This window comes from Dermacentor andersoni, chromosome 8, assembly GCF_023375885.2.
Source record: "Dermacentor andersoni chromosome 8, qqDerAnde1_hic_scaffold, whole genome shotgun sequence".
Lineage (NCBI taxonomy): Eukaryota > Metazoa > Arthropoda > Arachnida > Ixodida > Ixodidae > Dermacentor > Dermacentor andersoni.
Window position 1 is genome coordinate 127,623,655 of NC_092821.1, and position 128,304 is coordinate 127,751,958.

Genomic DNA, 128,304 nt, shown 5'->3' on the forward strand with positions numbered 1-128,304 from the left:
TGCTCTGTGCATACCTATATGCTAACTTGATGTGTTGTCTTTGTTCCAAGCTTCATTTTGATGCTCCTTTCGTTATCTTATATGCATTGGAAAACTTTTGACGAGACAAAAGTGGCCAGATACCCAGGTCCTACAAACCCCAAATTGGTCTGACATGTCTAACATCTCGCCTTCAAAACTGGAAATAGTATTCACGAAAGAATACCTTGTCGAGCATTTCCCTCTGGCACCAGCGCCGAGGGTCTACGAGGGAACGAGCAACAGGGCAAGAAGGCAGGGAACATTGTGGAAAAGTAGCATAGTAGTTTCCTACCAATACCACTAAAGGGCACATTGGTGCTGTGATCGCTCAGCTGCAATGGGAAAGATTGGTAGTATATTTCGATTTGTCTGACATTAATGCTTGTGGCTTTATTTTATCTACCTTTATTGGGCTAGGTTTCGAAGTAGTCTTATTTTTCTGAATGCAGAAAGCAATATGACTGCACAGGCATATTTACGGAGGGGAAGGGGGTACTTCTTTAATCCCTTTCATTTTTCAATTAATTCAATCAATAAGTACAAGTAATTTCCCTGTGCTGCCCTTGGTGTCTTTGTCGATTTCTTTGATATGACTATATATATATATATATAGAGAGAGAGGGGGGGGGGTCCGATTGTGGCTATTGCCTCCAAAATTTTGTTTGCACTTTTGAGTCTTTCCACATGATTAGACATGACGCACGAAAGGCTTCAGACAAAATGACACGCACAAGTGCAGACACTACAACTTGCTGTCACAAGTAAAAGTGCCTTATTATGGAGCATATGCTTTCATTGGCTTCATTGCCTGCTGGCTTTACATGGCCACGATTAACAATATTCACCAATGATTACGACACTCCCTAATTTGAAATTTTAGCACAGCTGTATATGTGTTTTGATTTCACTATATGTTGGCTGGCACGGACAGTGTCTCGTACGGCAAGTGTGATGCGACTGCCTCGATAATCGGGAGATTGCGAGAGGCAGCACATGGGTGATGCGTGGGCTCCCTTCTCTCGATGGCTGTGACCATCTTGTAGCCGTCGTTGCCACAAAGCCCGTCTTGCGCGGCTCTATGTGTTTTTTCTCACTTTTGGCATACCCTCTATTTTTCTCCTCACGCTCTCTTCACTATCACCGTCTTTACTCTCCCGTTGTGCTTTGCGTTCACTTTCATCCTTCGCTCTGTTTGCTTACAAGGCACGACGCCAAGGCATGCCGCAGAAACGGGCGCCCAAAAGCTGCGCTCTAAAAATCAAGCCCCTCCATTTCCCTTCTAATTTATTATGGAGGGCGATCCCATAAAGTTTGGCTCCAGGATTCTGCGACACAGTCGACTTATTTAATTCCGCAAGGAGATTCATACAACATCCACACATGTCAAAACATTTATCTACATTAAATCATCACATGATTTGGACTAGTTTTGCACATCTGATGGAGGTTGGATTCGCGCAAGTTGACTGTGGGCTAAGAAGCAGCAGCACAGTCTCTGCTTAACAGGATGTTCGAACAATAAACAAAGAAGCAGGCATCACGTTTTGAGTGCAGCATTTTTATGTACCGAACAGAATGGCTGAGGCACAACATTTAGCATTGCACATAACACAGCGAGATTCATGAAGTAAACTAAACATTGTCTTGTCTGGAGATTCCATGTTACTTTATTACTGGAGCTAACAACACAACCTTTCCAAGCTTGTCATTCTTTAGCTCAAGTCAGTGGCTTGTGAACTGCTGTAGACATCTCCCACAATATCTATCTCTAATGGCAGCCATGGCTTCTATAACTGTGTACAGCTTTAGCTGTTCAAAAGCTTGTATGGAGGCAGGCCATATATATCCTGTGTGAGTCTGATGGCCTTACGTAATTATGAAGTTATTTTGTGCATTCAACTTTGCCCTCCACATTCCAACTTAGTAGAATTTGATGAATTAACAGATAAATTATGAAATTATTTTGCCACCTTTTGTGTGGAAAACACTTGGAATTTAATGGCTACGCACAGAATTCTTTTGTGAATGCGAAATGATAAAACATCGACAGTGTTCAGTATACCGAGTTCACTGGGGAATTCACTTACGTAATGCACAATATGTGCTCTTCAACCATTTGAGGCTCCAAACAGCAAGAAGTGTGCAAATCGTTAGCAAAAAGACAAGAACCTTGGTGACATAAAAGAAAGGATCAGGACATGTATTCACAAAACATCTCTTTTGCGAATGCCTTCCAGAATTGGTCATTGCCTGCCAAGGTCTCATCGTGCCAATCACTATCGTGCTGTGGATGCCAACAAATCTGAAAATCCTCTCGAGAATTTTTGTGAATACGAGTTCAGTATCTTTTAGTGGCCAAGGTTTTCTTTGTGTAATAGTTAAATGTGTGTGTTGCATGTTTGTTTATTTCTCCATACGCACCTTGTTTTAGCATAGTCACCTCCAAGCAGTGGAACAATTGCGCCATCACACTTGCTTTGTAAATAGTGCACAAAATGAAAAAAAAAAAAAAAAATATATATATATATATATATATATACCTCTGCATTGGCAGAAAAGATGACATGGTCGTATCTAGAAATATACAGAGCGGCAAATACAAGTGGCAAGTATTAATGCCTAGAGCACTGGCTTCACTAACACTTGTTTTATTCGTAGCATATCACAGGGAAGAACCACAGCCTCAGATTGTAAAGTTCCAAGTTGCCACTGGAACTTACAGCTGGACTGTGCTTGCTTCTTGAATTCAACTGAACTGCTCAAGGGACATCAAAAATAGCGCAGAGAACTAGAAATGTCATGTCGAAAACAGTGGGCCACACCAAATTGTCAATCAATTAGAGTCGACATGCGAACGATTGTGGAATGTCGTCAATGTCTTCACGGTTCATGCAATCTTCCATCTTATATTTTTGCAGCGAATAACACTGTGAATACCTCACATAGGTGACAAGATGTGTGCCATACAGATTAATGTAATTTTTCTAAAGTAGCTTTCACTTCTTGGTTTGACACTGGCATTTTTCATGCTTTGGCACAAGTTTACTAATCTTCAGGTAGTCAACATAGCAAAATAGGCATGCTTGCAATATAAAAAGAAAAAGAAAGAGTTGTGTACTTGTTGAATGATGGCTGTTGCCTTCACGCCTACAGTGCACATCTCGCGGTCCTCTTTCTTTTTTTTTTTTCGTGATTAGGTAGCTAGGCATATGACAGACAAGAGACTTCATCCAAGGTGCTCCTAGGGTTCACATAGTCTTTTGTGCATCTATATAGTGTTTGAAAGTATAAATATTATTCAACATTATTTTCTTTCAGGCAATGTGTGAACACTTCTCACTGTCAACATGGCTTTCTTGTTCTCTGCGCTGTTTTGGTTCCTTGTCTGAGCATTAGGGGCCCAAGCGGTCCATGAGCGGCCTCCTCCCCAAGATGACTTCATCACAAAACAAAGACAGGGACAACAGGAAAAATTATTCATGACACGCATCATGCAACACAATTAAAACATGCACCGTGTATGAGAACAAGAATAGGAAATTGACACAGCATACACTGTACTCTCAACTAAAGTACTCAAGATATTCCCAATTAACATCTGCTGAAAGAACACAGCCATGCAAAAACATGAGTTTCATCTTGCAAATAAGTACTCTAGTTTGAGTAACCGCTGATATCCCTGTGATTATACTATTTATTATACATTTGTTACTGATGTTCCCATCTCATCACATCATAAAAATCATGCTGTAAGGTATTGAAGCATTCAGTTTTAAAAGAAAGGTTAATGGAAAATGTGTTCATCTGCTTACAAAAAGTTTCACTATCTAAAGAGCACATGTACTGTAGTTGGTTCTATTTCACCAGGTGTTTGGTTCTTGCTAGTTTGCGTGAAGTTATTACCTTTCTTGTTCCATCTATGTATGTAAACTACTGCCCTCAATGAAGCAAGTTTAGTTGAGAGTACAGCACATTCTTTCCATCTGCCATTGTTTCAGGTGTTCTCAACTTGTCTAACTGCATGTTCGAATCATTGATCTGCAGCAAACTTCCTACCTTTGAGTGGAAGGTTAAAATCCTATCAACAATAACAAAATAAAAGGGGTGGGGAAGAGTTTCCAGCACAAAGTTAATTGGTCAACTGAAAAAGTGATACTGATCATTTGACAAGCAGTAAGAGAATTTACGCTGTTGTATGCTATGGCCCATTCCTACCACAAACACAGTTTGTTTTCCACTGTCACAGCTGAAACATGACGACAAGGCCTGCAGAAATATATTTTTAGGCTGCCATGTCTGCAAAACATGTTTTATCATTAAAGTATGAATTCGAGCTAGTTGGTAGGGCAACATTTTTAAGGGAACAACACAAGAAATGGCACAAGCAATTGGCAAACACACACCTACAGAGAAGTTGTGTGTTTGTCACTACCTTCAAAAATGTTTTATCAGTCACTTCTTTTCAACGAAACTGATAAACTGTAGCACTTTAATTACTTTGACTATGAGTTTGCTGTTCCCTTTAAAAGTTAAACATACTGTCCACTCTGCTGCAATGCATGTTAACATGCTCAATAAATGTTTAACTAAATTATTCAACAGAGAGTGTCATGTGCTTTCTATCTTGTTGTCCCCATCCTAACTAAGTTGCACGTAACGCATCCTTGAGGAAGCATTGTTTAAATAAAGCTGTGCCACTATATGAGTTACATTGCGAAGGACGCTATGGATCAGAAAACCCTATTAATGGAACATCGTTGTCATCTGCTTCCGCTGTCTCAATTAGCACAGTGCCTCCATTCTTGCGAGAAGCTTCAACGAGGGCGCGGAAGTGTCCATTACCGATACGGAGAAGTTCCCGCGGAATGCCGGACTCGATGACCTTGCCGTGAGACATGACTAGGACTTGATCACAGTCTAGAACAGTTTCCACCCTGCATTTTGTTTTAACCGGAGACATTATTATGTGGGTGACAAAAAAAAGAGTTCAGCATTTACAGTTAAGCCAGAAACTAATCATGCTTGATGACACCACGAATTTTTTTGGTTACATATGCAGCTTTTCAATATTAATACAGCATTTTGTTATTTTCTGCAAGAAACTTAGTTCTGTGTGAAATCGAGCGATCTGTAAAATTTGAAGAAATGATAATTTAATGGAAAACCTTGCAACAAAGTAGGTTGCTAAAACGAAATAATGAAAACAGATAATGTGAATTAACGACAGGGTATACTTCAAAGGAAATGATGTTTAAGATCATTTTTAAGGATTTAAAATCCTGTTGAACATGATGAACCATTATTTTTTTCCCAGATACAAAAGCCGTTTCACGTATGCAGTAGAAGTGCTTTCATACGTTGTGAGGAAGAACTTACTAACTGGGAGGACGTGCAGTCCGAAGTCACTAAAAAATTTGGCAGAGTCACACGCGTTGACATCTACGTAATGGGAAGCATTGCGCAAATTGTTGCAGCCCGAGCAGCCCGCCACACACATTGTCGTTTATGTGGCTTCGGCAAGCTTACACTTGCGCTCCTCGAATGCTGGGTCAGCAGCTTTTTTAAGCAGGGCGTTTTGGCGAGATATTTCGACGTGCCCACTCGGCGCAAATCATTTCAGCACGAAGCACCAATGCGCATTGAGCTAATGGGGTTGGAGTGACCCGAGACGACCTTGCCATTTTCCTATTGCATAGTGTTTTAAGCGGGCGACGGGAAACTGAGACAAAACTGAACTGGCGGGTGACACCGGAATACAATGCCACCAGAGCGAAACATGACAGTCACTTCGTGCCATCTGCAGCAAGGAATGGCTGTGTATTTGGGTTATCCCCTATTAAAAATGTGCTGTGCAACAGATAGGTGAAGAAGCTTATCGCAACAGAGTTGGCAGTAATAGCTGTGAATGGGACATGCAACGACCCGATGGAGATTTGCTCGTACTGGAATAGGAAAATGGGTGCGAGCCAGCGTTTTCATACAAGACGGGCGAGGGGTGTTGTGGGGAAGCTGCTGCCGCGGGTGGCCGCTGTTTTCGATTGCGCACACCTTGCATCTTTTCAACATTGCCTGACAAAAGATTAAATGCAGCAACTCCCTGTAATGGAATAACAACTTCATAAAGCAAGAAATTGGCTTCTGTAAACCATGCTTTCAACTGCAAAAAAAAAGAACAAGGAAGAAAAGAAAAAGAAAAATCTTGAAAGCAGGGCTCACCTGTGGGCTATCACAAGTATGGTGGTGTCTTGGAATGTGCTTCGAATTGTCTCCTGAATTGCACAATCAGTTTCGGCGTCTATGCCCGCAGTTGCCTCGTCGAGGCAAAGGACCTGAAAAAATTATTTATAAGCATTATGTTAGTGACATAAATGCTTTTATATCCTCCAGGTACTGTATGTGCAATTGTACATGGCGAGATTGTGTTTCAAAATCAATAGCATTGGTGAAAATAATCATATTTAAAATGTGCTGCATACATTATAAAACACTTATAATTGGACCTGTACTTGCAAGTTTGACTAATAAGTGTAAAGTGTTTTCGCAAAACAAGTTGGAATATAGACAGCTGGGTGTTTGCTTTCGGTGTGAGTATTTCGTCAGGTAGCAGCTTCACTGTGTTCATTGTTTTTAATGATGTTCCGTGTTGTCCATATACTTAAGTGGCTTGATAGGTGCTTTGCAAGTATGCTACACAGGAAATAGTTGATGTTCTCATATCTGACATTCCTACGAAGAGTACTTGCGTGGAGTCCACATTCTGTGAATGTGACAAAACTCGCTGAAGAATTGCTGTACCCTTTTCAAGATCCTGAAGGTTCAATAACTGTGGAGAAACTAAACTTTCAAGGGACAGAATTGACTGGTGCCTGAAGGGGTTATGCAACAACAGGAGGAGCAAGCACACGATTATGCCAGTGGCTTACTTCAATGAGAGAATAATGGCGGCTAACTTCGTCATTATCAATGCTTACCCACAGCATGCTTGCTACGACTTTGCACAGGCGGTACTGATTGAAGTGCGTTTGGCAAGAGTACTTCGCCCAGCAAGTCCCTTTATCTGCCTTCATTGTAAAACCACTGTGGCAGCTTGGCGGATACGATATTCTGTTGCCAAGCAGGAGGTCATGATATCGATTCTTGGCCATGTTGGTTGCATTTTAACAGGGCTGGAATGCAGTATATGCTCCTGTACCAAGCTTTGAATGCACGTTAACAAATCAAGGGTGGTTGAAATTAACCTAGAATTCTCCACTATGGCAACTCTATCATTTCTCTCGTGTTGCTCTCGGATGTGAAAGCCGATGAATGAACCAATCAAACAATATCCTGTGTAAGTACTTGCCATAAGTAGGGCAGCAAAAGCAAGCATTGTCAGTGGTCTAGTAGACCGCACATTATTTGGGGATGGTTTGCAAAGTTAAAAGCACTGTTAAATTTTCTGAAAGCGCATACAGATTCTTTCTTTCTTTTTGTTCTTCTATTTATGGGGTTAAACGCCCTGAAACTGTACACTTGGCTGCGAGGGACATCATAGTGAGGGTTCCCGACTCAGTTTGACCACCTAGGGTTTTGGGCTAGCGTCGTTTTACCATGGATCCGTACCAATTTGCCCAAACGTCAACATTGCTTCACTGCACTTCATGCACGGCCAGCCAAAGCCCTACACCCCACTTTTTTTTTACCTCCCTCCTATGAACCCACTTGCTAGTTTTAATCCTTTGAGTGCCGAGTGTCTGTTGTGCAGTGCAACAAATTCAATTTCTATCTAAGTAATATATAAGCAGGCTTTAAATTAAAATGCTATTTATTGGCACTATATATTGCTAAATATTCAAAAATCTTAAAATTTGAAGAGTAACAAAAAAATTGTTATGCAGTAATGTTAATTTGGATAGTTGATGCTTCTCAGGCAACATGGCATCTTTGTAGCTGCTATTGTCCCTTGAAGACTCCACATAATTAACACTGAAGCCTACAGAATCAGGGTTCAGAAGAAGTTCTTGATTTTCTGCACTGTTAAAAAAAAAACATGCAGGCTTTCCGCACCGATCCGTCATGTCTGAAAATGAGAGACACGAGCAGCAGTGACAGTCGATAAGCTTTATCCCCTGCCATCCGCCGTATAAAAACAAACCCTACCATAAAATGTATGTTCCAACTAACTTCCGAGCAGATGGCGCAACCAGCCTATGGGTGTTTCAGGTTCACAAATTATCTTGAGCATGGCCAAGGGTGCACATTGCTGACCAGACGAGCATAGGCGGTTTGGGCACTGTGGTATGAACTACAGAGGGCCGCCGTTTGAGAAATTGCTGTTCCTAATGCTTACGCTTCTTAAGTGTTCTCATGGTGCACTTTACTAGAGCATACAGTTTTAGAGAACACAGTCCCAGGTTTAATCTGGTGCCGGTGGGTCTTCTTCCTCAAGTTTTTATCTCTTATTTATTCTTCAGTACGCTCGCGCACTGATGATGGTTCCTTGTTATAGACAGGATGCGGCCAGATAGCTTTGGCTAGGTAGAAGGGACAAATAAGAGAAATAGTAAATTAAGCTATACACAAACATAACAAATTGTCGGATATAACTAATATTGGAGGTAGTGAAGGTATCATCACACCAGATTCGACTTCGTTATAATGAGATTCGACTGCATCTAAACTGTCTGAAACTAGGCTTTTTATGCGGTCCTATTATTTAGTTCCAGTTGGCCTTTAACCAGCTGTTTGCTGTAAAACACTCATTCCTTCTCACTCACCCGTGCCTTGTACAGAAGGGCCCTAGCCAGGGCTAGAAGCTGACGCTGTCCAGTGCTCAGTAAAGAACCGCGCGGCCCCAGGCTTGCTTCCAGGCCTGTGCCTGCTCCAGCACTGCTGTTGCGGAGCGACCGGATGGTACGTCCCAACTGGCACCTGTCCAGGGCCTGCCAAATCTGGGCATCTGAATGCAGCCCCCGTGGGTCCACATTGTCTCGCACCGAGCCAGAGAACACGAACGGGTCCTGCGGGATGGCCGCTAGCCGAGACCTGCAACAATTGCGATTTGTGATGGAGGGAAGTGTCTTTAATATGAAGCTTGGCTACAAGACTGTAATGGCAAGCTAACAGAAGCAGTTATTTCAATGGTGTTCACAGCGCACACATACTAAAGAAAAAAGGACCAGGCAGAAGAAAAGAGCACTTATACTAAAACCCTCCTGCCCTTTTTTTGCACTTAGAACACAACTGAAATGAACCGTTACCAACTTACTCAAGCTTCGATACTTGCAGAAGCAGTTACTAAGGCTTGTAGAGGAGCTAGTCTGTCTTCTGTATCCGAGCAAGTTGCACTACACAGGTTACTGGAAAACTACTCAAATGGTACATGAAAAAGAAAAGGAGAAAGAAAGATACGAAATGAAGTCACAGCTCGTGCACTTAGTTTTGCGTCCTTTATTTGTTTACCATTCGTCTTGTTTTTCAGTAACCTGTGTGGTACGAGTTATTCGGATAGCAGGAGCAAGGAGAGTGGCAAGCTGAGCATATTCCTTTTGGTTTAATGCAAGCAAACATTTCAGTGAGAGTCCCAGTGAAATGAGACTCAGAATCCAAACAGCATGCCATCTCATGCCTGTTACGTATCCACATGAGCACGAGAAAATGCGACTTTGTGCAAGCTCAAGTCGATCTTAGCTTGCATGACACTACACTGATAGCACTCATCTCAATTTGAGTCAATCTCGGGTTGATCAGTTCCTTTCCCTATGGAACATACCTGACTTCCTTGGGATGCATGCGAAGAACATCGACGCCGTCTATGTAGATTTGCCCACTCTCGACAGGGGTAAGCCGAAACAAAGCCTGGAGCAGGCTGGACTTGCCGGCGCCTGTGCGGCCCACTATGCCCACCTTGGAGCCCTTCGCTGCCTCAAAGCTGATGCCGCTTAGCGCAGCAGGTAGTCCAGGACGGTAGCGAAGTGTTACCTTGCTGAACTTGACTGCACCGCAGAATGGCCATCCAAAGGGAGGCTGTAGGACATGTGGTACATGGGGCAGAAATGCTGTGATGTATGGCCTTCTTGTGCATAAAGCCCACACCCAGAATTAAGGCACTTAATAAAGGAAGAAAAGGTCTGCATGAATTAACATGCAAATATTCACATAAAGCAATGCTCAACTCCTTATCATAAACAGCGCCATAAGATGTCTGTTCAGTTGTCTGCTCTATTGAAGCCCACTGCAGCTTCACGGCAATGCACAAAACACTGCAATGAAGTCACGCTACAAAGGTGAAATTCGAGAAGTCAAACACTGATATAATGAACACGGATATAATAAATTGTCAAGGATAACGAAGTAACTAAAGAATGTTTCTTGCCAATATCAGCATGTAATGAATATATGCTTATAACGAATATCACGCATAAAGGTATTTTTGTGCTGGATCGTTGTGTATTTTTGTGCCGGATTTTTGTGTTGCTATCACTATAATGAGGTTCGACTGTGCTGTTGTACATGCCCCCACCCTATTTCTTGGAGCTGCTGACAGCAAACATTAATCCCTCTTTGAGTTACACATACCATAATATCTAGAGAGATGCCCCATACATGAAAGAAAACACACATTTGTTTATGACACAGTTTGCTTTTTTTTTTTTTCGAAACACGCGGAGATTGCCCACTGGGTCACCAGAGATAAGAAAGAATGCTCGTTGGGATGGACAGTCATCTTTGGTTCATCCCCCTTAGCTTCAACGGTGACCTTGGCTGGTGCTAAGCACCATGGGAGATAGGCGAACAATGCAGAACAATCCCCGGAGTTGACATTTTGTTGACAGTGATAGCAGCTGTCCTCTTAAAGCTTCTGAGGAAGACTGAACGAGGGCATAGAAACAAACCTTCACAGCCTTTGGCTATGTTTTCCTTTCTTTACTTTTTTTGATTGCGCATTGAAATATAGCCCACTCCCTCATTTCACCCAATTCGCTTTGGATTTTGGGTGAGCCATCTCTGGGGGTACTACGGTAGACAACAATTCTGTGATGCAAATACATTTAGCTACTATGTTGACCTCAGTGAAATCTCAAAATGGAAGCTTCGCTTTTGTTTGACTCAAAGCAGGCATAATCTCATGTGACAAAATAAAAATACCGTATAGACTCGTGTAAGGGCCATACTTTCTATTTTTTTTCACAATTTTAATGAGGTGTGACCCTTACACGAGACCAAACTTTTTGGTCAACATGATGCCAGTGCAGTCAGTGACTTCTGCACACCCTGGATCTTGTACACATCCCGGCTCTCGGCATTTAGTAGAGGCACACAGAAGTACGCAGTGCGCAACAATTCGCCAATGCTCGTGCGTGGCACCAAGGCACCGAATGCGACTGCTTCTCCGTTGGAAATTCCGCTTTTCCAAATTTTGGATGCCGAGTTGGGGGTGCGGCCTTTACACGAGTATATATGGTACAGAGGTCTTTAGCTGCACTGCAATACCTTGTACAATGCGTAGCAAACTGCGGAAGGCGTGAAAACGTACCAGGATGCCACCGTCCAGCCTCTCTTCCTCGAGTCCCTTGATGTACTGGTCAGCTCGCTCCATGCTAACCATTTCTTTCTCAGTGTCCGTGAACGACGTGACCAGGCTGCTCAACAGGGAGGTGATCGAGAGTGCGTAGGACAGCGCAAGGCCCACAAAACCTGCAGCCCATGTGACCAACACCACCAGAATTTAACACATCTTTTTATATAGAGTATACCGTGCATTTCCATTAATTTGACCACGACGGAAGGTCCCGGCCAGCGCCCATAAATTTATATGGGAGCAAACTTTCGCTATTTCGATCTTTAAATTAGCCTTTGTCGAGTAGTTCAAACTTGGCTGGTCATCACGCGTGTGCCCAAGCCCAATGGTGAGCGCAGTAATGATTCCAATAGTGGCAGCATCAGTCTTGGCGGTGCTTAGGGTACAGTGAATCATGCCGAACACAGTCATCTCCCGTTAAAAACTCCTATTTTTGGTTTGAACCAGGAAACATTAAAACGAAAACAGCAGCTCACAATAAATCATTACAGTATTTACCCAACTGTAGCCCGCACCATTTTTGCTAAGAAAATTTGTCTGAAAACTGCTTGGGCAGTGTAATCCAATATGAAACCAAAACCGCATTTACAACAGTCTACCTACAGAGCCAGCCTAGCCACCGTCATCGCCATTACCATCACAAGATGGCGACCATGAATGGCATCATAAAGGTTATAGATGGCATAGTGACAGAACAAGCATAGAACGAGTTCGTGCGTAGTACGATGACAATGACAACGATTCGCTGCTTTCTGTCTGATCACGAAAGCAGTTATCACTCGTTAACGCCTCACGCCATCTTGTGTCGTACTGCGTAACTGTGATGCCAACTTCCTCCCCCAAGTGGGTGCTATGCAGGGAAGGCTGATGCCAGGGTTTTCCGATCACTCAAATGCACTTCTGTTTGCAGAACCGCCCCTGTGAATGACTTAGGCATTGGAGTATGACATGTGCGAACATTATTTGGTCGGTAACGTTGTGTGGCAATTACGACCTCCTCGATTCTTCAGCATGTTGCATTCCTTGTAGTATTTCCGTTAGCTGGCATTCTGGTATAAAAGGAGCAAGAAATCTACTTTTTTGTGTTTTCACTGCACTGTGTGCACTGCGTGCTTTGTTCCTAGAGATTTCAAACCCCAATGGAGGAGATAGGCAAAGAGGCAAGACAGCGAAATGGCTCTGACCTGCACTGACCCCTCGGACCTGGTGTTGCACCACGGCCAGGAAGGCGACGCCTGAAGTGAGCAGGACACCCATGAGCTGCAGTCGCAGGTTAAGCCACTGAGATGCCGCCTGTGACGCAAACACTGCCTGCTGATTGACTGCTAGCTTGTGCAGGTTCTCCTGGCAGAACCTGAGAGTAAAGTAGATCAGAAGCCTTCATCATTGAAGTGGCATGAAGCAGGCTTTGTCAGAGGGATGACGTTATGATTAATATTACTGTTTTATGGCACAAGGGAACCCAAGGCTACAGAGCAGCCGTACAATGTGTAAAACCATTGTGAAAACATTTTGTGAAAAACATTGTAAAAACATTGTATGAACCCACTTCACGATGAACGTCAAGCAATAAGCATCAAAGCATCGTAGCTACACACCATATTCCCTATGCTGAAATGTGTATGCAGCTGGGCTCCATTTTTGTACTTATGAATGGATGGATGGATGGATGGATGGATGGATGGATGGATGTTATGAGTGTCCCCTTTGGAACGGGGCGGTGGGTCGTGCCACCAAGCGCCTCTTGCTATTATACCGCCTAATGTCCTACCTAGGTTAAAAAAGAAAAGGAGAAAAAAAAATCCCAGCGATGAATTCCCATAACTAAATTTTCTGACCCCCTATTGTGAACTTTGTTTTTGTACATCTACGTTTTTTGTCGTTTTACTATGTTTACTATGTTTATTTGTGGAACAGTAAGATCAATTTTGTCATACTGCCTTTTGTTTGAATGTATTCACTGCTACATGGGCTCCGTCTGTCTCTTTCTGTCTGTGTGTGTGTGTGTGTGTGCACGTGCGTGCATGTGTGTACGTGCGCGTGTGGGAGGGGGATATCTTGTGACTAGTATTTTGTGCAAGATAAAAGTCATTAGCAACTTTGCCCTTCGTGTGACTTAATGTTTGTGATGTTTGTCTAAAATGTCACACTTCACAACTAAAATCAAGAAGCCTTATTCGTACAAACGTAAACTTGATTCACTATCCGACAAGATTTGCCTTTAAGGGTACAGGGGTCCCATTAAGCTGTCGCATGACAAGCTTTTCGTTTCTGCTCTCTGCACTTCTTGTATTAAATGTACAGTTGAAATCAAAAGTTTGGGACCACGGCAGCAGCAAAAGAGAGAGAGATAGCAATAAACACTTGTTCGTGAACTAGCGATAGAAAGAGATCTCTCCCCGCCCTCAGATGGGTGGATTCCTCATTTCAGGAATCCGTGGGCTCTCACTACCACCCTGGCCCGTTCCCCCAACTTTCGCTGGTCATCCAGCCCTAGGCAAGACAGCATGGCCTCCTACAGTTCTTCCTTGTCATCTTCCGTCTTGTCTGAATCGGCTGTTTTTTTTATCTGCCATCTTCGGCTTTTGAGGGGTTCTGCGAGCCCTGAGCACTCCATTACCATGTGGCACAGGGTGCCCGGAACTCCACAAAACTTTCAGAGGCACAGGAATTGCGTTGGAGATATCCTATGCAATAGGATACCATTAACATAGGGGTTTGTTTGCAGTCTTCTTAAGATAACTGTGTCTTCTCTGCTGAGTTTCAAGTGAGGTAGGGGTTACATTCTGCATTCGAGTCTACGGTGCTGTAGCATGTTGGTGTATTTCTTCAAGATGTCTTCCTGTCTAGTCGTCTTTCTGGTCCCCATTGGCAGGAAAGCCCGCCTTGCATGCCCTCGGGCTGTGGTGTCAGCCGCTTCGTTCCTCACCAGGGACTCGTGTACCGAGGTCCAGATGATGTAGGTGTCTGGAAGATGTCCTCCTCTTCAGTTACTGGTTTCAGTAAGGATGCTCATGGCTTGTTTTGAGATTTTTTCCTTTTTGGTTATAGCAACAGGCGCTTGGGAGTCGCTGACTATCATGGCTCAGTCAGTGCATGTGGAAATGGCAAGCGTGATTGCCACTTCTTTCGCTGTGTCTGGGTCCCTTGCAGTTACCGTGGCAGCAGCTTGTTCCTTGCCCTGCGCATCTCCAGCACTCAGGGCGAAGGCTGAGCATTTCGGACATTTTGCTGCACCCGTATATCGGGTGTCAGGGTTCTTCGAGTACATTTTGTGTAGAGCTTGGGCTCTCTCTTGTCTTCGCTCTTTGTGATGGATGGGTACATATTGCGGGGGAGGGGCGCCATCGTAATCACGTCCCGTAAGTGATTTGAGATTCGTTGTTTTGCTTCAATTTCTTCTGCCGGCGGTGTGTAATCAAGACAGCGCAGTAGGGGTGTTGGTATACACTTCTCAAACTGCAGGCTTAACTCATGCAAGTGATGCACCTTATCGAATGGGTCACGAACAGGCTGCACGGCCTCAAAGAGCAAGACACTCTCCAAATCACGCGAGCACTTATAATCAGTCAAATAACGTATGGTACTCCCTATCTCAACCTCAAAAAAGCCAAAATTGAGAAACTTAACACTCTCATCAGAAAAGCAACCAAGATCGCCGTTGGGGTTTCTGAGAAAGCTTCGACGGCCCACCTACATAAACTGAGACTCCATAATACGTGGGAAGAACTACAAGAAGCCCACAAGGCAAATCAAATCGAATGCCTGAAACTGACCCAAATCGTCCCAACCTTACTGCACAAGCAAAAAAATTACAATATATTAAAGCGCAGATCCCAGGCCTGGAATTGGTTTAATACATTGTATTGGTCAAACGTGCACACATATGCATGCACTCTCGATTTCAGCGGGAGTGCCCAGGCTACTAAAAAAAATTAAAAATTGCAGCACCTTTGGCCTCCAAACTTTTGATCACGCCTGTACACATAAATTGAATGGAGTTGAATTCCAGGTTTCATGGACTGAGGGCATAGAAGGTGCAAGAAAGTTCTAAAAGTGTGGGAATATTGACGAAGACAATGAGGTGGGTCCAACAAAGAAATTTCGTTAGGTATGTATGTTTAAAGAATCTGATTGCCTGTTCTACAAGAGACATACTTTAAAAAATCTACATGGGCAAGAATACTCCCAAAGATGTCACGATACACGTCTGCAAACCTCGAGCTAAAGCTAATTTGATTACAAATTTGATTACAACTTGTAATAGAACTTAACCTTAAAGTGAGCAATACTACAAGAGAGCATCCCACATGATGTTGCATGTACTAGCAACCATCGGGGAACTTCATTACATACTTTACATTACTACTATCATTGCAATGTGTCATGAAAGGGATAATGGCAATGCAAGACATTTTCCAACAAATGCAAATTATCATTACTGCGTTTCTCACGACCACATCTGATAGTACAACAAAAGAGTGATGCGAGCTGACGACCATAAACAGGTGTGCCTTAAACAATCAAAATGAATCCTCAATAGAGGTTACTGTACCAGGATCAATAAAGCACAGCGCAAAGGGTCCCGTTGAGTAATTTCAGTTTAATTTCTTTCATAGAGAGAGAAAACAAAGGAAGAAAAATGAAACCATTCCTAATGTGAAGCAAGGCCTTGCAACTGCTTTGGCGAATGTGGGCAGGGTACATTCCCCACCTTCACCTCAAGGCACACAAAAACAGTCAGCGTATAATTTACAGCAACGATTAATCTAACATATGCATTGGATAACACTTCTTATTATTTATCGCAGGACTGTTCTATCTGCAAAACTCATTTGGTTCACTGTCAAATTACCATATCATTGACTGATAACACCCAAGATTCCACGTTATCCAAAATGTGACAGCACCACTTAGGACAAGAACAAAAATAGAAAAGCAGACAAGAGCAAGCATCTTTGTTTGCCCTTCGATTTTGCCCTTGTCCCAAGTCATGGAGTTAAATTTCGGATCATTGATTAAACCAGAAAACTGCACTATCAAAGCGGCACCTGTCTCACCTGGACACTGCCTTGAAACTGCGGATGACCGAGAGACCAGCAAACGTCTCGGTGAAGTGTGAGTACACAGGCGACAGCGTGATGCTGCCCAGACGTCTCAGCTCTCGTGATGTCCAACGGTAGTATTGCTGCAGGAGATGCAGTTCCAGCACTTGTTCAGTGACAGATTAAATATGGTACAGACAAACTGATAGCCATAACATTAGAAGACACAAAGACACCACTGTGGGTTAGAGAGCAAGCAATGATTGCCGATATTCTCGTTGAGATTAAGAAGAAATGGAGTTGAGAAGGCCACGTAATGGTGCAGGGCAGATGACCAGTGGCCTGTTAGAGCTACAGAATGGTTGCCAAAAGAAGTAGAGGACAGCAGAGAACTGTGTGGTATGATGAAATGATGAAATTTGCAAGCACAGTATGGGGCCCGATGAGCAAGACAGGGGCAACAGGAAATTGCTGGGAAAGACCTTTGTGCTGCAGTGCACATGAATAAGGCTAAAAATATATATATATATATATATATATATATATATATATATATATATATATATATCATTATCATAACACAGCAGAAAGTTGATTATTGCATGATGCTGGGTGGAATAAAAAAAAACACGAAGCAAGAAAAGTGCAAAGTCTACATGAAGCACAAGTGGCATGTTAAGAATATAGTACAGTTCGTAACAATTATTAAACAGTGAAGGAAAAAACGCGAATGAAAGACAAATCCAAAGGTTAAAATTAGAGAACTTGCATGATGAAGCATGTTCTATCCCAAATATAAACATTAATAACAAGCAGAAAAACAGGAGACAGACAACCTTGCAGAATTGCAACCCTATTAGCACCAGCGAAGTGTGAGTGATGCCTCAGAAAACCCCTTGGGACACTGACAGGTTGCTTGGGCAAGAAAGCAGTGAAACCTTGACAGCTGACAATTTCCCAAAATGTGACTAATTCCTATACTTGTAAAACTGTCTGCACATCAACCCTCCAGATCTCTTCCAATTTTCAGCATGCTATGCTTTTGGATTCTTGGATAGGTTTGAATAGCTTCAAACGTTGCATTTTCAACGTCGACACTTTCAGTATTTATGGGCAGCTGTGGTCGCAAGAACAGCTTCACTACAAGAGTGCATCCCACCACGTCGTACCTGCAGAGAGTTGTATGCAAACGCCAGGGGTATGAGCAAGAGAAGCACCCAGGGCAGGCCGTAGGAGGTGACCACCAACGTGCCTGCCAGAGCCACGCTCTGTGCGAGCACTATGTTCAACATGAATGGCAGCGTGTCGTCGATCGACCAGACGTCGGTCGAGAAGCGGTTTAGCACCCGGCCCACAGGCGTGGCTTCCAGGAACGACAGGGGTGCCTGCGTTAACGAATAACGAACTCGGTAACTTGTTTATTTTACTCTCAGGGCCTATGTAGAAGCATTACAGAGGGGAGGGGTTCATGAATGGAAACATACAAAAGTGTGAGAGGTATCCACAAATCCTATAGTCGACTTAGGCTGGCATTTGCTACGCATCCTCATAGTGATCACAAAGATTAAACAGATGTCACGCCATGTCCAAGTACAGTCCAACATCGATAAAACAAATTTTTTGGTATAACCGAAACACAAAATGTTTCTAGCTGGTATCAGCACGTAATGAATCCCTTACAACGAGTACTGGATATACTGTATTTACTCGTGTAGGGCCTGTTCTTCTGTAAAGTCCACCCTACTTTAAAGCCCACTCTCCTGCAAGGCCTGTGGTAAGGCCCAAACCTACACATTATAGCGAGAAGCATACTCAATTTCTCAATTCCTGCTACATCCAGTAATTTTGCCCTCCACTGTCATAATTGCCCTGTAGAGCGGCCCAGTTTGCTCTATGGGGCAACACCTTATGGTGCTTGCTCGGTCCACGAAAGGGTGCCCAGGAGCATACACGGCCAAATAGACACGCACATCTGCATGCATTGATTTCAACCAGCGGTGATATTGGTCAGAGCCTTTGTATTGCCAGGTGTGCGCATGGTCCGAGGGCGCTGTTTCACTGTGCTGCAGGGAAATGAAATTATGCGTGTGGGCTCGTGGTGCCTATTCTCGTTGAAAGTGGAATTGTCGCGCGTGCTATTCGTCACATTAGAAAAAAGTTGGGCACGCTGACACGGACACAAGAAAATGGAAACAGACAACACAAATACCGTTTCCCTCATCTCGTGTCCATGTCTGCATGCCTAGCTTACATGAATCCCTATCAACTAGCTCATGTGCAAAATGCCATAGTGGGCCTTTAAAACAGCGCAGGACATACTTACTTTGAGCACCTTGTCCAGGAGCAAGTCGTGGACTTTGACGGCAGCCACGACGCCACCATAGGCAAATGAAAAAGCCCGAGCCAACGTCAGGAAACCATTGGCCACGGCCAGGCCACCGTAGATCGGCAGGAACACATTCATGACATCACTGTTTGTATCTCTGGAACAGTAAAAACTGAAAAAAGTTAGTTGCTGCAATGTTAATTTACCTAAAAAAAAGTTATGTGCATAGTCTTTCAAGGCAAACTGCAACAAAATTTCCCACTGTGTAAAAAGTCTAGCTTCAGATAGTATGGGCACAGTGCATCTTCCCGGCAAGGTGCATCACGAAAATATTTTGAGAATACACATTTATAATATAAAACTTTAAAAAGAAAACTGCCACCACTACATGCCGGAAAGGAAGCAGAACCTTAAACGACAAGAAAAGTGCAGTGACTAGGCATGACCTCTGAGAATGAGCAGTACCCACAGCAAGCCAAAGATCTCGAACGCCATGTTCTGGAATCTGCATCATAACTGCTTAACCATCAGGTGTCTGCATCAACTGCTTAGGCACTATTTAAAGGCTGCTAAAATAAGATTTAAAGAAAGATTAAATAAGATTTAAAAAGCCCTGCCAGGATTGTTTTGATTGTACATACTACTCTGTTATAACCAATTTAGTCAAATCCAAATTTCGTTGCAGCTGGCCTTTAAGATAAGAAGTTTGGGCTCTTTGCCTGGACCAGTAATGCTCCACCTGCGATATCTGATGATGTAAATATTTAAGGAACAGATAAGCTTTAGGCATGATAAGACTACATGTACAAGTAAATTTAATAGCAAAATTTTGGGTGAACTTATTCAATGGCACTGACCAAAAGCTGCCTCCTGAAGTTGCAGTTTTATTTCGGCTCCAAGAACCTTTTAGAAAGCTTACAATCTTTTAGTAGCAAAATAAATACTACAAGCCTATGCTGTATTCTGCAAGTAATTTTTACATGATAGGCTTAGGGCTCGTCCTTAATAACAACTGCACTAAAAAAAAGCTTCTCAGTTTTCTGTCAACAATTGACGATCATAACTGACAATCATAACAAACATTAATATAACAGTAGTTTTGAGATGTGCACCGCGCAATCTGCAAAGTAGCTTGAAAAGAAGGCTCACCTGATGAGGCGATGATTTTGCACATTTTTAGTGGTGTTGGCCCACGAGACCCAAACAGCAAGCCACCAGTCGGTGGAGGTTCGGGACACTGCAACAATGTGAGTGTGTTGGCAGGTGACCATGGCAAGATGACTGTAGTGTTACAGCAAAACTGCTAATGCAACTAGAAGTGCACAAAAATGTTATATGTCAGTTTGCGGGTTTTTGAAGTATGTGTGTCAATGGGGGATAAAATGGAAATTGCTGAACCCCTGTCTTTGGCCTCTTTAGAGGCGTTATAAAGAACAGTTAAAAAGCTTTCTCATATTCCTGGGAGGACCACAGATATTTCATATTTGCAGGAAATGGGGGACGCTTTACATGTGACATGTACCAAATGTTTGATGTGTGTACCTTAATTGTGTGCTTTCAAAATAATTACTGAATACTGGTCCAAATGCAATTCTTATGCCTTATATGAGCCATGAAGTTGCTTTTCCTCAGGATCCTCAGTGAAATATGTGAGACGCAGTGCTTCCATATTGTTAAAAAAGTAAGCACATTGTTAGTGGCAGATGTAAAATATTTAAATCAAGTAGGTTAATTAGTCTTTGCAGAAAGTTACTTATTTAAGTGTTCCAGTGTCATATCACTGGTATCCGCTGTACTTTCCAGAGTCCTGAAGCAACTGATGCAAGACATCATTCTCAAATTAATTGAAGATAAGGGAAATATTAAGTTTAATTTGCAGAGATACTTTCCCATTAGTGGCTTACTTAGAAGCACTGCAAACAATTATCAAGCCCTTGTTTTTTTCCTTATTTTTATGCGTCATAAAGGGTTTGTAGTTGGTTTCTCCGATGTCCTCGGCGAAATAAACTAGGCACCTTGTTTATATTTTGCGAAACTAAGGGGTACGTTATGGGGTGCTTTGGCCTCTGGTAAATTTTAAAAAATGGGCAATATAAAAATATCATGTCGGCACTTTATTAAGAGGTGTCACGAGCCTTTCTGACATCTCAGGGAGGCCTGCCCCCCCCCCCCCCCCCCCTAGAATTATGTCCACATTGAAGATCTATTCCCTTCACACTTTCACAACTGCCCTGACTGAGAGTATGCTGTCTAAAACACAAAGGGGATCGTACAGTGGCGCTGAACGCAGTGTTAAAAGAAAGACCACGCACTGACCTTGCATGAGGATGAGAGACAGCAGGACTGTAGCAGCAAGCCAGGCGCCAACCGCGTCCCAGTAAGAGCGCACCGTGCTCAGACGTACTGCCCCGAACTCTCGTTCCTCCTCTTCGACAAGCATTCTGCTGGATTCTTGGAACATGGCTGAGCTTGCCTCATGGCTGGACTTCGCTGCTGAAGATGACGATGATGTCTTGGGCAGAGACGGTTCTTCGGATGCTGCCAGCTCTGGCAGTGCCTCGATGACGGATGACTTAAGTACTGTGGACGGTGGACCTGTCAAGAGGAGGCGAGAAAAAAAAAAAAAAACAAAGATTCATGGAGTTGGAACTGAGATTTACCTGTACTGATGCTGAACCAACTGCAGCATAATGATTTGATGTATGCCTGACCTATTGTGTACTACTGCAAGCAATCAACCAAACAATCAATCATCAAATTAAAAAAAAAGTTAAATTACGGGGTCTTACGTGCCAAAGCCACTTTTCGATTATGAGGCACGCCGTAGTGAAGGACTCCAGAAATTTTGACCACCTGGGGTTCTTTAATGTGCACCTAAATCTAAGTAAACGGGCATTTTCACATTTCGTCTCCAGCGGCCGTCGTGGCCGGGATTCAATCCTGCGACCTTGTGCTCAGCAGCCCAACACCATAGCCACTGAGCAACTATGGCGGGTAATTATCAAGTGAACTGGGGTAGTTCGTGTAGAGATCTTCCTGTAAACAGACAGAAATAACTGTAGCATAACAATTTGGTACATGCCTGGAGTCTATTTCACATAACTTCATCGGACCTAATTTGCCTATAAATTCCAATAACAGCACCTTTGCATCTCGTAGCAATATTCCTCTACCATTATGTTCCTATGAAAAAAATAACATCATCTTTTATTGCGATAGCAATTATATGGACACTCCAGGTGCATTTTTGCCGTTGCCATTGGCGATGCCGTGATGTTCCGTATAAAGTCCAAGGGCGATAACACCATCGCCACGCGTCATATGCTGTATGTGCAAGTGAAATTACACAATGAAAGCCGATGATCGCAGCTCAATCTGGCACGACGAAGGAGGAAAGCGAAAAGCAAACGCGCCATCTTCCGTCGCACGAAAGGCCATGGAGGGATGGGAGGTAGGAAGTGGGGGGGGAGGGGGGATGGCATTGTGCTCCGGCAACAACTGCGTATTTTATGACCGGGTGCAAGGGGAACAGACGATCATGGCTTAATCTCGCGCACCATATATGGAGGAAAGTGAGGAGGCAACGCGTGAGGAAGGGGGGGAGGGCGGCTTCAACTATGCCAAGTGCATACTTTGGATGGTTGCGAGCGCCGAATCTTGAAAGGGACCTGCAGCGGTTCACACCTTTGTCCATGCTGTGTTCTCCCTGCTCTTGCATTGAAGCAATAGACAGCATGAAGGTCACTTTGCTTGCTGCTGCTGTCGCACTTGCTCACACCAGCATTTCGACAGCGAGTGTCCGTGCTCATCGAGTGTGATGCGTTCATGTTTGCTTGTGCGCGCTGACACCATGCTTGTTAATTCCATCAGTAAGTGAATGTTTCTACGTTTATATGGCCGATAACTACTATCCTTACTTCGTATGGCTGCCTACTGATTTGCTATCGCAATTAATGCTCTGCCTTCTGGGTGAAACTGCAACTTTTTTGTGCACTGAGACTTTGAAACTGTCTCTAATACACACATGAGTCCTCCTCACCCTTACAGTCATTTAAACATCTGTTCAAACATTATCTTAAGTCAGATTAACTTTACATATTTCTAAATGTCATGTTCCATTACTTCTTGGTATGTAATCTTGATTACTGCATGTTATTCACGGTGTTGAGTTTTGTTTTCAATAATTTATGTATTCACATAGCCAGTTACATGTTTGTGTGTTAATTTCATTTGTTTGAATTTTTTTTTTTGCTTAGTTACCTGATTTCATATATGCATTTTGTTGTAAAAAATACCTAAGTGTCCTGCTGATCTCTCTAACTTCGGCAGCCTTGTCTCTAAGGGGAGACGTGGGCTGTTGAGATATGATCTGTATTTTATGGCCAAACCTGATGAACATACAAGACTTGTAGGTCAATTAGTTCAGGAGACACACAAGGTTACCCCTCTATTGTTTCTGAACACAATACGAAAGACATGGCTCAGCAGAGAGCTGATATTATTGGATAGGTAGGTACTGAAAAAGCAAAATAAATGCAGTGCTGGAAGCAGTTCTCAAACAAAATTGTAATTAGCCATTCTCTAGATCAAACTTCAGTGTTTGTGCCATGACTACTGAGAGCCAAAAACAAAATCAAATTTTAAAAATACATGGGCAGAAAATTAAAAATCTGCTCCCAGCACTATCTGAATGGTGATTGGACATTACGTTAAAAAAGGAATGATAGCTCTAGCTGTTCTAGATAATGAGATAACAATCCGACAAACTGGTAAAGCGACCAAAAAACACATTTAGAAAAAAAGTGCCGTTTCAGCGTCAACTTCGGCTCAGTTTCAACTTGTAAATGTAGAATATTGGAGTAGCCAGAGGGGGTGGGGAGATTGGGGTTGACCCCTCCCCCCTCTGAAATTTCCTGACGAACCCCTTCCCCCTTTCCCATGGAACAGAAAGTTTCTGCAAGTGGGGTCTGAAAGAGTGACATGTGTGAAAGGGAAAGCTTGAAGGTGAAAGCAAGGCAAGGGCTAGTGGCAGTCTGGGGTGGGGGTGGGGGGAGTGTGTTCGTAAGAAAATTCAACGGCCCGGTGAATGTTGAATACTACAACAGTGACCAACAGAAAATAATTTTATGAAGCGGAGTGGGGCGACAGATACGAGGAGGGGGGGGGGGGGGGGGGGCATAAAAGGCGTCGACCAGTCGAGTTGACAGATAACTGAAGACATAGGGAGAGCATCTTACCACTGGCCAATGGCTCAACACCAGACGGCTGTGATGACTACAACACTATGATCGCATGTTACTTCCAAACATCTCTTCAACCAAGTTGGACACCAGGTCATCGAAAGTGTGAAACTTGCATCATATGATACTATCGAAGTTCTAATGCAAAGCTTTGTTCTTGTATTTTTAAATCAAAAATAATATAGCATGTCCACAACACCAAAAGCACGATTGAGTGACAGGCGACATGCAAAATAATGCCCGCACTCTTCCGTACGTAGCCGTGGCCGTACCACTCACTAGAAGATCTGGCTGAAAAACAATGGTTATCTGCACTGTTACCTGTTAAGTCTGGCCTGCAAACAAGAAGACACACGATAGTGCACTGTCTTGGTTTTGTTTGGCCCTGCCTTTAGCACTGTTAGTTTCTCCAAGTTATGTAAAGGCTAGGTTATCAACATACATTATATAAATGTATGAATTCGTAAACGAAATTTTAGTGTTTTTTTTTATATCATCATTTTTAAAGATAGCATAAGGTGATAGCATAATTTGATGTGAAGTGGCTGCATGCCTTAGAGAGAAAGAGAGAGAGGTGAAGAAGAGGGAGGAGTGCTAGTTGTTGGTAGAAAACTCCCCCCCCCCCGCCCGAAGTAAATTTCTGGCTACGCCACTCACGTAGCATAAAATGATAGTGCAGCTAAAATAGTGATCTTATAAGTAAAACATTAGGTACGGTCAACTTCTGTTAATTCGAACTTGATGGGACCGACGAAATGGATTGCATTATCTGGCGAGTCGAATACAACAAGATGCAGAAAATATTACGAGAACACGCCGCTGGTTCATTTGGAAGTATTTGCCATATTCTAACACGCCCCTGAATCCAACGCGCACCCAAATTCTATGGGTACAAAGTAAAAAAAAATAATGTAGGAACGACATTAAAGCTCCTAAATGAAAAAGAAAGCTAATGTGCACACAATTTTTTTTAGCTAGAAATGTTGTTGCACAATGGCGGCCGTTGTTTTTTTTTAATATCAGCTTCACCACAAGATTATTAAAGTCAGCTCCGCTTCAATACATCCAGGCTATGCAATAAAGCACACTACCGTTGCGAAGGCGGCTTTTTTTTGCACCCGATTGCACCACGCTGGCTATTTCCGGCCCAATCTTAAAAAAAAAAAAAGGAAAAGCACTCATTAGATTCAGGTAAATACCCTTGTAAGACATTGTAAACTACAGTTACTGCTTGAAAATCTTCCTAGTGCAGTCTGAACGTGTTGAACGAATTCACTGTCCCCTAAGCTCCACCGAGACAGACACTGCCACTAAAGGGGTCGATATCGGGGTGCCCATATGGGTCAAACATGTGCGTGCCGACTGGTCAAGTTTGAAGTATCCAGCAAAGGCCAATTTTAGGATAGAAATAACGAAAGTTTGAGTCCACAGAAATTCATAGGCACCAAACGGGACCTTTGGTTAGGATCAAATTAAACGAACAACCAAATTAACTGGAGTCAAATTAGCGGTTACACTGTATATATGCACAAGAGTAGCTGTAGCTTTTAAAAACTTTATTTTCAGAAATTGCTTTTTGTAATTTTTTGCTATGTAGAACCTTAGATCATCTGTATTTGACAGATTGTATCTTGAACTAACGAACATCAATCAATCAATCAACCCTTTGATGTTATATTTGCCGTTCCTCACCCTCTGCGACAACCTTGCCATCCCTCAGCACAATCACGTGGTCAGCCTGCGCAAGGAAGCCCACTTGGTGGGTGCAGAGCAGCCGGGCCTTTCCTCGCATGGCACCGACAATGCAGCGTTCAAAGACTTGCTGCGCCACGTGAGCATCCAGTGCTGAGAGCGGGTCGTCCAGCAGGTACACGTCACAGTCCTGGCACATAAGTCCGGGGAAAAATCAAACATTTGGTCACTATTTTCTCCGCACATCCTTGCATGTGGCTAGAAATGTAATTTATGCTACCAGTCAACTTCTGTCAATTTAACGTTGGCCAATCTGGATTCTTACAACTGAGGTCTGCAGAAAATCTACTAGGTGAAAGAAGTTTTGTAAAATTGAAAAATTAGATTACCCTTCATCTGAGGATGAAACGAAGCTACTCTGGTTGCTGCACTTTAAGTTGTTGATTAATCTGTCCTTGACCCGCAATCTGCTGGCTTCTTGGTTAGTTCAGATAGTAAAGTGACTGCCCAGGAAGGGCACTGGCCGCAGGTTCAATCACCAGAGAAGAACAAATTTTTCTTAGACTGTGAAGCTTTTTGCGAGGAAACCATATGGACTTCGATCCTTTATAATAAAAAATCATTTTGGCAGAAGCTTTGCAAGAAGAAGGAAAGTTCATGAAAGGAAAAATTGTCATCCACCCGTACGTAGCATGAAGCCACAAAGGAAACTCGTATGGTTTTCTCAGAAAGCTTCGCAGTTGAGGAAAAATCTGTCCTGGTCAGGGTTCAAACTCCAAACAAGGATGAATTTTTCTTAAACTGTAATGCTTTCCTTCTGAGGAACCTGTACGTTTTTTTTTTGTAGCTTTGTGTTACAGTCAAATGGACGAAAAATTTTCCTTTTTTTTTTACTTCCCTTGTAGTAAACCAGAGCCTGAAATTCTGTAAAGGCACTAGTTCCTCTCAAGCATGTTGATTAATTTGAACTTTTGGATGATTTTGATGCAGTAATATCAAATTGGGAGAAAAAGAATTAGCTTATGCAGTTAACATTCCCGAAATTTCACGGTGGATAATGAAAGACGCTGTAGTGTGGAAGCTCCAGATTAATTTTGACCACCTGAGCATGGCACACAAGCGCTTTTGTGTTCCACCTCCATCAGAACGCAGCCGGCTATCAAACGTATGACATGACAGAAGCCATATGTGCATCGAGTGCTCTACAGACAAGGTTGCGTGTAACCCATAAGTGCAACCGCTCTGCTGTGCTGTGCAATGTAAAATGTTGCAATGAAATTCTATGGTTCTCACACACATGCTCTCTCAGCTCTCACGCGAGGAGCTTTCAGATTCATCGTTAATACCACACACACTGCTTATTGGTCATTCTAGTGTGATGCTACCTACAAAAATTACCAGAGGAAATTCTGGCACTGCAACCAATATGGGAATTATGAGTAGTACATCCTTAGCTTTGTGCTTGTGGATTCAGATGTTATGATGCCTGTGTCGATTACATTTCATCGTTCTAAATTTCAAGCGACCATATTTTTCTAAACGCAAAAAGGCAATAAGTTTCTGCACACATTCATAATAACTGAGAACTGTTGAGTTTATATAACGTGATATGAAGTTGAAAATGACCAATTTGCAAACTGACAAAGACATTTGATGCCAGAAGCATGAAGTTTATGCACACCTTTGAACCACAATGCTTAACAGCTCCTGTAGATACTAGCACCAGAATTCCCTCTACTGATTTTTGCAGTAAAATCTTCAGCAGCCACCCCTTTCCACATGTTACAAGTGCCATTCTAGCCTCAACCTTCACCATATGTCAATTGTTGGTATTTTCACTGTAATAATTTCTCTTAGTATATACTTTATGTTGCTGCTTAGTAGTTTTGTTATTCTTTGTAGCATATCACAAGAGGTCCCCTTACAGTATCTCACTATGAGACCTCTTGCTGCATCCTAAGTGTACCCGCATAGTATATGCACTAAAACTAATTAAATATTTAAGTAACTTGGTAATGCCTTCGTTTTATTTTTTTTTCAGATGGGAACAGAGCTATGGATGAAGACATAGCAAAGGTGCATAAAAAGACAGCACACTGCACTGCATTTCAGTGCCTTTTATGTGCCTTTACTTCACCCTCAGCCTTACCGCTGTTCCCATCCAAAAATCAATAAACGACTAGTGGATGTCTTCACGCTAACAGCCTTTTTAGCTCACCGTCATGTCATCCCCTCACCATTCCTATGTACCCTCTTCTCTTTTCCATAAGCCCTTTCCTCTTGTTCGAGGTAACGATGAACAGCTAGCACATGGTACTGTAAATTGCTGGTGGGACACTGACCAGCACAGGTATCTCTAAATGCAGGAGTACACTGTCTGAGTCAACAAGCAAGCTCGCACCTGATACAAGGCTCGAGCCAGAGCAACTCGCCGCTTCTGGCCGCCGCTGAGTGTCTGACCTTCCTCGCCAACTTCCGTCAAGTCGCCAGCGGGCAGTGACTGCAAAAGAATAAAGACCTATGTTACATATTAATGAGCACCCAGACTTTCACAGGACCAGATGAACCTCAACACAATGAACATTGGTATAAGAACTTATTTTATACAAGAAAGTAAATCTGAAATTTGGCTGGCCATGCTTTATTTCAATGAGTATTTGACTGCAATACAACAAAACTAAAAATGCAATGTCACAGAGGTTATTGGATACAGCAAAGGGAAATAATTGTTTTCTTAGAACTCAAAATATGTAGTGTTCTCATAGCAAACATGTCAGATACACAGCAAGAGCAACTTGAAACGGCACGTTCCACATGTGCATGAGCATGTTGGCCAGCAACTTGGCTTGCAATGACAAGCAATCCACACTTGTAATTTAATGTTGCTCAAGTGCCACATATTGGCATGGAAGGCCGGTGACGGGCCATCAAAATCTGCAGATCTTTCAATGATCTAATAAATAGGCATAATCACACTTACCTTTCTCTCATATACGCAATTTCAAGTTTTCTTGCTGGGCATGCTCATTTATAGTAAATACAGGATATAATGAAATAATTTTTTGTCTAATCCGACTTCATTATGATCAGGTTTAATCATAGTCTCTAAGGCTGAAGATTGTTCACTCTTCAGTCCAAGTTATGCAGGTGACTAGTGTAAGGTTGCTTTTTTAAAAATCTTTCTGGGGTATCTCAACCACTGACTATGCAGATTTACACAGTAAGGTAGATCAATTCATTTACCTTTCTACTATAACACAAACCAAACTAATCCATGTCGCCTTTCTGATATACCTTGATGTTTAAATAGTAAAAGATATGCATTAAGCTAAGTAAGTCAGGGGCAAGATGAGAGCGGCACCTTTAGGTCGTCGAGAAGGGCGCAGCATTCGAGAGTTGCCTGATAGCGGGTTGCATCAAACGGCCGGCCGAAGAGCACGTTGGCACGAACCGTGCCGCGCTGGAGCCACGGCTGCTGCGGCACTAGACCCAAGGCCATGTCCAGCCTCTGGAGCGTCACCGTCCCCTGGACCCGGCAGATGTCGCCCGTGATAGCCGCAAGTAGTGTGCTCTTGCCGCTGCCTACCCGACCCACCACGCCCACCAGTTGACCCTGCACAGAGAGTGGAAGAGATTACAGAGATCATTAACAATTGCCCTAAAGAGAAGAGAAGGAAAGAAGAAAAAGAAATATGAGAGAGAGATGCAGGGACACAGATTCATTTTTGCTTCCTTCCTTGTTTCACAATAGGTACTGACTGGCTAGTTGGTGATCCACAATTTGGTGAAACAGTGCACTTGGAAGGAAAAAAAAAGGAAATAAGACGTTCACACAGCACCTGTGCATGTACTCACCATTCATGTTTGTGTGAATGTTTTTTCCCAAGCTTCACCAAAATTATTTCACATTTTTTTTTATTCACTTCACCAGGCAACCAACTTATAATCCCAGATTACCGCATCACTTGCCTTAGCCCTCCCAATGTAGTTTATCGTGCCTCAGAATTATCTTTTTACCAAATGAGCTTCTTTAACATAAACCTGAATCAAAGTACAAGAAAGCTTTTGTATTCTGCCTCCACTAGAACGTTGCTGCAGAGAATAGGACCCACGACCTCTTGCTTAGCGCCAGGTCACCATGGCCACTGAGCCAAAGTAGTGAGTAGCGTGCATATAGAAAAGCACTGACACATACTTCCAAAGCAGTAGAAATTGAACAACACTCTCCTCGTGCATAAAAAGATCATGCCTAGCAAGAATAGAAGTCAGGGAAACACCTGCTAGACATTAGAATGCGATACTAATGTTGTCTCAGAATGCCAGACCTGGCACTATTGATATTGTGGACGGTAATGTCATGACAGAGAACAATGTCTCGATGTTGTACAGCAATAATGCTCAGTGCGATAGTGTTGCTTCAAAAAAAAAAAAAAAAAAAAAAAAGGGAGGGGAGGGCTGCTACAGTGAACGTAGAAATCGAACCAGCCACTGTATAGTGATGCCGTGATGCATTTGCCGCACAAGTGCCAATAACGCAAATGGTGTGCAGGAATGATTATATTACAGTAAAGTATTTAGGGTACTCTGACATTTGTCAGTATTTTTTTCTAAGGTTTAGAAAGTTTGGATGCAGAAAAAACTATGAAGGAACAGATACAAAACATTTTACCAGTCTGGCATGCCCCGTTTGTGCTACACCTCAAGTAAAACACTGAAAGGTAAAGAATGTCATGTCAGCAATCCTTTATGAAGCATCTCATCATCATCAGTCAGCCTATATTTATGCCCACTGCAAGACAAAGGCCTCTCCCAGTGATCTCCAATTACCCTCGTCTGAGGCTAGCCAATTCCAAGCTGTGCCTGCACATTTTCAAGATTCCTCACACCACCTAGTTCCCTACCGCCCTCAACTGCACTTCCCTTCTGTTGGCACCCATTATTTAACTCGAGAGACCATTGGTCATCCAACAAACAAATCACGTGTCCAGCCCAGGTCCACTTTTTTCCTGTTAATGTCAACTAGAATATTGGCTACCCCTATTTGCTCTCTAATCTACACCTGTATTCTTGTCTTCCTGTCTCTTAACTTCTCTTAGATGGAGATGAGCATCAACAAATGTAAGAAGAGACCTTCCGCAGCGTCACATTGACAGGTCCTAGGATGAAGTTGCGACCCTGGGCTCCACTAATGGCCACTGGCAGAGTGGCATCGCCCGTCAAGCCACCCCAGTGGAAGACACCATTGGTGACCCGCACGAGCTGGTCATCTGCGCAAGAGATGCAGACAGGTTGTCATTAGGAGGTGCACAAATATTCATAACTTTTAAATACTGAGCCACATGTCCCATTCAAATTGGTCTTTGAATTGAACACGTGGTATTCATCAATATGAACATTTCCAAAGTAGTTTTGGAACATTTCTTAAATTGTCAACTATGCACGATCAAACATAAAATTGGAGCAAAAGTGGAAAAACATCTCGGCAGACATAGCACACATATAGCTCTGGAAGCTACAAAGGGGAGCAGGCTATACGTCGCTCAAGAGCCCAGATGTTCTGGTTAAATTGATATCATTTGCACTCACCAAAGAGACCGGAGTATGTGAACTAACTGCTTATTTGGTCCTAATGCTCCATTTGTGCTTTCAATAAACAAGGTTTCATAATGTGCAATATAATGGCACGAGCACGCCAAAGTGAAAATACTAAGATGTGAACATTATTTTATATTAATGGTAAAAACAGCTGCTCATTATTTGATAGTCAATTCGATTCGATTCACTTCTGACACTATTCAACTTGTATTAGATACGGTCTCAGAAACAACTGTTCGCATACCCCTACTCGTTCTCAAACAGCCACCTTCGTTGGCACCTCCCCTTTTGTATGACACAGCAATGCTAAATTTAACAGCAGCAGCAAGGGTAGCACCAAGCCCTTGTGGTTCCAAATCCAAAGAACAGTTCACGCGCAAGAACTGCTTGCAAAAGCAGACGCCATGCAGATATTGTTAAGCAACGAAATTTGTATGAACACCCAACTTTCGTGACTTTGTCAAATGGCGTGCAAGGCTGGTATAAGGTGTGCAAATTCCTTTCCCTTAATTTTATTATTTCCTTATCATCCAGCACTCACAGCTGGCTGATTGTGGTTATAAAGTTTGTTGAGTGCCGTTTAGACCACTAAAAGAGCAAAAAAAGAAAGCACTGGGATAGAATCACTACTTTATCCCAGCCTAGGTCTTAAAATGTATTTTTTTTTCTGAAGAACAAGAATTCTATATTTTTTAATGAGCAGTTGACAATTGTTAGGGTGAAAACAGGAGTCAAATAATTAACAAAGAGCACATGGCACAATATCAATTTTAAGCTACAGAAGGTTAGAGACAAATTGTACAATACTTAAATACACTCAAACCTTGTTATAACAGAATGGAATATACCAAAGTAAGCGAAATTCCCCTTGAAATCCCCATAGAGATTCATAGTGCAGTACATGCAATAATGACTACAACAAAGTAATAGATATAAGAAATTATTCTGGCTCCCCCTTCAACTTCGTTATAACGAGGCTTTACTGTATCTGAAAGATATAATTAGTCACATACAAATATGAATAGGCAAAGCTGTTTAAAAATTTGCTGTAATTACATAGGTTGTCTCACCAACAATTCACAGTTCTGTTGCTGTACACATTCCGATCCTTCCTTTCTGCACAGTTCACTGCCAGCGGTTTCTTCCGAAACTTATGTTGAACCAAAAAATTACAAACCCTTCCCCTACCGAAAGATGGGCATAAGCGAAGCTTGTCCTGCATGCACCTGACCTTCGTCACGGTTAATTAACCCAGAGGTAACAGTGCCAGATTGCATCAACCTCCCACTCCCTCAGCTCGGGATCTTCTTCTCGTTACCGTCAGAACGCCTGGGCTCAGGCAGCTCTAAAGGTGAGTTTATAGTCCAACGTTATCGGCGCGTGGGTGAGTTTTGTTAGACGCCGGGAGCGTCAGAGCGCATTGGCCGCGTCTGGTTACGTTGGCGTTGCCAGTACGTCGAATCATCGGTCTAACTATAGATGCTGTTGTTCTTGTCAACGCGACGTAATGTGTGTGTGCGTTCACGCTACATGGGACTGTATTTAGGCCTTAACGGCTGGATCGGTGCGCCGACGGTGAGCCCTTTCACGGGCGAGTTCCTGCCGCTGCTCGTCAAATGCTGCCTATTCCTTGGAAGAACGCACAACGCGTAGCCATCCCATCCATTTTCTGAGAAGGAATTGAACGGAAACGAAGTCAGTGGCAGCGCATGCAAAACCCTTTCCTGCCCTTTCCCTCTCCGGTGGAAGCGAAACGGCTCTGACTGGATGCACATGTGGTGTGAGTGCACGGCTATGCACCTGAAATCCTTGATAATGACTCGCACTCTGGTGCCGGCGCAGCTGTCAACTCATCAAGACGCACTTTCCCGCAGCTGCTCTGCCCTGGGAGCAACAAGGTTATTGCGTTAGCAGACCGCCACCGAAACTTGTGAGCCAATACAAGCTTTGCTTGAAAAACCTAGAAAGCTTGGGCCTCGGAAATTTAAAGTTGTTTACAGTAATGAAAAATAGTGAACAAGATGAACATGAGTGACAAAAAATCCCTACTAATGGAAGGTTTCACAAATACTGTTCCCAGCCAGGTGTATTTGTTAGCATTGAGCTTGACGCATTTGACTGTGTTGTAAGAAAGACAGCTAGTACCACTTTTGATGGACCTTTACGCCGTGATTTGATTCAGACCTGCAATGTTGTCAGAATGCAAGTTTGCCAAATGACTGCGGTGTCGACGAGCATGTCAATCTTGTCAGCAAGCCCAAGCTGAAAACACTCTTGGTTCTTCGCATCACAAAAACCATTTATCTGCTCCAAAAGAAACTTGCGACAAACTATTCCATTTCTCAGCAACTATCAGCAATCCCAGCAAACCTGTGACATAAAACTGACAATAACCGAATGAGCGCACACTACTGCTGTGGTGCTCCAGCCAGACAGCATACAGCTGAAGTGGAAGCCACTTTTGGGTTTTGAGTTTTTAGATGAAACCAGTTATCTACATCGACGTTAAGGTAACGCAGCTATTGCTGCCTTAACATTGGATCTTATACTGTCCTGTGACTGGCGCAGCATGGCCTTAGTCGCTTTTGTGCCATTAAACCTGAATTAACTAACTTTTGGGGGGTGCTTTCACTTTGCTACGACACAACAATCAGTGCGCTGACTTCAGTGACAGTTGACAATCAGTGCAGAAGCATCATGACTCGTGTCATGATGCTTCTGCTATCCACTCTTGCAAAGCACTCGACAGGTTCACAATGATGAATTCCACCCAAACATGTGCACAACCCACACGTTTGCTTCATCACACCTCCTTCAGCTTACCTCACTCACTGGATTGTGAAATTGATGCCGCTGAGGGCAACTCGGCAAGGATATAGGGCTGTATTCTTGGAAGATCACTTTTGTGAGATTTCACATGACACGGCACCAGGCACGACGAAATTGACAACTGTCAGTGTTCCTCGCACAGTGCCAGGAAGGCGGTCATGCGTAGAGCCAACGTGCTCGATGCCAAATCGCATGAAATCTCGTAGAAAGGAATAGTTTTTCCAAAAGTGATCATTCAAGAACACCACTTATGGTTTAAGCTTAAACTTGTTTGTAAATGCAAAAAGTGCTTTTTTATTCCGAGCTACTTATTATCTTATGCAATTCACCCCATTTTACATGGTGCAACACAGAATGAAAACAAGCAGCCGGAGCAGAGTCATAGGCTTTGTTACCGTCTTTTGAGGTGGTATAGTAGCCTGCGGGAGCAAAATCTTGCAGGTTGAGGAAGCACTGGGTGCGCTTCAACGACACCCATGCCTCCATGCAACCGTTGATGACCCAGGGGAAGGCGTTGAGGGGTACTTTGAGCAGGTTGAAGAGGGCAAGGCACGTGAACACCTGGAAGATGAAAGCAGAAGTGGGCACGACCAAGCAGTTATCCTCCAGGAACTGACTCATCGATTGATGAGGTTTAACATCTGAAAGCAGCAGCTGCATTATGGAAGATGCCACAGTGGAGGGCCTCGGATGGATTATTTTGATGCTTGGGCTACCTTACATTTGGCTGGTCCTTACTGTGTGCCAACTCGGATTGCAATGGTGTGGAGCCCGCTTTTGACCAGAGCCAGAGAAAGCGTAACTGAGCTAAACGTGGAGCCACTCGCCAGCGCAATCAAAGGTCAGAAGAGGAAACACGTCAGCGTGTCTTCTGTTCTGAACAAGCAATGTTTTCCGAGCGCTCAATTTTAACCAGCTGAATGTAACGTGTGCCGCCAGAGAGCTCATAAATGGCCAACTGAATGTACAATAAGTAAATGAGCACACTTACATTGTGCCTCCGTGGGAACATTGTCACCAAGCCTGGGATTCAAACATGCAACCTCGTAAGCAGCAGCAGAATGCCACAGCCATTTTGCTACTGTGGCAGCTTGACCTTCGAGGGCCAATACTCGTTGAGCTCGTCAAAGTGTATGGCAGCTGACATGGTGGTGGTTTGGTGGCACCCTAAAGAAAAAGCTTTACCCGAGGAGGCTTCTATCTAAACGTGTGGGAATGGAGAAGTTGTCTTGCTAATTATCCACTGTGCTGAATTTGATTAAGTTTGTTGCATTTCAAAGCATGAGCTGAAATCTGTCAACTGCAGGGAGTACATATTTTATTAAAACCATCACTTTCCTTTTTTTAACAAAAATTGTAAGAAAGCTTTGATTCCCATTGTCAGTATGCACTGTGATCCAGGTAAGGTGAGAGATTGGATGCAAGGTCCAAACAGTCTAGATGTGTTACTGCCAGCAGCAGTGAGCCAGACCGAATACGTCAGGACAAGTGTTGGCAGAGAAGTGATATAATAAGCGCTCTCCAGTGTTGTTGTATGTGCAAGTGGTGCTACTATAAATGGATATTGGACCTTTACAAAACGACTACAGAAGACATTAAATTTTTTTTTATAACTTTGAAGGCGTTGCTTTACTTCCTGAGGCTAGGGCTGGGTACTTGACTAAGTGCTGCAGGCGAACGTTTGATGATGCACATGAAGTTTATTGCTGCTATAAGCAGTCCAGAAAAACAATGGAATATATAGGAACAATGCAATGCATAACAATAGAATCAGGCAGGCAGCAGATCAAATGAGGGAAGGTGTTACTCTGCTCCGACAAGTACGAGAATATAAGCGTTGTGCCGAGTTTTCTGGCACAAAGGTTTATACTAAGGCTATCCTGCACCAAACTCAAAGCTATAGGAATAAAAACTGTGGTAGAGGCAGAGTTATACAGTTCACAAGATAAAAAATGACAGTTATGAGTGGTTCACTAAAAAAAAGTTGCACAAATATGCATATTTGACGGGAGATGATGTATGTTCAGATGCTGTCACTAAAGGGGCTGCTATGGGGATCACCATAAGGGTCAGGCATATGTGCTGACTGGCCAAGTTCGAATTATCCAGTGAAGGCCAACTTTAGGATCGAAATAACGAAAGTTTGGGCCCATAAAAATGCACTGGCGCTAGCCAGGACCTTTGGTCAGTATCGAATTCATGTCTTGATGGAGTGCAAGGGATTAGAACCTCAGAGAAAAAAAGGTACTTCCCTTTAGCATAACTGGAGTCAACTTAATGGAAGTCTATTGATTAAACCACCTATAACACTGTTTAGTGATTGATAATACTACCACAGTTAATGCATATAATGTCTAACTTTAACTCTGTTCAATAATTTTTTTTGCACAATGACAGGTTTTATAACTCCAGGGGGTTCTTGTCACTGCATTTAGTCTTTGTATAATGCCTGTTTCTTTGCTTTCGCTAACTTGTTTTAATGTGCTCTGTACTTTTACAACATCAATGTACCATCCCCCTTCACACAATACTTTACATAGGAGCCCGTGAGGAATATGTAAGTAAATAAACAAATAAGTAAATAATTAGTAAATCACAGTAAATGGCATTGTGTCAGCATTGAAATGTGGCCACTGTGGCTTGGATTCAAATTTGTGACCTCATGCCAGGTAGCAGGATACTATAGCTACTAAGCCACCAAGAGTTGGCGAAAAGCAAAGTTACGGGGCACAACTTTACCAGCATGCAGTCAAGCGACCGATCACACGACGAATGTCACTGCACCACTGCTGACACGAAGCATGCCAGTAGCTGTAGTCCTTAGCGAGTTAAAGGGCAATTATAGTAAAAAGGGTGCGTTCATACCCTGCAAAACCTACTTAGTCCTCGAGATCAGAAGACAGTGAGGTAAAAAAAAGAAGATTCCACAATAGGCGTTAACATCCGCATAACGAGCAATGGAATAAAAAAATGTTAGGGTGTAATTTTGTGTGGAACAGCCTCAAACTTGCGTCCCTTTTATGGCCATTCGGACAAGTGGCTTTGTGCAGCCGCTCGCTTTGGCCGAGCCGTGTTGATGCTGCCAATGTGGAATACGATGCAGCATTGTCGTAAAAAGACAGGAAGACAGCATCAAAGAGGCACTCAGATTGCCCCACGTGGCCACGTCCCTGGAGCTACATCACCCACGGAGACCAAAGATAATGGTCAGAGGGCTCGTCATGGCACCTCGTGGCGGCCGCGGTATCTACGCTACACAGTGCACTGGTGCAATATCGGAGGCCACTTGCTGGACGAAGTGCAAAGATGAAGTACCTTTTTGGTCATTTTCAGATCACAGACATATTTTTCATTTATTTAACTCAAAATTTAGCAATAACAGTATTACTGAGAAATTCCTCACCAACACGAAATAACCTATGCCGGTTGGGGCTGCTTGTGAGGTAGCTGCTAACAACATTGTGAATGAGAGAGCTAGTGATCTTTGAGTGCTTTTGGCACGCGATTTTAGATTACCTGCTGCATACAAAGCAATAATTTTTGGCTCACATGTTCACGGGAGCCTCATCTACAGATTGCCACACATTTTCTTACTATGTTCGAAAAGTGTTTCGAGGTCTCTTTCATGTTGACAATCATCCTGAGATGGTTTCTGCAGCAATTTTTTAAGCTGAGACCAAATTTCAAATTGCTCACGCACCTTTGCAGCAGTAAGGCGGTGCCCTAGGAGCACGTAGGTGACGAAGGACAGGACTGACATGAGCACGGGCGTCACGACCCAGAAGAAGACGCACAGGGCGTCCAGGTACTTCCGCTGCCGAAGGAACACCACCTCCTTCTTCCGGATGCTCTCTACCCGTTCCTGGAAAAGGGCTTCCCATGCGTGCATCTTGATCATCCGCATGCCCCATAGCACCTCTGACATGAGCTGCAATGAGAGACAAATGCAAGGAGTTGTTCTTTCTTTTTCAACAACACCATGCTGATTCTGATGAAAAACTATTCGTGTACTAACACTAATTATGAACAACAAAGAATCTTATCAGTTACAATTCCAAATGAATAAATTTTATTGTTGCAGGCATTAACTTATCAGGCCTTACACTTTTGTACCTCTCGAAATTTCTTATTCAATGTTCAAACTCTTAACACTCTTGGATAGCTCACTTCCATCAATGCACATGCGCTAATTATTGTACTTATCTACTTTTGGACTGTCGATATTTCACATGCAATATTGTTAAACAGCATTTCATTTGCAGTTTCTGCCGAGTTGCCACGTCATTTCTGTCGAGCTCCACCTGATGTGCATGGAGTAGGAACCTAGTCAAGCATATAGTTGTTGTTCTTATTTTGATATTCTTCATCAACTTTCTATTGAAGGAAATAAATATTACTTCTACAGATGCTTCTCACATGAACAGTTGATAAAAGATTGAGTCATGGGGCCTAACACCACAAACCAGCACTGGCGATTTGAGGGACGCCATACTTGAGGACACTGGATTAACCTGGACACTCTGGGCTTTTTCTTCTTGTGTGCCTAAAAGCACACAAGTGCTTCTGCATTTCACCTCCATCGAAATATGTCCTTGGCAGCTGAGAATTGAACCTGCAACCTTGTGACCAGTGACAAACAGAACAATACAGACACTAAGCCAAACTAAGGAACCTGCGGGACATGTTGACAAATGCTGACCTCTTGGGGTGCAATTCGTTGTCATGGGTGGTTATAGAAGCGGTGCAGTAGTATCGTTCTATGTCACCAGATGGTGCCACCATCCCCCATGAATGATGACATTTGTCAACTGTTTTTTTTTTTTTTTTTTGCAGCAAGTGCCACTTAGTCAATGCATCTGGAGAAATTCACATAGTAGCTTTCACATATACTTTCATGCAAGAGTAAGAAAAGAAAAATCTGTGGCGATTTAGAGGTGAATGAGGGAGAAATACATTAGCATTACATCGCACCTCTTTGAGATCCCGGATCCTAAACCTTGTTCACCACATTGCAAAGTGTTGTTCAAGAGCTCACTCGACACACGTCCTGCCTCTTCGAAGAGCGAAGTGCAACTGATGGTGCTCCAGAGCAGACCACTGTCAGTTGCAAATATATATCGGAAGAAGGTAGGAGATCAGTGGGCCAGTTGTTATTTGCAGAAATGATGGCACAATGGAGGCGTTGTTGTAAACGAAAACTTAGCTTATTTATAACAACATTTTCAAGAGTCTTCGTCAGGGAAGTTTCAAAATTTCTGCCTTGTAAGGGTAGCGGTTTTGGCTATTTGGTTTTTCATAATATGAAGTGATGTAGTGCGAAGCATGACAGAGGGACACCGAAAGGACTAATTCTTTGCGTCGTGTCCCTCTGTCCTGCTCACCTTTGCAACAATCTGTTCTTCTTGATAAAAAAGGCTGTTATATATATATATATATATTCTACTACTACTACTACTCATGGCTACTAAACCTGCTACAGGGAAACAGATCTCATGGAAATTCCCGCATAACATACCGCATTGTGCCGTCATCGGCGATTCACAGACCAAGTATGTTTTCAGTCACTTTGATCCACACGAGGACGACGCCCCAGCCTTCGTCTCGCAGTCATGTGCATCCATTGAGGACACGTTGTCGCTTTTGGACTTTGTGCCACGCTCCGTGACCACCTTGGTGCTGCATGTGGGTACGAATGACCTCACCTCTCAGTCAGGCAGCATGGTCTTCCAGCGGTATAGAAACTTGCTGGACACAATTCGCGAGCTGCGCCCGGAAATCAAGAAGTTGTTCGCCACCTTGGTGCTGCCGAGAACACCAAACCGCCGCCGAGCGTGTCGCAACAGATGGTACATCGAGCGCTTCAACAAGGAGGCATGTCACTTCAATGCCTTGCTGCGAAATCACTGCCGGCGGACAAGGAACGCCATCTACCTTGACCACGAGTTCCAGTGGCTGCCCCCAGGCAGAGTACTCGCATCTGATGGGGTGCACCCCAGCTTCGAGGGGGTGGCCATAATTGCCAGTCACCTGAGGTGCGTGCTCCTGCGGGGCGGCGGGCGGTTGCATGGATCTTGGCGTGATCACACCTCGAATGGTTACGCCGGGCCCACGCGGCGGGGCTCACCATACCATCCGGGCGACGCCCAGGCTGCCCCCTGTGACGGGTCGGACCAACACGCTGCACGTGCCCGGAGCTCAGGCACGACCAGGGGCGCCGGTTGCCGGGAGGGCAGCGGACACCGCGGAGATCGCCCCACCTACGCCGAGGCTGTCGGCTGCGCAGCGCCAACGCCGAGAGATTGACTGGCCAACACTTCAGGTACGGTGCGATCCAGCTCTTTTTGGTCCCGCGAGTTCATGACGTTGCGTAAAGCAGTTGACAAGCGTGTGCGATTTGAGATGCATGCCTCTAATATGAATAAATATTTAGCCTCGGGCATCGCACCGAAGGGTCTTCAGGTAAAACAGAAGCTGGCAATGGACACCTTTGACGAAAAAGAAAGAGAGCAGTGGAATGCTATACTGTGGGAGGCCTCGCTTGGGCTCACTCGGCTGGTGGCACAACATAGCGTGCGTAGAGCATCGCAGCTTAAAAACGAGGAGCAGCTTCTGTTGTGTCAGTCAAAGCTCACTGAATTGGAAGCGCTGGAACTGCTAAAGTACGAGGGAAGGAAAAATGGCGATATCCAAGAACAACAAAGAAAGAAACGGGAGCGTGACAATATCCCAACGGCCATCAGAGCTGATTCTCAAAGCCAAAACCTTGAATCCGAGGCGGGCGATTGTTCTGAAGTAATCAGTGGAAAAAAGCACGAGACAGTGGGCAATGCCTCAAATGTCATAAACTTGTCGAGTAGCCCATTGTCGAGTGCACAACTAAATCTCCTTTCGAAAGGTCTAACTTTTTGTCCGGCGTCAGGAAGGATGAACGAGTTTCAATTGTTTCAAGATTTGGATGACTTCGCGAGAAATTTGCGACTACGGGAGTACTTTTATGATCGAAAAACTACAGAAGGGCGTCTTGATCAGCTACCTGAACTCTCCGAAAAATCATGGACACCTGGCGAGGCACGCGACAAATACTTGGACATGTATATTTGTGCGGTTCAAAAAGACATTATAAAAGAGTACGAGAGGCATCGTCCCATCCGCAGTAACCTCTCAAAAGAGGAAGAGCAGGCACTGCGAACTCTACGTGATGATCAGACAATTGTCATTAAGCCAGCGGACAAGGGTGGTGCAGTGGTGGTACTTGACCGGAGTGTTTACATAGCCGAAGGTTTCCGTCAACTGGGAAACTCTAAATTTTACAGAGAACTCCCAAGCAATCCTACCGACAAATTTGAAAGCGAAATAAAGGACGCCCTAACCACTCTGCGCAAGGCAGGGCAGATAACCGATAAGACGTTCAAAGCATTGATACCAAGAAACTCTGGCCCCGGCCGTTTCTACCTACTACCCAAAATTCACAAAATAAACAATCCCGGTCGGCCTATCGTTTCCAGTAATGGAACAGTGACTGAGAAAATATCCAGCTTTATTGACAGTCTCATTAAGGACATCCCATCTTCATTCCCCTCGTACATTAAAGACACAAATCATTTCCTTCGGGAGGTATCAAACCTGACGGTACCGGCGGGGGGTTACTTGGTCACTATGGATGTCGCATCTTTGTACACCAACATACATCACGCCGAGGGCATAGCTTCCGCAGTTTCAGCTTACGCTGGCTCCAGCCAACCTAGGCAATTAGATAAAGATACAGTTGAGACTCTTTTAAATCTAGTACTGAAATATAATCACTTTGAGTTCGAGGACAAGCATTATTTGCAAATCAGTGGAACCGCCATGGGAATGAAGATGGCGCCAAATTATGCAAATATCTTTATGGCATCTTTAGAAATACCCTTCCTCGCAAACTCGGCCGTAAAACCAATATTTTATAAGCGATTCCTGGATGACATTTTCTTTGTGTGGGCCGACAATGAACAAAGTCTCTTGAACTTCATTTCCAATTTCAATTCTCTGCACCCGTCAATCTGCTTTACGCACAACTTCTCGCAAGATAGTATTCACTTCCTCGACGTCACTCTGTCACTGAGTGGCGGTCGCATTTCCACGTCCCTATACAAAAAGCCGACAGATCGTCAGCAATATCTGCATTTTTATAGTAGCCACCCCCATCACTGCAAAACAGGCATTCCCTACTCCCAGGCCCACAGATACAGAAGAGTCTGTTCCGAATCTGCGCAATTTGAGCGACACGCGGAGGAACTGAAATCTGCTCTCATACGCCAAAAATATCCTCCAAAAATAGTAGACGATGCCATTGAACGCGCCCGCAGCTTAGATCGAGCACAGATAATGGGAGAAAAGGTTAGCAATAGCAATACACAATCAGATCCAAACTTGGTCCTCACATACACCACCGGTGCTCCGCGGGTCAATGCCATTCTCACCCGCCATTTTAATATCATGAAACAGAGCATCCGCCTCACTACTATCTTCAAGCAGCCGCCTCGGGTTGTGTATAGAAGAAACAAAAATTTAAGGGATTTGTTAGTCAGGGCGAGGACACAGAAGTCAAACACGCCCAAGGGCTGTCGACCGTGTGGGAAACCTCGTTGCAAGGTATGCCGTCACATGACAACAGCAGACACGGCTGAAGCATCGAATTCGCCCTTCGTATATAAAATTACCGAAAATCTTGACTGTGATTCCAGTAACGTCGTGTACAAAATTCGATGCGAGGTGTGTAGGCAGGAATATATCGGCCAAACAGAGACCCCTTTTCGCCTGCGGTTTAACAATCACCGCGCGCATGTGAAAAGTCTCCCCAATTTACCCTTCTCCAGGCACGTTCGGCTGCCAGATCACTCCTTTGAACGCGTGAGCGTTGTGCTCTTGCAATCTGGTTTCCAACACACCCGTGCACGCGAGCAGAGAGAATCTTTTTTCATCCATAAATTTGGAACGTACACTAAAGGAATTAATGAGAGTCCGGGGCGGCTGACGTGCCTCCGGGATATGCCGTGAAAGTGCATGGGAAACGCGAATACATGTTCTGTACTTAAAAATTGAGACGCTGTCTATTTACTGCTTGCTCACCCCTCCGCATGCGCCTCAAGGGCGCGAGCGTAAAACCAATAAATTCAGTTTCCTGGACCCTGCCACTGAAGCGGTCATTCTGAGGGACCTATTGCCCTTCTTGAAATACGCACGTGCTGACTTGATGGCAGTTGTCTGTTAAACGTTCAAAAATTGGACCACAAGGAGGCTATTTAACTCGGCTCCCTAAATCTAAGCCCATGGGCGCACTTGCTTTGCGAATCCCATGCATATATACTTTTTTGGAACTGTATATATATATATATTTTTTTTTCGCACCGTAGCTGGACCACAGAGTTGCCGGAACGGGCCGTGCCTTGTATATGTGTACTGTGACGCTGTGTTTCTTTCCACAAGTTGCCGCTTTTCTGTCTTCCTTCTGGGCCCCTTCTCTATTGTGCCCCCCGCCACCCGATTCAACTTGCCCTCTCTCCCGCTACAACGGCAGCCCACGCACTGGTGCTGCGGAGCGACCGTTTTCTCCCTCCTTGCCTTGGGTGCACGGGAACCTAGCTGCCGCTACTTCCCGCCCCCCTCACTCTCCGACTCACGTCTCCCTCCTCCTGTGTGTTTTTTTTCTTTCCTTTTTCTTTCTTTTTCCCTTTTTTTCCTCACTGACCTCCTTGCTCTACATACATGTGACTCCGCCTTCCTCTTGCCCTGCATAGCTGCCAAAGGCCGCTGTAAATCTGCCAAGGCGCCGAAAATCAATCACTGTCACAACTGTTCCTCTCGGTTTGATGTATGTAAGAACGACCGGGCACCCGGTCTGGTGTCTTCACTACCAGGGCCGAACTGCCATTTTTTTGTAAACCCTGATGAAGATCGGTCCACCGATCGAAACTGTCGAGATTAAATACTTGTTCTGTTTACCTTGTAGCACCACTCAAGTTCTTTACGTTTGAAAGGTAGCCTGAAGAATCCCTCTTTGCCTACTATATATATATATATATATATATATATAGTAGAGCGATGCTACATGGTAACAAGAACAAGTTCTTACTTTGCAACAGGAGCTGTTAAACTTAAACATTTGTTCGGTTTATCTTGTAGCTTTGCTCAAGTTCCTTACATTTGAAAGGTAGCCTGAAGATGTCCTCTTTACTTATATACATTGTAAAGGAGAGCGAAGAAGACAATTGGCCATTCACCCGAACGCCTGCTTACTTCTGCCTCTTCATCTTCTCTAATGCCCACCGTGTTGAGCACCCTAGCCTGAGTACATACATCTCTTTCTCATTACACTCGGCCACACTGCCGAAGATAACTCTGACAGTTGTGAAGGCGTGCTGGTGGTGGAAAACCTTTGCACACAAGACGTGAGAATGGAAGTAGTCGTCCTTATGACCGTCCAGTGCGCAACCACTTGTCTGGGGGTCAGCATTGATTATTATGCTCTGGTCGCAGGTCTCGCTGATGGTTACTTGTCACAGTTGAAAAAAAACAGGGCAGGCAATCTCAGACACTGAACAGCCGTCTGTCTCACAAAGTGGGATCGATTGCGCTGGTTGTGGTCATTTGCAGTGTGAAGGTGCTCCGAGGTGCTCGAACTGGCTTGTCTTGACAAAGTGTTGCGTGCAGTCAGACTGTCCTCTCCTGAAGCCGTACCATCGGCAGGAGATGATTGGCCTGCGACGTGCATCGTAAAAGGGGGTGTTGCAAACTTTTCAAAGCTCAAAGCAGGGGACAGCTGTGTCTGCGCTGAAACTGATGGTCTCTTGCACTACTAGTCTCTCGTGCATACGTTGTAGTCTCTTAGCTGCGCATGAATGTCTCCGCATTCGGCTGATGACTTCTGCGAAATCAGGAGCTATGGTTTCAACAGGGTGACAAGTATTTTATGTCCAGGATCCGTGGACAGGTTGGCAGGGTCCTGGAGTGGTAGCGTTCCCTCATCAGAGCGTGCCGGAATACTAGATGATGGTTTATCCTTACCCATGACACAGGAAGATGATGACGGGCCCACGATACTCAGTGGGAAAGCTGGCCGGCGCTCCTCAATTTGAACCTCGTTTTTGGCGGCCGTGTGCATCTCTTACTCCTCCTTACTATATATATATATGTATATATGTATATATATATTACACACACACACACACACACCCCTCTATCCCATAACCGATTTCACACATTTAATGCACTTTTTTAGACTGACACTCCTAATGCTGACACATTAAAAAGTAGTTGGATTTCAAAAAAGTTGAAAGGCAGACAGCCTTTCAGATGAAATTGGTGGGCTACCGGCTTCATGTACGGAAACAATACTAGGCTCAGATGTTAATGACAGTATTGCTGAACAAGTTCATGTCAGCATAACGACTAACCAAGACAACAATTAATATGGGCATTGACCAGGAAAGTTTATAGAAGTAAGATGTTTTGGCCCCCAAACAGGATTCAAAACTTTTTACCTTTATACGAAAGTCTCACTTTTATAAACTTTCGGTGTCGGTGTTCGCTTTAATTGTAGTCATGTATGCTCTCAACCAGACGGAGTTCCGTACAATTCTTGATTTCAATGATAAGCAAGTTCATTAAATATGTTCAATAACTGTTGCACAGCCCTTTTAATGCACACTTCTAGCATCCAACTATTTTTCGGATTTCTTCTTGTCAGCCCCATACCTTTATACGCTCATCTTTGAATGCCATCATGCCAGTGCTCAGTCGTCCAATATTGAGCGCGATGGACCGATTCACAGGGACCAGCGAAACGGCCACCACGACACCAGCGAGAAAGGCCAGGCCTATTTGCTGCCACAGCAAGAACATAGTAACTGCTACCTGCAAATGGCAAGAAAATGGATCAAGACAATGCTGTGCACATAACAACGAGATGGATGCAGTTAATGCAACAATTTATTAAAAAGGATAATTGGCATCAACCTATCTGTAGCACGAAAAACGTACATAGATTTCTCATAAAAAGAACTTCACAGTTGAAAAATTTGACCAGCCTGGGAATATCTTTTTAGACTTCGATAATGACTTTCAGAGGAACCCATATTAGCTCTCCTTGCAGCTTCATGCTGCAAAGTGGAGGATTCCCACTTTCACCAATCTGCATTCACTGCACTTACCAGAATTCATTTATTAAAATACCTCCACCTTCAGGGTTTTCACTTAATTCGTCTGCCTAATGCTTATTTTTGCCCATTGTATACCTATTTCCCCCTCAAAGCAAATCCAGTGCACAGCCCAATGCATTGCTTACTTCTAGCAGACTAGTGAGCACTTAAAATTATGTATGGCACATACTAACCTGAAGTGGCAAGCTCCACGCCTCATGAAAGCTTCCGAAGAGATTAACGATTCGATCGGCATCAGTGGTCACCAAATTCAGCGCTTCCGATGAACTCTTCCGCAGCTCTGTCGCATCGGCACGCAGTGTCTTTTGGTAGACAAGTGCCACAACAATCGCCCTTGCCTTGAGTCCCACTCGTGACACCAGGTAACTGTAGTGAGCTGACATGAATGCACCCAAGAGACAGGCAAGAGCAAGACCCGATGCGTAGGCATAGCCGGACCATGCTGGTCCCTGGCCTGGTCCTTCCTCGAGGAACATGACAAGCCTGTTTAGTAACACGGGGCTCGCAAATGACAGGACGTCAGCAAGGAACTTGAGCACTCCAATGGCATAGTACTGTTGGCCGACACAACGGTGGAACAGCACAAGAAGACTTGGCAGTGAGCCTGAGGTGTCTACCTTCCGGTAAAGTCCTCGAATGACCTCTCCTGGCCTCAGGCTGACTGGGAGGTCATGCAGGTCATCGGGTTCTTGAATGTGGCCCCTGTAGCCACGGCGCATCAACCGTCCGACCCACCAAAAAGTGAGAAGCGAGAAAATGTTGGTGTCCTCTGCTGTTCCAAGCTGTCGGGCATCGTCGTCTGCTTCCAGAAGACGAACATAGCTATGTACAGACGATGGCGACTCGCGGCCCGGTGTCCGAGGTGGTGTCTCGACGGCAGTGCTGGAGCAGTGCACAGCAGCTGTGAGGTAGAAGGCACAGGCGAGTGCACTCGCAACATTCGCATACAAGTCAGCTTGAAATGACAGCTCAGAGCCACGCTCAGACTCACTCAGCGAGAGCAGCGCAGACACACGAAATGTTGCACACAGTCCAGACGTAGTCACGGCAAAGATTACGGGTACCTCACCGACAAACCGACGATGTCGCGGCAGTGGGTTCGTGAGAGTCTGCAAGTAGAAGAAGTGGACCGTCCAGGCCAAGATGACAGCACCGATGTGCAGCATCGTAGATGGCGCCATGAACTCGCCAAGAATGAGCTGGGACATTATGAGGTGAATGACAGGGCGCAGCAGGAGAATGGAGCAGCACAACTTGCGCAGGTGAGTCCGCCATGTTGACGGCAGCAAGTGAACGAGCTGGTGCTCGCGGCGGAGAGCGATCTGGCGGGCACCGGCGTAGTAAACGCTGATCACTGCAACTAGGGCATGTACACCGCTTGCGAGGAGGTCTAGGAAGCAGCGGCTCAGATGGTTCCCTTCCCAGATGACCAGGGTCCCATCCTTCGCTGCACAGATGGTGTCCCAAAGGTTCATTGCTTCATTTGGTTACGACTTCCTTCTTTGCATCTGCGAGATATTGAGGAAGAAGACACCACACATAAATGTTGAACTCTTTCACGCCTACGAAGAAACAGCAAGGTGGCAAAAGCTGCTATGCAGCCCACCACTGTAGCTTCCCTAGTAGACAGGCATAGCTTCAGATGTAAAAACTGATAGACTGATCAATTATTTAATAATTCAGAACAGATGTTTCTATTGGTCTGCAACAACATAGGGGAGTTTTCAAACCATCATTTGCTTCTTCTTGAAATACAACTTTTTCAGCCATTTGAAACACATTCATAGAAACTTTCAAACACATTCATACAGTCATCAACACTGCCACATGTCCTATCAGTATAGAACAGTCTTCCTGATAACATTAAGTGCTTCAAAAATTGGGAAGACTTTCATGAAAAACTGCAAAGCTTCTTGTAGTAACATTGTATAAGGATATTTTTGACCTGCTTTCTTTCCCTGTTTTAGGTACTTGTATTATATTATTTTTAGTGAGTATGTGTGTATTATTTTACACTGTTTAAAGTATGCCTCGGACAGACATTTTCTAACTTTGTTTTTCTTATCTCGTGGCTGCCTGTATTAATACTTATACTGATTAATCCTGCAGAAACACTTACATTGTAACCCCCTTACTCAATGCCTTTAAATGGGCCTGTAAGGTATCTTAAATAAATGAATAAACTATGAACATGGACATATGTTCACGCAGCTCTTATTCAATTAAGGTGTACAGGTGTATCACCGTCTGAAACTTGTGGTAGACGTATAAAGATGTTAAAAAGGATGCATGCCGTCTAGAAAAGCATGTTGTGAAAACAGCTGCAGAGAAAAGGCAGTGTTGCTATAAGAAACATAGCTCTGTCAGGTAATGATTTGAAAGCAACAGCCTCAGAGTGCCCTTTATGCCAAAACTGATGACGAAAAAAGAACTGTACAAGAGTATTCTTACAGCAAAAGTTTGCAAAGCAAGGGGTCAGTAAATAGGTTTAAGCACCTGTGCACTTTGGGTATACAGCCTGTAAATCTGTGGATGCATACCTAGGATATTAATGGAGAATGCATTTTTTGACAGAAAGTAGCAGGCATGTGCCTTGTGGAAAATTCAGCCTTTTCACGCTTACCAAACCCCATAAACTTGCAGCACTGGCAGTGAATAGTATCTAAAAACTGCTGACAATGACATACAGGCATGTTTGTGTGAACAATGTCAAGTTGTGGGTGCTAGCTCCTTTTGCTAGCTTCTTTTGTACAGTATTGTGAAGCAAACACTGGAAGGGTCCAGCCAGGTTGCGTCAAAGGTAAAATTTAAACCAGTTAACTTAAAGCCGATAATTTACCACACTGCATTTTTTACATAGTAAATCATGGACCCATACTAGGTCACATGTAAAACCAGGGAATAACTACTGATTACACTCTTAAGCAGCAAATTCAGAGCAGCGTACATATATAAAATACTGTTAACCTGCACGTACTGCTAACAGTTATTCTGCCTGTACTGCAGAAGACAGCTTGTTTTTGCCATCTAACATAATATTGTGAGGTTTGAATTTCAGAAAAGTTGACTACAGGGTAAGACAAAAGCAATATAGGATTAATTGATAATTGAATAGTGTTGCGAGAAAGCTCCGAGGAGAAGAGTAGATTTTAATGAAGAGAAAGGAGGAGAGGTCGGCCTGGAGAGCGTGTCTCTAGCCTGCTACTCCTCACTGGGGAATGGGGAAGTGGGAAACACAGGGAAAGGTAGGTGGCGGGTGATTATGATATGGTACAATGAGATATTATATACACGTTATCCAATATGGGGATGCGCACTGTAGACACAATACACGCAAGAAATGTCACATATAGCCTAAGGTATGCTTTAGAAAGAGGTATATATGTACATGGATGAACAGGCCGCAACGTAAGTACGTGACCGCCGAAGCTCACGCCAAGTTGGGCGAAGGAGATCGTCTGGAGAGGGTTTGTTATGAAAGTAATCGCACTAGCTGCGCACAGGCAGTGACGTGGGCAAAATGTAGCAAAACCCTAAAAGTGACTTGAGCGGCACGCGCTAGCTGGCTCACACCTTACATACGTAAATTTCTATACGTACTTTAGACAAGGTATTTTAGAGGCAAGATAAACTATATATCCCTTTGACAACAAGAACAAAAATCGTTTGGTGTGTTAAAAGATGCAAGCGCACGATGTCTGGATAATGAAACAATCCAAAGATAACGCACTGACCGTTCTGGCTGTTCACAAAATAAACTTGAGAGGTGAATGACCGCTGAATAAGCAATTAATCTACGTAGTCATCAACGGCTATCTTGGTTTACATACACTCGCATTATAAGCTGGCCGCAGTCGAGGCGACTGAACGGGCCGCCCCTGCAGAACCGAAACCCGAGAGCGCTCGACGGCTCGCTTGCGGAGAAAGCGAAGTCGGAAGAGAACCTCGACGTGGCGGATACTGCAGCACATTCACACCCACACACGAAACTAGCGGGAGCGTCGCGTCAATCTCACGTGGGTGCGAGCAAACACGCTTACGCCACTGCCACGCACAGCGAGCCGTGTTTCTGAAAACTTTAGCACCAACTGAGCAACGAGCAAGCGCAACAGCTTGTCACAAGAAAGACTGTATACACAAAACGCTTGCTTACCCAAAAGCAAGCAGCGAAAAGACGTGCACGGTCACCAAAAACCGATTAGCGTGCGGTATTGGGGTCATGTCGCCGGCGTACCAACTCGTATTTGTCCCTTGGGAGCTTCATTATAAGCTGTCAGCAGCTGTTTCACGCGACAAATCGATTAGTAATTTGAAACCACGATATTGAAAAACATGCGGCCGTGGATAGCGTCTGCTGTTCGCACAGATCATGTGGTCTTGTTTTCCACGTTTGCCAAAACGGAGATTTCAGTGTTCACCTCAGTTTCGTAGGTATTATTTTTAATAGGCCTTTTAATATCTTGCAAATTCAACTAAATAGTAATAATTGTTATTGAGCAATAAATAGTAAATTTGTTTTAAAAGTTGGTTAATTTGTACAGAATACTAAACACTTTCTATACACAAAAGTTATGGAATACTACAGTGCGCCTTACCCGAATCGACACTTTCGGTTGATGGCGGCCGTGTAGCGGTGTTCAAAAGCGAGCAAAGCGTACCTTTCAAAACCGAATGTCCAAAGGCCTGCGGCCATGCCAACTCCTACAGAGCAACTTGAAAAATGGAATGCTGCCTTTGATCTGCTACTGTTTCAGCAGCTCAAAGATGACGTCGACGACACGTTGGTTCAGAAGCTCGTCAGCGTCCTTAATACGAACGTGCAAGGCGACGCAGGTGCGATTTGTGCGATCAGCTGCTTTTCTGTGATCGGCACTTTTATGAAAGCTAACATATACAGAACTGGCTCACAGTAGGTTGTGATAGTTGCAACGTGTGCGATCTGGAAAGGCACTTCGACCACGTGTACTGTGCATTTGTGCTGTTTCACCAGCACTCTGTCATAATTTGACGTAAGAAGCTAATACGCAGAAAGAAGCGCTAAAGCAAAACACCGCCTCTTATATAAGTGTTTCTATAGAAGAAAAAAGACCGATGAATAACATTTTAGCAGTAATGATAAGAGCTAACAATCAACATATCTGTGCATTAATAGGATGAGGTTAAACATCTTATTAACTGCATGGACTTAGAAGCTAAACACTGCGATGTCCGCTACCTCATGTGCTTTCATAAAGTTATGAGGATACCCGCCGTGGTGGCTCAGTGGCCATGGTGTTGGGTCGCTGAGCACGAGGTCGCGGGATCGAATCCCGGCCACGGCGGCCGCATTTCGATGGGGGCGAAATGCGAAAACACCCGTGTGCTTAGATTTAGGTGCACGTTAAAGAACCCCAGGTGGTCGAAATTTCCGGAGTCCTCCACTACGGCGTGCCTCATAATCAGAAAGTGGTTTTGGCACGTAAAACCCCATAATTTAAAGTTATGAGGATGATATAGTTTTAGTTGGTCATTCTAAAAAGCAGTTTTTTTCTTATTCAGTGGTTGCAAACAACAAAGATTAGAGGTTTCAAAAAAGAGTATTGTGTTCTAAACGCAAAATAAGGTCTTTTTCTCGTGACTGAACGTAGGCTCGTCTATGCTGCTGCTTAATTTATTTCACTATTACTGCAATAGCAGGTTTATATAAAATTTTGTTTTGTCTGCTTTTGAACAATGTCTTAAATAAGCTTCTGTCTTTTCTTGAAGCATAAACCTGGCGTTCCCCCCCCCCCCTTTATTTTTTTTTGCATCCTGAAACCAAATATGTCCAGTGTGATGTCTACCTATGGGATATATAAACCCAGTTCTTTTGATTCACTCACTGTGTTGTACTTCCGTAGCTAACTTGAAGTCACATTGGTATCCAGTAGAAAAGCCATCAACATTGATACTGTATCTGTCCTCCTATTTCTTTATTGGTAAACATTTTTTGCAGTAAATATACCAACTAGGCCAAGTTCAAGATCTGAAGGTCTGAAGTTAAATCTCCTTAATAACACTTTATGAATCGACCCATCAAATATTTCATGCCTTCAAGTTCGGGGAACACAAGAACAAATAAGGCGTAGTAAACACCTCACAGAATACAGATTTCACAGTAACCCCTTCAGATTTTCACTCTTTTATCGTGCTTCATAGGATCCCTGCTGACTAAGTGAATGGAGCCTACTCACGGAGGACACTGCTAGCAGTACCTCACTTAGCTTGTTCCTTTCAGCTTTTTTGAGTTCCATTTAGTATTTGCCACATAGCCCTTTTCGGAGTTTTGCAATTTTTGGGTTTTTTCAGACTTGGGGTTTCACATGCCAAAACCACGATCTGATTATGGGGCATGCCGCTGTAGTGGGGTATTTCGGATTAATTTTAACAACCTGGGGTTCCTTAACATGCACCTAAATCTTCGTCCTGCAGTGGACATAAAATAAGCTGATGATAATGATGTTTAAGTACAGGAGTGTTTTCACATTTTGCGCCCATTGAAATATGGCCGCTGCAGCCGTGATCGAATCTGCAACAAATGCAGCAGCGCAATGCTACAGCCACTGGGCTACTGCAGCAGGTTATATACTTATTAGTGCTGGTCGCCGGTTACTCAAGCAAATTCAGAATGTAAGCTCAATGTCTTTTATCTCAGTATACCAATTGCGTCTTTTCTACTGTTTTAGATTTATCAATTGTTCTGCCTTTTCTAGTTCCGTACCATTCTGTAATGACAAGGAACTTTTCATCAACGTAGCAATATGCATTACGCCTGTCTCTCTACTTATATTATCAACCTGACAAAAATTGGGTTTGTAACCTGTGCTTTCACTCCCTGTTTCTAAACCTCGGGAATACTTTTTCTGTTTGTATATCATGTCTCAATACATGCTGAAGCCTTTATAAGGGCTAAAGCAGTGTGGCTAAATAAATTACATGAATTACAGAATTCGGCACTGGGCTGTGGAGAGGCTGCGGTGTCTTGTCCAAGCTGGAGAAGTCGGTTGCAGTGCCTAGGACATCCGAGTCCCTCTGCTTCACACTTCAGCTCATCGCCGTCTTTGGAAAGCTTGAACCGATGTTTGCATCGCTTCAAAACGACAGTCGTGTACTGAAGGGCTTGGATAGACTGGGGGAAAACACCAATGCCAGTGAGCAGGCATCGTACCTGGATGTCGTGACGTCATTCCTCAGTCACCAATCTGGGCGGGCCTGGTGCATCGAACATGGTATGTAGCCTGGTGAAGTCGCTGTTTGACTTACGTGGCTTTAGCTGGGCTAGTATAATGTGAGCGTTGCTTTCACTCAATCCTATTCCCTTTTTTTATCCACTGTTCATGGGCAGGCGATTGTGATGGTTGGTGGGGCACTGCCCAGACTGCTGATGAAATGCGAAAAGGAATAGCATTGGAATAGAATCTATACTTTATTCCAACCGTGGTTTACTTGGATATTTTGCCTTGCTTTTGCTTGATTTTAGCTGATTTACTAGGCTTTAGCCTGATTTACGTGGTTTACTTGACTTTAGCTGATTTATCTTGTTTTAGCTTATATAACCGGCTTCAGCGCGATTATCCTGGCTTTATGTGGTTTACTTGACTTTAGCTCATTTACCTAGCTTTAGCTAGTTTGCCTGGCTTTATGTGAATTGGATGGTTAACTTTATTTATTGGTAACAGTGTCAGGATTCTTTTTAAATCAGAAACAATATTATCTTTGACAGCAAGGCAACTGCATGCAATGTTGCCACTCGGAACACTAAACTGAATTCGAACTTTCAACACTTGCTTGTGTGAGCAAGATATGATAACTAATTATTCAATTTTCTTTTGATAGTATTTACATATTGTTGCATGTAGGAAAGGGAGGTTAAGTAGGCTTAACAAGGCCTCCCTCCCCCACCTATTCAAGCACTGCCTTCGTGTTGCAGGTTTGCTGATGGGCATCAACAAGATGAGTGGGCGAAATGTTATGGCATAATGAATCCTCGTCACTTAAGTGAGGCTTCCTGTAGAATGTTGCCATATGGAAATGAGAGACTCATTCATAATGCGGATTTTCAACACTGCAACCTCTTTTTCCGATCTTCTCACAGAAAAAGAAAGAAAAAATGAAATAAAAGAATGTTTTCATGTTCCAGGTGTCTCTTCGAAGGTGTTCCAGTGTCTTCAGCATCCTAGCGTCTTTGTCCAGGGCAAGGCTGAAGCATTTTTTGTTGCGCTCCTTATGTCAGACCTCAGTGGAGGTGGCTGTGGGGAGGTTGCAGTATTTGTAAACAAGATCTTGACAGAAGAGCTACCACCGAGACAGCGTAGAAAGCAAGTACTACTTATGCTGCCTTTGATTCGTGCTTGAAAGTAGCTGCCATGTTTGCATGCATTTTACGTGGTAAAAATTGAACTGGGTGCACTGATAAAACGGTGGTCTGCTCTGGACCACTGTCAGTTGCACTTTGCTCCTCAAAAAAGCAGGACGTGTGTAGAGTGAGCTCCTGAACAACACTTTGCAATTTGGTGAATGCGGTTTAAATCGTGGATCTAGAATGTCAAAGAGGTGCGACATAATGCTAGTGCATTTATTTCTCTAGCATTTGCCTCTAAATTGCTACTGAATATTTTTATCCAGGTAAAATGTTGTTCCTGCTTTATATTTTGTTCTCGTCCAAAACCCCTTTCTGTAAGCACCCTGCTAATGATCTTGAGCAGTATCGCAGTATTAAAAAATATGAATAAAATAAATAAGTCCAGCCAGGACTAGCTGGTACTGAAGCAATTCTCTAACATCAATTTCTAACTGGTGCCAGACCTGGAAAATGAGCCTAAATATCCCAAAGTGCTCCCAAGTGACCGTAACAAAAAAGAAGAGTCCACTATCGCATGTATACAAAATTAATGACGTTGGCATTACTCTTGTCGATACGTTTAAATATCTGGGGATTGAAATATCTCGCGATTTAAGATGGAGATTTAAGATGGAGTGTGCACATTAACAACATAGTTTCGTCAGCCTCAAAAAGACTATGGTTACTTCGGCAATGTCTGAAGCACTGTACGAGCAAGAGAAAACTAGTTGGTTATACTTCATTGGTGCGTCCTCTACTTGAATATGAAGATGTCGTTTGGGACCCGCATGCTAAGGCTGATGCAGAGAAGCTGGAAAAAGTACAAAAAAGAGCACTCAGATTTATTTTTAATGCCTATGGAAGACAGGTGTCACTATCTGATCTCCGTTCAAGGTCTGGTCTTCCGACACTGGAGGAACGCCGTAAGCTACACCGTCTGAAGATGCTTTACACGATAGTCAATGGACAAACTAAAATGAATTTTGACAAATGCTTACAGTTTAACACGTGTAGAAGTACCCGCGGAAAGCATGAACTTACCCTTGTACCCCAGGCTAGAACTAGCGCTTATCAATTTTCATTTTTTCCTAGAACGATAAGACAGTGGAACAGGCTTCCACAAGAGGTAACGAACAAGCGTACTGTCGACTCTTTCTTATCAGCTATTTCTCAGTTGTAAGCGAAGCACGCAATTCCTTTCGTATCAAATTTCTATTCAACTCGTGTCTTTAGTTTTGCAGACATTGTTATGCGCAGTAGCGTACAAGTATGATCTGTGTTGCACTGTGTGTGAGCTTGCTGTGTTCGAAGACTTTTATTTCGACGTTTTCTTTGCTTGCACAGTATCCCTTTTTATTTTCTATGTAACACTCCTGCTTTGGCTGCCAAAAAGCAGCCGGCAGTATTGTCAAGTAAAAAATAAAATAAACGAAAGGCTGCACTTCAATACTTGAGCTTTTACATTCCCTGCTGTCACAACAGCGGGAGCTTTTAGTACAGCTATTTGCTTGTTGTATGAGCATCATTTAACCTTATTGGCCACTTTTTGGAGTATTCAGTATGTCTAGTCTCCCAGCTGTAGTTTTTTTTTTTCAGGTGCTTGCACGTGGTTCGTTCCTTACTTGAAAAGGACCCGCAACTTAGCAAAAAGCTTTGCTCCGAGTTTGATGTCCACCGGCATCTTCTTGGCTGCTGTGTTGCCTGGATGTCGACCTCTGAAGCAGCCAGCGCAGCTGCAGATGTCCTCGCCAAGCTCGCATCTGCAATGCAGTTCGTAAAGAAAAAGAACCTTTGTTTCTTTTTATTTCAATGAATGGCTTTGGTTTAGCGCATCCAGTTCCCTGCAGTGGCCTAAGTTAGACTTTAACCCTTTAACAACGAGACACATAAATACCTAGAAAAAATGGTTATTTTTCTATCTAAATGTGCAAAACACATAAAGAATAAGCATAATCAACAAAAATTAAAAAGAAATATTTTGTGGAAATTTTTTTCAGCAATAGGGAAAAAACCCCAGGCAGACAACTGGAAGTGGGCTTCACCCCAAGGTACCTAAGGCTTTGTTTTGTATAACCAGCTCTCATCACATGTGAACCATAGGCGTGCATTTCATTTGCTTTACATCACATGTGGGACACTACTGCGGCCTGAGATCTGACAGTGCTTTCAAAACAAAGCGTGTCGCATGCCAAACTTCTTCTTCATCCCATGTTTCTGCTTCCAACCCAACAAATGATGCATGCTGCCTGTTGTTCAGTATTGGCCAAAGACATTTAGCCAGAAACTTCGTACTCAGTACTGAAACACGGCAAGAAAAAAAATTTTGTTAGTATGTTGCCTGTAGGCAATACTCGCCAGTAAAGTGTTAAATGTTAAATAATTTTATTTTGACATGTTCAGCTATATGTCGAAGCATGTAAATTCAGTGTAGGATACTGTCTTGCCATTCGGTTCTAGTTATGCCATTGATAAAATTTATTGCACAGTGTCAAATGTGTTTCGTGTAGTGTTTCAGTGAGAAACAAATCATAACTCTCGATCAGAATGATTTTGATATACAAAGCCACTTTAAGCAATACATATGTGCATAACCAGGGAATTGTCCAAGTCACACATTGTGTGTCTTGGACAAGCTGAGTTCGTCCATGCATTTCTGGCAAAAATGAGTAAGGACAAGCTCGGCTCGTCAAATGGAAATTTACATTTTATAGCAACACCATGGACAAGCCTAGTTTTGTCTCAGTGTTTATTTATTTATTTATTTACAAATACTGCAGCCCAGAAGGGCTATTGCAGGAGTGGGTGAATACAAATGCGAGAAAGAAAATCACTATACAAAGAAGCATGCGTGAGTAACATGACTAAGGGGAGCATTCAATGGCATCCCCAAATTCTCTATGTGGTAAAGAACGGATGGAGCCAGGCAGGTCATTCCAGAGTTCAATTGTCCGAGGAAAAAAACTGTATTTAAAAGTGTTGGTGCGAGCAAGAAAGACGGATAAGTTTAAGTCATTGCTGCTTCTCGTGATTAGGGGCTTTGCACGGGTCAGATATGTGTTAGGGGAAGCATAATGTGGAGAGTAAAATAGAGAGTGTAGAAGTTTCAGAGAATTAATGTGACGACGGTGGGAAAGAGGGGTTAAACCAAGCATATTCAGATGAGATGACGGTGAAAACATTCTATCATAACGGCGGTATATGAAACGAACCGCCTTTTTCTGAACAGATTCAATTTTGTGGATGTCCGAAATTTTGTAAGGGTTCCATATGGTAGACGCATATTCAAGAATAGGTCTTACAAGTGTTTTGTATGTAATAAGTTTAGTTTCTTTGGGGGCAGCACGTAGAGTTCGGGTTAGATAACCAAGTTTTTTTAGTCCTTTGTTGCAAGTTGTTAGAATATGTTCTGACCAGGATAATCTTGGAGTGAAAAGGAGGCCTAAATACTTATATTCGTATGCGCGCTGCAGAAAAGTGGATTTATAGGAATAATTGAAATATGAGCAATTAGCATGCTTGTGAAAGGACATGGCGACTGTTTTCTTGAAGTTAATGTTCATTTGCCAGAGTTCGCACCATTCACAAAAACTTATAAAAGATTGATTCAGAGTGTTATGATCGTTAGGTGAAGAAATGACATTGTAGAGAACGCAGTCGTCAGCGTAAAGCCGAATTTTTACTGAAACAGAGCTTGGAATGTCGTTAATATAAAGCAAAAAAAGCAGTGGCCCTAAAATAGAACCCTGGGGCACACCGGAAGATACTGATGCGTCAGGAGAGTTGAATGAATTAAAAGAAACATACTGTGAACGATCATAAAGAAAACTACGGATCCAGTCAATGAGAAGCGGGTTATTAAGGATAAAGTTTAGTTTATGTAATAGTTTAGGATGTGGTACAGTATCAAATGCTTTCGAGAAATCAATGAAGAGTGCATCTAATTGATGACCTAAATCAAGAGCAAAAGCGATGTCATGTGTAAATTCAGTTAATTGAGTCACTGTGCTAAAACCACTACGAAATCCATGCTGAGCGCTGCATAAAATGTTATTAGACTCGAGAAAAGTGATAATGTGTTTATAAATTATGTGTTCAAGAAGTTTGCATGCATGAGAAGTTAACGAAATGGGTCTATAATTTAGAAGAGATTGTTTCTGCCCAGATTTGAACAATGGAATGACTCTAGCCCGTTTCCATGAACAAGGAACTGTACAAGTAGATACAGATTTCTCAAAAATCAATGTGAGGTATTGACACGTCCAAAGCGCATAACGATGAAGGAACACATTGTTAACATTGTCTGGACTGCAGCCTTTTTTGGTGTCAAGATTTAAAATAAGGTTCAGGACTCCTTGCTTACATATTGTAACATTGTTAATTGCACAGGACATGTTAGTTGTCGTGGAGTAGGGAGGAATTACGCCATTGTCCTGTGTGAATACAGACTGAAAATATTCACTGAATGTTTTAGCAATATGTCCAGGATCGCTTATTTCGGAATCGCCTAATAGAAATGTCTGGGTGGTGTTCTTCATTGGCGAAATTGAGCTCCAAAATTTTCGTGGGTTATTTTTAACTAAATTAGGTAGAGTAAACTGATAATAAAAGTTCTTAGCTGCGTCCATTTTTTGACGGAGTTCTTCCTTCATAAAGCGGAACTGGTCATTTGTTTCTGCATTCATGTGGCGCTTCCCACGTGCTCTGGCTACTCGACGCTTCAAATGCAGTATTTCCCTTGTCATCCAAGGAAGGTCTAGATTATTCTTTTTTGTTTTTAATGGCACATAGCGCTCTATGCAAGTATGGACAATGTTTTCAAAATGGGATACTATAGCATTGATATCACTGGTAGTGCATAACTGGGAGAAACTGTCGAATGAAATGCTTAATGTATCAAGTATGGACGTATCATCCGCATGATTATAATCGTAAAAACTGGTATATTGATAGTGGCGCCTTGAAACTGAAAGATTAATAGTAGCAATAACAGCTTTGTGATCGGAAATACCGTCCGTAATCTCACACTCAAAGCCACTTGTAAAGAGCGGTGCACTTAGAAAAATCAAATCTAGTATGGCGGACTCTCTAGTAGGGTTAGATACAATTTGTTTCAATCCAAGCGATAGTGGAAATTCAAGCAACTCTCTAGAAAGAGGGACGTTATCACCAGTTATCGATAATGAAGCCCACGAAACATTAGGTACATTGAAGTCCCCCATGCAGATTAAATTTGAAGAGCCAAAACCGTGCTCTTGGATGAACGCGTTAAGGATCATTATTTCATTTGAGGTATGTTTGGGAGGTCGATAAAACACACCAATGATTACATTTGTTTTATTAATGTGCACCTTACACCAGACCGTCTCGATTTCAAGTGGGGATTGTAGTACAGAAAACTGTAGGTCAGAGCGCAAAAACACGGCAACACCTCCGCCTCTGCCCGCATTCCTGTCTACTCTTATGACGTTATATCCTGGGGGAGTTACTTCGCAGTCAAGGATGTCGCTATGCAACCAGGTCTCAGTAACACCGATAACATGTGGGGAATGTGATGCCACCAGCGAGGAAAAGCTTGAATATTTGTTAGATAGGCTTCTTGCATTAAGATTTAATATACAAAGTTTATCGTACTTGTCATTGTTAAGTCAAGGATTGTTCCCCTGGGAGAGCGGTAAATGATGGTGAGTGGTGCGGTCAGGAGCTTTTACAAGAGAGTTCGAAACAACGTCCCAATTGTAGAGCTGATTATCAACAAACGCATGGTCGTACCTGAGGTGTACCACTGAACCATTGTTACGGAATTGTGCTGTAGCGTCCCATAGTTTTTTACGGATGGATCGTATGTTTGAAGAAAAATCTTCAGATAAGCGCCACTGAGACCCTTTTAGCTTATAGCCATTCTTTAGAGCACTAATCTTTTCGCGAAAATCTAGGAGCTTCATAATGATGGGGCGAGGTCTCCCACCTCTAGGTCTACCAAGCCTATGCAATCGCTCAATTTGAGGAAAATCAAGCTTTAGTACGTCAGTAAAGAACTTCTCAACTTGCGATTGCAGCGATTCATTAGTGTCATGCTTAGATTCTGTTAGACCATAAAGAATAAGTTGTGCTTTTGATAGATGGCAGCACACAATCCATGGGACAGTGCAAGCAGAAGTGAATTTATTCTTTCTAAGAAGGCAAAACATGTTGGCAACTAGGGTCCTTAGAAATAATTTGGAAATTCTTGGTCAGAATTTGGGATAATATTGTGGCACAGAAGAGGTTAAATTTCAAATATGAAAGCTCTCTAATAGTTGTTTGTATCATTTGTTACAAAAACACCATCTAAGGTGTCCCTGTGAATGCAATCTAAGCCAAAAAGTTTTTTCTTAACACATTAAGGAGCAAGCTAAAGCACAATCAGAAATATTTTTTGATGTAGTAAGCCTCTCGGTAGCCTCTTTTCAATGCAGCCATGTTCATGGAATGTAGTCTTTCTAAATTGCCATACTAATTAAGGTAGTAGTAATGTGAAGGTTATCTGTGAAGGCTCATGATAAAGGAATTATTTGCAGTGATTGTCAGTCACATGTTTGAGTCCGAGCATTTAACGCCGCTGTTTTCTTGTCCTCCAGGGATGAGAGATTCTTGGAAGAAGCAATGGATTTGCTGAGTAGAGACAAGCTTGTCAGCATCAAGTTTGCAGCTAGCTTTGTTCAAGAAAGGCAAGTTCTCTTCATCTACAGCTTTTCACAGAAGGCATGCATTTAGTTCACCAGATCAGCCCATTCTTCATGTGTCAGTACAGTTGCTGAATGACTTTAGATTTTAAGAACTTTGTAAAACTGAACTTCAGTTATCTTCTTTACCATATGCCATTGTGTGTAGTGAAGACCCATGTGTTAGTATTGCAGACAGTGTTGATCCCTCAACATTCAGTCCTGAGCAAGCAGTGCAGTTGTATTAATTAAATTGGGATTCTTGTAAAACAGCCAAATCTCCATATTGACACATAAAAATTGTTTATGTTTTCGGTGAAAGTTTCTTCAAGACAATTTGTGTTGCAGTGTTATCGCTCGGCGCAAGACATCTTTCTGTGTCTGAAGTTTGTTGAATGTTATCGCTGGTCCTATCGATTGCCTGTTGTCACCGAACCTTGTGTAATCTGTTTGTATCTGCGACACGAATTGTGTAGTAGGTACTTTGTGGAAGGCACATGAGCACCAGTGGAACCTTTGACGAGCCGTGTATCAAAGCCAACGTGCTTGACCCACAAATCTGATTTCGTCGATCACCAACTATGCTCTCCGCTATCGTTGTGCTTCGAGTGTCACTTGCTTTTGTGGGCACAAGTTCACCCACTAAAAAGTTAGTTTCATGATTCGCAGTTGTGCTACTGTGTTCTTAACCGTCACTACAACGCGACAATGTGATGAACACGAATGTTACAAAGTTAAAAAAAAAAGTGTTTATTGCCAATATTAGAATGTTACAAATACAGTCGAACCTCACTATAAGGAAGTTATACTTACAGCGAAAAACTTCATTAAATTGCAAATTTCGTTAATTCAAGGTTTCAAGTTTCAGCAGCAAAGAGTACATCACAGATATCCAGAGCATTACATGTGGATAGTATCTTGTTAGTAAGCACTTATAAACGAATTGCAAGAAGGTCGGGGTCCATAACAGCGCGGTTATGAGTGGCAGCATGTGTAGTGCGAGTTGCACCAAGAGCATTGCATCCTTGTGGCTCACAGTGCCCGGCGCTGTAAATCTTCGATGCCAGATGCCATGACTGATCGCGCTTAGTGGCTGCAGTCAGTGCCCACAAATTAAAAACAAAAATGTTAAAAGATACGCATATTTGTCCTGAGCGCGAAAAAACAAACATGAAAAGTCAGTTTTGCGGCAGATAGTTTTGCCAGATGGCTATAGCAGAGAGACAGCCACACGAAGTAAGGCTTATAGTTTTATAGGTGTCACGCGTGCTTAGGCAAACGTACATTAACAGATCTCACTCGATCACCACGAACTCACTGTCACAACGTGAGCGAATGCTCTGCACTGTGTCTCAGAAACTTGAGATTACTTGACCGCCAACACTAGATGAAGGGAAGTCGTTTACAAATGCGACAAATAGTGCAGCGATGTTTCCTGCCTACCACGTCCCGGCATGCGCGCTTTGACGGCATTTGATATCGAAGTTTGACTGTAATGCTTCCTAGAAAATCTGGAGGGACGAGTCCAATAGACTGGCATCCACATGCCATTGCACCCCTTGTAACGTCATCACTGATATTGCCTAAGGCTTTGGAAAAAGAGCGAGGCTTTCAGAAGCCACAGGAGGCAGAGCAAACGATATGTTCCACAATATTGTAAGTTTTCTGCTGAATATTTGACCTGCATGTTGCAGCTTCTTTTACAGATTGTAAACTTTTTCTTGCAGTGTTCAAAAAGTGTTTCGAAGAAAGTAACCCAAAATGATTGTCCTGAAGGCAATGCATGCTGCTTCAAGTAATTTCAGCAATTTTGTCCTAACTTCAGTGATTTTATTATTTCCTAAACATACCCATGATCCCTTCAGTGCCAGTATTCAGCCATGCATCAGCAAGGAAACTGAACAAAAGATTGCGGAAATCCTGACGGGTCCAATAGCCACAAAGGAGTTGGAGGTTGGAGACAAGTCGAAAGTGAGGGCGCTGCAGTCGACAGCAGTTTGCGAGTTGAAGAGAGCGCTGCCATACTTTGTCCACTCGGTATGTGTAAACAAGATGACTTTCTTTTTTTGTTGAACAGCGTAATCTGGCTTTCCTAGTAATCTCTCCTAACCCACTCTGAGCTCAAAAATTTGTTATATATAGTGCCAGCTGTGTACCTGTCTGCAATATATCCACCGCAGTAGCTCAGTGGCCCTGGTGTTACACTGCTGAGCTCTAGGTCGCGGGTTCAATCCCGGCTGCAGTGGCCATATTTTGATGAGGGCGGAATGCAAAAAAATGCTCGTGTTACTTATATTTAGATGCACATAAAAGAACCCCAGGTGGTCGAAAGGAATCCAGAGTCTCCCACTACGGTGTGCCTCGTACTCAGATTGTGGCTTTGGCATGTAAAGCCTCAGAATTAAAATGAGTGTACAATGAACATACAGCCACAGAATTTTTTGAAACGCTGCTGCATTAGCCAAGTGGCAGGCATTTGATGAACGACTAAGGGGCCGCTGCAATTTCTCGCTTGCCTTTGATGCCCTCCCCACAGGTGCTCTCATTTCCTCGGTCACCAACACCGTACAGGGCAGCAAAACCAACATGCAGCATCAGAAAACCAGATGGGCTCCTCCATTGTCCACCTCCATGCGACAATGCCTGAATGGAGGCTTCACTTGAAATGTAGCAAAACAACGATGGGGATCAGACCCGGACATCTGACTCGTTCGTCATCTGGCAGCAACTGAGCGAGCAGTGCCCGTGGCCACTGCTCATGCTTGGCACATTGTCTTGTTCTTTATTTGCAACATGGCGTACGACACTCAAGCCCTGCTTCCTTTTTCTGAACACACAGTCGCCTCTCATTGTGTAAAACGCAGAATTGAACTTTCTTTAGCTGCCTCCCGTCACGTTGGCACTTAAGTCCTTCATCGGACAACCTTTTGATGGCTTTTACCTTGGTGATGTCACGTGCAGGACCCTGCTGGCTTCAAGACATATGAAGAAGGAACTGGAAAAGCTCAGAGAGGAGCATTGGGTTTAAAAAAATTATTTGTGGTTTCCCCTGCGGTGTGTAGCGAGGATTGTAACGATGATTGTAATGATGATAAAGATGATTGTAACGCATTCTGTACATGATACACACATTTATTTCAAATGTTTTCGAAATGCCAGAGGGGGTTAAAGAGCTAAGCCAAAAAAGAAACAATCTTACGTAAAAGGAAATTTTGTCATTTACATAAAATTAGCAGAAGAAGGCACAGAAAGTGTTATCAATGTGCAACTAATGCAAAAATTTTGCAGCTTTTCGAAAAGACTGGCTGAGCAGTAGAGGACAATGTTGCAACGCTTCATGCCTGTGCCAGATTGTTCCCTCATGTTATTGCGCATTCAGCCGCACAAGCCTGCTGTGTCAAACACTTTTTCCTAACATTTACACATGAAGATTCATAAATTGTCACTTCATAATGTGTGAATTGAGATAGGTTTTGTGGCATTCTGTTGCCCAGCCACTATCCATGCCCATACATTCTTGAAATAAATGCCCATTGTAAGGCGTACTGAAAAGCTGCATATATGTACATGGCATGGGCACATAATCTATTTTAACTGCTATTATTGCTTATAATTGTATATTTCTTTCTTGTAAAACTTCACATTTACTGTGCAGTAATTAGCTGGTAGTACCACCTTCTGACAGGTTAAGGAAGCGTCCAGATTTAGGCAGTGTAAAAGGACGAAGAGAATAAGGCGGCACAATTTGTGGCGTATGCATGAGGCTGACAGGTAAGTTCCAGAGAGCAAGCACATTAGACGTCTTGTCCGGATGTGCTGTAAACACAAAGAACAGAAGACCGTATACCACGGTCTGGTGTTTGACTATTGTGACGATATCCAATTTACGCTGTGGCCATTGAACCTCCCCCTCCCCCCTTTCCACAAGCTGTAACCACTGCTTCTTTGCCCACTCTTTCTTGCAACTTTGTGTTTCAGAATGAACTGGATTAATTTCAGTTCACTTTCATTTAATTACTGCAGGTCACTCATGAAATGGTGGTTGACAAGATAGTGCAGTTCTTGCTGCATTCCCCGGCTGCCAAGGTGACGCGGCTGCTTTCGGTTGCCCTCGAGTGCTTGGTGTTTGCTGTCAAAAAAGTTGGTGAGTGTTTTATTCAGCCTTTTCTTCTTGTACTTTGAGTACTGACACAGACACAATTGTTCATCGCACAACTTGTGTATGTTGAAGCTGTGTTCTAGCTATTGTTAATAATAACAGTAATAATGTTTATTATGCAGTAAGTTGTACATTCAGCAAGTTCTGTGCCGCTTATGTGCACTGTTGGGCTTGTATGTCGCACTGGCAGCCATGTTATGCGCCCTTGCAAGTGTAAACACTTTAAACATGGTTATTGGATTTTACCTCTGTTACCTGGCGTATTAGCTGATACATAGAACAGAAGGAAAAATGCAGTTTGGAGTAATACAAATGACTGAGCCACTTAGGCACATTGAACAGCTTCTGAGAATGCTTCATAACATACAAGATCCCTTAGGCAAGCTTATCTGAATATTTTGTCAAACTAACCAAAAACATAGACGTTTAATTACTCCGATAATCTAGTTGCTTTATGTAGCAGAATATTATATCTATAGTGGCAACCGACAAGTACTGTGTGCAATATTTCAGTAATTGTGCAGACTTGTGGCATACTTCTCTGTTTTCTTGTTTGACCGCCTTGTTCAGTTGCCATATCGAGGCATCGGTTTTATGCCTTAGAGTTGAAGCATCAGAAAAGTTGATTATGATTCAAATGTGCTCACCATAATTGAGACATTTGTAATAGGACCTATGCTACAAAATTGGTTATTCTATATGAAGTGCATTAGAAAAAAGTCTGGGAAAATATAGTATCTCCAAATGCTTTGGTGCTGCTTGCAATGTGACGTCATATGGAGGAATCTCTGTTTTCTTTTTATTTGTTATTATTGCCGTTACAATGTGGTATGTATGTGAGGAAGGTTTCTGAAATCATGGATGCTCATTCCGATACGCTGCAAGCAAAAAGGAAATATTTTTATTCTTATTTCTGATGTTTCCTTTTTAGGTAGAGAGTAAGTCATGTGCATTGATGGCTTTGTGATAAACATTCCTAAAAAATGCAAAATATTTTTCTCCATCAATCATCATTCGCTCTTAGATTTTTAAAGCTACAGTAAATGTGTTGATATTTATTATAATCCGACAGTATTAATTGGCATTTGACAGGAATAACACCCTGTTACTAGAAAGATAACTGCATGCAGAATACCATCCTTTCCACTGTAGGACAACTCAGCACAAATACCTATTAACATGGATTTTTTAATCATGTGGAGTTGCCCAGTGAAGATTGGTGTGGTGTGTTTGCATCTGTGTTGAACTGTGAGCATGTAATTTTCTCAACCAGCTGTTTTATCGCACATTTTACTGGCAGATCTTGTGAAAGCAGATCCTTCAAGGTTGAGAAGTTATCTCGACAACTTGGCACCATTCCTTCGAGATCCAAATTTGTCAGCCCATGTAAGTAGGCCACAGTATCATAATCTCTCCTTGTGTGAAGTGGTGCAGTTAAGTTCACCTATACCAATACCACTCGTAATGAAGCAAATAAAGCTGTTATTATTGTGTCTGTAAACAACTTATGCCAACACTAACTAGTTAAAGGGGCACTACACAGAAAAGTTAGTTGAGCTATATTAGTGAGTTATCTTTCGGGAATACCACAAAAGCCACCCTCTCCATAAGTCAAGGCTTGATTATTCAGAAAAGACCAAATAACGAAACAGGTGGCCCTGGCGATCATTGTCTATGTCAGTGTCGGGATATGCCAGTCTTTACGTGGAACAAAGTTCCACAAATTTTTTTCGTCTTGCCATGTTGCTAGCATGGCTACCAGTAGAGTTGGAGGCACTGTGAACACTTAGGACCTAGAACTAGAACCGCAACAAAAACAAAACTGCCTTTATGTTTATGACGATGCAGTAGAAGACAAAAGACAAGGATGTGCATAATTCAAAGGTTGTGGGTTCGGCTGCTCCCACTAGCAGCAAGTTATGTGTTTGTGTGCATGTTATTTAGTGTCATGTGATTTAGTGTGTGTTCCACTAGCAAGTATGGCCACACCAAGTTGGCCAATCTTCAACTTCAGCATATTATTTTACCCACTTCCATTTTCCTTGAGCCTTTACCTTATCGCTTCTGCATTCCAATTAAATCAACCATTGATCTCCCCTATGCTTTTGTTGGCTTAATTATCTATTTGCTTCATATGGTTGTGACTTAACTAAAATCGGGCCCCTTGGTTCCCAGACCCCCCCCCCCCCCCTCAACCCGCCTTTCTTCAAACGAGCTGTTAGGTATTAAAACAGGAAATCAGGTTTATTCATTGTTATAATGTAGGAAAAAGCAACAGTCACAAAATTGACTGCCCTACTGTGTCAAGTCGGGACTAGGGACTTTTAATCAAAAGTAGGGACTGTCCCACTAAGTTCGGGATTAGACAACCCTATTGGTGCTGTAATTTTGGTGGGAAATATTAAAAAGTTGAAGTTTAGCCTTTTCTTTGTCTCCTATTAAACAAGTTCTTACCATAAAGTTAAGAGAGATAAGTGCTTTGAAAGAATACTTTTTCGGCCAAAAGGGATTTAGCGTTTTTGTTTAGTGTCTCTTTACTAAATCTGCATTGGAAGCAATTGGAAACGATGTGGTGCTCTCTCTTATAAGCTGCATTTTACATGAGTCAGAAACAGAAGATAATGTTAATTTCCAATTTTCATTATTCTGTTCGGTTGTAGAATCCAGCGATAAACCAATTGACTTGTTCTTGTGCCTTATTTTTATCGTGATTGGATATACACAACAAATCCTAACTTAAAAGGTTAGTTGGCAAGTGAATCTTGTCACTGAAGTATACTTTGCAATGATTAAGCACCAATCTGTAAATGTTTCTTTAAGCTTATGTTGGTTTATGCACATGTAATTGTTTTTTTTTTTTTTTTTTTTGCAATCCTTACTTCGCATCTGTATTTCCAGGCGTTGAAGCAAGCCCTTGCGATATCCCTGACGCTGGCGTGCGTCATGTTCTCGAGTGCGGGCCAGGATTTCGACTGGAGGGCATGTGCTGCCCTCTGCTCCTTTGGCGAATCCCTGCAGCGTCAGCTCGTATCGACAGAGCCGCAGTTTGTGGAAGCTGCGCTGGACTCCTTCAGTGGCATCGCGGATGATGTTGGTATGCTACCTCATTTGGTTAAACCGCGCAACAGTAAAGAGAAACTGATGAGAAAAATTAACTTGAGCAGGGTTGCCGCTCTTCTACAATGCCAAAAAAAGCCACTCTTACTGTTAGAAGAGTTTTGGTAAACCAGAAAAGAAAAAAGAAAAACAAACGAAAGAAGTGTAGCGATGCCTTTTTTGAGGTTCCTACACTAACTCTATGTAACGTCATGGAGTTTGACAGATGCCCGGGCCAAGCTAAATTTTTTATACAGCTGACTTTCATTAATTCGGCCCTGATGTAACTGATGAAATTGATGGATTTATCCGGCAGATTGAATTAAACAGGACGCAGAAAAAAACTCATAACCACTCCGCTGATTCGTGTATTTTTCCTATTTTAACAGGCACCCAAATCAGATGTGCGCCCACTTTCTATGGGCACAAAGCAGAAAACAAACGTAGAAATGAGATTCAAGTTCCCTCTCAACGTATAAATCTAACGCACACCAAATTATTTAGCAAAAATAATGGTCTGGTATGTGTCGCACAATGGCAGGCGGTTTTCTAAAGTCAGCTTTGCCGCACCATTCCTAAAGTTAGCCTTGCCGCAATACGTTTGTGTGATGCGATAAAGCATATGAATGCTGTGAAGGTGATTTTAATATTATGTCCGATTGCAAAGCACAGGCCATTTATGGCCCAATTTTCCTTGAAAAAAAAAAAAAGTTTGCACGTATAATCAGGTAAATACCTTAATCAGACATTGTGAGCTAGGGTTATTGGTTGAAAATCTTCCTAAGGCAGGCTGAAAGTAGGTGTTTTCATGTTTTCGATGGGAGATGACGGACACTCTAGTGCATTCACTGTCCCCTATGCTCCACTGAGACAGACGCTGCCACTAAAGTGGTCGCATTTGGGGCCAACTTAGGGGTCAGGCGCGTGCATGCTGACCGGTCAAATTCGAATTATCTGGCGAAGGCCAATTTTAGGATCGAAATAACGAAAGCTTAGGCCCCTAGAAATGCGTGGGTGCTGACCGGGACCTTTGGCTGGGATCGAATGGACCGAAAAATCGAATTAACTGGAGTCAAATTAACAGAAGCCTACTGTATCAGTAAATTTGGACTACATCATCTTCTAAAGGAGCCAAAGGCTGAACATTGCAAGTTTCAAGACCTTTTACTGAAGCACAATGGCCCAAATATGACAAAATACATTGACATCACTGACGTGACACTGCCATATCAATTCCAAGGTTTCAATGTAAAAAGAAAAAAAGAAAATTTGGCCTTTGCTTTATCTTCTAGTAATGAGCCCCTTACTGAAAAGTGAATGAAAATAGACTTGAAACTTTATTTTGAGACTTTATATGTCTAAACTTACTTATTGCTTCTCTTCATTCTCATTAAGTATAGAAGGTATCGTAATGGTAGTTGTAAGAGAATTTTGTGAGATTTAGTGGCGGGTCACGATTGGCTTCCTGCACTGGATTTGTCAGGACCTCAGCGTCATGACAAATCATGATAGCATCAGGACGAGTCGGTACTCAGTGTTTGTAGCTTTGCGCGATCTGGCATATACACTGTATCTATATAAATTGCGCAGTCTGAAGGGAGGTTTGTAGCCAGACTTTGCCATTGTAAAACTGTGCTTTAATCAAAAAGCTTTGCTTTGGTCATCACAAAGTGCTGTCTGTGCGGACGTGTCTTCAAGATGCTCTCTTTTTTTTTTTTTTAATTTTACTAGCACACCGCAACTATGAGCTTCCATGTAAGCTGTAATTGTAAATGAGTCACTATTCTGGCATTAACACTCAAAACCTTGTGGCATTGTAGAAACCCGTAGAGATAGTCCAAGGCGCGTATTATATCTTGCTCTTGCATATTGCCAAAACAGCCAGTTTTTAAAATACCAGAAAGGAATATAAACAGATCAGTACTGCCAGTAAAGTCTACTGTTCACGATTCATTCTGCACACATGATGTGGGTAGTGTGTGCGCAGTGTGAGGCAGGACAGAGAGACACAGAAAAGACTAGGGCAAGTGCTTAACAGGTGCTCAAAGAACTATACTTGTAACTTAGAACGGTGATGGTTTGTGCTAGTTTTTTTTCCATAGTGTCAGTTTGGGCTAGTTGGTTTTCCATAATGTTTTCCTTTTGGGAACATTTTACCAGCACGCAAGTTCTTTGATTGAGCTGTAAGAAAATGCAATATGCAAAAAAAAAAAGAACACCTGTGCACCATGCATTGTGTGCACGTTAAAGAAATCCAGGTGGTCAAAGTTAGTTGGGGATCCTCCACTACAGCGTGCCTTGTAATTAGATTGTGGTTATGGCACGTAAAACCCCAGTATTTGATATTAACAGCATGCCACTGTAGTTTGTGCGCTCATAGCTGCAACCTGAGGAACTTGAACATCTGTTATTCTCTTTTCATATGCACTTCTGATTGTCAACAGAAAGGTTGAATCTGGGAGAGGGCACTTCCGGATTGTCCTGTCTTGTGAATTGTCTCCAGCATTACGGATTGGCCAGGTTTGTGTGGGACAACCTACGAAACAGCGACGGCGGAGTACGGGCGTCTGCAGTGGCTGCCATTGAAAAGCTGTTCTCCCGAGAATGGTTGTGGACTCACTTTTGCAGCCGCCTGTCACTCACAGAGGTGAGAGTGAGAGACACTTTCTTGGCAAGGTGCATTGCCCATACATCAGATAAATGCATGGGCAACACCACAAAAACAAACTGAGGAGCACCATGTGCCTACTATATTTATACCTGTGATATGCTTGCAATTGAAATTGGTTTTAACCTTGCCTGGCATTTATACTGAACAGCTCTGAGACACTGGCTACATAGTTTACTAATTAGTAGTTGTAGTCTGCAAATTTCATTATATAAGATAACTCATTAGATTGAGATTTTCATGCTTTGGCAGTGAGCATTCCTTATGTTGATACAATCCTTTTGGATACATTTCACTTCTTTAGCATTTTATATAAAATTACAATGAGCAGCAGTGCACAGAAGTTCTCTAGAAATTCAGGCAATAGTACTTGCGCAACTGCTATGCTCAAACTAATTTTGTTACACATGGAAGCAGTACGTGATAACAAATATGTGCCTGCCATTTAGCTAGATGATGAAAGGCTGCCGCTGCAACGTTGGTGTGAGGCCATCAGTGTGCATGATGTGTGATGTTTTATGTTGAATCTCAAATGTCATGACTATGAACAAGGCAAACTGGTTATGATATTTAACTGCATGGAGCATTCTTTGCACTTCAACTTGTCCCACTGCATAAGAACCGCATGGCATAGAAAGATTGAATGTACATGCCCGAATATTGAAAGTTCCATGCAACTGACTGCATACCCAGCGTTTTAATATGTTGAGCATAGAACCCTTACAACTCCTTACCGTTCTAATCACATTCGAAAGCATTCTTCAGTTACTTGTCAGAGTACCGACCCTTAAGCTGGATTAGGTAGAAATTGAAAAGGGGGTTGTCGGGCGTTTCTGCCCACAGGGGGTCGGAGGCATTTCCAAAGTCCAACAAATTTAATTTCTGCCTAAATGGCACACTAGCAGGCTTTATGTTCAAATGCTATTTATTGGTGATATGTTGCTGAACACTTTATAAAGCCTTGCAGCAAAGCTGTATATGGCTACCCCGGCAAATTTTCTGCGTCCGTGGGTGTGCACCGTCACGTTGACAAAGAAAAATTTTTGTCTCCAGAGTTAGTGTAAAAGAGTCTAGTCTTATAGGTTCATTAGCATAAGTGACAAAGTCTATGATGGGTGGCTCGTTGTTCATCCTAGTGCACTCGTCGCAAGGGTTGAGTGATTGATGACCTATTGTTCTCAGCACGGCGCTTGTTCGCCGCTGCTAGGGGGTGAGCTGCTATAGCAACTGCGTTTGTGTAAAGGTTGTGCAATAAACGTACACGTACGTATCGTCGAATGTGTGTTTGTCTATAGAGTGACGTCAGTGTCGCCTAGCAACCTTATCAGCAGCTGTTCTTGAGCGGTTCTATGGGGTGGACGCGTATCGTGTGTAATGAAGAGGAGCAACGTGTCCTTCTGGAATGATGATGGGAGCGACAGCGAGAAAGGGCGCGTCGACAGAGGGAAGTTGCTAACACCGCTCGTGCATCTGTCGATGAGCCTTGCTCGTTGTGTGTGCCGACCAATGAAAACCCGCAGTGTGCCTGTCTGGAACGGCGGCGTGAGCAGACCCGGGAATGTCAGCGCCAGCGGCGGGATGCCGCTAAGGCCTGTCATAGCAATCCCCTAGCCGGCGACGATTCACAGTGTGCCTGTGACAAGTGGGCTTGCAAACAGAACCGGGAATTGAGCACTAGTGGTGGCAAAGCAGCACTGGCGAGACGCGGGCTGTAATTGCACATATAGAATATACATATATATAGTCTAATTTCGTCATTTTAGAACAACACATAACAGCTTTGCTGGTCGTCTTCACAGAGTGGAAGGGCCGACGAATTTTTTTATTCGGAGAATTCGAACGAAGTTTAAGACTTAGGCTGACCACGAGTTTAACTAGGATAATTGGTGTTTCACAGACAACATGGCGTCTTTGTTGCTGTCATTGTAATCAACGTCGAAGTTCTTTGAATTATAATTATCATAAAAATAATAGTTCTGCATCATTTTTCATTGGCTTCTTGCACCTGTCTCCCGTGTTGGTATACAGGAGATACGAGCAACAGTGACAGATAAGCTTTGTGGTGCCATCTATAACAGAAAAACAAAACTTGCTGTGTAATTTTAGTTTAACAAACTTCTGTGTAGATGGTGCAACCAGTCTACAGATATTTCAAATTTGTGAATTATCTTGGGCATGTCCAGATGTGTGCATTGGTGGCCAGACAAGTACACTCGGGCATGGCACTTAAAGTGTTAAGGACAAGCTGTGTGAAAACTGATTGGATGTCGAAACTTTTCTGCAGCATGCATTTTGCGAGTGCACTGAAACCATTGCACACAGAATTCAGTAAGGTGTTGTACATTGGAGAGAATATGATCGAAGTGACTGCCTTATTCATGCAGGCAGATGTCGTAAAAGATGTTTCATCAATGGCCCTGGACGACACAGACGTGTTTGCCCGGAGGTCGGCAGCGTCCACTCTTCGCAGCTGGCTTGATCGAGACTACCTCGGACTACGCTCCAGACACCGAAGTGCTTTGCAGCGCTGTGCTTCCGGCATGCTCAGCTTGGACTTGGACTGCGAAGTCCAGCTAGGTGGCCTCTCAATCTGGAAGACTTTACTGGGAGAGACCCTCAACACGTCAAGTGCGGTCTCTGAGTCCACTGTGAAGGAACTGCTCAGGGAAGCTGACACTGCAGGCTTTGGTGCATCCATGAAGAAAGCGATGGCTTCTGATGCGGACCAGCAAGTCCGCAGAGATGCGCAGGCCTTTATGCATCAGCTGTTGGCAATGCTTCATGGCCAGTGTTCATTTTCTGGCAAAACTCTCGAGATGGGAAGTGAACAGGATGGAGTGGGTGCTTCGAACTATGAAGGTAACTAACATTTGTCTCTGTAATGTGGGATAGATAGATAAACATTTTATTTAGCATGAAGTATGATTCAGCTGGAGAGACCCTCAGTCTAGAGCCTTGTTTCTTCAGCGCTGCACTAACGAAAGCCTGCATTGGTAAGGTGGTAGAACCGTAGTCAGCCGCCTAGCCGGGAATATGACCACACATAGCGTCATGATGTCACAACAAAGTATGTAGAAACGAAACAGAAACTGGCTGTAAAAAAGCTTTTATATTATTCAGGGTGCTGTGAGGCTTTAAAGTATTTTCACTGGTGTTTAAATGTACTGGACCATAACTCAAAGAAAAAGAAACTACTCGAAAAAATAAGTACCTCTTTAAGGTTGGTTGTCTTCCAAGCTTGGGTCCAGTACTGTTTGAGATTCTCCTCGAACAAAGCCGCACATATTGCGTTCAAAGTCCACACACACACTTCTTACAGCGATACCCTTTTAAATGTGCCTGAAAGAATGATACAGCTAAACAATGCCCTTTAGCAGTCAATATGTTTGTAGCATGCTGGATCTGTACCGTGTGATCACAGTCCTGTTTAATGTGGTGGCAATGACGATACTATCATCAGCGGGGACGTAGCTAGGGCCATGTAGTAGTGGCTTGTGGAAATTAACCAGGGTGCAGATAAGTGCTTAATGAAACTTTTTCTTTTCTCCAAGTTTTCAGGCTTTAAATTGGGGGCGTGGGCATTGCACCAGTTAATGTTGCCTTTCGCACTGAGGGGGAATGGAGAAGGTGAATAAGTGATCACACTTTAGCATATCCCAAACCAATACCTGGGCTATGAAAGAATCTGTAGTGGAGGGTTTAGGGTTAATTTCACTCATTTGGGTTTCTTTAATGCACAGTGAAGTCTCACTGCATAGACTTTTTTGCATTTTGCCTCCATTGTTGCTGTGGCTGGCTATTGTACTCATTACATTAAGTTTATGAGCAGAACACTACCAAGTAGATTGGACAAAATTAATAATTTGGCTCCAAAGCTGCCCGCTGCATTCCACTACCACGCACAAGGTCACAGACTTGATGCTTGTCCTTCTCGTGACAATGGTGAAATGAACTTAGTCTATCAGTGCAACCTTCATCTTGGCTTAGGGTGTCGCCTTGAGGCATTAAATCTGATCACTGAGAAATTGACGACGATGCGAATTCATTTTAAATATACTGTGTGCCTTACTGAATTTCCAGGCAAACCAGTTAACCGCAATGAAGCCGAGGCATCTATGGTCAGCGGTGACGAATTTTCCAATGCGGATCGTTCGGCAGCCATGGAGGAAGTGCTGGACCTGGGTGTGTCGGAGTGCCTCCAACGAAAGTTGAAGCTCCCCGAGAATATTCAAACGTCGGCCGCATCACTTGCAGCGGACTCTTTACAGCTGGAGCTGGTACACACCACGGACCTCCTTGCAAAACTTTCACCACTGGGAACTTTCGAAAAGTGCAATGCCGAACATGTCTCACTGGACTTCCAAAGCTGCGACTCTATTCTAGAAGATATCTTGGCTGCCGCTGCATCGGAACATTGTGACAGAGACTGCTACTGAGTTCTTATCACCGTATGAATGTCTCTGTCTTCAGAGGCAGAAATGCTGTAAATAAAACATTCTGGCAGAATCAATCTCACGATGAATGTCAATGTTAATGCAATTAGCATTTAAGTAGGGCAGCGACACACGGCACTGCCAAATCCCCGCTTTACAGCAATATCTTGACTTCTTCGTAGTTCCTCTCTCCTCGCTCACTGCATGCTCATGGTCCCATTCTGTTCGCTTCACAATCTTCTCACTTGGCTTTTGATACCAACTTTTTCACTTCTCTGTAGCCAGCTTCTTCAATTTTCTGTTGCCGACTTCGCTTCATGCCTCTTGTTGTGCATGTCTATCTGGGAACATAGCTAGTGGCACATATCCACTCTGGAGGATTGACTAAATATCTTCACATACCTAGTGTCGCATGCCCTGCTGTACCTACACAATGGCTCAAGTTGTCTATTCAGGCACATACCCAGTGTTACCGAGTTGGTGTGAAAGAGGTTAGAAAAAGACGTCATATCAAAAAAGTGTGTCAAGTTCCCAAAGAAAGCTAGTCACAATGAAATTGCAGCCATTGCCTGATGACATTTTCAGCAGCCCAACATAGTATCCAAAGCTGCACTTTCAGTTTTAGTATCTGTTTTACAGTGGAGCTGTATATGGCTAGCGTACCATAGAATAGAATGCCATACAGTTCGCCGAGCGCCGTCATTTTTATTTACAAGAACAGCCAAGAGCCGGGAGCGATCGCGTACGCCGGAAACACGTCATGGTCGCCATCTTGTTTTACGATCGCCCGTTCGAAGCGGCACGCATGTTGTTACCGGCACGTGACAACGTGGTTCTTTATTCTATGACAACGTTTTGTGCACCCCGTGCAGTGCTTGATGTGCGCCTCGGTGAGCAGAATGCAGCAAAAACAAGCAAATCCACGTCCCACCGACGGGGAATTGTTTACGGCGCTTGCGATGGCAGTCGCAGCATGGAGTGCCACGCATCGGGCCGCGAATTGCCCGGGAATACGGAACACTCGCTTCAAGAACGCTGGTTTCGGTGCCACCCGACAGGCATCGCGTGCGGATTCGGCGCCGGACGTATAGATTTGCACGAAGGGGCCGTAATCTCGATCGATTGCCTTCGGGTGTACGAGATACGACCGCCTTCGCGCTCGGCACCGGACGCGTCGGTGTCTACGGGCGACAGCGGGCGCTGGAGAAATGCTGCTGCTGGAAAAGAAACCTGCCATGAGTAACTACTTAAAAGGAAAAAACGAAATCAGGAAAGAAGCAACTTATGATAACCCAAAGGGAAGCTCGTTACTTTTCGAAGCGAGATCGGGATGCCTTCGAACACGCACCTATAAAGCGAGATATAAGAAGGAAGAAGAAGCATATGTGCTTGCTGCGATAAAGCTAGGGAAACGATGGAGCATGTTATATTAGAATGTGAAGACGTCTACCCAGCAGTCGATTTAGGCACCACTGGCCTCCTTGAAGCCCTTCGGTTCAGCGAGAGCAGCGGAAAAGCAAGCATGCCCGCAAAAGAGATTAGTAAGAGGCGATTAGAGGATTGGTGGAAGAAAAGTAGGGAAACGACAAAAAACGGAGACGTGCAAAAGCACAGTTCGCATTAGGGGATCATAAAATTTGGTCGTGGGAGTTTTTAGTTTTTTTTTTCTTTTTTTTCTTTATTGTTTAGCCTAGGTAGGACATTAAGCAGTATAATAGCAAGAACTTGGTGGCGCAACCCACCGCCCCGTTCCAAAAATGGACGCTCGATCATAACATCCATTCATCCATGCTTTGCGTGAAGCGCTGTTGCTGTGCGTCCGGCGCCGAGTTGACGCAAAGTATCGCAGAAGTGATCTTATCTCCGAAAGCAGTTGACCGAGAATACTGCTCCACGACAGTGCTGCCAGTGCTGATGGACGCATGCAGCGCACTGTGCACTGTCGGCAGTGCGGTTTCCATAACGTCGAGCAAAGCTTGCCAAAGTAGGCTAACGGAATTTCGACAGTAAAGTTTCGTTCTGCGACGCATTACCCATCTGTGCTGTCTCATTTCGCAACAACAAAATTCTCGCGAAAGCGATTTTTTTTTTTCGCTCTCCCCGCCGACTTCGCTATTGCGAGGTTCAGCTGCAGTCACGTTTCGTTCGTTTATAATGCTTTTGCGATTTGTACACGTATCACACGTGGATATTTTCCATCAAACACTTTGTGTATAAGGCGCACGTATTTGTCTTTCATCGTGTTTATTTTATTGCCCCCCCCCCCCTCCCCCCCTTGCGACAACCTTGAACGGCTGCAGTATTCACTAGTAAATATTTTCTTTACACTAAGTGATCAATTATTTGATGTAATCAGGCGCGTAGAATAATGTGCGTATCGATACGCTTTTACGTGCGGCGAGAACGAGAAAACACGTTCTGCAAACGGTGCAATGAGGAGACCGTTACAGGGACATCACGCTCCGCGCAATCAGGGCCTAAAAGTCGTCCCTGCCTCGCGTGCATCGATGACGAAGTCGTCGTCATCGTCTCCCGCTGATTCAGTTGGCGGCGGCTCGCTTCTGGCTTCGTCGCGTGCGCGGTCGTGCAGCGCGTCGTCCAAACGGTGCGCGTCCTCTTCTTCGAAGTCGTCCATCGCCGCTGGCAGTGGCTACAGCGAAAGAAAAAAAAAAGATGAATGCGACATACAGCTACAGTGCCTGTAGAAATGCGAGGGACCGAGAAATAACAAATGGCGCCTATAGAGAAAACTTATAGGAGCACTGAAATGGGACATCTTCGGCTTGTCAGTTCGTACTTCCTAGCCGCCTAAACACTACGAGAAAGACGGGCAAGTGTCAGAGTGCCCTAAATATTACTATAGTATACTTGTTGCTACGGGTACAAAGTCAAGACGGAGGGCCGGCTGATACAAACGTGCTGCATGTTAAAGAAAGAAGCAAAGAAGGATCCTCGATAAACGGGAGTAAATGGCCTCGGACCAGCTGGCCGACGTTTCCATAGGTGGAACTTCCTTTGTCAAATGTGGCCTTGTCATTGTTATCATGAGAAGCCAACAAAGGCGCCAAGGGCAACATAGGGAAAATTACTTGTACTTACTAATTGAATTAAAGAAATGATGAATGCACTTTCATTGCCATTAATTTATAATTTCTTTAATTAGATTAGTAAGTACAAGTGATTCCCCTTATGTTACCCCTGGCGTCTTTGTTGGCTTCTCGTGATATGATTAATAAAAATCGGACCCTTCGGTTAACCCCTTTCTTCTCGTTCTTGTCATCTTTAGTGTGTTAAGTTTTAAAGAATTAGTAGAATGACACGACGTGCTAAGTGACGTCACCTACTAACGTAGCCAACAAAACTCAATTGGTCGCGTCCTCCAAGAGTGCTTCAGCATGTTTTTAAACCTTGGTTAAAGTTAGCGTCTACACCCTGTATATACAAGGTTGAGGTTCATTGCTGTTGCATATGAATGAATGAATTTGTCAATGTACAATCCGATGAGCCTGCTTACCGAATCCGTGACAGACCTGTAAGCGTAACAAAAGTCAAACCGTGAGCCTTTTGAGACAACGACGCGTGCAGGCTTTAGAAATAATAATAATAATAATAATAATAATAATAATAATAATAATAATAATAATAATAATATAAAAAGCTCTCCCACTTTTATGGCCTATAGTTTCTCACTAACAATTTTTCTAAAATATTTGGAATATGATATTGGTGCTGGTCAAGATGAGTAATAGGGTTTAACATATGTATAGCAGGAAGTAAATGACACTAGTGATGCAAACAAGTACTAGAAACTGACAAGAAGAATAGGACGCTGCTATTAGGTCATTGCGACCGTCAATCAATGAATGAATGAATGAATCAATCAATCAATATGCATTGGTTACTATATATATATATATATATATATATATATATATATATATACAGATATATATATATATATATATATATATATATATATATATATGTTCGTTGACTTAAGAGTTATTTTCCTAATAATTACGTGAAAGCGAACAAGCCACTTCTTGAACTAACTAATGGAACGATGTAACGACGTGCGGTAAACCATTTCAATCTTTCGCTGCAACGCACGAAAATGAAAAATAATCCACAAGTTAGTGCTTTATACGCGTGGTAAGTATAGCGGCACGCGGATAAGGCAGATTGTGCGGTGAAACCACGTGAGCCTATCGTGCTAGCGATGTGCTGAAGGGCATTGAATAGCGTTACGCGAAAGTTCATAAGGAAGTATACAGTCAAAACGCGATAAAAAGAAAGCCCACATGGCCTTCCTCTTGAGGTAGGCACGCGTCCAATCAGAGAGAATCAAGGTCACATGCACAACGCATTGCCTGCAACGTCACCATTTGGTGCACGTGGCCTGGATAAATCGTCCAATGCAGACCAGGCGATAGCGCCCCCTGGGTACACTTTACCCTGGGAATGCACCGCGCATTAAAAAAAGAAAAAAAAAAGAAGAGAGAGAAGGCGGGACTTGTGACGTCGATGTGACGCAGTCCTTGTGCTCTGTTATGGGAGAAGACAGGGAAGACGTGTGACTTGCGAACGCTAACCAAGGAAAAAGGAGCGAGTGTCTACGTTGGCGGGGTAACTTCGCTCCTGGAAGCATGACAAAGCAATGTATCAGTTTATCCTATCTGCATTCATATATTAACCAATTTGAAAAATTCTTGCAGTAAAACGCTCCCCAGACGGCAGCATACAACTTCCAGTGTATTGGCACCAAGATTCACACAGGTCTCGTGTGTCCCTTGGTACCAGAGGCAGGCCAGACGTGCTCGTTATGTTACCGACCCTGCGCCACCGGCCTACCTTGCCGAGCTTGCTGCCATACGAAATGGCTTGGCCGCGTTGCTACCTACTGTTCAAGCTGCTCGATGCTATCAACTCATCATTCGCGCAGACTCTACTCAAGCCATCCACGACATACGTAGGGTATCTCGGTCCACTCTATTCTCAGATAGCATTCGCCGTCTTGCTGCCACTACTAATATCCTCATACGCGTACAGTGGGTGCCTTGAGCAGCCCTGCCGGGTCTCCTTGAAGCAGATATGGCAACCCACCCACAGATTATAACATACCCGCTTCCACATTTTCCTGAAGACGCCTGTGGACGGCTGATCCGGGAAAAGGAAAACCTCCGACGTACCACACGAGCTCTCATACCTCCGTGTGGGTCACTCCCTGGTGGGTTAACCCGCCGAGAGGAGGTTGCGTTAAGGAGGCTACGTGTCGGGGTCGCACTCACCCCGTCTTTGACCGCTCTCTGGCAACAACAGTACCATGGTCCTTACGGCTCATCGTGCCCATTTTGCAACACAGAAATCCAAAATGTGACAGTGACACACCTATTATGGACGTGCCCAGGACTTCATCTAGGCCGTCTCCGCCACCTCCGCGCAACAGGCCTTCGGCCTGGCCGCCCACCCGACGTTGAACGTTGGATTCATGGACCACATCATCGTTCACTCCTAGATTTTTTGCACGAGTCGAATCTGTTCGTGTATTTTTAACATCCTTTGTATTATGCCTAAGGGCATGCTTTCGAATTAAAAAAAAAAAAAAAAAAAACTTCCAGTGTACGACCATAATTTGCAATGGGGCCTGGTGAGCATATCGAGCGCTTTCGTGAGGTGGACGACAGTACCTACTTTAAGTAATTTATCGGCAATACTTAACTTCATTTTCAGCAACATTAAGTAGGGCGAATTCCGTTAATTTTTCTTTCCTATGGCCACGTTGCACCTTTGTGTATACAGTGTGTTTCTCGAAATATTTATTGAGCCTACAAAGCAAAGCTCTTTCGACCAGCTTTGGCGCGAATGCTGTCAGAATACGGATGGGCCGACAATTATATAATCTCATTCTGTTGCCATTCCTAGAAAATGAAATGATTTTTGAACTTTTAATCTCGAAGGAAACCATCCATTTTCAAGGATATATTTGATAACATCTGCCGAGGGACGAGCTAGCAATTTTAGAACAGTGCTTTATAAGTTGAACTGAGATGTCAACGTCACCAGTTGACATCGTGTTTCTCAGTACAGTAATTATTTTGCTCAATTCCTCGTCAGTTATAGGGTGAAAGAAAAATGAATGTCGTTCGATATTGAATAAAAATAAATATTGTACGGTAATCAAGTAACTTGCGCAACTATGGATGGTTGTTGAGTTTATTTTGGCACTCTTTGCTCGAAATACTTCATTTTATTTTATTTTTTCTCCCCAATCTATCAAAGCGTGCCTCTTTCGACGAAACCCTGTATTTCGACTAAGCTGCTAACACAGAGACATCCGTTTTTATCTTCATATTGTACAAAATATATTTTCGACTGCACTGTTGTTCTTCATATTTGGAAGGAAGACCAATATTTTTGTGCCAGATCATTCAGTGCAACACTTGGCACCAATATTTCCCTGTTAAGAAAGAAATAACTTCATTTTATGTCCAATGTGTCATCAACTGGTCGCTTCGGTCTCCTGCTGTACAGAAAGCTATAGCCTTCGAGATTGGCTTCCACTACTGGCTATAGGTTATGCGACGTGGACGTGACTAGAGGCGAAAAAAAAAAAGAACGATAAATATTAATTCGAATTTTTTTATTCACCAACCAGGAAATTGACTGTTTCAGGTGTAATACTGGATGACCCGCACCATACGCATGACCAAAAAAGGCGATCTTGCAAAGAGAGAGCTACGCGCCCCAGTAACTGCAAGAACCTTTGTGTGTGTGTGTGTGTGTGTGTGTGTGTGTGTGTGTGTGTGTGTGCGTGTGTGTGTGCGTGTGCGTGTGCGTGTGCGTGTGCGCGTGCGCGTGCGTGTGCGCGTGCGCGTGCGCGTGCGCGTGCGCGTGCGCGTGCGCGTGCGCGTGTGCGTGCGTGGATCTTAAGGGGGAAAGACATTTGTGCATCTTGTCGTTTTTATTTCGTTCTTTTTTACTGTTGCCGTGGAAGTGATAGTGAGAGTCAGCTAGTGAGAGCCTCTCTTCAATAAAGCACAGAAAAAATAACATTTAGGAAAACAAAAACACAACCGTTTGTGCTACATCTCTTTACGTTTGGTGACGTGTCCTTGCAGCACCTATAGGCTTATCTTAAGCACGTAGACTGCGCGTGAAGTTTAGAGTAATTGAAGAACGTGCACTTACCCGAATGTATCTGTTAATTGCACACAAATTTTCAATATTACAATATCCGCCACAACATCACAGCATGCACCGACACAAAAGACAACACATTATTTTTTTCACAGTATAGGCAAAGAGAAAATACACCATAATGCAGTTTTCTTCAAACTGTAGAGACTTTCGACAGAAAACTGCGTTGCACGAACAGGAGGACATTATTTGCACGAGACATGTGGAAATTCATAATCGATCAATTAAGAAAACTTCTGTAAGCAAAGCATGTCTGCGCCGTAGACTGTTATTTGGTCCGACGAATAAAAACTGCTGAAAGGGAGATGGAAACGGGAAACTTACCATTTTCTGTGGACATGGTATCTGCTGTCCACCTGGAAGTAGCTCTCGACGATGCTGCAGAGACATCATTGAAAACCCCAGGCGTGAGAAGCGGCCAGTGAAAGCTAATTGTGCAGAAACCATCGACGATGATTGTCAATACAAGCGAACAGCCGAATGCTCGGAGAAGGCTTGACGGCGTATAGATGCTGCCGAGAGGATATTTGGGGCAGCGTTTGTTGTTTCATTGCGTAATTATGTAGACCCTTTTCGGTGTAAGCGTGTATATGGACAGATTTACGCCCTTCTTCACTTTTATGGTTGTAAATTATGTTATTGTGCACAGGGAGACGGTTATATATACTCACATGAACCGATGAGCACGTAGATGGTCAGTGCGCTGATCAGGGCGACCGTTATGCACACCGCCAGGCACAGCTGGACCGGGAATGGGCGCGACTCCTCGTCCTTCTGACTCCGGCGCTTGCTGGGTGGTCGACACGGTTAGGCTTAGCGGGGCACGCGTTCAAATTCCCGCTCCGAGGGTTTCGCCCCCGGATTTTAAGTTTTCCTCGACGATCTACATAGCTCTGCGAACTTCTTGGAACGCAGGAATCTTTCAAATCTGCATTCATTTCCTAGCAGAATGCGTTGTTGGGCTGGTTCATTGTAGTTGGAATTGCGCCTGTCTTCTTCCTTGTGATTGTCTACAAAGCGCATCTAATCTTTCCAAATTTATTTCCTAGTTGTCTTCACGATTACTCGTTAAAGGTAGATATACTGCGTATTAGGGTGGAAGCTTGGGCCGAGTTGTCCGTATTTCACATTTAACGGCGGTATTGCGCTTAGCGCGCCAATCTAGGAAACGGGACAGAGAAAAGAGGACTGTACTGGAGCCCGATGCACTAGAAATGTAGCGTATCACAGGGAGGAGCTTGGGCGTGTTGGTCGTATAACTCATAACGGCAGTATTGCGTAGCGTGCGAGTGCAGGAATACAGACAGAGAAGAGTAAATAGCGTTTAATAGCGTTATTTACTAATAGCGCCAACTATACTTCAATAGCGCCCACTTGTACATAAGAGCGCGCCCGGTTCATCTCCTGAACGCAAAGCTGTTTTGCTGCTGCATTGCGGCGTTCTGGGGCTGCTGCTGATGGTGCTGGCTCAGCGCTGCCTTCTCCTTCACAAGGGCCCGCGCAGCACGTTGCTGAGCTGCGCGCAAAGCCTGTGCTTCTCCTCCTTGAGCGTGACCAGCTGCTTCTCCGACTGCTGCAGCTGGTCGCGGACCTCCTCGAGCGTCATCGCGTCCTGGCGACGCTTCGGTTCCCGCTCGCCTCGTACTCGCTCCGTGGCAGCGTCGGCCTCCCGTTCCTGCTTGCTCTTTTCGCGCTGTCGCATGATGTGCTTCTTGAGCGCGGCCCTCATGGCCGTGCTCGTCTTGGGATGTTCCACCGGCGCTGGCACGGTCACGTGGCAGTCACGTGGCAGCGGTGTCGATGACCGGAACGGGGACCCGCACTTACGCAGCGACGGTGGCTCGCTCGGTTTCTTCACCTTGCTTGCGCGTACGATCGACAACCTGAAGACAACGCGAAAGGTCACAACCTAAACCTCCTGTTGAGAGCGCTAAAGTGCAAGAGCGCTAAATAGCGCTCTCTACTCTTCTCTGTATTTTTTCCTGCATCCTCGCGCTATGCAATACTGCCGTTATGAACTACGACCAGCTAGCCCAAGCTTCTATACCCTAATACGTCCCATTTCTCATACATCGGACTCCAGCTCTAGCGCTCTTTACTCTTCTCTGTCCTCTCATTCGCGCGTTACGCAATACCGCCGCTATGAGGGTACACTGTGTTCCTAACGTGCGCATGGTGATAAAGAAAACGCTCAGCGAAATGGCACCTCTGCTCTAAATACGAGCGGGGACGAAGCAGTGGCATAGGGGGGAGTCTCTGACATTGCCCCCGTGACACGATCTGCTAAGTTTAGCGGGCAACGTTCTGTTTACTGCGCTATACTGTGACACAAAGGACAAAAAAAAAAAAAGGCGCTGACACACATGTGCACATGCGAGTCAATCTCCTTTGCGTCCTTTGTATCACAGTACAGCTACAGCGTTCTAGAAGCCTTCTAGTACACCGTAGTGCAGCGCTGTAAACAGAACTACGTGATACCAGTGCAACTAGCCCTAGTTGAGGCTTTATTTAGCGAGCAAAAGAAATAAAAGTATAAGCAGCAGTACCGCATCAGAACAGACGGACGTCGATATCAAACTCTTTCTTTTTTCTTTTCTGCAGGTCGCCATATCTTTAGAAGTTAATTTTTGAGTTACGCAAAGTTATACATATCTCTCCTAGAAGCATGATGTTTCAACTTTTATTAGGGAACGTAAATCGAGACTTCTCACAGCGCAGAATTAACTTGAAGAGAGGCTTATTTTCGCGTCAAAGCAGACTGACGAAACAGGCGTATCTTGGGGCCGCAGGCTCACTGATCCCGAGGTGCGGGAGAAACCGCCTATACGCTACATTCCGCGTGGCCTTCGATATTGTAACGGGACAAAGGCGCGCCGGTGCAATCTCGGAGGCCACACATTAAGCGCAATAAGAACGTGCACGTGACGGTATGTGCAGCCTCTTTCGACTGAAGTAAGCCGACGACTCACCGCATGATTTCGAGGGAGTCGAGCTTTCCGCTCTTGAAGTGGTTGGCAATAGCATTCATCTGCGAATAGACAATGGGAGATGAACATACACGATGAAAACGTAAATAAGTTTCATAACGGGACGTATGGCCTCCGAGAGCGGTCACCGCTCGATCTCGGAGGCGATGCGTGACGTCCCAAAGGTGTGGGGAAAGAAGCACAGTGGCCATTGTGGGTTACAGACCATAGAGGCCCTATAACAAATCATAGAGAGATATGGTGGCACTATAGTGTCGATGCGGCCTTCAGCATTCAGGAGAGGAACTTAATAGATGCATAACCGATGCAGTTCACATGTTTGTGGTCTCTGTAAACATGCGTAAATATGGCGCATTTTCTAAACGTTAACGATTTTCGCCAGCTTCTGTATAAAAAACTAGGCCATTTAATTCTGCACCCTAAATTCAATTCTACCTCCTAAGATCTTAGCTTTCTCCAATACGGCAAATCTTATTCAAGTCACTTCAGCTTGTTTAATGAGAGCACTTCTGCTTTTCAATTGCATACTTAAAAGGCTCCTGCAAGGCCCTGCCGTATATTTTGATTATACACCGTAAGTCCTACAGAAATATGCAGTAAATGTTCTACCGCAATAATTTTTAAGTGTTCGGTATGAGCGGACATATAATCAAATGAAATGATGCGAAATAGTGCGAGGACGCAGGCTACCCTCCCCCATCAAGAGCTCTCTCCCCCTGCCTCGACCAGCGCCACCAAGCGGCATACACTCATGAGGTCATTGCAGCGCGAACTCTCTCTATTGCTTATATGTTTTAGTTCACGCTGCTATGACCTCATGATGCAAGAACAGCTTGTTCAATCTTTCACTTTACTAATGTATTCCTTCCTTGCCTTCTGCCTTATCACAGCCGGTTGTCCACGTCACAAAAACAGAAAAACTGTTCATTGCAACACAACAAAAGGCTGACGGTTCATTTTATGGAAGCATCGCTACTGAAACAAAGATAGACGTAGAAACAGAACACGCACACTCGTCGCTTTTTCATTTGTACACAGTTTTTTTTTAAACCTTACATAATCTAAAAATATCGCCTGTGGCATATAACACGAACATACTCATTGAGCTGGACTATCCTAGAGATCGACATTACTTACGCTGGAAATGAAAAATGCGCAATTCTATAATTAACAAAATTAAACTAATCAGATCTTAAACTAATCGCATTAGTGCACATATTGCAATATACGAATTTAAGCCAATGGTCTCACAGTAAGGAACATTCTCGTGCAACGAATTCCAAAAATAACACCAGTTTTCAATTAAGCGCGATTAAACGTGCGGTAAAAATGCACTGTTCTACTTACACACAAAAAGATCTCTTATTGCATTCATGCCCAAAATGACTTTAACACCAATGCCTTTCGTCGAAAACTTTGGGAACACATGTCTTGAAACTGGCGTCATCCTCATAATTCGGTCACAGCGGGTATGACTTGAGAACTTGCCAGCTACAATTAGTGAATTGCAATATGCAAGATAAATTGTTTTAAAAGTCATTTATTAAAACTTTGTGAATTAATCAAAATATTGTTTTTGATATTGCGTGAAAATAATGTCCGCCTCTGAGAGTAATGCGAATCAAAAAGGACGAGTGTGCTTCATGTCATGGGTGATTTTAAAAAGTTCTCTTACCGATCAAAAGAACCTTGTATATGCTAACATTTTTATGCATTAGCATTCTTAGGATACTTCATGTAGTTCCCGGTATCTATGTCCAGACATAGCAATTTTCCTTTCCAACTAGCATCACTCGGTGTGTGCAACTGGGTATGCGCCGATCTTCAATGAACTTTTTCATCACTGGTAGGTGTGGTTCTCTGGTGGCGGTCACTGCAGGTATATGTACTGACAGGAAGAAATGCAACCGTTTCCATGGCAGTTTGAAACGGAAATATATATACCCTATATGAACTGCAGTTGCGTTTGATCCGCGGTTGCGCCGCTTCTTACTAAAGACGAGTCACGTGTAAACATGCTGCGCTGCTTGCACTGACCGAGTTTCGCGGACGGTGTTCTGTGCATATCACTACATGACTACACATGTTGTGGAATCGCACGTTCGGTAACACTTCGGTACCTCGGATCGTTCTGTCAGGTCACTGCTCGCTGCAGGCCAATAGCTTCTTGACGTACCGCTTACGAGGCAGACTTTTGGCAGCGAACTCTCGTAACTCAATCGATAGAGAGTTTTAGGTTAGGGGACGCAAGCGGCTTGCGTACGCAAGAACTAGGGGCCACGGTACTGCGCATGCGCAGACACCTACGTATGAGTCTGCGCATGCGCAGAACCATCGCCCCTAGCTCTTGCGTACGCAAGCCGCTTGCGTCCCCTAGACTAAAACTCTCTAATGGCATAGCCAGGGCGCAAGGGAAATGTTTTCCCCCCCAGCTTCTCGCACACGTCCCACACTTCGCTTTGCATGTGGCCCGTGACGTCATGCTGTTTACGAACGGAAGAGGTTCATTGTACACACGTCATCAGATAACTTAATCGCATTAACGTCGTTAACCATCTTTGAGGGATAGGTGCGTTCCCAATTTTCTCGTTGTCAATATAAAGATTAGTTGAGAGCTTAGCGCATGACCTGCTTTCTTTAGTTCCTTCTGTATTCGTCTCAACGGCATTCCTGCCATGTGCAATGGTCCAGGTAACATTTACGCCACGACGTACACCGCCTCGTGTTTCCTCTCCCTTCTTTTCCTTCTTGCTGCGTGATCGATGCATTTGCCGAGGTTTCTCGCGTTCTGCGTTTCGCGCGAATCCCCGACGTATTCGCGACACTGACTGACTACTCGGGAGCCGTGGGCGATCCGGGTGCGACGCAGAGGCGACATCGGTGACGTCATCTCTGCTGGCGGGGGAGAGTGATTCCTCCGAGGAGGAGGGCGCACGGGCTTATGTTTGAAAATTTCAACCGTTTCCGCAGTGCGCTTACATAGGCGTAATAACCTGGATACAGAATCCTCACCGCGTGATTCGCGCATCGCTTTTGAGACCTGTTCCCGATGCACAAACGTGGCGAGGACCTTTTTAGGAGGAAGTTTTTCCTCGTGGGCTCCTAAATGAATGGGAACGCCGAGATCGCTTTGCTCAGCGTGCGCCGCATAGGAATTTGATGAATTGTGTTACATTTAAACGAAGGAAAGTTACCATCCACTGATTGCGTGGAGAACAATTGATATTTAGGTAATTAATTTTTAAAAGAAACTGTTGAAAGTCACAAAAGAAGAGAGAAGAAAACGCTATGTAAACTGGATAAAAAGTTAAATTCTGGCGTTTTACGTGCCTAAGGCACAATATGATTATGAGGCACGTCATTGTGGGGGAATCTGGATTAATTTTGACCACCTGTGGCCCATCAAAATGCGGCCACCGCAGCCGGGATTTGACTTCGGTACCATGTGCTCTGCAGAGCTACTCAGCCACCACGGCGGGTTAAAGCGGAAAAAATTGATGTATAATACGCCGCCCTGAATTATACCAACAATTGGTAAGTATGATTCCTGCAATACCTTCGTAAACCATTGTAACAATCTCACGTAATCCGGACACTCATATATCACTGCTGTCCACTTCAGGTGCTCTGATAGAAATAACTCACGGAACTGCCATAGCTGGTTTCGGTACTGAGTTACGGATTTGTAAGCTGTGTGCGTCGTTCTTTCTTAGTGCCGACTATTAGCAAAGTTTGCAAAAAGAAAGAAAGAAAGGGAAGGGGAGGGCTTTTCAACCAATGTTTTGCTTGCTTCAGTGGGTAGGATACAGATCCCTCTCGAATGTTATAAATTACTCAAACCGGTTTAGCGGTTGTTTAACGAGAGAGTGTCTACGTTTTCCACGCATACTTGATTGAGTGGGTAAACCTCTGAGCGCACCGGACTGAGGAGCGCGGCGACGATTCCCTTCGAAGGCGCGGATGCTTTCCTCTTGGTCTGCGGTTCTTCTGGGGACACCTGGGTCGCTTCGGCGGAAGGACTGAACGTGGTGGTCTTGGTGGCGTCGCCCTTCCTTTTGCCACCAGCGTCCGTCAGGATCGACCGGAGGTCCTGGCCGTCTCTTCTGTTCAAAAATGAATGAATGAATGAATTGGTAAATGAACCAATCGATCGGCCGACCGACCGACCGACCGACCGACCGACCGACCGATCAATCAATCAATCAATCAATCAATCAATCAATCAATCAATCAATCAATCAATCAATCAATCAATCAATCAATCAATCAATCAATCAATCAATCAATCAATCAATCAATCAATCAATCAATCAATCAATCAATCAATCAATCAATCAATCAATCAATCAATCAATAAATCAATCAATCAATCAATAAATCAATCAATCAATCAATCAATACAGATAAGGTGCCAGAGTACGGATAGGGCAACGAGTGCTAATCACCTGGATGCACGAAGCGCGCTGTCGGCCGTGGAAGACCCAGCTGGCGCGGGGCCGGCAGGAGGTGCTTGCGGTCGCTTCTTAGAACTGGCGGCCTGCATCGTGAACTGACGTCGTGGGCGCCGCTAGAAGCTAGGAAAGCCGTGCCCAACAGTGACGGCGAGCACTACGTGTCCGTCGGGAGAAAATGTCCGCTGCCGTTGGAGGGACACGCACGCGCTGACCAAATGATTGTTCTCCTTGATGATGATGGTCCCTAAGTATGACACGTACGCACAGTCGTATATGAATGAGTAATCGGATGGTTGGAGAAATAATAATAAGCGCAGTATTGAAACCAAGAGGTGAAAAAAAAAAAAAAAAGATAAAACTGGTCTTGCGTTTCAAAAGCTCCGTGCTCCGAAGAACGGCAGTAATGTGAGGACTGGACTAGGTAGACAGCGGTTAAAAGCGCTAAGAAGGTATAAAAGTGAACTTGTCATGGAGCGCTGTAAGCTGGAACAAAGGACAGAACGCATGCGCAGTCCGCAACACAGCAGCTACTAGACTGCGGCTACACTGAAGCTGCGCGAGCGACAGCGTTGCCAGGGTACGTCATGGTGAGCCCTTCAGTCGCGCACCGGTTAAAAGCACATCCTCTGTCGTCGAAGCCCAGAAGTCGCCTGGTTTAAATGTGGAGCAAAAACGCACACCTACTTGCGCGGCATGTTGCGCAAGTCGAGTCACATCACGTCGCCTATGTTGCGTCACACTGGTACAAGGTGATGTGTGAAGTGCGCGGAACAGTGCCGTGATAGGAGAAGAGAAAGAGGAGGACAACTGATTGCTCGCGCGGAGATAGATAGATAGATAGATAGATAGATAGATAGATAGATAGATAGATAGATAGATAGATAGATAGATAGATAGATAGATAGATAGATAGATAAATTTTATTAAAAGAATAATCAGAAAAACCGCTAATGGTCGGGGCCCTTAGTCCAGGGCTCCGCTGGCTCTTGCCATCTTCTCAGCTCTCTTAATCAGCTTGAGCTGGTCGTCGCGCACTGAACTCGCGCGGAGGCGAGTTCAGTGCCGAATGGAAGACGACGACGTCCAGCAGCGTCAAGCACGCGAACGCTCGGCGCAAAGATAAAAAAAGGAAAATGACCGAATCGGAAACATGCACGGTGTTCCCTGGGGCCAATCAGGAGAAGAGAAACCGGCCAGAGTGGCAGAAAAATGAGGCGCGCTGGCGGATGAGGGGGAGAGTTCGAGGAAGCGACGCAAAGGTGAAGATCGGCCGCCGGACCGGGAGCTGAAGACTGGCCGTCTGCTTCCGGACCCGAGCCACCGGGGCTTCGCCCGACCGGGGCCGCCTGCCATCCTGTTCCCAGGGATCGCTACTCTTCCCGAGCACGGTCTGCGAACTACTCTACCCGAGGCCGGTGAAATTCTGAGCCCACAGGCAGAGTGCGAGCAGTCGGGCTACGGGCCCGAGTTTGCACCCGGTTGCCTGGCCGAGACGCCGCCCACATCTTCCCGTGCCACCAAGCCGCCTGCGTCCCCTACACAAGCCGGAGTTTCACTCTGGTCGTTGGTTCATCGGTCAACTACATCGGCATTGTGGTGACACCAACGCCACTTCTTTCACTGCCTCGTCTCCGCCCCTCCGCGTCGAACTGTTGCGTGCACGCTCACACTCATGATCTGCCCCTAACTCGAGTGCTGTGGCTACTGTTATAGTTCTTAGTGTATTTTGTTTCTGGTTATGAATTCTTCATTGAGTGGTTATTTTATGTTTCTATTTTCGTTTGTTGAATTAAAAGTGTCGTGTGCCTTTTGGAAGAACCGGCTTTGTCCTCAATTGAGTTCTCGGAGGCTTCGCCTCAGGAAACTATCTGGAACAATTAAAGGAACCTGTATCACAGAAGGTAACACTGCGTAACTGACCAATCAGACCAGATGAATTGTACGGCCGTTAAGCCGGTGGCATGTACAAAGTGCAGGGGCTTCACAGGCGAAAGTGGTACGGCACAAGCATAAAAGCGAAACTGAGTTAGTGTAAGACACACTTTAACGCCAGCGAAGAGTAAACAAAGTCGCGCCTGACACCTCGCAAGGCAATGGCACTTCGAAGTAAGAAGTTGTTCATTACTGATAGGAAGGGCCTGCATGTCTGCACTATTTTACAAATATAGCAGACAATGGTAGAAAGGCAACGACAGAGGTTACCATTGCTCGCATTCGCGGCCATATCTACGACGCATATGAACAAAAGATATAGGTACGCACCCTGTAATTGCAAGTAATTCCTGTACAGGTACCCTCTAATCCCAAGTGATTAAAATTAAATTATGGAGTTTTACGTGCCAAAACCACTTTCTGATTATGAGGCACGCCGTAGTGGAGGACTCCGGAAATTTCGACTACCTGGGGTTCTTTAACGTGCACCCAAATCTAAGTACACGGATGTTTTCGCATTTCGCCCCCATCGAAATGCGGCCGTCGTGGCCGGGATTCAATGCCGCGGCCTCGTGCTCAACAGCCCAACACCATAGCCACTGAGCAACCACGGCGGGTAATCCCAAGTGACACTTAAGCCTCATATATTTATGTAGAAAATATGATGCAGTACTACATGGAGGGCATCGTAGACGTGAATCTATTTACTGCAGAATGGGCATAGTGCTACGATGGCACGAAACCCTCTCTTCCTCCCTACGGGTTACATGCTTCTCGATCTATCAGTGGAGAATGTCCACCCGCCGACCAAAAAACAAGGAACAGAGCAAAAAGCTAGTCGATAAGAAAACGATTGTAGCTAGACTTGGCTAAGTCTACAGTGTTTATACGAGTGTTAAGGTTGCTAATATTTTAATGATATCCGCATTCTATGGAAAGTTCACCCAAGAGAGTAAGTGATTGAGTGCGTACGTGAGTACGTGCGTGTGTGTGCGTGTGTGCGTGCGTGCGCACCTCTCATGCAAACTAGGGTCACTGGGTATGTGTCATTGGGAAGTGGATCTCCGTTTTTTGTGCGACGAGACGTTTCTGTGGCGCCAGCTTGGTCGTACCCAGTACCTCCTTTTTGTCTTTTGAACGCAGCCACGCCGCAATAGAAGCGAGCACACCAGCATGACTGTGCTCACTGTGGCAAAGACGTCATCTCCAGACATGACTCCTATTGAGAACGACAGGCAACAGCCGAAGAACATGAACACGGCGCCGATCTGTCAGCAAAAGATTAAAAAAAAGCGCGCGACATCTCCAATTTACACGGAGAGTTCGAGAAGGGGCGAGGAGACTATGCTGTCACGTGACTGCCGCAGCGACTGGCCGCCAGTTGGTGTGGCCGCTCTAGCGCAGCTGAGTTTTGCCGCCGGTGTCACGCAGCGCGTTTTTTCCACTAGTGTGTATGTACTTTAACCTTAGTACGTTTGCAGCGCCTCTAAATACACTAGCACTGTTTTTCTGAAGAAGAGATCTTAGGTGACATGACGGGCGTTTATCGTTTGATTGAATTTTGCAACTATTTTTAGTAAAAAATAAAGCAGTTTCGAGCTTATCTACTCGCAAGATGTATGAAAATGTAGGAATCAACGAGACAATACGCGAGAATCAGTCTACGAGTAGGTAAAATGAACTGTACTGGCTTAAGTGGCGCCAACACAGCCCAAAATTAAACAAATTGCGTTGTACTCCTGTAAAGGATGCACCGCCGTATATATACCTATGGTGAGGAAAAGCCGCCGTAAAGCACACTCTAGCTATATAGAGTAAGTTCGCGTGGACTAAGCAGGGCTCGCGCGAGGCAATGCTGTCTTTAAGACGGCTTCAGTGGTGCCTACATGAGGGGATAATTAGTCCGACAGTAGGTAAAATTACCGGCATGGGCGTAATTATCGCCAATATAATAAAGAGAGAGAGAGTCAACAAAGCGTCGATGCTACAGAATCCAGGTCGACGCAATTGCGCATGAAGTACGCAAGCAAGAACATACGAAGTGAGTGAATAATGAGCATGAAAAAGTGGCAGAAAGAAGCGGAACAGAGACATATATTCAACATTTAATCAACTCATTTGAAGCACTATGTACGTTGACCTCTTACATAGCGTCGACCACTTATGTGACCCTTTCATTTCTCTCTCTTTCTCTGTATTTCGCCCCTCAAAGCCCGGACATGATGCCCCAAGAGCGACTGGAGTGTTCGTATAATTGCCGTCGCAAAAAAGGAAAAAAAAGAAAGAAGAAAAGCAGATCCAACACAATCGCTAAAATTAATTGACGGGAAGTTTGTTTTGAGTTGGCGAGGTAGCAGTAGCAGCGGATGACACTAGCGCAGCTTCGTCGCCTGTAGCTTTTAGCTGTCTGCGTCACGGGGAAGCAGACGATGTACATGATACTCGCCGAAGGAAGAAACTTGACGTGAGGTGTATGTACACATGAGTACAACGCACATGTAAATACATATAAGGATTCATACATTTAAGGGCTTCACACCCTTCACACGTGCACTTGCGGCGTGCGATTGTTCATTTTTCGTACAATGCCGCGTGTGCCCTTGTGCAATCATTCTGTTGATGCACAGAACATGTCGCAACCTTGTGTAATGCGCATGGTTATGCACTGCACGTTTGTGAGCTTGCGCTGAAATGCAAAACCCCAAGTAAGGCAGATGCAGTGCGGGACGTCTACGGGTGTGCAAAGAAAGTTTATTCTTTAAAAGGCACAACTTAGGTCCGAAAACAAAAGCTTACCTTTTAGCAACGCGCACTCCCCCCCCCCCCCCCTCCCTCCTGTCCTCTCTCCCACTAAGGGTTAATCGACGGTAAATTTGAGTACGAGGGTTCACTGACGAGTGGCACAGACGAAAGAATGCGAATGCATTAAAACACGGTTCCCTCGGCACAGCAGCACGATACTCTGCCCATTAGACCATGGACTACCTAGGGACAAAAGCTGAGTGAAATAGGTAATTATAAAATATAAGTACGCCAAATAAACGGACACACACAAGAGAAGAGAACGGGACAGGGCGCCTGTCCCGTTCTGTTCTCTTGTGTGGCGCCCTGTCCCGTTCTCTTCTCTTGTGTTTGTTCGTTTATTTGGCGTCTTTATATTTTATAATGAACAGCTAGCAACTAGCCCAACAAGAAGTGCTTTTGAAATAGGTAAGGCAGACAAACATACCACAAACTGGGTGAAGTTCCCAAAGTTTGCTAACCGCATTAAAATAAGGAAGCCTAAGTGGACCTATGAACCTACTAAAGCTTACTGTACAGCTTTATTGATAGATCTCTTGGGAAAGCGCACTTAACCAATGTAATTGTACCTAACCATGCGGAATGTAATTTTGAAAAACCCCTGTTGATTAATATATGCCGTGTCTCAGGTGCTGCTTTTAGACGTTAAAGCGAATGAAATTAATCAGTCAATCAGGTTATTTCGCGGGCTACTGATTTTCTACACGATTACAGCAGGAGTCGCATATATGAGTGTTTAAAAAAATGAAATAGGTTGCAGACTAGTAATGAACAACGGCACGAGTTAAGACGAAGATTAAAATAACATGTTGCGTAATATCAGGAGCTATACATTTGTATATATCAGAAGCGCCGAGCAGTGCAGACGTGGAAGCATCGGCTCCGTTTCTTTTTCCGTGCTCCGCTCGCCAATTTTGAGAATACAACGAAAAGAAGCATCCCACTGGATCCGCGAAGCGACGGCGAATCGACTGACACCAAGATTCGAGGTGGGGCTTGTATTTTCACAATTTTACGGAACTTTTTCTGCTCCTACACGCCGAGTTGAGCTTAGCGGAGCGAAGCTAGTAGGGCCTTTGTTGGGCCTAGTAAGCCCACCTGCCCGCAGGCATGGCGGATACAAAGATGGAAGATGAAGATTTTGCTGGAAATTAAGGAAACAATTCTCAGGACGACTTCGGCTGGCAAGTAGTGGCTGTTCGAATATCACGAGCTAGCACAAAGGCTGTGGATGAGGAGAGCACACTGCCACGTAATCAGCAAGAGGGAAGCGCCGTCGGTGGAATGGTTAAGAATCGGATTAGCAAAGCTTCGAGGATGCCTCAACTGCCTGAGGAGCACAGAAAGATCATTATAGGACCTCGAGGAGGGCTCAATTTGAACAAGGTGAGCACCACCACAAATGGTTCCGCAGTCATCGAGGCGTCCGGCCTAACGGAAGAGGAGGCCCGTGAAGATGTTGTCTGCCCAAACTTCACTCAGAATATCATCGTAGTCAGCACACCTAAGCCCGAACATGCTGTGAAGTACGTTAGAATCAAGTCTTTCAAGATTATGGAAGCGGAATACGAGGTAAATGCATACGAAGCGGCACCACATGCCACATGCAAAGGCGTCATCCGAAGAGTGGACATCAGAGACTCGCAAGCTATGATAAGAAATATCGTGCATGACTTGAACCCTCTTGCGCTGGCTGCCAAGCGCATCAAAACGTCAGGATCGGTCATTGTACTTTTCGATGGACTCAAAGTGCCCAATTTTGTCAGGTACAGATACACACTGGTGAGATGATACTTTTACAGGAAGCAATCCGACGTCTGCATCACCTGCGGAAGGGTCGGGCACCGCTCTGATGTGTGTCCAACACCTGACTTTGTTCAGAGCAGGGGATGTGGAATTCGCAACCCAGGAGATGAACATCTGTGTGTACCTAAGTGTAAATTTTGTGAAGGCGATCACCCTACCGGCGACAAGTTTTGTAAGCAAAGATTTCAAACCCCTTACGTCGTACGACTCCGTCGAAGAGAGCGCAACAGGACTCGGTCGTAAACAAGAGCGCAGTCGGAGGCGCAACAGCTGGCACCCAACCATCGCCCCGAGGAATGGAAACACTCACGCTCCAGGAGTCGCACCAGATCCAGGCATCGTTCACTATCTAGAGAGAGAAGGCACTCCAAGTCAAGGGAAGCGCAGGTGCGCTACGGGCAAAGGGACTCAATACCTGGCGAGAAGAAGACGCCAGGAACCACCTAGGCTGACAAAGTAAAAGGTATGACGAGGGTTGCTGGGGGCGCCTCGGCTGCTGTGGGTGATGACAATGATGCCACAATAGAGCAATTAATTAAAGAAGTAACTTCTTTAAGAAGGGCTAATGAAGAATTGACCAGACAGGTAGTAGAGCTTCGTAAAAAATAACAGTCGAGCCCTGCTAGAGTAGAGATAGACCTGTAAGCAAAAGCAACGATCCAGGGGAATCCAGCTCGCCTGCCCCTAAAAAGAGGGCGGTGAGTTCCGAGGACGATTCAGTCTTCTCAGCCCTCAGTGAAATAAGAGGCAATTAAAACGATAAGAGAGAGAGAGTGGAAACGATCAACATTGAAGTGGACAAATTGTGGAAATGGAGGCTAACGGCGGAGAAAAGACTTAGGAAAATTGAGACGCGAGGGGATGACGGCGATGAGTATCTGCCATCGAAGGCGGATAGTATAAAGTCCATTCCTGGATTGTCGGGGGCCATCACAAAAAGGAAAATAGCGGGTAATGGAAAGGCCGCCTCACCTAATAACAACGGACAGTAATCATGGATTTAACGTGTGGCAATGAAGTTGTCGCGGGTTCCAACACAAAAAAAGCAGCACTGCGACAGGTGATCAGGTCATCTGAGGCCAGGCCAAAGGTAATCATACTGCAGGAAACCTTAGCGGACGAAATTATGCTTACTGGGTACAAAGTTATATTGTAGAGGCAAAAAAATGGAGAGGGGTTTGGCGACCCTCATTGACAAAAAGTTGCCATACATTGAGCATGATATTCATCTTAGACATTCCAGGTTTGAAATTATTCGAGTTGAGATAATACATAAAACGAACAGAGGTAAGACCCAAAGCATTTTCTGTTTGAATATTTACAGCAGTCCTAATGACATGAGAAAGAGGTTTAGAGCACTCTTTAACAAGGTGCTTTCGGTTGACAAAAACTCCCCGTTCATATTGGAGAGGACTTTAATGCTCCCTATCACACATGAGGATACACTTGGAACACAAAAAAGGGGAGAGGAGCTATGGAGTCTTGCCATGGATCAGGGGTTATGCTTTATTACTGATCCGGCGTATCCCACCCGTTGTGGCACGTCCACAAGCAGGGACTCCACACCAGATCTTACTTTTGTAAACAACTCAAGAGGAGCCAATTGGGAAAATCCAAAAATGGATCTCGGGAGCGATCATTACATCATACACATAACCATACGCATACCGAGACAGGAAACTAAAATTTTCAGATTCGCTGACTGGGATCAGTTCAGAAAAATCAGGGTGAACAGAAGGAAAGTGGGGCATCTAGATGCCGAGCGGGAGCCCCTTAAGACATGCGTCATCCAGCTCAGAGAGGACGTCAAAGAGGCCACTAAAGAAGTCAGGACAGAGGAAAATATTGAGGATATGGACAGTAGGCTGGCGCATCTGATTGAGGCCAAACAGGCTATATTACAGATGGAAAATGCAGAGACTTAACAGAGAGAGAGAGAGAGAGAGAGAGAGAGAGAGAGAGAGAACAACATTAGTGAAAATGCCTGCAGAGTTGGTTAGGCTTAACACTTAACAGAAGGCTAAGGAAAAAAATAGCGCAAACAGAAATTGACGATCACTCCAAGACCCTAATGAAGCAGCAGTGGGATGAGATCTGTAATTCGGTTGATGGTAGACTCAAACATGGAGGTAGCTGGAACTTCCTCAAGCACTTCCTCAACGAGAATGAAACAAGGACAAGCAAGAGAACAGGTATAGCTAAGTTGGTTCATCAGGAAAGCCAAGATAAAATACAGAAGGATATCATGGATGGTCTCGCAGCCAAATATCTCCCACTTAAACAACCAAACGAAGGAGACGAGAGCCCCGAATATACGGGAGGCATATGTGAAGAACTTGACCAGGACTTCACTGGGAGCGAAGTGAGGGCGGCTCTGCACAGTCTTAAAGGTAGATCGGCGGCTGGACGTGACGGAATAACTAACAAGATATTAAGAAATCTAGATGATGAATCAATTTCTTATCCAACTGAACATATTAATGAATGTTGGAGAAAAGGTATACTCAGAGGAATAGAGGGTGGCCAATACTATCCTCATACCAAGGCCAGGCAAACAACTCACTCTGGGCAACCTCCGTCCTTTCCTTAACGTCATGTCTAGGCAAAACTATGGAACATGTCATCCTAAATCGACTCACGAAATACGTTGAGCAGAACGACATCCTCCCATACAACTTGATCGGCTTTCGTCCCGGGCTGTCAACTCAGTATGGTATGCTGCTGATCAAACACCAACTTATACAGACCAGCCCAGCGCATACGAAATGTCTTTTGGGATTGGATGGGGAAAAAGCTTTTGATCGTATAAACCATAAGGCAATACTGGGCGTCCTCTCAGAGATGGGATTAGGTAAGAGACTTTTTCACATAATTAAGGACTTTCTTAGAAATGGAACTGCACAACTCATGCTGGGTGAGCTTAAATCAGAAGCTAAGAATTTGGGAAATAGGGGCACTCCACAAGGGGCTGTGCTCTCAACCATGCTATTCAATTTAGCAATGCCCAAAATTGCAAGAAATCTGGAGAGAGTTGAGGGTATAAATTATGTGGTATATGCCGACGACATAACCATATGGAGTGCCAAGGGTAATGTAGGACAGACAGAGACCAGATTACAGGAAAGTTTATATGTTGTAGAGAACACACTGAAATACATAGGGTTGAAATGCTCGGCAGCCAAATCAGAACTGTTGGTCATTAAACATCGCAGAAAAGGTCGTCAACCAAGAGGTTACATTCCGGAAGATGAGCCAGGAGTGTGCTTATACACTCATGAAGGATCCGCGATCAGGCTAGTTGAAAAAATCAGGGTTCTTGGATATCACATAGACGGAAACAATGCTAACTATAGAACAATACAGCATATCTCGAATAAAACAGATGAAGTCATTAGGTTACTAAGGAGAATTACCAATATACACAGATGATTGGGAGAAGAGAGCGCTTTGAGGCTAATACACGCCTTTGCTCTCTGTCACTTCACTTATGTGGCTGGATTATTCAAATGGAAGCAGGCAGAACTTAAACTTAATGTGATGCCCAGAAAGCTCGTTAAAGTAGCCGTAGGGATACCCAGTAACGCTGCAACTGACAAACTCAAGAGTCTAGGGGTGCACAACACAATGGAAGAAATCGCGGAGGCCCAACAGCTAGCGCAACACGAAAGATTGACAAAATCACGAGCTGGAAGGAACACATTACAGGCAATAGGGGCAGAACTGAATAAATCAAGGAGCCCAATAGAGGCTTAAGTAGAATTAAGGACTGACGTTAGGATCAAGATCAGAACCAACCCCAGAAACATGCATCTAGAATATAATGTCGAAAGGAGAAAGGCAACAGCTAAAGCACTCTTGCAGGAAATAGAGCAGCAGAACCAACTGGCAGCTATAGTTGATGCTGCCTGGGTGAAAGGTAAAAAAGCATATACGGCCATTGTCTAAAATTATCAAGGGAAGGTGCAAGACGCTATCACTATTTTTACCAAGGACCCCATGGTGGCGGAACAAGCGGCAATTGCCCTAACCATCAGGAGTAATAAGTCGGCCTGCATTTACAGTGATTCGAAATCCGCTATAAAGTGTTTTGATAAAGGCTACGCAGCTGGAGTTGCAGCTAAACCTTTTGAAAACATTGGGATTATGAGAACTGAAATCCGATGGTTTCCTGCGCATATGGGGAAAGTGGACGAGACTCGGGTAAACCTCAATGAGGTTGCTCATGATTTGGCACGAGGACTTGCTAACCGTGACAGTCACAACCGAGCCGTTCACCATCAAGCCAGGGAATCTAGAGATCATTTAATAACATACTATGACATTACCAAACATTACTATATAGGACGCAGGCAATTCCCATTGCCACATTCAAAACTGAACAAGGCTCAGGCAGTCTCACTGCGCTTATTGCGAACAAGTACATATCCTACACCGTACACCATTAATAAAATATATCCAGAGAGGGAGAATAAGATGGACTGCAATGATTGTAATGGCATCATTGGAATCAGACATATGCTGGCGGGGCGTCTCGCGACTCTCCCCAACCTCGTTGAAGAATGGACGCAGTGGGAGAAAAGGATTCAAAGCCCATTGTTTCAGGACCAACTAAGGTCCGTCCAGAGGGCCCATGATGTCGCTTGGCCTGACAGTGCCAACGTAGGAGCGGCCCACCTTGGCTTAGTAAGTCAAGCCTACGGACCTCATTACAATAAAAGTTTTCACACACACACACACAAAATAAAAAATAAAATAAAACCAAATTGTATAGTTGGCACTGTCAGGCTTGGCTTGACAGTGCCAATGTAGGAGCGGCCTGCCTTGGCTTAGTAAGTCAAGCCTACGGACCTCATTACAATAAAAGTTTTCACACACACACACACAAAATAAAAAATAAAATAAAACCAAATTGTATAGTTGGCACTGTCAGGCTTGGCTTGACAGTGCCAATGTAGGAGCGGCCTGCCTTGGCTTAGTAAGTCAAGCCTACGGACCTCATTACAATAAAAGTTTTCACACACACACACACAAAATAAAAAATAAAATAAAACCAAATTGTATAGTATACAAGCAGTGATCATTTCGAATGAACCTAGACACAGTTCTTTTCTACCCAATCCTGGACTGCTACAAAAATTAATCCAATGATGCGAGGTTAGTGTCAGGTGAGTCCTGCTGTATTAATGTGAAACCTATATAGTAAATTTTAATTTGACAAATATGATATGCTAAACCTTAAGATCGATTCTTATAGCTAGAGAAAAAGAAGCCAAGAGTCGCTGCCACGTAATAGAAGAACTGGAAATTTCTTCGTTAGAAGGGAGGAAAACGCGCAGCATCCTGGATAACTGAGGGGGCTATGACGTCGTCCTCCCTGAGTCTTCAGAGACACCTTCTTCGTCATCGTCATCCAATTCATCCACCGCCGTGGGCTTCGCGGCCAACGCGGCGGCTTCGGCCGTTGTCGCATTCCCGTCGGCCAGCAGGAATACCAAGTCTCTTTCACGGGCGTCGTCTGCAACAGCTAGCCCGGGAGGGCGCACATTGTCTTCCTGCGAACGCAGTGCAGACGTGTAATGGAGACATATAGTAGAAGTGCAGCCATAATGCAGACGTATAGCAGCAGAGGAAGACGGCAGATAGATGGATGGATGCTAATACGAGCACTCCCTTTGGAACGGAATGGTTGATGATGCCATCACAGGGGCGTTATTTTTACTTTTCCGCTGCGTTCATTACCGGTCACTTAAATTCCATTTATGTACACCAACCATAATAACCGAAACCAATGTACTGGTCAGAAAAGTAATGGGCGCCTTACGTTAAGGAGCTCAAGCGCACTCTAGTCGGTAGAATACGCTCCAAGTTAACTTAGCGGCAGAAAGCGACTTCCGGTGTGCGATGGGAGTATGTGCTTTACACGCTCTGCCGGAGGAGACGGTGTATGCATATAGGAGCCATCAGAGCATATAGGAGATCGTGCTTGCTTTGGCTACCTCCCTGCAAGGTGACTTGTTTTCCGCCCTTTTCACACTTTCACCCTTTCAAGGCGTAGTTGGCGCGTTGCGCGTGGTTTCGTTTCGTATTCATGCTCTAGTCTCGTGTGACCGGGGTAATAGCTGCCCGATCTCAGCTTGTCACAGGCACAGGTACGTAACCAAAAAGTCGTTGTTCGGCGACTATTTGGTTGATCGCATAATTCGCTGACCACACAGATCTGAATGCTTCGAATCGTAAAGCTCTCCGTTATCTTGCGATCAGTAATGAACTACAGTCGGCGTATTGCGGAGCGGAAACAATTCTGGTAGTGCGGTACCTATGATAGCAGCGCGAACAGCTTGCATTGTAAACGTACTAAACCGCCGCTGCTGCCTCTGTTGCCTCCCGCCGAGTTCCTCGAACTAGGCGTCTTCGATTAAGAACTGCAGCAGCTTATCAGCGGTGCCATGTTCACAAAGCGTGAGAAATATGTCATATGGCGCATTTATGTTCCCGGGAGCAATCTCCAAAAATCCTCGTTATGCTACGTATCGATACAACCAGCGCGAAAGGAGACAGGACAGAAGAAGAAGCGACAAGGACAAGCGCTTCTTCTTGTGTTCTGTGTCTGGTTATATCAATATGGAATACCAACTAGCCCGGCCTCGCACCTTGATTCAGTTATGCTACGCTTCGAAGGCGTCGCATCTGAGCGCACTCGAGCACGCAACTTTGGAGTTCGGAGCTCGCTAACTTAACGCGCCCAATGTCTTCCTATATACGCTGTCCTTGATATATACGCTTTCCTTGATGCTGTCCTTGAGCCACAAATACTCCAGCCGCCATTCACCGTTATCCACTGCCAGAATCATTAACCCTTTGTTTCTCACAAAGATATCAGCGTGAAAGCAAATTTTCGCCTCTATCGTACTTTCGATGCGTGAAGGGAGGCCAATCTGAATGTTTTTTTTTTTTTTAAAGCGTCGAAGTGCCACATACTTTGCCATTAAAACTGCGCTATTCATAAAGGGCCCGGAATTTAGGTTCCAACAGACACCCATTGACGGCAACGCCGTTACCGCTGGTAAACGACGCGTTAACCTTCTTCGACTATCCTTACAAGCCATAGGACACGGGTAGGGTATAGCTGTACAGCGTTTCATACTTAGCAGGTAACGCAGAGGAACCGTATGCAAGTAGTGCGGTCATAGCTATCTCAGCCCACGTGATTTTCAGCTTGAAGTTGTTTTTAATTTGCAACACTTTCTGCGGATTTTATCTTGCTCACATGTAACAATTACAACTTGTGTACGTAAGGTCACGTCAAATCACGTATTGTTTATGCATGTTGAACTAACGTAGACGTGATGCAATCCATGGGGCTCTAACTCCACTAGCGCAACTCGTGTGGAAAAGTTTTGAGTGCGCTTCTCGTCGAAAAAAAAAAAAAAGTCTTGCTTACCGTTTCGCCATCCCTGCAAGACAAGGCAACGTTCAGTCCGACAGGCTTCAATGTACTTCTCCACATCGATGTTGTTAAGTCTTAACTCTACAAATTTCTGAGAATATTTCGGCAGGAAACGTTTACTGTAAGCAGCACCCATGCGGACTATGCAAACGAACGAAGGAAAGCTGTTTTCATTGATGGCTCATAATTTTTCTGTTCGTGTAACCGTTAAGATTAATAAATTTTTTTCTTCCGGTTGGGTTTAGGTTGTGTTTAAGATTATGTTAGGTTGGGTTAGTTAAGCAGCGCCTTTTTTCTTCTCGGGGTTTGGTGCGTTTGCCCGTTAAGTTGAGCCGACCAACACAGTGCAAGGGCAAACTGCACGGCGCCTTCATTCACTCACGCTCAAGCGGATCAGTCCAGTAAACTGGACTGATCCAAGCCATCTCTGGGATAAGTCCAGCAAACTGGACTCATACCAGAGATGGCTTGACGAAAAGTGGGCCGGTCCTGAAGACAGTGTATAATCCGTGCTCGCATAGACCACTTGGGTCACGTGAAGGGTTTTTTTTCCTCGTATTGCCGATTTTCGGTACAGGCGCCTGATCGCTGTGCTGCAAAACGCGACGCGGAATATGTCGCAGAAACAGTTTTATATAGCGTTTAACAGGTATTTAAACGGCTTCTCGAAAGCGTCGCTTCAGATAGATTCCAAAATGTGCGTTTGATTTGCATATTTTTTTGACGAATTCGTCAGGTCGCGGCCCAAAGCGCTCCAGTTTAACGAAAATAATCGCTAAGCGATAATGATGACGATGACTTTCTCGGATATTTGTTTGAATTGTCCCTAGTCGTGTTCTTTTAATTGTTCATAGACGTCCTTCATGTTATAATTTAAACAATAGCCTTAAATCAACTCCCGCTTTGGCGATTCAACAGTTAGAACGTTAAAAAGGACAACCCTCAATTTTCCAAAACGGCACGAGAAGTAAGTATGAAGCTTTGCGTAAAATAACAGCTTTTCTGCACCCAGATGGCCCACCAATGTGCCCTGCGAGATGTCTTTAGAAGCAGCAACAAATAGAGCCGCATGTAGGAATAAAACGGACAGAGGCAGGGAAACTTAGGCGGAGTCCCTTGGGGACCACTACTAGGGCAATTTACTGGCTTTATGGGCCCCTAAAAGTCATTGAAGAAGTCGTTAAAACTCTAGAAAGCGAACATTATCATTAAACGCTTACGGATAAAATATTTCCGGCTCCTCGTTTTCTTTATTTTGTGTTAAATGAAGGTCCGCGGGACATTTATATCACAGAAAAATACCGGTATGCCCCAGAAAGATCCAGATATTTTATTATATTAGCTTTTCTACAGTCAGTTTTGGCTTAGTTTCCACGCTGTCATGATATCATGACGCAGAAGGGGATCACGTGGGGGAAGGACATCGCGACGTTTTGACACTCGCTCCGGCTCGCTCTGTCATATGTAGAGCTCCGCATTTGCGGCGTTTATTTCTGATGAAATTCCGCGGTTGTCCTTCGGCGATTGTTTATTATTTTTTTCTCCAGAATTCAATGCTTAACGGTGTTCATTCCTCTTCTTTTTTTTTTTGCTTTTCGATTGTCCAAAAATCGCAGTTTATTTTTTTGTGTGTGTATATGTGTTTTGAATGGTCGCACGAGAACGATCGTACACTCTCGAGCTTCGTTTTTCAACTTTTTCGGGCCGGTGCTGCTTTCCCACCCAAAAATGTCGATTCGGGCTTTTTTATTTTTCGTGAACGCTGCTGGCGTAAAAAAACGGTGTTTTCCAAGAAAACATATAATCGTAAAAAATTGATCGACGGATGCATTTCGTTTTCTTTTTCGGTTCAAACCGAAAACAAAGCCGTAGACATATTTATTTATTTATTTATTTATTTATTTATTTATTTATTTATTTATTTATTTATTTATTTATTTAATTATTTATTTTCACTACTGCTGCTTTCAGCCGAGAACATAGAGGAGGGAAATACAAAAAGTCAGTACAGATAGGAAAGAGCTACAAATAGGTAAATATGTAATTAATACAAATATAGTGAATGCAGAAAAAGAAGAGGAAGGGTTTACAGTAACAAAAACACGAGAGATGGTTACATAAATATAGACAGTGCATTTTTCGTACATTTGTGTACAGCACACTAATGTGCTTGATAGAGATTCGAGTGCGTCCCGACATTCAACACAGCGATTTCACATTGCATAAAGTATTGTAAAACGGAAGAAACAGCGGAAAGAACAGCGTAAAAATGAAATAAAATAATAAATTAAAAATAAATATTGAGAAATAAAAAAGTAAGCAATAACAACAGTTCCCCGAAGAGGCAACCAACGATGATTCTGGGGGAGGGACAACTTCTGAGGGATGGGACAACTTTAATCCTTTATTTAGTACCTTCAATTGTACTCGTGAATTCAGATAGTTATTTGGTACTTGTGATATATGGTTGTAGTTGATTTCATTCTCGTACAGCTAATGGAAAGAAAAAATGGTTAAAAGTTTTATTGTAGGAATATTTAGTTAGCTTATTTGGATGGTTTTGACGTGTAGTTCGAGATTCGGAAGACGATATGTATTTCTAAGCGTATATTTTAAAGTTGTTATGAAGAAGCTGGAACAAAAACTTCAAGCGGGCTTCTTTCGCTCTCTCTGATAGCGTTTTCAGACAAGATGCAGCTAGAAAACGAGTGGGTGAGTCACTACGCCTTCGCACTCCTTCCAGTTTTGCTCAGTTAGTCATTGTGTGAGGGAACCAAACCACGTTTGCGTGTTCAAGGATCGGTCTTATGAATGTTTCGTAGGCGAGCTACTTAAGGGGAGTAGGCCTAGCTTTAGGTATCTTATAAGAAAAAAATAATTAACGTAGCGCTGCTGCCGTGATATCGCCAATGTGCAAGTTCTATTTACGGTCACCAGTAAGCGTGACACTTAGATATGCTGCCACATCGGCCCTCAGAACGAGTAGCTGCATAGGAAGCGACTCAGCTAGCCTCGGCTAGGGTCCAAGCCTCGCTACGTCCGGCTTCCACGTGACCACTGTCCGCGGCATGACGTCACAGCACAGTAAACGCTTGGGAAGCCAAATCGAAAGCGGATGTAGAAAAGCTAATATAATAAAATATTTCCGGCTCTCCAAGGCTTGCAGTCTTTATTTTTTCTAGGATTTAGACGTCTGGAACGTTCATGTAATGAAAAACGAAACAAAAACAGAGTAATAAAAATATGTGAATATTCTTAAAGAGTTATTAAAACAGCGGAACAGTGCTTTTCCGCAGTTTTTATTATAGATTATCAACTACAGCGGTCACACACATTGCTTTCTTAAGTGGGGGAAAAACAACGCAGGGGTAGATGGAGAACACAGTGTAGTAACCTATCGCATTCAACTAAATTGCTTGTTCAAAACATTGGGAGATACATAGTTGTTAACATGGCTATCTATTCTGGCCATCGCCATACTGTCGAATTCACCATCTTATGAGCTCGGATTGGCTCGGAGTGCTGCTACGGCCTCTTCAATCGGCTCTAAATGCCGCTATTACATAATTTGACAATATAACGGATCAGCCGATGTCCAGTAGCATCCCTGCAATCATTTTTACGATTTTCATTCCACCAAAACACTCCTGTGACTAAATTTTTTTTCTAAAGCGTTGTAGTTGAAGCGTGACAAGCTACGTTACACCGCTGTTTCGTTTGTAGCTTCGTGCTGTACAGTCGGGCGGATGGGCAGGCATATGTACAACGTCGTCATCGCCACAATTAAACCATTCATTTGCCGCCGATGGTCGTTAAATTTGGCTTCCTGCCGAACAAATTTTTTAACATATTTAACATCTGTTTTGTTGAATATATCTGCTGAATGGATGGCAAAAGCGGAAAATACTCACGTATCTGAAATAAGTTGTAAAAGAACCGGTGTTACAGTTGACAACGAGCACACAAGTCATTCAGAGAAAGAGAGAGAAAAGAAACGTGCACTCCATCCCACTTCTGTACAAATACCCAATGCAATCCTTAAAAGGACGCTTAAGTGAAACGCCAAATCATTCTAGATTATTTGGGAATTCTTTTCAAAACTCTAATTCCGTAAACTTCGCGGCAAGAGAGTTACTACAAGAGGGTTTAGGCAATGTTCCTTGTTACGAATTTCACCCCAAAACTCCACGCCGCAACGACAATGTTACATCACTGATTTCAAAGTATTGTTACGCATTCAGGTTGCTTTGCCTCACTCAAAGTTCTTGAAATTGTCGAAGTTCAGTCCTCACCTCGTCTAGAATACAATGTTGTCAAGTTTCAGCAATAAAACATCTAGCTAGGCCCTAGCAGATGGCGCCAAACTTATGACGTCATGGCGAGCTGGTGCAGTGCGGGAACCTATCGCTGGCGTCGCCACCAATAGTTTTTTTTTGCGTCTTTTCACTAAAGCCTCTTCTCACCGCAAGAGTAGCTTTACTGGTATTGTAGAAAGGTAATTTATCAACACAGCTCAAATTATTTTTCTATTTGTTGTCCCTTTTAAGCACAATTCAGGATGGGGAACTGACGGTCTTGACTTTTTTGTTAGCCACAGCCATGTGAAGCCAAGCGAAGCGTAAGTGAATTAACTGCGGCTTTCAATTGAAATGTAGTAATAACAAGGAAAAGGGAAGTGAAGGTCGACGAAAAGCTAACACGACAGTCAGCGCGTGATCTGCGCATTGGGGGTGTTTGTTTGTAACGGCCAATCCGGGACAAGGGCCCAGTAAAACCTTAGGAGTTGGCTTACACCCTGCCCTTCTGTTATTGTGACAACGGGCGGAGTTCCGCTATGTGCTACAAGCAAGTTTTTTAAAGGAGAGGTGTAAGATTCAATATGAGCTGCAGCGCAGTGACCGTGGTAAAAGGGGCTCTGAGACGAGGCACAGCATTTGAAACGGCACTGTGGCGCTGACACACGAAAGCGTAGCGAACTAAATACTAGTAGCTGGGACAGTGTTCGATTCTTGAATTTTTCGCTTGGTGGCACCCCCGTGCGGTGTTGGACCATCTCTGAGTACGGGCATCGTGTTTCAACTCATACTGAGCGTGACAGTACGTTCTAAATAGAAAAAAAAAAGAATATTTCGGTTTTGATGTAAACGATAAAACAACAGAATAAAAAACTATAATGAAGGAGAATCGTACCATTGTCAGGCTTCGGTGTTGCCTCCTTCTCAACAGCCGTCGAGGAGGAGCTAATACTAGCAGTTGACGCTGTGTATATATGTCATTCAATGAATGAAGGAAGGAATGAATGAAAAAATATCAATCAAGCAATAAATCAATAAATAAATCAATAAGTAAAAAGAAATCAATAAACATAACACAGCAGGTCACCGATGCTAGCAAAGAAGAAGATAGAGAATCAGACAAACTCGATGGCTTGCCCATGTGTGCACGTAGCCTCTGAGTCGGCTTTGCCGTTGCACTCTCCTTAGGCATCGCCACCGTGCCACGTAGACTGTTGAGCTTACGCGTGCATCTGCTCGAAGCGTAGGGTTTGCTACAAAGGTTCATAGAGGGAACTCTGGCTCTCGTATCTCTGCAAGCATGGCGATTCAGATAGAAGGGTGGTTATAGCTTAAATTTGCCTGAACATTGTTCCTGAGGCTTCAAACAGATTTTTGAGTTCGCAAATTGAGCATTTTCAACAATAACTGCAACAATGATTATTACGTGCGCCGTCACTAAGTGCTTTCTGGGTTTAGAAAAATAAAACTGCTTCGAACTTTGGTTAAAGGCAGGCGAATAAAGCGTATACCAAAAAAAGACGCAAGAACCTCTGAAGCCATAATAAACACAAAAAAATAAGACAAATCCATGTTCCATCACTCCGATTCTGGCTGAACAATCGCAACTCTAGGGTTCCTTCTAGTAGATTTAGTAGGAAACTCTAGGGCTCAGAAACACTATGGCTTGGGCGTATCCAGGGAGAAGGCGAAGCGGTAAACGTGCCTCCGCACGCCCCCCCCCCCCCCCCCCTCCCACCCCAAAATTCTCACTGCAGCTGCAGCTCCTTATGCGCACTTACAACAGCCCAGAAATGAACTGTCCTCGCGCCTCTACAGGAAAGTTTGTACATCTTGCGAAAGTGTTCGCGAGGTCTCACAATATTTTACAGGGCACTATGACGACGCCCAGACCTAGAGCTCTTGTTGGAAACGTCCATAAAACTTTTATAGAGTTATATGTTCATTGTCACGAAAGCTGTCCGAGGTCTCTGGGCTATTCGTCAACAGGAGCAAGAGTCTGTTAAAGAGCATCGCGCGCCGAACGCATCAGCCATCCTGGAGTAATGTTGAAGCAATGGCTCCAATGTGCTGTCGAGGGAGCTCTTGGCCATATATCTTTTTTGCAAATAATTACGAGGAGGAACTCAGGCGCTGCGAGTTTTTATCACTGTGGAAGTAAATAAATTTGCCTAATCTTAGTGCGTATGCGTTGGTAATTGGAGGTTGGTGTACCATTATTTAATTATTTACGGGGTTTTACGTGCCAAAACCACTTTCTGATTATGAGGCACGCCGTAGTGGAGGACTCCGGAAATTTCTACTACCCGGGGTTCTTTAACGTGCACCTAAATCTAAGTACACGGGTGTTTTCGCATTTCGCCCCCATCGAAATGCGGCCGCCGTGGCCGGGATTCGATCCCGCGACCTCGTGCTCAGCAGCCCAACGTGATGGCCACTGAGCAACCACGTCGGGTTACCGTTATTTATTACGTTTTATCTCTCTATATACATATATCCAAGACAGTGTTTTCCAAATACGTCAAGGGAGTGAATTTTCTCGCACACGCATAATCATTGGTGAACCGGTGCACTTATAACGCAGTATTGATTCAGGGATGACAATTCACAACGTCACAAAGTCGTTTCTGGAGCCAGAAGGAAGAAATTTAGCTTAAATCAATGTACGGCCCTTCGCACATATACCCATGCTGGCTGGGCACCCAAGCTTGCAGCTTCCGTAGTGCACCAGCAGGCGACTTTCCTTTTAAGTTTTGTAAGAAACTGTCTTGAGCCAACGTTCTTGAGTACTGTAAACCTATATATTGTAGACACATATTATTCGCTAAATGGAGACTCTGGGACATAATTATGGCTATTAAACTTCACGATTTCAGGCACGCGCAGTAAGGATAATTTGAGCCGCAAGAAGCTCCTTTTGTGACAAGATGTCACGTGACAGTAGACTTGCCGGCTTCCAGGGACATTTGCCAGTCTCAAAATCACCGGAGCAACACCGACGCGATCATCAGTCGCATGCGGGAATGATCACCCCAACGTTGAACGGCTGCGAAAATTAAACATTAGGGTGTTGCCCTCTGATGCCAAGACTCCGGACTTTTTTTCGATGCTTTCACGGCGTTGCAAGCAGACACTGTCCTCCACAGAATGGTAAGCAACGTTATTTAGGCGTACATACCTGCTAGGTGTGCAGGCCATCTGCAGGCCCTATATAGACGTGCACTTTAACAGCCTGGGCAAGTACTGAACGAAGGCCAAATTTATGCATTCGTACGCCGACGCAATCGCGACACAGCCGAAGCAGGGCAAATACGACAAAGCGCCTCTCTAAGGGCTTCACTGGGGCTCTTCGATTTGTCACTCCGGACTGCTCCGGAATTCAAACGAAGCTGTGTTCTCAGCCAATTGAGAGCGCTTCGGGCAGTCCTAGACAGTCCAGGACGACAAATCCAAGAGGCCGGCTGATGACGTCACTGCACGCAGCCTGGCTCATCGAAGTGTGGCACTCCGCCGGGTCCAGAAATTGAGAGGTTTTGGCACAGCGCAAGCACGCACAATTGTGTAAATCTAAATCGCCGCGTTTAAGGGGCTGTACAGCCAGCATATCTATGCCCGGCGAAATAAGCACCTAGTTTGCGGGATAATGTTCATATTTCTTCCCTAAAAAAATTGCGCTCACCTAAATTTTGCGCCATTTTTCGATCACGGAATTCGCGTATATTAAGCGTGCCATCATAAAGGGCGTTAAGTAAAATTGTGTAGTAAGTTAGCAAGTAGCGCATTTAAACGGGATTTTTGGTTGCATTCACGTTACCAGCGCGATAGAAGCAGGATGCCAAGAGGAGACGAAGGAGCGTTGGACTGTACAACTGAAATTTCCTTACCGCTACGCTAAACAAGCATGAATCTTAAATGTAACAGTTCCTTTAGGGCGCATGCGTGCCACTGGTGACTTAGATATTTCGCAATTCCTTGTGCGTGATACAAACAGAAGCGTTACTAATACAGTTGTTACCTTCGCCTTTGTCCCCCTAGACCTATTTGCTATGCTCTGATTTAAACGTACGTAAGACGTACGTTTAAATCGAAAAGGTGGTTTGCACCGACGCCTGCGGCAGTGACTAGCAATATGTCCTGGGTCGGCTTGCGCGAACATTTAATAACGAAAACAATAGCGAATTTAAGAAAGCGTTCTTAAATGTTCCATAGACAACGCCTAGCCCGCTCAAGAACGCGTTCTTGAGCGGGCTAAAGCCGCCCCTGGTCCTGTTGCTTCTACATGCGCCCGCCGTGCGCAGCATGTATTAAGGTTCATGCTTGCGTGTGCTTGCTTCCCGTAAATTTCGGTGGTGGTCCAGCCTACGCGTGGTGTCTGCGTCTCCTCCTTGTGTCCCGTCTCTATCGCGCTGGTAACGCGATCGAAGAGCAGGGCTCGCTCACAGGATCCGATGACCACGTAGAGGATCAGGATGATCACCAAGACGGCGGTGAGGACGAAGGCCAGGCACTTCTCCACAGGAAACGGCTCGGCCGTTTCGTCCTTGTGCATACGACGCCTTCTGCGCACGGAAAATAAAAGAAAGTAAGGAGAGAGAGAAAAAATATTAATGCCACAAACCTGTGCGACCTAGCTTTCAGAATCACAACCCAATTTTTAGCGAAGTTGTTCTTTGCGAGCAGGTGTCTTAGGAATTTCAGTTGCCTCTAGTCAACGCTGACATCTAGCCACTATACGCTCACAGGACGCTTGTAGCCTTTCCGTTGTTTTAATTAAATGTAAACAAGGTGCCTCGCTTAGTTTACTGAGAAATCGGGGAAACCTACCACGAGCGGCATATTAGGCATGTAAGAAGGTAAAAAAAAAGAATTTTCAGTAAAAATTTGCAACGATCAAAACGAAACCAGGAGGGTTGAGCATTCTCCACACACCACCCCTTTCATGACTCCAACTTTCACCGGATGTGCACTCTGTGTCACGTACAGCTTTCCTACAGTCTTATAAAAAATGCCGTTTTAGTTACTACTGACTTGTTGAAGCATTCATTAACTTAGTATAACTGCTATTGGCAACGGTAGCGTCACTAATAGTAATGACTGGACAAGGTAGGAGCTGTCGCCAATGGGTCTCAACTACCAATTTCAAACGTCGTTAGCACCACCGGATACAAAGTTTCCGACCCGTAATGTATATATTGGAGCAACTTTGAAATATGCCAGATCTATAGGTACGATATGTGAATTACCAGCAGCAGTTATACAAGAAAGTGAATGGTGCGACTACTCGGTAGTTATAACAAAGCATTTCCTTATTAAGAGTGTAGGACTGTACATTGCGGGCAACGGCTGCATAACCATCTCGAGCACTTCTTAATGTTTTTCTTTTTCACAAAGCTCATCATTAACTAATCCTCTTAAAGCTGTGTACGCACGTCGACCGCAAGATGCTCTCTATTCCTTTGAAATGTCACCTTTGTGGCGCGTCAACCTCTTCCAAGACCATGGGCAAACTTTCCGCGTGGTTCGTAATATGCTCCTGAAAAGCGCTGGAACGCTTGCGTAAATAATTTTCTGCGAACTTTTCTCCACGATCACTCTGAACATGTCCCTTTTCTCCATATACGAAATTGTTGCCACCTTTGGCTCTCTCAATATATTGGGAAAACTTCGAAATTATCAAATTCTGCCACAGGGCCAAGGAAAGCTATGGCTGTAAAAAAAAGTAGAGAAAGAAAACAGATGAATTTAGATTTGACGGAAGCGATGCTTTACGGCGTTTCATTGTATTCAATGTTTGTTATTGAATACGAAAACCTTCATACATTACTTTTTCTTTCAGAAGCGTCGATTCTTGTTAATTCTACTAAGGGCACGTACAAAAGGAATAACCGAGTTCTGCTTGAATTCTCGCGTTACGGTTTTGTGCAAGAAATAACTATGAATCCGCAAGAAAGTTGCCCACAAATTCATCACATTCCTTGCGTTCGAAGCATTCTACTAATACCGAAGAATTATAACTTCGTGCCCTCCCGGTTGGTCAGATACGGCAGCCCAGAGTGGATTACCATTACCATGAAGCCCTTGTTCTTCGTGATGTGAGTTATCGCCTCTTGAGCGAATAAATGACACTGGTGAAATAACTACTCTGACCGAACATGGTATGCACACTGAGGTAAGCTAACGTAGCTGGTTAGTTCGCATCTGGAAGGGCTTCGACGAAAGCTGGCTGGCATGGCATGATCGTATGATGCATGGCAGTGCTGCAAATGTGCCATGGCACGCAAGATAACACTAACATGAAAGACAAGAGACGAACAGCGACCTTGCGCGCTAATAACCGTTCATGCTTGCGCGATGAACAGTTGTTTCATGCGATGTTTTTCGTTAGCCTTCCTGTACGCACCCTCTTTGCAGAGCGACCATATACATCACACAGTCATGGTTAAGTCACGTCGGTAAATTCTCTTTCAGCTGCGTGCTGCATTGTACTGTTACCATTTCCACGCTCAACTATTTCCGACTTCCTAGCACTTGTTTTGTTTTAGACTGGTACTTACCGCAGGACTTCGAGGGAGTCTCTTCTCTCCACTTTCTGGCGGCGGACCAAAGCGAGCTGCGAATCGGTGAAAAATAAATACCGATGTCGACACCACCCTGACGTTTCCGCATTCGCACCTTGTTACGTCACAGACGTTAACAGCGTCCGGTCTGCGCTGTAGTCAAGAATTACGGATTGTTAAGAACGGCCCGCTGAGGTGCACGTTTTGCCAACCAGTTGCTACCACGGGCGTCAACTTTTCCTGGAGCGTCGCCGCACACCTCTGGCCACGGCGTGACTAAGTCGACTGTGTGTCGAGAACAATACGCGCGTCCTCCACTCTCCGTCGTTGGAGCCGAGTTCGACGAAGCAGGCTTTGTGCCTGCACTCGCCACCGCCGCCCTGGTCTGCCGCGAGCGGGAAGCGCCGCGGGAACGTCGACGGGGACCCCTTCCCACGCACCGTTCTTGCAGTAAGCCCCGAGTTCTACGAAGTTCATGTGACGTCGGTTCCGGACCATGAACCTGTGTGTGTGTGTGTGCGTGTGTGTGTCCCGCGGACAGGCGGCGTGTTTACGATGACTGGATGAACGTTTCCGTCCCCTGGGTATCGGGGGAGGACCGAGTGTTTATAAACCGCTGTTGTGCGGATGCTCAGTACACTCTCTCAAGCAGTCATGTTAGACTGATACACTCTCTCAAGCAGTCATGTTAGACTGTCTTACTTTCTCTCGCAGTCATGCTAGACTGATGAACTGCATGTAATTACTGTAAATAAACCCTTATTCCTCGTTCTCGATGAGAAGCAGTCCTTCCCTTCATCAACGTCCTCAGCGTGGATAAGTTGGACGACGGCATGGGCCAGCTACCTTCTAATTCACGCCGGACTCCAATCTTGACAACGGGTTACGAGCGATGGGATTAAGCCCCCAATCCTAACAGGACGAACAAGCAGTGCTTTTCGTTACGAAGTAGCCAAACACATGGACTATTCATTTGCGCGAACACTTTCGCCACCCCGGACGGCCCAAACGTGCGGAATAAACTTGAAACTCGTGGTGTCAACTGACGCAATGGCACGTGGGTTCAGGCCCAAAATGCCAGACGGGAGTATCTGAATTTCATTTTCTTTGCCAATAAGCAACTTTTCCTCTCAACATTATTGCCTAATCAGAATTATTAATTTATAATCAGTTCAACCAGATGAAGTGTTGCTCTCTATAGCGTTCGCCGAATCTTTGGATTTACAAGTACCGAAATCGAAGTCACTGAACTTTATCTATGACAGGGAGCTGACTAGTTGGAATTTTGACATTTGGTGCATTTGTAGCGTAAAACGAAAAAAAGAAAGGTGAGAAAAAAGGAAAAGAAAAAGACAGCAGGACATGGAGGACGCCGGTCTTGAGCCGATTGTAGTGCCTGAGAAATTCACTACAAGTTCCGCGGCAACATGTGAAAGAGCATGAATCGTATGTGCCACAATTCATCTGCCCCGACCATTCGAACTAAATAAGCGCTCGGTTTTCGCTCTGCCATCACCGCAGACGGCACGTATTTCTGATTTTTTTTTTCGCGAAGGTGCACAAATACTGGTCGGTAGTAGTATTCTTTGACCAACAAGGAGGCCTTTTAAACTTTATTTAATAATGCAATGAGCGCATATGCTTCGAAGAACCTGGATTTGCGAGCAAACCTGCTGGGGTAATTCTACCTAATGCTCCCTTTGAGCTTTTAATGAATAATGCTTTATAGTACGCAGTCCAATGGCGGAAAATGCCTAATGTTCTGAGTACTAGAATGTGAATATTGTTTGATATTAATGGGGAGCTAGCCCATCTTGACGTCATTGATCCTGACGGCGTCTCCTGGTGCTTACCTAACTCTTTATCTGCAAAAAGAGACAACATTGCACTGCGAAACAACCCAAGACATAAAATAGCCAGTTTCGAGAACTATTACAGCGTCCACAACGACCCAGGTACGCCTAGATACACTGACTGGATCAAAACAGCAAGTTGAATGAGTTGGCAGGTGGACATTTTAGTAAACGAACACAGCGAAACAGACGACGGACAAGGACTAGGACAACACAGCGCTCGTGTTTGAGTATTTGTTCTTAGTGTAGTTTCGCGCTGTTCGCTTCCACTGACGTCACAGTGACACGCCGGCGCTGGGACTTGGGCGAAAAATTCAAAATAATGAAAGCCTGTCCTTCGCTTTATATTTCAGTAATGAACCTTTTACTGCGAAACAAAATTGGAAGTTTAGAAAGAATTGGTTATTACTGTAAACATATTTTGTATTTCTTTTAAGGTTCATAAATCAGACCGCCAGACAATATTTCGGCATGCGGCGCGCACGCGACGTTTCTCACACCTTTTCAACCAACTGCAACAAAATTTTGATCAGCATAATAAGCCGAGTTCCAGGTAGTTTGTAATAGAGATAAGTGTTCTTGCAAAATTTCACGTATGAAATACGAGGCAATACGTCGCAATAATCTCGAAAGCAAGACATTTTTGATATCACAACTAAAAAAAGGTCACTGATCATTACAATGCTCCCTAATACGATATTTGAGCGCAGCTCAATACTTGTTTTCATTTCGCGATATATTGGCTGGCGCGGCCAGTCCGTCTCGTGCCGCACATTGCAAATGGAGCGAAGTGTGGCGCGACTGCCTCGCCAATCGGCAAATCGCGAGAGGCAGCGCGTGGGTGACGCGTCGGCACGATTCACAGCAGTCGCCGCAGACAGACCACCGCTCATGCAGCGCTTTATTTCCATATATGGTATCGGTGGACGCGCTCGCCGCATGCCGTCAGTGAACAGACGGCGCGCTAGCCTGGCGCCATCTCGTAGCGGTCGTCACCGCAGAGCCCGTCTTGCGTGACACTACGCTTTTCCTCTGACGGTTTCGCCATACCCTCCTCCACCGCAGTGCCCCTCGCGCTCTCTTCGCGCTCGCTATCTTTCATGCTCCGCTGTGCTCCGCGTTCGCTCTTTCGTCCTTCGCTGTGCTCGTTTTCTGAGGGACGCCGACGAGGGACGACGGAGGACGCTGATGCTAAACGCAGGAATCGGCGCCTAAGAGCTGCGCTCTGAACCGTTCGCCGGAAGCATTGCACGATCCAGAAGGTTGAGAACCAGTGCGGCCTCCCGGTGTGATCTCCAAAATTAGGTGGCGCGCGCGGACGCCCTCGGCGCGTTCAACATAACGAAGGCGACGTGCTGGGACTTGCGTCATACCCGCTAACGACCAGGTGCGGGCGTCGTTCTGCTTATGAGCTCGTCAAAGGCGGCCAGTAACTATATTAGAGAATTACCAGCTCTGCATGCAGCTTTGCCAAGAACGATTCAGTACTACTGTACAGACCACTAATGACGCATTTAGCCAGAGTGAAAATTTGGCGCAGTTGGCCGTTGAGCCTAATTCCGTAGATAATCGATCAATTAGCGCGCACCGGGTTGAAGCCCATCAAGGTTTCCATGAATCCCTTGCCCTCCTTGCCCTGGTCTCCTCCTTGCTTGGGCTCATCCTCGGAGATCCCCGGGCTCGAATCCTCCTCTGCCTTCTTTGCCCCCTTTTGCTCTCCTCCTCCTCCTTTTCCTCCTCCTCCCTTCTTGTTCTCGGCGCCGCTCCTGCACGTTGAAAGAAGATGCCCTTGCACCACGCTCATACAGGGCTGGATATCGTTAAACATCTTCTACCCAGTACACCGCCACCGTATTTTCGAGCTATTGATGAGACTACAGCACAATGACCCACGGAATACTAGTGTCGTTCATTTTTTGCCGCTTTTTGGTGTGCCAGAGTTAGTGGAATTGTTATACGGATAACTTGGCCATAACTGAGTAATATGGCAACACTGAAGGGTCTGTGTGCTCCGAGTTGTCGATCAATTCGCCCTCGAGGTGCGGGCTCCTAGCCTCCTGGTTAGCTCAAATGGTATAGAGAGACCGCCCTGAAAGGCGTTGTGCCCGCGCTCGATCCCTAGGACCAGGACCAGTTTTTCGTCAACTGCTAGGCTCTCTTTTTGAGACAGCCACCTACTTTAGCTCGGGTGCTCCTATCTAAATACATGTAAAAGGGGAATTCGTTCTTATCGGCAACCACTGCACCAAATTGGACGAGGTTTGTTGCATTTAAAAGAAAAACTTTAAAATCTAGTGACTGTTCGTTTCGAATTTCATTTAGGTTCTCAATTTTTTTTTAAAATTGGCAAAAATCGGAAATTTTCAGCAATCTAAACTCAGCAATATAAAATGATAATACAATTGCATCTAATAGTACATCTAAAGCGGACGAAATTGATATGTTACACATGAAGCTCGAAAAATTCAGTAATGTGGAAATACAGCTTTTGCAGAACCCTTGTACACAACGTAAAACATTCACTTATGGTCTCAAATCACACACAGAATTTGTCCTCTTTCAATGATCTAATGGATGCCGTTTACAGAACCGCTATATCTGTTCTTGATGCTGAGCTATGAATTTGTAAACTTCGCGCTTCTATTTCTTGCAAACCATCGAATTTCCGAAAATCTTTTTTTAAGAAAATACAGGACCTAAATCGCAATTCCGCTTGCATCAGTCACTAGAATTTAACTTTCTATGTCAAATGCAACAAATTTCATTAAGATCGACCCAGGGGTTATCTCAGAAAAACGTTTTTGCGTTTTACATGTATTTGAATAGGCCGCATCGGAGTTGAGCCCGAGCTAAAGCTTCCTTTCATAAGATGAAGCGCCAATAGTGACGGCACACAGGGAGGAATACAGACAGGACAAGGCGCTACTTGCATCTACTTACGTACATGTAAGTAGCGCCTTGTTCTGTCTGTATTCCTTCCTGTGTGCCGTCACTATTGGTCCTTCATCTATTGAGAGCTATGCACCAATTATTCCCACAGCGTGTTTTACTGCAAAGCTTCCTCTTAATAGCATCGTGCTACAGCAATACCGCCAGCTGGTGTTGGATGCAGTCGGGTGGACGGCGCAGATCTTGCTGCACAGATGGCTGCTGGCTATGATGCGCATTCATCATAGCCTCCGAAATAGAGCGACGCGCGCTGTCAGCGCGAGCAGCGAGATCTCGGAGGCCATGTATTCATGCAAACGTTGCGCGGCAGCCAACAGGGGAGGGAACACCACATTCCACGGTAGTTTTACCGTGAGCGCTAACAACCTAGCTGTAACTGCATTTCGCGGCGCCACAAACGTCAAAGTTAAGCAGTGTGTTCCGTACTTCTCTGTTCACGCGCCCTTGCTCATCGTATTGGCGCCGCAACGTCAAGATGGCGCTGTATACACAAGCGGCAGCCCACTGCCACCAGCAGTTGGGCCATAACGCGATGCGCCTTGCGAGGCGGTGAGCGTGCAAACACTCTCGCTGGCTACGAAACAATGGCGCCAACAACGCCGAATGCAAGCACGTCACTATTGTTACTTTCTGTGCATATTGCGTAGAGAAACAATAGGGTTCTACCCAACGCAATATTAAATATCAACTTGAAATAGGGGGTACCAGCGAAACACAAAGGACGCGCACACAAGGAAAAGGTGTTAGACACAGACGGACGCTGGTAAAAATCAATCTTAAATTATGGGGTTTTACGTGCCAAAACAACTTTCTGATTGTGAGGCACACCGTAGTGGGGGACTCCGGAAATTTTGACCACCTGGGGTTCTTTAACGTGCACCTAAATCTAAGTACACGGGTGTTTTCGCATTTCGCCCCCATCGAAATGCGGCCGCCGTGGCCAGGATTCGATCCCGCGACCTCGTGCTCAGCAGCCTAACACCATAGTCACTGAGCGACCACGGCGGGTGCTGGCAAAAATATCAATTCATCGCCGTCGTATTGCGGCGATGTATAACACCAAACTGACCGACGCCGATCGATGCGCCAATCAGCGTCGATCAGCGAAAAACACAAAATAATGCTTTGCTTAAACCGATTTACATGGTGTGTGGGCTGTGGAGTGTTATATATATATATATATATATATATATATATATATATATATATATATGGGTACGCATCCGTTATTACGAACCACATTTCACAGCTTTCAGAAAAAAGTGTCGTACAGCCCGAATAAACGATCGCACATGTGGAGGACTCAACGAGCGCATCTGTAGTAAGTGCAAGGGCGTCGTTACTTGGTGGATGCGGTGGGGGCAGGTGGTGGACTTGTTGCGGCCGGTGGTGGACTTGCTACGGCCTGTGGAGGGGCGTCTGGATTCATGGTGGCTCCTAGAGTACTTGCTGATGCGGGACGGGACGGCACTGGGCCTGGCAGTTGTTAACACGGTGACGGCAGCTGCTACGCTCAGTGGATCGGCCTGATCAAGAAGCATATGCAAACGCGCGCGCAACCGCCTCCTGCGTGCGCGTGTTCATCTTCGCCCTCGTCTTTCTCGAACCGCCGTGAATCCATCGCGGTTGTTGTCCCCCCCTTTCTTAAACTGCTTGGTTAGCCGCCCTGACACGTACGCGCCCTACTCAAAACGTTCCCTATGCGCAGTCTAATAATGCCATGTTTCCGCACCATTCTTATAGAAATTACACGGGACTTGTGCGGAGGGCATATTGTCAGGTTGTTTAGAACGACAGAAAGCTGAGCTAGTTGCCAAGGATTCATTATGCAAAAAAGGTGTGCCTTCTTTCTTTTTTCGCCTCTGATCTCCCTTCAGTTGATAGTCGGCGTTCGTGTTGTCCACTTCTCTTGTGTCCTGTCTTCACGCCTCACCTATTTTGCATAATATCAGATTGTATAGTGACGGTCAAGAACACAGTAGCAAAACTGACGAAGCTAACTCTTTATTGGGGGAACTTGCGCCCCTAAAAGCAAGTGACGTTCAAAGCAGGACGATAGCGGCGAACAAAGCCGGCGATCGTTGAAAATATGGTCTTCGGGTGAAGCGCGCGCCGGGGCTTTTGTACGGGACTCGTCGAACGTGCCGGTGCAATCGCTGGCACCCGCGTGCCTTTCACAAAGCGCAATTCGCGTCGCGCGAACACACAAAGTTTGGCAAGAACGCACACAACAGATAGAATCAACGATAGCATTCGAGTGAACTCCAAGTCATGCAGGCACGTCTTGCGCTGAGCGATAACCTCAAGCTAGCCGGTGAAATACAGTCCCAGGAAAAAACGATAAATAAGCACACTTGTCAATACAGATAGCGCAGAAATTACATAGATAACATATGGAGTTATTGTAATGGCGTACGAAACAGTTCCGCAGGGCCGGCGCACTGGGAGACATGATTTGTTGTCTAGCGCCGCTTCGGGTGTTTCAGTAGATGTACCCTTCTCTTATAAAATCATTCCCCTGAAGTTTGCTTTGTGCCAGAATGTGTATATACTCCGATGGCAATGAGAGTTCACATGGCCAAATCAGAGCACAGCTGCGATCGAGCCCAATTCGGATTGCATTTCTGCATCGCGATTGGCTCATTTGCACAGACTGAGAAAGGGAGCCAATTGCGATTAAGAAATTCGATCACGATCGGAAGTGCCCCGCCTGACACCGGTATTGTGCGGCTGTCCTTTTCATTTGTATGAATGAAACATCACGTAAACGAATTCAACATGGCTACCCACGATGTTCTGACAATCGGAATCAATGACTCGCAAGGTACATTTACATGAATTCGAGCCGCCTCGGCATGTCGGGCAGAAAACGTGTCTTTGGGTTCACGTAAACGTTAGCGAGTCTGCTCGAGCGAGGATCCAGGCAAGTTCTACCAATCCGCCTCGAAGACTAACTAACTAACTCAACCCTCCCGGCAAGCTGCACGTAAACGCGGTCGGGTCGGGTTGGGCCAGCTTGTTTTCCGACTCGACCCGCTCGCTTCGAGTTCGCGTAAGCAAAGTTATATGCATTACTTTGAAAATCGGAGTTTTGAAGAGGGCTCTTGGCTCAGCTGCTTTTGAAATATGCAGCTTGGAAAGTGATGTGGTGAGTAGAAGTACACAAAAATTTCAAGGGGCACTTAGATCATCCATACGCAGGTGAATGCGAAAGCATTGCGGCCACGTCAGCAGAAGCACCGCGACGTCCGGTGGCGCCACTGGCTGAGTCACGTGACTCGAGCGGCCACATCAGTAGAAGCGCCGCGACCTGACCAACGGCGTTCGCCACAAGGTGCGCACGACGCAAGCTCTTGCGTTCGCCTTAACACCAAAGGTCGTGGGTTCGATTCCCACCAAAGGTCGAGGGTTTGTAGCCTTTTTGGATCATCGTGTGCTCACGCTAACACTGACAACGCCGGATTTTCTGCCTCTTGAGCCATATAATGCTTTCGCATTAAAAGTTCGGAAGACATAGATGGAGAACTTGACCTTCTGTGGTTTCCCAGCCCTAATTTGGCGGCTGCATTATAAGCTCCGGGAAATCGATAACAGCATCTGGCGAGTGATAGAGGTTCCGACCGCTGGCCTTCTTTACGCTCTCTTTGTAAAGCAATCCAGCCGACCACCACGTCGTTTCATCTCCGGCTGATTTCCTGCTCGCTTAAACAGACCCTGAAACGGCTTGGACATATTTTGTAGACGCGTAGGGTACAGTTGCAGTAAAAAATTAGCGTCACGATTTAAGTGAAGCGTCTCATACTAAGAGAACTACGGGCGATTACAAGTTACCCTCCTCCCTCGCCATGTTTTTTCTCCTCAGCTCGTTGGCCGAGTGACCGGGGCTGAGCTCCGCCTTCACTGGCTCTGTGTCATGGTGTAACGTCGTGTCGTCTACTTCCGGTTGTCTTGGACCCAGCGCGCGAAGCCTCTACAGCCTCTACGCTGCCTTTCTGGCCGTCGATGCCGCGCGAGAGCTATCCAAGCAGCGTGCGTTGCGAACGTTCTGTCGCAGCGCCCAGCGTGTCCGGTATTTCGGCAACCGCAGGCGAGCTGGGCGTTTTGGCGGATGGGTGGGAGGCGTAAACCAAAGCTCCTCCATACTACTACCGCTGGGATGAAGAGGCTTTAGCGCAAACTTGAGTGTCCTGAGCGTCCTGCACGGTGTAGCCACTTGTTGGCGCAGAACTTAAGAAGCCAAACACAGAGATGCTATTGCTGTAACCAAGTTTAAATCATCGTAAACATTTAAAAACATGTTTGCGATAGCGCTTCTGCCGAAAATGTTTACCATCAGCAAAGTAGAATACACTTGGCTACTAATATATTAGCTCTGTCAGCTTGAAATCTATTGTATTATTTATTCTTATTTATTCATGGTGCAGGCCAACATACTGGCCCATGCAGGAGGGGCAATACAGTTGACAAGGTAATGACAATGCAAAAAAGATAAAACATATATAAACAGCGGCTGCACCGTGCAGGCCGTTCACGTTTGCGCCTCCGCTTATCCCGTAAAACGCCCAGTTTGCTTACGCTTGCGTTTACCCGAATACCGGAGACGCTCAATCTCTCTATGATGGTAGTAATTCTCCGGCGTGAATTGACGGCCGCAAACACGTAGATGCTGGCGCCGACCGGGTACCGACAGACAGTCCGATACGCTGCAGCCGCCCCGCTCGTCTGCTGTCTTGCAGAGGGACGCGATGTCGCAGCTTGACATATCACCGATAGCTACGTTTGCAGGCCACAACGCAACAAGGACGAACTATGGCGTTCGCGAATACAAAGCTCGAGGCAAACACCGACCACGCAGCTCACGTCAGCACGAAGCACGTTGTAACACAAGCAGACGACATTTGCTTTTGTGCCGGAATTGCTGGAGTGTAGCGATAAATTGTTGTCGTGTGTTCTTTTTATGTTCCCTCTTTCCTTATGGAAACAAATCAACCACGTACCATTCCAACTATTACGAACAACATTTGTTAACCATACAGGTCGAAAAAATGATCGATGACGCGACCTGAATTGTCAATCGGATAGCTCGACCAACTGACGTCAGTTGGATAAACTCGTCAGTTAGGATAGGGAGGCTGAAAACTCGGGAGAGCGGCACCGCTACGATCGGTAGCGATGCAGATTTTTAACATGTTATAATAAATTACACTCTTTACGTGGAGTGCTTACATGTGTCAGTGTTGAGAAGGACCTACCACAACGACTCAGTACGATTATACGAAATCATCGAAATCGTCCCTTGGAGCGGTACCTTCACTTACAATCCTTCAGCGCGGCTTTATTTATTTATTTATTAGCATTTTTATGGTACCTCGCGCATTTTCCGGAGGCAATGTATATATGTTTCTATCTATGTTTGTACCTATCTATGTTCGCATCTAACCCTTTTTTCGTCTACGAGTGTCACTAGGTAGTCCTCGGTCAAATTGGTAGCGCATCGGGCTGTTGTAACAGGGTTCGAGACCAACCATCGGACCAACTTGAGTCACACGAGTATGTGGGCAATGGGCACATATATACGCTCTTCAGCGAACTTCTATCGCGCCGACGCAGGTCCCTCTAAGATGCGAGACTGGGTAAGTACCACTCTTCGAAGAAACTCCTTGAGGCCGGTGCACAGGGTGTGGGCCACTCGGTCTGTGCTGATCTTCAATGAAGCTCTTTGATACGAATTTGGGTCACTGTGTATATGTGTGTATATTCAAGAAAAAGAAATGGGCATGGGCAGGACACGTAATGAGGAGGGAAGATAACCGATGGTCATTAAGAGTTACGGAATGGATTCCAAGGGAAGGGAAGCGTAGCAGAGGGCGGCAGAAAGTTAAGTGGGCGGATGACATTAAGAAGTTTGCAGGGACAACATGGCCACAATTAGTACATGACCGGAGTAGTTGGAGAAGTATGGGAGAGTCCTTTGCCTTGCAGAGGGCGTAACCAGGCTGCTGCTGCTGCTGATGATGATGATGTATATGGCAGTAGCTGCTTGCCGCTCTTCAACGAACGTTTTTGACGCCAGCTTGAGTAGCTCGGTATGCGCCACTGGGAATGTGCCGCTTTAAAACGACGAAACAGATCCCTTAAATCACTCCGATACTGAGCGGAATCGAACCAACGTCACACGGGTTTCTCACGGAGGCCGACGCTTAGTAGCCTGTGCCACAAATGCAGTGGGAATGTGCCGCTTTTCAAGGAACGTCTTTCACGTCAACGCTTGAGCGAGCCATGTCATGAGTGTACTAGATATGCTCCGCTCTTCAACGAACCTCTCGCCAACTTCGGTCAGTAAGTATGCGAGTGTGCGACAAGCGAGTCAGCGTTCGAAGGCACCAGTGCGCCGTGCATCTCGTCTCGGAGGCGATGCGCGGACTTCTCGTCAGTGCCACTAGATGGCGCAGCGTGCCCGGAAAGAAGCGCGAGAGGGGAGCCTGGTTGCCGGCTTGACGCGTTTCTCTGCGTTCGCACTCGCCGGCGCCCCATTTATTTTCGAGGCCATGCGCAGGCTTCGCGGCAAGCGACGGCACTAGATGGCGCCGAGTGTTCTTAGGGAAGCGCGAAAGAGAAATCCAGCTGCAGTACGCGCATCATAGATAGCTCGTTTCAACGGAGGCAATACTTTGTCTCGCTATATTGATTCAATGCCATCGTGAGATGGGTTCCACCACATTTCTTATTTCTTTGTTTAGATTGATGTTCCAGTGCTTCGCAGAGCGAGAAATAAGAAATGACAACACACACACACACACACACACACACACACGGCTCCTTACGTATATACTTGCTGCGGTAGCTTAGTGGCTATGGTGTTGTGCTCCTGAGATCGAGGGTGCGGGTTCCATCGAGAACTCATGTTTTAATGCGTTAGCATTAGGAGATGTCAAGGTGAAACAAATTATGAGGATGCCACGCACTGTGGGAACCAATGTAAGCGAAGCTTCCTGTGCTGTTCGCGTTCGGCTGATCATAACTGGCGGTAATGCTTATGCTAATGTTTAAGTTGTTCAGCGTTTAGTGCAATGCGAGACTGGCGGGTTGTTAAAAGTTACCTTGCGTGCGCCACTTGTGTTTGTCTGCTTAGTACACATAACACACAGCGAGATGTTTGCTTGAGGCATTGCGCCATTGCTCGTAGCCTGCGAGATAAGCAGTGTCATTTTCTCACAAGACGCATCGTATTATGGAAGAAGAGTTATATTTGAGTTATGGGGAAATACGCGCCAAACCCGCAATCTTATTATGAGGTACACGGTAGTGGATGACTCCGGCTCAATTTGAACCATTTGGGATTCGTCAACGTGCACCTAAATCCAAGTACACGAGCATTTCTTGCATTTCGCCCACGTCAAAATGCAGCCGGGGTCGTACATGTGACCTCGAGCAATGCCGCAGCCATAAGGCTACCACAGCGGGAACAAAAGTGTTGATTTGATGGGCGGCCGCTTCCGTATAGTGTCAGTTGTCCGCTTGACAAATTTTCATGGTGTTTATTTTTTCAGAAATAGCAGAAGCGGACCGTACTACACCTTGAATTTAATGTTATCCTATTTGCTCGCAACTGCTGCCGCGTCTAGTAGTAGTGTTTCCTGGCCTTCTTACGTCGCCTTTTCACTCTTCCGCCCTCATCGCATGTATGTGAGCTGCGACAGAAGAGTGGAAAAGCTGTTGTTCACCCGTCTTGTGACTGCGTTGGATCTCCCAACACGACTTAGAACAAGTTGTTCTATTTGGTGTTAGTTCTCCCCGTTCTCTGCCTGCCCTCTCTACCTCCTCTCCACCATTCTATCTACCTCCCCTCCGGACTGTTGCGCGTTAGTACAAAGGTAGGCGCTGCAGTTTCCGCAACGCTTTTGCGGGGCTTGCAGATAATTACAGCCGTCTACTATCGTGGAGTATCGTGGAGGGCTCCAGAGGTCATTGTGGCGACATGATGGAAAGGTCCAAACGAGTGCATCGCGTTGCCTTTCTTCTCTGCCAGGCTCCGGCCACGTATACACACGCTGTGAACCACACCCCGACGCGGCTTGCTAGCAACAGCAGCAGCAGTGGAGAA

At 44.5% G+C, this 128,304-nt stretch overlaps 3 protein-coding genes and 1 long non-coding RNA gene across 6 annotated transcripts; 2 read left to right on the forward strand and 2 right to left on the reverse strand.

Moving 5' to 3' along the window:
* Positions 1-1,396: 1,396 nt before the first annotated feature.
* Positions 1,397-50,885, reverse strand: LOC126525577 (ATP-binding cassette sub-family C member 10). Its single transcript, XM_050173503.2, has 20 exons — positions 50,659-50,885; positions 46,679-48,013; positions 46,042-46,200; positions 38,009-38,236; positions 34,704-34,869; positions 31,015-31,151; positions 29,246-29,497; positions 28,286-28,384; positions 25,885-26,074; positions 21,269-21,547; positions 20,102-20,189; positions 18,950-19,109; positions 17,796-18,011; positions 16,642-16,769; positions 12,766-12,935; positions 11,537-11,697; positions 9,773-10,026; positions 8,778-9,045; positions 6,238-6,350; positions 1,397-4,955 (listed from the first exon to the last, which is right to left on the reverse strand). Exons 2-20 carry the CDS (start codon positions 47,978-47,980, stop codon positions 4,745-4,747), a joined length of 4,581 nt encoding a protein of 1,526 aa, XP_050029460.1. The 5' UTR covers positions 47,981-48,013; positions 50,659-50,885; the 3' UTR covers positions 1,397-4,744.
* LOC129383327 (uncharacterized) lies at positions 8,824-12,672 on the forward strand. The gene is made up of 2 exons (XR_008611200.2): positions 8,824-8,913; positions 11,620-12,672. It is a non-coding gene; the product is annotated as an uncharacterized lncRNA (long non-coding RNA).
* Positions 50,886-51,116: 231 nt separating the features above from the next.
* On the forward strand, positions 51,117-75,998 carry LOC126525588 (uncharacterized). 2 transcript variants are annotated; one of them, XM_055067751.2, is made up of 13 exons: positions 51,117-51,338; positions 53,471-53,752; positions 54,664-54,841; positions 56,461-56,634; positions 56,862-56,912; positions 61,482-61,571; positions 63,431-63,602; positions 65,589-65,709; positions 67,025-67,110; positions 68,623-68,818; positions 71,265-71,467; positions 73,873-74,347; positions 75,569-75,998. In XM_055067751.2, the coding sequence occupies exons 1-13, from the start codon at positions 51,197-51,199 to the stop codon at positions 75,922-75,924; spliced, it is 2,526 nt and encodes an 841-aa protein (XP_054923726.1). In that variant the 5' UTR covers positions 51,117-51,196; the 3' UTR covers positions 75,925-75,998. The 2 variants fall into 2 exon arrangements, with proteins under 2 accessions (XP_054923726.1, XP_050029475.2); XM_050173518.3 differs by lacking the exon at positions 56,862-56,912.
* Positions 75,999-78,211: 2,213 nt separating this feature from the next.
* Positions 78,212-92,289, reverse strand: LOC126525611 (uncharacterized). 2 transcript variants are annotated; one of them, XM_072289906.1, is made up of 7 exons: positions 90,551-92,289; positions 90,025-90,208; positions 86,088-86,146; positions 83,790-83,908; positions 83,443-83,496; positions 79,436-79,451; positions 78,212-78,571 (listed from the first exon to the last, which is right to left on the reverse strand). In XM_072289906.1, the coding sequence occupies exons 1-7, from the start codon at positions 90,646-90,648 to the stop codon at positions 78,310-78,312; spliced, it is 792 nt and encodes a 263-aa protein (XP_072146007.1). In that variant the 5' UTR covers positions 90,649-92,289; the 3' UTR covers positions 78,212-78,309. The 2 variants fall into 2 exon arrangements, with proteins under 2 accessions (XP_072146007.1, XP_072146008.1); XM_072289907.1 differs by lacking the exons at positions 78,212-78,571; positions 79,436-79,451; positions 83,443-83,496; positions 83,790-83,908 and adding an exon at positions 84,425-85,001.
* Between the last annotated feature and the right edge of the window lie 36,015 nt (positions 92,290-128,304).

What these genes read in the sequence shown, in the direction of transcription:
- LOC126525588 (XM_055067751.2), top strand. Translation starts at nt 51,197, where the DNA reads ATGCCAACTCCTACAGAGCAACTTGAAAAATGGAATGCTGCCTTTGAT. An exon ending in AAGCTCGCATCTGCAATGCA is followed by an intron (nt 56,635 to 56,861) that starts GTTCGTAAAGAA and finishes AATTTTTTTCAG; the next exon opens with CAATAGGGAAAAAACCCCAG. An exon ending in GGGTGCTTCGAACTATGAAG is followed by an intron (nt 74,348 to 75,568) that starts GTAACTAACATT and finishes CTGAATTTCCAG; the next exon opens with GCAAACCAGTTAACCGCAAT.
- LOC126525577 (XM_050173503.2), bottom strand. Translation starts at nt 47,980, where the DNA reads ATGAACCTTTGGGACACCATCTGTGCAGCGAAGGATGGGACCCTGGTC. An exon ending in ACCGCCTTACTGCTGCAAAG is followed by an intron (nt 34,870 to 38,008) that starts GTGCGTGAGCAA and finishes TTCATCTTCCAG; the next exon opens with GTGTTCACGTGCCTTGCCCT. An exon ending in CAAAATCATCGCCTCATCAG is followed by an intron (nt 19,110 to 20,101) that starts GTGAGCCTTCTT and finishes TTACTGTTCCAG; the next exon opens with AGATACAAACAGTGATGTCA.
- LOC126525611 (XM_072289906.1), bottom strand. Translation starts at nt 90,648, where the DNA reads ATGCAGGCCGCCAGTTCTAAGAAGCGACCGCAAGCACCTCCTGCCGGC. An exon ending in AGCGCGCTTCGTGCATCCAG is followed by an intron (nt 90,209 to 90,550) that starts GTGATTAGCACT and finishes ATTTTTGAACAG; the next exon opens with AAGAGACGGCCAGGACCTCC. An exon ending in TCGCCGCGCTCCTCAGTCCG is followed by an intron (nt 86,147 to 90,024) that starts GTGCGCTCAGAG and finishes GTCTATTCGCAG; the next exon opens with ATGAATGCTATTGCCAACCA.